We start from the raw sequence: 144,179 nt of genomic DNA, 5'->3' as shown, positions 1-144,179 counted from the left end.
CTTCTGTAATAAAAAATCCCTTACTTGAACTTTATGGACAGAGCTACATCCTCCGTTAATATTCAGGCTACAAATGGAAAAACTCATTACAGCTATAAGGAGGAGTGACCACCACTCAATTTTTTGATAGCAGTTCATTCTTAGCTTTTTGCAACCACTTCTTTAAACGGTGACGTTGGGAGGAATTGAAATTAAAAACGTGGGGCCGTTTTACCATCAGTTTAGCGGAATGTATAAAATCAGGTAGCTCCGGAAAAAAGGTTTCTATTACAACATTCCTTTTTCGGAATGTGTCCTTAAGAAACCTTTTTATCTCGGAGGGAGGGATTGGAGGGATTTCTTCTTCCTTAAGGCTACCACATTCACTAACAGAGTCATCTATATCAGATGGCTCAGATGGTGTGTCACACTGGTTTTCATCATTTATCTCCTCACCGTCATCACATCCCTCCACGTTATCGGATGGGGCATAGTCCATAGAGGGGGGGGGGACGGGGAGGGAGAGAAATGAGCCATCTTCAGGGGAGGGGGGGGGAGGGGGGGGGGTACTAATTTTTGTGGTTCAACCATATCAGTTTCTAGGTCAGTAGACAAGGGCGAGGATTCATCCACATCTATGTCCTCCAATACCGAGAAACGATTTTCTGTGACGAGGGACAAATCTAGGCCAGAGAGGAGGGGCTGTCGGTTTTCAGTTGTAGGTTTTTTAAAGAGATGACCGTTTTCATCTGTTGTTTGCAGATGTCTTTTTCCTTTTGGGCAGACTAATTGAAACTCGTCCTGGTTAGTGGGAAGAGATTGCAAGGGTTTGGGGGGAGGGGGGGGAGGGAGGACGTGATCATCGGGAGGGGGATCCCATCGGCTACCACGGCGGGAGAGGTAGGATCAGTTGTAGCAGGCAACAAGCTGTGATTGGACGATGTCGCCTGAGGGGTGAGATCTATAGTTAACAGGAGATGGCTGCAATTAGATCCTTCAGTAGAGGGAGGGGCCCCTGTTTCAAGGGGAGGGGAGGGGGTATGGCGGGGGGGGTTTGGATTGGTGGTAAGAGGGCTTGGGTCGGTGGTGGACAGATTGGGATCAGTGGTGGTAAGGCTTGGGTCGATGGTGGGAAGGTTCGGGTCGGTGGTGGGAGGGCTTGGTTCGGCGACGGGAGGGCTTGGTTCGGTGGTGGGAAGGTTTGGTTCGGTGGTGGGAAGGCTTGGGTCGGTGGTGGGAGGGCTTGGGTCAGTGGTGGAAGGGATTGGACTGGTGGTGGGAAGGTGGGGGGGTTGCTTATTCCCGGTTCGGAGGGGAGGTTGTACTTGTGGAGAATTCTCTTTTCGGGGGCAGTCATGCTTAACATGCCCAAATTGTCCGCAGCCAAAACATTTTAGAACGTTGGTGGACACGTACACTGTATATTCGTTCTGTTGATGTTTTAATTTTATTATAAGGTTTAAATCCTTCTGGGAATTTTTTAAAATCATAAACACTTGCCGCCGGAATGAAACCACGTGCCTTAAATCGTTGTTTCGTGACCCGAAGGGAATCATGGAGATACGAGACACGATGGTACCGTATCGGGACAACTCTTTAATTAGTACATCGTCGGATACAAATGGGGGGCAATTTGATATCACGACTTTTATCGCTGGGCTATCTAGTGGGGAAATCATTACAAATAAATCTGGATCGATTGTCAAACCCTGTTCGACAATTTGTGGGACACAATCCACGTCGGACAAAAAAATAACGATCCGCTTGTTCATCCGCGAAGCGGCAACAACCTTGTCGATCCCGACAACACGACCGGTTGCGAGGACAACGTCCTCGACACTAACCTCACGTTCCGGAGGTACACAAAAGAACCCGTGCTTACGGGTCAGGCTCTGAAAGGCCGTAAATCGAGATAGTGCAGCTGCCATGCTGGAACAGCTGCACTTACAACCCCTCCCCAACTCGGGGAGGGTGAATATATAATACAATCTTCCCTACCCGAACTCCGGGAATGGGAAGCAATCAGACCTCTCCGATTTCCCTAACTTCGGAAAAGGGAGGCAACAAAACAAACTGAAGGAAGGATAAACGAAAGGAAAAAAAGGAAATAGAGGTTTAAGATGAAGGAGCAAACACCGATCGGGCGACACCCAAAAACGGCGAACCCTTACCAGCGATCACCCTGTGCTCTCCGGCTCTCTCTCCCGTCTCAACGTATATGGGAATCACCAGGAAGACTCCACGAACAGGTACAAGGACACAGAGGGGGGAAAACGGGGGGGGGGGGGGGGAATGGAGCAACAACACAGAGCCCTCACAGGCCTCCACAAGCAGACGCCATGACAGTACAACCAGCATGCAAACGACCAGCAGGGGGCGAGAGAGAGAGAGAGAGAGAGAGAGAGAGAGAAATGGAGAGAGGGAGAGAAATGGAGAGAGGGGGGAGAGAGTATAAGAAAGTGAGAGAGAGAGAGAGCGAGAGAGAGTGAGGGAGAGTGAGAGAGAGTGAGGGAGAGTGAGAGAGAGAGTGAGAGAGAGTGAGAGAGTGAGGGAGAGAGGGAGAGAGAGAGAGAGTGAGAGAGAGTGAGAGAGAGTGAGAGAGAGTGAGGGAGAGAGAGGGAGAGAGAGTGAGAGAGAGTGAGAGAGAGTGAGGGAGAGAGGGAGAGAGAGAGAGAGAGTGAGGGAGAGTGAGAGAGAGTGAGAGAGAGTGAGGGAGAGTGAGAGAGAGTGAGGGAGAGTGAGAGAGAGAGGGAGAGTGAGAGAGAGTGAGAGAGAGAGAGTGAGGGAGGGTGAGAGAGAGTGAGGGAGAGTGAGAGAGAGTGAGGGAGAGTGAGGGAGAGTGAGAGAGAGTGAGAAAGAGTGAGAGAGAGTGAGAAAGAGTGAGAGAGAGTGAGGGAGAGTGAGAGAGAGTGAGGGAGAGAAAGAGAGTGAGAGAGAGTGAGAAAGAGAGGGAGAGTGAGAGAGAGTGAGGGAGAGAGGGAGAGTGAGAGTGAGAGTGAGAGAGACAGAGTGAGAGAGAGAGAGAGAGCTGTGAACATTCCAATAGTTCAACATAAACAAGAATCTTCCTCTTCAAGTTCCTCATCATGAACCACATAGGCCGACACCGGCTGTTTCATTCATAAACATTCCTCTTCCATTATATATAAATATTTCCGCAAACTCAACTTACAGGGAATATTTTGTAACTTCATTTCGTGTCATTGTTATATTCCCCATCCTCTCGGTACGTAATTAATGGACAGGGTTAACTTGTTCAATATCCATACCTAATCCATACCTCAACCTTAAGATCGGCAGACTGCAGCCTCCTCACTCTCTGCAGACCTGGACAAAATCACAGACTGGTCAAACAAGTGGAACATGTCTTTCAATCCTGACAAATCTCACACACTTACGATGTCTCTCCGAAGAGACCGACTGGACAACCCTCCCATCCACTTTCTGAACAATCCTCTCCAAATAATTTCTGTCACTCAAGCTTTTGGGTCTCACTATCTGCCATGATCTTTCCTGGGAAAACCACATTTCCAAGCTGGCCTCCAAAGCCAGTCGCCGACTGGGCATCCTCCGTCGTGCGAAGTCCTTCCTCGGCACACCTGAGCTCCTCACCACATACAAGGCTTTCATCCACAGCTCAATGGAACTGCTCTCCCCTCTGGGCTGGTGCTCCTGCCTCACAGCTGGCTCGTCTTCACGCTGTTGAAACCAAAGCGTTCAGAATCATTGGAATCTCCCGCGATGACGCTATCTCCGAGGGCCTTTCACTTAATCACCGCAGGCAGGTTGGTGGTCTTTCCGTCTTCTACCGACTCCTCTCCGGCCTTGCTCCCCCAGCTCTCTCTGTGCTCTGTCCCCCCAATATTCCTACAGGTCGCACAAGATCTGCCTGCAACCCTCTTATGGTGAAACTGCCAAAATCAAGACTTTCTGCTCACCTTCACTCCTTCATTCCTCTTTTCTCCTGCCTCTGGAACAAACTCCCTCACTCTCTTCAATCCCACTCCTCCCTCCAGGTCTTCAAAACAGCTGTTCACCACCATCTTCCCCCATCCAAACCCTTGATCTTTTCTACCCCCGTTAATTCACCCCAAATCCACTTTCCTGAAATACCGACTTCTTTCCTGGAAGTCCTAACAGTGTCCATTTGGTTTTTACCCCTCCCACCCCTCCCCTTCCCATGCCGCCTCCCCCCAAGCCCTCTCCCTCCCACAGATCTCCCGATGTCCCTGTTCTCTGCTGTTGTACTTGTGTGCTTCTCTCTCTCTTCCCATCTTGTCTCCTGCTCCCTTTATCATATGTTTTATGTGTTAGTTTGCTTTTTTGTCATTAATGTTAGCTCTTACATGAGCCTCGATCTTGCACAATAATAAATAAAACACCCTTAACAACACTGAAGAGCTTCATAAAATCATCATCATATCTTTTATCGTGTGAACTACAAGGTCGAAATATCAAAACCTGAACCCGTTTGCAATAAGGGAATTCTTCTCAACATTCCCAACTCCTACCAAACTTTTCTCCACTTCATTTCACCCTTGAGAGTTTATCCGTAAAACGAGGAACTCCATGCAAGCGCCGAACAACTGATATAATCAATTTAAACGCTGCAACATCCGCGTGTCGTCCATGTCGGAGCAGCGCGGAGCGCACGTCGTGTGTGAGGAGTTAGGAGTAGAGGGGGATGGTGAGGGGGTTGTGGGAGTTAGGGGTACAGGGGGGATGGTGAGGAGTTGTGGGAGTTAGGAGTAGAGGGGGGATGGTGAGGCGTTGTGGGAGTTCGGGGTAGAGGAGGGGATGGTGAGGAGGTTGTGGGAGTTACGGGTACAGGGGAAGGGGAGGGGGTTGTGGGAGTTAGGGATAGAGGGGGGATGGTGAGGCGTTGTGGGAATTTCGGGGTAGAGGATGGGATGGTGAGGAGTTGTGGGAGTTAGGAGTAGAGGGGGGATGGTGAGGAGTTGTGGGAGTTAGGGGTAGAGGGGGGATGGTGAGGAGTTGTGGGAGTTCGGAGTAGAGGAGGGGATGGTGCGGAGGTTGTGGGAGTTAGGGATAGAGGGGGCATGGTGAGGAGTTGTGGGAGTTAGGAGTAGAGGGGGGATGGTGAGGAGTTGTGGGAGTTGAAGTAGAGGAGGGGATGGTGAGGAGGTTGTGGGAGTTACCGGTACAGGGGACGGGGAGGGGTTTGTAGGAGTTAGGGATAGAGGGGGGATGGTGAGGAGTTGTGGGAGTTTGGAGTAGCGGGGGGATGGTGAGGAGTTGTGGGAGTTTGGAGTAGAGGAGGAATGGTGAGCGGTTGTGGGAGTTCGGAGTAGAGGAGGAGATGGTGAGGAGGTTGTGGGAGTTAGGGGTACAGGGGAAGGGGAGGGGGTTGTGGGAGTTAGGGATAGAGGGGGGATGGTGAGGCGTTGTGGGAGTTCGGGGTAGAGGATGGGATGGTGAGGAGTTGTGGGAGTTAGGAGTAGAGGGGGGGTGGTGAGGAGTTGTGGGAGTTAGGAGTAGAGGGGGGATGGTGAGGAGTTGTGGGAGTTCGGAGTAGAGGAGGGGATGGTGCGGAGGTTGTGGGAGTTAGGGATAGAGGGGGCATGGTGAGGAGTTGTGGGAGTTAGGAGTAGAGGAGGGATGGTGAGGAGTTGTGGGAGTTAGGAGGAGAGGGGGGATGGTGAGGAGTTGTGGGAGTTGGAGTAGAGGAGGGGATGGTGAGGAGGTTGTGGGAGTTACCAGTACAGGGGACGGGGAGGGGTTTGTAGGAGTTAGGGATAGAGGGGGGATGGTGAGGAGTTGTGGGAGTTTGGAGTAGCGGGGGGATGGTGAGGAGTTGTGGGAGTTTGGAGTAGAGGAGGAATGGTGAGGGGTTGTGGGAGTTCGGAGTAGAGGAGGAGATGGTGAGGAGGTTGTGGGAGTTAGGGGTACAGGGGACGGGGAGGGGTTTGTGGGAATTAGACGGGGGACGGTGAGGGGTTGTGGGAGTTTGGGTGGAGGAGGGACGGTGAGGGGTTGTGGGAGTTAGGAGTAGAGGGGAGGATGGTGAGGGGTTGTGGGAGTTAGGAGTAGAGGGGGGACGGTGAGGGGTTGTGGGGGTTATGGGTGGAGGAGGGACGGTGAGGGGTTGTGGGAGTTAGGAGTAGAGGGGGGACAGTGAGGGGTTGTGGGAGTTAGGGGTGGAGGAGTGATGGTGAGGGGTTGTAGAAGTTAGGAGCAGAGGGGGGATGGTGAGGGATTGTGGGAGTTAGGGTACAGGGGACGGGGAGGGCTTTGTGGGAGTTAGGGGTAGAGGGGAGGATGGTGAGGGGTTGTGGGAGTTAGGGGTGGAGGAGGGATGATGAGGAGGTTGTGTGAGTTAGCAGTAGAGGGGGAATGGTGAGGGGTTGTGGGAGTTATGGGTAGAGGGGTGATGGTGAGGAGTTAGGGGAATTAGAGGTAGAAGGGGGGGGGGGGGGAGGATGGTGAGAGGTTGGGGGAATTAGAGGTAGAAGGGGGGGCGGATGGTGAGAGGTTAGGGTAGAGGGGATGGTGAGTACTTGGGGTAGTCCTGGTTGTGGAGAAGTTTCCCTCCCAATATTTTCCTCAATTTGATCATTGTAGCGCGATTGGACAAGGGGCACATTTACCTGCATATTACCATTACCTGTATGCTGTGCACAGTTACTGTGCGTCACGGCGATTTGAAAGGAAAATGTATTTATTGGTGACAAGTTCAGCGAACACGAGCCATGTACACATCGGTATTTACGGATTTTTACCAATATTAAATACATGCCTGTGTATGTATGTATGTATGTATGTATGTATGTATGTATGTATGTATGTATGTGTGCGTATGTATGTATGTATGTATGTATGTGTGTATGTGTGTATGTATGCATGTATGTATGTATGTATGTATGTGTGTGTGTGTATGTATGTATGTATGTATGTATGTATGTATGTATGTGTGTGTGTATGTATGCATGTATGTATGGATGGATGGATGTATGGATGTATATATGTATGTATGTGTGTGTGTGTGTGTGTGTGTGTGTGTGTGTGTGTGTATGTGTATGTGTATGTGTATGTGTATGTATGTATGTATGTATGTATGTGTTGGTGTGTGTGTGTATATATGTATGTATATGTATGTATGTATGTATGTAAGTATGTATGTGTGTGTGTGTGTGTATATATGTATGTATATGTATGTATGTATGTATGTATGTATGTGTGTATGTGTGTGAGTATATATGTAAGTGTATGTATGTTTGTATGTATGTATGTATGCATGTATGTATGTATGTATGTATGTTCATTATCTAAGTGAAATCAACCTGGCCAATCTACAACAAATTGTGCATGCATACTCATCGTATCCAGGGACAGGTCATGGGGGAAAAAATTGCCCACTCAACCCTACTCTGCCCCACCCTCCCCCCCCCCCCCTCATCCTAGTCCTTAACTCTCATTGGTTGTCAATTGTCATCTCCATTTGCGGGTTTATGGAACCTCGTAGTTGGTTGGAGAACAGGCGACACCTTTTCATCTTTTAGCTTTGGTGTTGAGCTCTGTCCCATCATGAGGCAGGAATCCTCACTCACTGGAGAAGGTGTAGTCATTAACCTTTTCAGCATACATTCTGGTTGCTCGGAGTGGCCGCACAGACTTAGGCCTCCGCCGACGAGGGGTATGCGCCCCTTCACTCGTTTCCTGTGAATAATTGTCATTATTAGGCATTTTTTGTAACAGACAGCCATTTTGCTTTGCCCATGAGGCCGTATATGGCCTTGGGTGCTTGACAGGGGTCTCTCGGTCACCGACGACACTCAGGGAAGTCGTACCTCCAAGGTATATGCGAAGGTTGTGCGTCTACCTGTTCCCTTTCTCTCCATTGATTTGCTTCATAACTTACCTTACTTTAATAATCTCACACGATCCCGTTCGAGTCGGAAGGGGATATGGAAATTCATAAAACACGGAACCAAACACAAACAGGGATCACTGGATCAGGAACATGGCATCACATTATATCTCTACTTCGGAGTGAAAATCAAATCAAAGATTAAGTTTGTTTTATTAAGTCTGGAGGTTTTACAACAAGGCCTGAGCGAGTAGTACAAGGCAATACGCAACAGGCTCGTGGAGTTGTTCATAAAACACAACAGTGGGGGGCAATGAAGAAACATTATTGTGATCATCAATGGTGGGCGGAGAAGGGGTTGGAAGCATCGTTGTGCACGTGTCAACGTGAAAATAGAACATGTGTCAACGTGAAAATAGAACATGTGTCAACGTGAAAATAGAACATGTGTCAACGTGAAAATAGAACATGTGTCAACGTGAAAATAGAACATGTGTCAACGTGAAAATAGAACATGTGTCAACGTGAAAATAGAACATGTGTCAACGTGAAAATAGAACGTGTCAACGTGAAAATAGAACATGTGTCAACGTGAAAATAGAACATGTGTCAATGTGAAAATAGAACATGTGTCAATGTGAAAATAGAACATGTGTCAACGGAAAATAGAACATGTGTCAACGTGAAAATAGAACATGTGTCAACGTGAAAATAGAACATGTGTCAACGTGAAAATAGAACATGTGTCAACGTGAAAATAGAACATGTGTCAATGTGAAAATAGAACATGTGTCAACGTGAAAATAGAACATGTGTCAACGTGAAAATAGAACATGTGTCAACGTGAAAATAGAACATGTGTCAACGTGAAAATAGAACATGTGTCAACGTGAAAATAGACATCTTCAAAGATTCAACCGGTCGGGTGCTTTTCTCTCACGCATTGAGCGTCGCGGTGTACCAGTTGATACAGAGTCTGAGGTGATCCCTTTGGGTGGCGGTGTACCAGTGGATAGAGAGTCCGAGGTGATTTATTTGGGTGGTGGTGTACCAGTGGATACAGAGTCCGAGGTGATTCATTTGGGTGGCGGTGTACCAGTGGATACAGAGTCCGAGGTGATTCCTTTGGGTGGTGGTGTACCAGTGGATACAGAGTCCGAGGTGATCCCTTTGGGTGGCGGTGTACCAGTGGATACAGAGTCCGAGGTGATTCCTTTGGGTGGCCGTGTACCAGTGGATACAGAGTCCGAGGTGATCCCTTTGGGTCGCGGTGTACCAGTGGATACAGAGTCCGAGGTGATTCCTTTGGTCTCCACGAAGGGTGTAGCGTTCGCAGAGGTTTTCGGGGCATCCGTGCCGGCTGGAACGGCCACGACGATCTCCGGCAGTGGTGGGTCGAACTGTTGTTCTGACTGTGACGATGCTGCAGGCTCTATCGACTCACAGTGACGGTAGGTTATGTGGTCCTGATGTTGACGAATTTCGCGGCCGTCCTGCAGGCGAATCACACAGGACAGTGGACCTGGCTTCTCGATGATGTCCCCCGGTAGCCACGTCGCACATGCACCAAAATTTCGGGCAAACACTGGATCTCCAATATTGATACATCGACTGTTGGATGTCTTATCGTGCACCAACTTTTGATTAAGCTGGCTCTGATAAACGTTTGATGATATGTCTGGTTTGAGATTGTCAAGTGTCGATCTCAAGTGTCGTTTCATCAATAACTCAGACGGAGCTGCACCGGTTGTTGATTGTGGCATGATGCGGTATTTGAGCAGGAGACGAGACAGCCTTGTTTCCAGGGTTCCCTCCTGAAGTTTCTGCAATCCGGATTTGATGATTCCCATGGATCGTTCGGCCAAGCCATTTGAAGCCTGGTGATGTGGGCTGAAAAAATTATGTTTGATGCCGTTCGGACGTGTGAACTCGGCAAACTCGGAACTGGAAAAACACGAACCGTTATCACTCACGATCATCCTGGGCAGACCATCAGTGGCGAAACAGCGTCTGAGTTTTTCGAAGACAATGGCTGACGTAGTACCACGCGTCACATAGGCATCCTTCCATTTTGTGTGCGCGTCTGTAATTATTAGAATCATGCTGCCTTTAATAGGCCCGGCATAATTGAGATGTAGGCGATGCCACGGTTCGCTGGGCCATTCCCAGGGATGCAGTGGCGCTTTCGCAGGTGTATTCCGGGTGCTCTGGCAGGGGTAACAATGTCGAATATGATGTTCGATATCAGCATCAAGATTCGGCCACCACACATAGTTTCTAGCGAGTGACGTCATCTTCACAATCCCGACCGGTTGAATCTCCTTGTCACCAGCTTTCCCTTTTCCCGATTTGCGAGTGATGCAAGCTGGAGCAATATGACCAGTTTTCGAACAGAAATGGCAGGTTGCATCTTTGAACCAACGCGACTCCGGAGGGTGCTTTCCGTTGCACCGAAAACATTTGTTGTGTGTTCGAGACTGCACTGACTTCTGACGAGGAGACTTGTTCCAACGATTTGGCTGATCATGATCCAACCGATTCACAGCAGGGCTGCTACCAGACGAGCGAGTGGCACCGATGCTAGTAGCATTGCGTTCAGCACTTTCCATGGAAATGGCGGTGTCTCTGGCATTTTGGAACGTCAGTCTTCTCTCCGCAAGCAGGCGTCTACGAGTGCGGTCATCGGACATGCCAACCACCAGCAAATCACGGAGCATGTCATCAATCGTGTCCCCAAACTCACACAGATGTGACAGTTTTTTGAGGTGTGCAATGAAGTCTGCGATCGACTGACCTTGCTGCTGTCTGCACGTGTAAAAATTAAACCGACACAGGATGACTGAAGGAGATGGATTACAATGTTCCTTCAAAGCGGCCATGAGCTCTACAGACGTGAGCTCCTGGATTGTCCGAGGATGAATCAGGTTTTTAACGAGTGTGAACGTCTCACCTCCTCAAACGGACAAGAAGGCGGCCTTCATCCAGGCTTCGGTCGCGATATTGTTCGCCTCGAAGTAAAAGGACAACCGCTCAGAATAAGTATCAAAACCCCCTCATGAGGGTCGAATTCATCGATATGGCTGAAACAAGTCATGGTCGAGATGTTTATCCTCGGTGCCATGTAAGGTATCTCGACAAACTACGATTGATTGTAGCACACGTTTATTGACTCTGCCGATACAGGCCCGATTAACTGCAGCGCCATCCGAGGTGGGGCGCAGGGATACAATGGTGAATATTTGCAGCTTCATACATGACAAGTTCCATGCGGACCTGCTGACCCTGACCTAAAGGTGGCCGTTCTCTCACTGCCTGATCATGATGGAACTTCTGCTTGATCCGCTCCATGTCAAAATGTCTGTTGTAAAACAATTTCATGACAATGTCATTTAACATCATGAAAGCTAGAAGATTTTGGTACAAGTAAGCTGCACTTTGCAGGCAGCTTACACTACTCACAATAAGTTAGTGATATTGGCAGGTTCTTCGGTGTGGTTGATTGTGTATTAATTATGTTGAAAAATGTTGTTGGTCCTAATTCTATGCTTATTAATGAGTGTGGAAAAACACAGCATTCTTGATTTCAATCAAGTTGTTGGCCTCACCATCCCCCGCTACATGTTGATGGTGGTCATGGTTTACATTCTTTGCCCAAAATATTTAGCACTTACTCTTAAAAACAAAAGAAAGTGCAAATATTTCAGGTAAGGACAGCAACCGGGAGCCATGTTTAAAAGGTTGTTTGACACACACATGTCTGAAATGCATCCATTGTCATTGCAACAACCAGCGAATATGAAGCAGTTCTCGTTAAGCTGACAATTATGTTGTTATATCTGTCATCAATTGAGTGAAAAACCACAAGCCTTACATGTTGATCGATGTCATGGTTTACATTCTTTGCCCAAAATATTCAGCACTTACTAATAAAAAGAAAAGAAAGTGCAAATATTTCAGGTAAAGACAGCAAACGGGAGCCATGTTTGAATGATTTACCATTACATGCAAGAAATAATATCGCACAAAACATTGACAAAGAAAGAGCAGCAAAACGCAATGGCCTATTATTGACATGATAATCGGTGCAAAAAGATGCATCCATAAACCAATAAAATGAAAGAGAAAACGCACACAAGCTTTACATGTTGATCGATGTCAAGGTTTACATTCTTTGCCCAAAATATTTAGCACTTACTCATAAAAAGAAAAGAAAGTGCAAATATTTCAGGTAAAGAGAGCAAACGGGAGCCATGTTTAAATGGTTGTTTGACACACACATGTCTGAAATGCATTCATTGTCATTGCAACAACCAGCGAATATGAAGCAGTTCTCGTTAAGCTGACAATTATGTTGTTATATCTGTCATCAATTGAGTGAAAAACCACAAGCCTTACATGTTGATCGATGTCATGGTTTACATTCTTTGCCCAAAATATTTAGCACTTACTAATAAAAAGAAAAGAAATTGCAAATATTTCAGGTAAAGACAGCAAACGGGAGCCATGTTTGAATGATTTACCATTATATTCAAGAAATAATATCGCACAGAACATTGACAAAGAAAGAGCAGCAAAAGCCAATGGCCTGTTATTGACACGTTAATCGGTGCAAAAAAGATGCATCCATAAGCCAAGAAAATGAAAGATAAAGCACCCACAAGCCTTACATGTTGATCGATATCAAGCTTTACAATCTTTGCCCAAAATATTTAGAACTTACTAATAAAAAGAAAAGAAAGTGCAAATATTTCAGGCAAAGACAGCAACAGCGTGCCATGTTTACAAAGTTTTACAATTACATTCAAGAAATAATATCGCAGATATTATTGACAAATAAAGCTCAGGCAATGAGCAACGGACCATTATTCACATGATAATCTGTGCAAAAATATGCCTCAATAAAACCAAGAGAACAAAAGATAAAAGATATCCAGAAGCCTTACATGTTGATCGATGTCATGGTTTACATTCTTTGCCCAAAATATTCAGCACTTACTAATAAAAAGAAAAGAAAGTGCAAATATTTCAGGCAAAGACAGGAACCGCATGAAATGTTTACAAAGTTTTACAATGATATTCAAGGAATAATATCGCACATATTATTGACAAATAAAGCGCAGGCAATAAGCAACGGACCATTATTCACATGATAATCTGTGCAAAAACATGCCTCAATAAAACCAAGAGAACAAAAGATAAAAGATATCCAGAAGCCATATATGTTAATCGATGTCAGGGTTTACATTCTTTTCCCGAAAAATTTAGCACTTACTTGTAAAAAGAAAAGAAAGTGCAAATATTTCAGGTAAAGACATTAAACGGGAGCCATGTTTGAATGATCTACCATTATATTCAAGAAATATTATCGCACAGAACATTGACAAAGAAAGAGCAGCAAAAGGCAATGGCCTATTATTGACATGATAATCGGTGCAAAAAAAAAGCATCCATAAACCAAGAAAATGAAAGATAAAACATAACCACAAGCCTTACATGTTGATCGATGTCAACGTTTACATTCTTTTCCCAAAATATTTAGCACTTACTCATGCAAAAGAAAAAAAGTGCAAATATTTTAGGTAAAGACAGCAACCGGGTGCGATGTTTAAAAGGTTGTTCAAGACACACCTGTCTGAAACGCATTCATTGTCATTGAAACGACCAGCGAAGATGGAGCTGTTCTCGTTAAGCTGACAATAATGTTGTTATATATTTCATCAATTGAGCAAAAAACCACAAGCCTTGCATGTTGATCGATGTCATGGTTTACATTCTTTGCCCAAAATATTTAGCACTTACTAATATAAAGAAAAGAAAGTGCAAATATTTCAGGTAAAGACAGCAAACGGGAGCCATGTTTGAAAGATTTACCATTATATTCAAGAAATATTATCGCACAGAACATTGACAAAGAAAGAGCAGCAAAACGCAATGGCCTATTATTGACATGATAATCGATGAAAAAAGATGCATCCATATCCCAAGAAAATGAAAGAGAACACACACAAGCCTTGTTATTGCAACAAACAGTGAAGATGAAGGAGTTTGTTAAGCTGACAATTCTTTTGTTGAATATTTCATCAAGTTAGTGAACAACCACAAGCCTTACATGTTGATGGTAGTCATGGTTTACATTCTTTGCCCAAAATATTTTGCACTTACTCTTAAAAACAAAAGAAAGTGCAAATATTTCAGGTGAGGACAGCAACCGGGAGCCATGTTTAAAAGGTTGTTTGACACACACATGTCTGAAATGCATTCATTGTCATTGCAACAACCAGCGAATATGAAGCAGTTCTCGTTAAGCTGACAATTATGTTGTTATATCTGTCATCAAATGAGTGAAAAACCACAAGCCTTACATGTTGATCGATGTCATTGTTTACATTCTTTTCCTGAAAAATTTAGCAGTTACTTCTAAAAAGAAAAGAAAGTGCAAATATTTCAGGAAAAGAGAACAAACGGGAGCCATTTTTACAAAGTTTACAATTATGAATGAAGAATTATTATCTCGGAAATCAATGACAAATAAACTGCAAACAACATAGCAATGACCTATGATTAAAATAACAATTTGTCGAAAAGGAGGACTCAAAAACAAAATAAAAAAAACATTCTGAAATCCAATAAGCGATGATGACAATAATAATTATGATACTAATAATAGTAACGCTACGACAGAGACAATCAAAAATTCAGGAAGAATAATAACTCACCACCTTATATATGGTGCTGCACGTAACTAGACTTTCTAGGTGTTTGTCATTGAATTTTGCTATGACATCTCAGAGAATTCCGCTGGCAAATATTTCTGTCAGTTCAATCTGATCATTCACCGGCAAATTCATGTTGCCTCACTGCAATCGGGAAAAAAGTAACATTAGTCCTGTGATTCTAGAATTTTGAGTCACATTGCATATAAAATAAGCAATTATTGTGGTCGTGTGAGGAGTGTGAGAGTGTGTGAGTGTGTGTGTGTGTGTGTGTGTGTGTGTGTGTGTGTGTGTGTGTGTGTGTGTGTGTGCGTGTAAGTGCATGTATGTGGATGTATGTGGATGTATGTGTGTGCATGTGTGTATTGATGTTGAGGTTGTGGATCCGACGCTTGGAGAGGTCCTGGGCTGAAAGGATCGAAACCTCGAGGAAGAATGGTGCCCAGCTGATGATCCATGCAGTCGGGAAACTAGTCAATTGCTTATGGGTTAACGTTCTTGCTTTAGGTGGAGAAACTATGTTTGAGATTTGCAATTTAAATAAAGTTGAATATGGGATGTTGTGAAATTAACATCAATTACAACAATCCTTTAAATTATATATATTTAAGTTTAGGAACAACCGATACTGTACAATTAATTAAGTGTGTGTGTGTGTGTGTGTGTGTGTGTGTGTGTGTGTGTGTGTGTGTGTGTGTGTGTGTGTGTGAATAAAAGAGAGAGATAGAATTGTGAGGAACAGAAATGAAAAAACGAGATGTGTGTGTATGTGTGTGAAAATCTTGGGGGGAAAAACTGGCAAGAACAATCCCCACAAAATCGTGCACCCATGGCTTTGTTCAGCGAGTAAAAGTTATGTCCGCTCCGCTTCCGGTCCGGTCTGGAGAGGACGCTGGCGTTACTTGTTCGCCGCTTCTCCGACTGGGCCATTGTACATAGTTTGCTTTTCTGGTGGTCGTGGCGGATTTTTGACCGTTGGGTCTGCCCTCTGCTCGGTCCCGGCTCTGCTCCTGGCTTCGCCTGCCCGGCTCCTCCACTGTTTCCTCAGGCCCGCTCCCGTTGTTTGCGGCGGTGGCTGTTTGCCGCTGTGGTCTTGATTAGCGGCTGCAGTCGTTTGCCGCTGCGTTTGCCGCTTTGCCTCCTCGACCTTGGCCTCGTACTCGTCCCTTCGCTCCTGCCTGGCATGGCTCTGAGGTACTCCGCCGCAAGGCTTCTTCTGCTCAATACCCGCTCCACCCCATCATGCATCTCTGCCATCAAATCAAATGGACTCCTCCGACGACCCAGGTATATTCACCGTGGCTCCGGTCGTAAGTTTGTTTATTTGCAATCAGGTCACTCCATCCCCGTCCTCTGGTCGGCTCAGCGCACTCTCACTCTTCGTCCCAGCGCACCTGGTCACAGCAACGCACACGATCGCACCTCCTGCCTACGAACCCTGGCTAAATCACCTGAATTCATCCCTGCTGTTCAAAACAACATCAAGCTCACCCTGTTCAACACCCGGTCCCTCAACAACAAATGCCTCATCCTGAACGAATACATCCTGGATAACAAACTGGACTTTCTCTGTCTCACCGAAACCTGGCAACAACCTCTGGACTACTACACACTTAACCTCACCACACCCAATGGATATTCCTACGTCAATAAACCACGCTCGGAGGGCCGAGGTGGTGGAATTGCCGTTATCCACCGTCAAGACATCAAGACCAACCTCATCTCCATCTCATCTGCTCCATCATTTGAACACCTGGCTTTAAAACTCTCTGGTCGCACGCAGTCAGTCATGGCTGTCGTCTACCGCCCTCCCAAACCACACCCATCATTCCTGTCTGACTTCTCCTACTTTCTGACCCAGCTATGTTCCCTCTCCCCCTCAATCCTCCTCCTTGGTGATTTCAATATCCACATGGACTCCACTGACTCCACAATAACCACTGACTTCACTGATTTACTCACCTGCTTTAACCTCACTCAACATGTCGACTTTCCTACCCATATCCGTGGTCACATTTTGGACCTTGTCTGCTCCACTGGATTAAATTTGCACCATCTCTATGGCTCTGACCTCACCCTCTCTGACCACTTAGCCATCACTCTGACCATCAACATCCCCGCCCCAACACCAAGGCATTATCGCACAATCAACTTCCGTAAGCTAAACGCTCTTTCACCTACCTCATTCTCATCCACCCTCTCTGAAAAAATGTCCACTTCTCCCTTCATTGACCTCCACACCCCTTCTGACCTCACTGACTACTACAACCACACTCTCTCCTCCTGCCTTGACCAGCTTGCGCCTGTAAAAACCAAAACAGTTTCTTTCACCCATTCTGCTCCCTGGTTTACCCCTGAACTCCACCTGATGAAAACTCGTGCTCGCCAACTTGAAAGACTCCGCAATAAAACGGGTCTCACAGTTCACTCCCAAGCCTACAAGGACCACCTACAACACTACAAAGATGCCCTCTCCCGCGCCCGCTCTGCCTACTACTCTCAAATTATCCACTCTGGCTCCGGAAACCCAAAAGCACTCTTCTCGACAATAAACAAACTCCTCCGCCCCCTGAACACCACCACCCAGTCATTCACAGTAGACAACTGCATCTCCTTCCTCTCTTTCTTCCAACGCAAAATTGACAACATCTACAACAGCTTGACCACCGCCGCACCCGCTCCCCCTCCAACCACCTGCCCCCCCTTGTCCTGCCATCCCCTGTCTCGGTTCTCCCCAATCTCCCCTACTGACCTCTCTGAACTCCTCATAGGAATGAAAACTGCCACCTGCACTCTTGACCCCATCCCCTCCAGCTTTGTCAAAGCCTCCCTCCCTGCTCTCTCTCCACTTATCATTGCAACAATAAACTCCTCCCTGTCTACAGGCATCGTCCCACCTTCCCTCAAAATTGCTGCTGTTACCCCCATTCTAAAAAAACCTGGTCTAAACCCTGACACCCTAAACAACTTCAGACCCATCTCCAACCTACCCTTTCTGTCAAAAGTTTTGGAACGCGCTGTAGCCACTCAACTCAAACATCATCTCTCTGCCAATAACCTGTATGAAACATTCCAATCCGGATTCCGGTCCAACCACAGTACTGAAACTGCTCTCCTCAAAATCACCAACGACCTTCTCCTCTCCTCTAACGCTGGCAACCTCAACATTCTCGTCCTCCTCGACCTCAGCGCTGCCTTTGACACCATCGATCACACTATCCTCCTCGCCCGACTTGAATCCACCTTTAACGTTACCGGCACTGCCCTCTCTTGGATTAAATCATACCTCTATGACAGATGCCAGTTCATCTCCATCAATAACTGCAAATCCCCCACTGCTCCCCTCCCCCAAGGTGTCCCCCAAGGTTCAGTTCTTGGCCCCCTCCTCTTCATCCTTTACCTGTCCCCGCTCGGTCACTTAATCCGCCGTCATGGTCTCCAATTCCACTGCTTCGCCGATGACATCCAGCTTTTCATCTCCACCAAGTTCGTCTCCACCGACACCCACTCTATCCTGACAAACTGCATCACTGAAATAAAATCCTGGCTTCAAATCAACTTCCTCAAGCTTAACTGTGATAAATCTGAAATAATCATCATTGGCCCAAAAACGCTCACAAAATCCACCCATAACTTTGCCCTCAACATCGACGGTATCCCAGTATCCACCTCCCCTCACATCCGGAATCTTGGCGTCATCTTTGACCAAACCCTTTCCTTTGACAAATACACTAAACAGATCACAAAGTCAGCCTTCTTTCACCTGAAAAACATTGCCCGTCTCTGCTCATCCCTCTCCTCCATGGCTGCAGAAACCCTCATCCATGCCTTCATCACCTCCCGTCTGGACTACTGCAATAGCCTCCTCTATGGTTCACCCTCAAAAATCACCAATAAACTCCAATACATTCAGAACTCCGCTGCCCGTCTACTCACCCATTCCCGGACCCGTGACCACATCACCCCCATCCTTTACAAGCTTCACTGGCTCCCCATCCCCCAGAGAATCCAGTACAAAATCCTCCTCTTGACATACAAAGCCCTCCATAACCTGGCCCCATCCTACCTGGCTGACCTCCTCTCCAGACACACTCCCACCCGCAACCTCCGCTCTGCTGGTACAAACCTCCTGACCCCTTCCATCCGGACCAAATTCAGATCCTGGGGGGACAGGGCCTTCTCCATCGCTGCGCCCACCCTCTGGAACTCACTACCTCACACCATCAGAGACTCCTCCTCACTCACCACATTCAAAACATCACTAAAGACCCACCTGTTCAACACTGCATTCAACATTCAACCCACAGCATTTAACCCCTGACTATCTCTTCTCCTTCTCCCTCCTTTTGCTTTAAATATTTCCCTATTGATTCTTGTCTTTTTTGAAATTGTTGTTTTCATGTATTGTTATGCATTATGTTTGCCACTCTGTCAAAGCGCCTTTGGGCTTCTGGAAAAGCGCTATACAAAATAAATGAATTATTATTATTATTATGTCTCGGATGAAAAAAACCTATTCCGAAATAAATTTTACAACTGTTACTTATTGATTGAATCACGTCGGAACCTAAACCAGGTGAATGGTTCTTTCGCAGCCACCAGTCTGAAACGTATTCATTGTTATTGCAACAAACAGTGAAGATGAAGGAGTTTGTTAAGCTGACAATTCTTTTGTTGAATATTTCATGAAGTTAGTGAACAACCACAAGCCTTACTTGTTGATGGTGGTCATGGTTTACATTCTTTGCCCAAAATATTTAGCACTTACTCTTAAAAACAAAAGAAAGTGCAAATATTTCAGGTAAGGACAGCAACCGGGAGCCATGTTTAAAAGGTTGTTTGACACACACATGTCTGAAATGCATCCATTGTCATTGCAACAACCAGCGAATATGAAGCAGTTCTCGTTAAGCTGACAATTATGTTGTTATATCTATCATCAATTGAGTGAAAAACCACAACCCTTACATGTTGATCGATGTCATGGTTTACATTCTTTGCCCAAAATATTTAGCACTTACGAATAAAAAGAAACGAAAGTGCAAATATTTCAGGTAAATGGAGCAAACAGGAGCCATGTTTGTAAGATTTACCATTATATCCAAGAAATGGTATCGCACACATCATTGACAAATAAAGAGCAGGCAAAACGCAATGGCCTATTATTGACATGATAATCTGTGCAAAAAGATGCATCCATAAACCAAGAAAATGAAAGATAAAGCACACACAAGCCTTACATGTTGATAGATGTCAAGCTTTACAATATTTGCCCAAAATATTTAGCACTTCCTAATAAAAAGAAAAGAAAGTGCAAATATTTCAGGCAAAGACAGCAACCACGTGCCATGTTTACAAAGTTTTACAATTATATTCAAGAAATAATATCGCACATATTATTGACAAATAAAGCCCAGGCAATAAGCAACGGACCATTATTCACATGAAAATCTGTGCAAAAACATGCCTCAATAAAACCAGGAGAACAAAAGATAAAAGACATCCAGACGCCTTACATGTTGATCGATGTCATGCTTTACATTCTTTGCCCAAAATATTTAGCACTTACTAATAAAAAGAAAAGAAAGTGCAAATATTTCAGGTAAAGACAGCAAACGGGAGCAATGTTTGAAAGATTTACCATTGTATTCAAGAAATAATATCGCACAGAACATTGACAAAGAAAGCGCAGGCAATAAGCAACGGACCATTATTCACATGATAATCTGTGAAAAAACATGCCTCAATAAAACCAAGCAAACAAAAGATAAAAGATATCCAGAAGCCTTATATGTTAATCGATGTCAGGGTTTACATTCTTTTCCCGAAAAATTTAGCACTTACTTGTAAAAAGAAAAGAAAGTCCAAATATTTCAGGAAAAGACAGCAACCGGGAGCCATTTTTATAAAGTTTTACAATTATAAATGAAGAATTATTATCTCGGAAATCAATGACAAATAAAGTGCAAACAACATAGCAATGACCTATGATTAAAATAACAATTTGTCGAAAAAGAGGACTAAAAAACAAAATAAAAAAAACATTCTGAAATCCAATTAGCGACGATGACAATAATAATTATGATACTAATAATAGTAACGCTATGACAGAGACAATCAAAAATTCAGGAAGAATAATAACTCACCAACTTGTATATGGTGCTGCACGTAACTGGACTTTCTAGGTGTTTCTCATTGAATCTTGCTGTGACATCTCAAAGAATTCCACTGGCAAATACTTCTGTCAGTTCAATCCGATCATCCACCAGAAAATTCATGTTCCCTCACTGCAATAGGAAAAAAAAGTAACATTAGTCCTGTGTTTCTAGAATTTTGAGTCACCTTGCATATAAAATAAGCAATTATTTGTGGTTGTGTGTGCGTGTGTGTGTGTGTGTGTGTGTGTGTGTGTGTGTGTGTGTGTGTGTGTGTGTAAGTGCATGAATGTGGATGTATGTGGATGTATGTGTGTGCATGTGTGTGCATGTGTGTGCATGTGTGTGTTGATGTTGAGGTTGTGGATCCGCTGTTTGGAGAGGTCCTGGGCTGAAAGAATTGAAACCTCGAGGAAGAACGGTGCCCAGCTGATGATCTATGCAGTCGGGAAACTAGTCAATTGCTTACGGGTTAACGTTCTTGCTTTAGGTGCTGAAACTATGTTTGAGATTTGCAATTCAAATAAAGTTGAATTTGGGATGTTGTGAAATTAACCTCATTTACAACAATCCTTTAAATTATTTATATTTAAGTTGAGGAACAACCGATACTGTAAAATTAATTAAGTGTGTGTGTGTGTGTGTGTGTGTGTGTGTGTGTATGTGTGTGTCTGTGTGCTTGAATAAAAGAGAGAGATAGAATTGTGAGGAACAGAAATGAAAAAAACAGATGTGTGTGTATGTGTCTGAAAATCTTGGGGGAAAAAACTGGGAAGAACAATCCCCACAAAATATTGCACCCATCGCGTTGTTCAGCGAGTAAAAGTTATGTCTAGGATGAAAAAAATCTATTCCGAAATAAATTTGACAACTGTTACTTATTGATTGAATGATGTCGGAACCTAAACCAGGTGAATGGTTCTTTGGCAGCCACCAGTCTGAAACGTATTCATTGTTATTGCAACAAACAGTGAAGATGAAGGAGTTTGTGAAGCTGCCAATTCTTTTGTTGAATATTTAATCAAGTTAGTGAATAACCACAAGCCTTACATGTTGATGGTGGTCACGGTTTACATTCTTTGCCCAAAATATTTAGCACTTACTCTTAAAAACAAAAGAAAGTGCAAATATTTCAGGTAAAGACAGCAACCGGGAGCCATGTTTAAAAGGTTGTTTGACACACACATGTCTGAAATGCATCCATTGTCATTGCAACAACCAGCGAATATGAAGCAGTTCTCGTTAAGCTGACAATTATGTTGTTATATATTTCATCAATTGAGCGAAAAACCACAAGCCTTACATGTTGATCCATGTCATGGTTTACATTCTTTGCCCAAAATATTTAGCACTTACTAATAAAAAGAAATGAAAGTGCAAATATTTCAGGTAAAGACAGCAAACGGGAGCAATGTTTGAAAGATTTACCATTGTATTCAAGAAATAATATCGCACAGAACATTGACAAAGAAAGTGCAGGCAATAAGCACCGGACCATGATTCACATGATAATCTGTGAAAAAACATGCCTCAATAAAACCAAGCGAACAAAAGATAAAAGATATCCAGAAGCCTTATATGTTAATCGATGTCAGGGTTTACATTCTTTTCCCGAAAAATTTAGCACTTACTTGTAAAAAGAAAAGAAAGTACAAATATTTCAGGAAAAGACAGCAACCGGGAGCCATTTTTACAAAGTTTTACAATTATAAATGAAGAATTATTATCTCGGAAATCAATGATAAATAAAGTGCAAACAACATAGCAATGACCTATGATTAAAATAACAATTTGTCGAAAAAGAGGACTCAAAAACAAAATAAAAAAAACATTCTGAAATCCAATAAGTGACGATGACAATAATAATTATGATACTGATAATAGTAATGCTATGACAGAGACAATCAAAAATTCAGGAAAAATAATAACTCACCAACTTGTATATGGTGCTGCACGTAACTGGACTTTCTAGGAGTTTCTCATTGAATCTTGCTGTGACATCTCAAAGAATTCCACTGGCAAATACTTCTGTCAGTTCAATCCGATCATCCACCAGAAAATTCATGTTCCCTCACTGCAATAGGAAAAAAAAAGTAACATTAGTCCTGTGTTTCTAGAATTTTGAGTCACCTTGCATATAAAATAAGCAATTATTTGTGTTCGTGTGTGTGTGTGTGTGTGTGTGTGTGTGTGTGTGTGTGTGTGTATGTGGATGTATGTGGATGTATGTGGATGTATGTGTGTGCATGTGTGTGCATGTGTGTGCATGTGTGTGCATGTGTGTGCATGTGTGTGCATGTGTGTGTTGATGTTGAGGTTGAGGTTGTGGATCTGCCGTTTGGAGAGGTCCTGGGCTGAAAGAATTGAAACCTCGAGGAAGAACGGTGACCAGCTGATGATCCATGCAGTCGAGAAACTAGTCAATTGCTTATGGGTTAACGTTCTTGCTTTAGGTGGAGAAACTATGTTTGAGATTTGCTCTTCAAATAAAGTTGAATATGGGATGTTGTGAAATTAACATCATTTACAACAATCCTTTAAATTATTTATATTTAAGTTGAGGAACAACCGATACTGTACAATTAATTAAGTGTGTGTGTGTGTGTGTGTGTGTGTGTGTGTGTGTGTGTGTGTGTGTGTGTGTGTGTGTGTGTGTGTGTGTCTGTGTGCTTGAATAAAAGAGAGAGATAGAATTGTGAGGAACAGAAATGAAAAAACGAGATGTGTGTGTATGTGTGTGAAAATCTTGGGGGAAAAAACTGGCAAGGACAATCCCCACAAAATCTTGCACCCATGGCGTTGTTCAGCGAGTAAAAGTTATGTCTAGGATGAAAAAAACTTATTCCGAAATAAATTTGACAACTGTTACTTATTGATTGAATCATGTCGGAAACTAAACCAGGTGAATGGTTCTTTGGCAGCCACCAGTCTGAAATGTATTCATTGTTATTGCAACAAACAGTGAAGATGAAGGAGTTTGTTAAGCTGACAATTCTTTTGTTGAATATTTCATCAAGTTAGTGAACAACCACAAGCCTTACATGTTGATGGTGGTCATGGTTTACATTCTTTGCCCAAAATATTTAGCACTTACTCTTAAAAACAAAAGAAAGTGCAAATATTTCAGGTAAGGACAGCAACCGGGAGCCATGTTTAAAAGGTTGTTTGACACACACATGTCTGAAATGCATCCATTGTCATTGCAACAACCAGCGAATATGAAGCAGTTCTCGTTAAGCTGACAATTATGTTGTTATATCTGTCATCAATTGAGTGAAAAACCACAAGCCTTACATGTTGATCGATGTCATGGTTTACATTCTTTGCCCAAAATATTCAGCACTTACTAATAAAAAGAAAAGAAAGTGCAAATATTTCAGGTAAAGACAGCAAACGGGAGCCATGTTTGAATGATTTACCATTATATGCAAGAAATAATATCATACAAAACATTGACAAAGAAAGAGCAGCAAAACGCAACGGCCTATTATTGACATGATAATCGGTGCAAAAAGATGCATCCATAAACCAAGAAAATGAAAGATAAAACACCCACATGCCTTACATGTTGATCGATGTCATGGTTTACATTCTTTGCCCAAAATATTCAGCACTTACTAATAAAAAGAAAAGAAAGTGCAAATATTTCAGGTAAAGACAGCAAATGGGAGCCATGTTTGAATGATTTACCATTATATGCAAGAAATAATATCGCACAAAACATTGACAAAGAAAGCGCAGCAAAACGCAACGGCCTATTATTGACATGATAATCGGTGCAAAAAGATGCATCCATAAACCAAGAACATGAAAGATAAAACACCCACATGCCTTACATGTTGATCGATGTCATGGTTTACATTCTTTGCCCAAAATATTCAGCACTTACTAATAAAAAGAAAAGAAAGTGCAAATATTTCAGGTAAAGACAGCAAACGGGAGCAATGTTTGAAAGATTTACCATTGTATTCAAGAAATAATATCGCACAGAACATTGACAAAGAAAGCGCAGGCAATAAGCAATGGACCATTATTCACATGATAATCTGTGGAAAAACCATGCCTCAATAAAATCAAGCGAACAAAAGATAAAAGATATCCAGAAGCTTTATATGTTAATCGATGTCAGGGTTTACATTCTTTTCCCGAAAAATTTAGCACTTACTTGCAAAAAGAAAAGAAAGTCCAAATATTTCAGGAAAAGACAGCAACCGGGAGCCATTTTTACAAAGTTTTACAATTATAAATGAAGAATTATTATCTCGGAAATCAATGACAAATAAAGTGCAAACAACATAGCAATGACCTATGATTAAAATAACAATTTGTCGAAAAAGAGGACTAAAAAACAAAATAAAAAAAACATTCTGAAATCCAATAAGCGACGATGACAATAATAATTATGATACTAATAATAGTAACGCTATGACAGAGACAATCAAAAATTCAGGAAGAATAATAACTCACCAACTTGTATATGGTGCTGCACGTAACTGGACTTTCTAGGTGTTTCTCATTGAATCTTGCTGTGACATCTCAAAGAATTCCACTGGCAAATACTTCTGTCAGTTCAATCTGATCATCCACCAGAAAATTCATGTTCCCTCACTGCAATAGGAAAAAAAAGTAACATTAGTCCTGTGTTTCTAGAATTTTGAGTCACCTTGCATATAAAATAAGCAATTATTTGTGGTCGTGTGTGTGTGTGTGTGTGTGTGTGTGTATGTGGATGTATGTGTGTGCATGTGTGTGCATGTGTGTGCATGTGTGTGCATGTGCGTGTTGATGTTGAGGTTGTGGATCCGCCGTTTGGAGAGGTCCTGGGCTGAAATAATTGAAACCTTGAGGAAGAACGGTGCCCAGCTGATGATCCATGCAGTCGGGAAACTAGTCAATTGCTTACGGGTTAACGTTCTTGCTTTAGGTGGAGAAACTATGTTTGAGATTTGCAATTCAAATAAAGTTGAATATGGGATGTTGTGAAATTAACATCATTTACAACAATCCTTTAAATTATTTATATTTAAGTTGAGGAACAACCGATACTGTACAATTAATTAAGTGTGTGTGTGTGTGTGTGTGTGTGTATGTGTGTGTCTGTGTGCTTGAATAAAAGAGAGAGATAGAATTGTGAGGAACAGAAATGAAAAAACGAGATGTGTGTGTATGTGTCTGAAAATCTTGGGGGAAAAAACTGGCAAGACCAATCCCCTCAAAATCTTGCACCCATCGCGTTGTTCAGCGAGTAAAAGTTATGTCTAGGATGAAAAAAACCTATTCCGAAATAAATTTGACAACTGTTACTTATTGATTGAATGATGTCGGAACCTAAACCAGGTGAACGGTTCTTTGGCAGCCACCAGTCTGAAACGTATTCATTGTTATTGCAACAAACAGTGAAGATGAAGGAGTTTGTGAAGCTGACAATTCTTTTGTTGAATATTTCATCAAGTTAGTGAACAACCACAAGCCTTACATGTTGATGGTGGTCATGGTTTACATTCTTTGCCCAAAATATTTAGCACTTACTCTTAAAAACAAAAGAAAGTGCAAATATTTCAGGTAAAGACAGCAACCGGGAGCCATGTTTAAAAGGTTGTTTGACACACACATGTCTGAAATGCATCCATTGTCATTGCAACAACCAGCGAATATGAAGTAGTTCTCGTTAAGCTGACAATTATGTTGTTATATCTGTCATCAATTGAGTGAAAAACCACAAGCCTTACATGTTGATGGTGGTCATGGTTTACATTCTTTGCCCAAAATATTTAGCACTTACTAATGAAAAAGAAAAAAAGTGCAAATATTTCAGGTAAAGACAGCAACCGGGTGCGATGTTTAAAAGGTTGTTTAAGACACACATGCCTGAAACGCATTCATTGTCATTGTAACATCCAGCGAAGATGGAGCTGTTCTCGTTAAGCTGACAATTATGTTGTTATATATTTCATCAATTGAGCGAAAAACCACAAGCCTTACATGTTGATCGATGTCATGGTTTACATTCTTTGCCCAAAATATTTAGCTGGATGGTGTGATTGATGATGTCAAAGGTGGCGCTGAGGTGAGGAGGATGAGAATGTTGAGGTTGCCGGCGTCAGAGGAGAGAGAAGGTCGCTGGTGATTTTGAGGAGAGCAGTTTCAGTACTGTGGCTGGAGCAGAATCCGGATTGGGATGTTTCATACAGGTTATTGGCAGAGTGGTGATGTTTGAGTTGAGTGGCCACAGCACGTTCCAAAACTTTTGACAGAAAGGGTAGGTTGGAGATGGGTCTGAAGTTATTTAGGGTGTCAGGGTTTAGTCCAGGGTTTTTCCAGAATGGGGGTGAAGTTTCACGAGTTTTTTGGGGAAATCGGTATGTGAAGCTGGATTAAGTTGGAACTGCTTGATGAGCCATGGAGATGGATTGGGTTTTGTTGTTGGTTGTCTGGGAGTTCGGTTGTTGCATTGCCAAAGGTTTCTGTGTGGTGGACACACTCGTTGGCTGTTGTCTTGTGTGACGTGGGTGGAGATGTATGTGGCTGCGTGTGGCTGCCTGGAGTCGGGAAGGCGGCTACAGTGGTTGATATTGGTTGTGGATTGTCCGGGGTGCTTCGATTTGCATAGGGGGTGAAGATTGGGATATTACATTATTTTGAGTAAGTATTGGCATGAGTAATTACATAAGTAATTATGAGTTATTATGAGTATTAGTTATGAGTAAGTGATTATTTTAGTAAAGTTACATGTTTCGCTGTGTTGTGGATCTGGGGACAAGCTAGTTTGATGGGTACCCTGGGGTCTTCGGCGTGTCTATGTGTTTGTCTGTCTGTTACACCGGATTCTTGAATGGGTTTTCATGAGACGCATTTCAGACATAACAACAGTGAGAATCTATTTTGAGCGAATCACAGTGGGTGAGAAAAACATTGTGTGTGACCAGACACCAGAACGGACCATAATTGGAATTGGAATTAGACCAGGTTATTTCTATTATTTGTTTATTCGTGAAAATAAATAAATAATAGGGGGAGGTTCATGGAGGTTAATGGTGGTTTGTTTGTGTTAATGGAGGTTAATGGTGGTTTGTTTGTGTTAATGGAGGTTAACGGTGGTTTGTTTGTGTTAATTCTAGTTGAAACTCTAGCTGAAGTAATTTTCGTTTATTTTTATTTTTATTTATTATTGATGTTGGAAACAGGTAATGGGATGCTGAGAGAAGGATTGAATTTAATTTGAATTGGACTGGATTAAATGGGATTGAATTTAAAATTGAATATTGGATAAAATTGGATCCACTTGGAAAAAGTGGATTAGGAAATTGGAGACCAGGTGTTCTATGAAACTATGAATTGAATGAATTGAATCTACTAGGGCATGCCCGTACTATATCTATATCTAAAATTATATCCCCTCCTCTATTTACATGAAATGGTTTGGTCCATGAAATGTTTTGGTCCATTCGCAACGCCAAAGCGAACGGCGAACGCTTTACATGAAATGGTTTGGTCCATGAAATGTTTTGGTCCATTCGCAACGCCAAAGCGAACGGCGAACGGCTTGCGAGTACAGTGACAATCCCCCCGGGGTTTTAATTAGTTTTAAAACGGAGCTTGGCAACCGCTGGCGTTCTTTAGCCGGCAGCTTCGCCCGCCCGAACGCCGTTACAGTACCTTCGACCGCGAGTTGCTCGGACTTCACTTGGCGGTCAGGCACTTCCGCCATCTGCTCGTGCGAGTACAGTGACAATCCCCCCCCCCTCTATTTACATGAAATGGTTTTTATTAGTTTTAAAACATAGTTTAACGCCAACATAGCGCCAACATAGTTTGCAAACGTGAAATAAATGAATACGCTCTCAAATGTGCCATCCGAGGCAGAGTGTGTCCGCCACGTTCGGTACACGCGATAGCTCGCTGCTCTCTGATTGGTTGAATCGTTTTTTGGACATAGCTCGGTAAGTAATTGTCCGATTAATATGAAACCTTGAAAAGGCACATCCTCGGGTCCCCAGCAATATACCTGGCAAGTTTAAAGTATATCGGACCCGTGGTTGTCGAGAAACAGCGGTCACAGACAAACAAACGTACAAACGTACAAACGTACAAACGTACAAACGTACAAACAAACACACAGAGATTACTGGAATTATAGATAGATGAATTGGAGACCTGTAGACCAGGTGTTCCCAGGGCGCTTGTGGACCAGGTGTTCCACCAGAGGAAAAAGACCAGGTGTTCGTGGAGCACTTCACCTGCAAGAACGCCTTGGAACCAAGGTGGAAGGGACCAGTCCAGGTGTTGCTGACTACACCAACGGCAGTCTTTTGCGAGGGCAAGACCTCGTGGATCCACGCCACGCACTGTAAGTTGGCCATACAAGCACCAGACACTACACCACAGCAACCACAGTAAGGATGGGCCTAATCATAGGTACGATACTATTGATAGCGACAGCAGCTAGGGGAAGCTCCGATTCCAATAGATGCGAAAACGAAACCCGACACCTCACCATAACATGGGGACAAAGAGTATCACTACCATGTTTCGAACAGGAAGCCCTGCACACAAATTGGGTAAGCGTAAAATGGCTAGCACTGTTGGCAGGGCCTGGACGCGTTGGCATTGTACTACAAAAGCAACGAGAGTTCCGGGAAAACGGGCAAGCTAGCATTGAGACCTTGGCCCAACCAGGATACAAATGGGGAACCCCTGATTTTAAGCTACAAACACGCACGCGCCTAGAGAAAGGCATGACTATGCAGGTCCGGTGCAGCGTCTGGACCCCAGGAGCGGCCAGTGGCGAAACTAAACACACACCATGCATCGAATACATACTCACGCCACACCCCCAGGATAAGGCCCCAAAGAGGGGGGAAAACACATATTGGAAAGTGGCCAGGGAGGTGGCAACAATTCAAAATAGGACACACTGCTGGTCGTGCATGCACTTTCCCCAAGCAGGCACCACAGGAATACACATGATAGTGCTACCTCTGTCCCTCAATGACCTCTGCTCACAACCTATCGATTCCCCATGTTTAGTCACCACGCTGGAAAGAGAAGGGGTTGACAACGGCAAGAGTTGCAATCGACAATTTAATTATCGCCCGTCAATGATTGCCCATGTGGCCGAGAGGCCTGCCCCCGTCTGGGTCAAACCACAGAAAGGGAGGGTCTGCCTCCAGGGTTCCGGCCACTTGCGTATGGGAGAATCAGAATGCGCCTACACTCTCCCCGGGAAGCTGGGACAAGGGAGCTCGGGGATTACATTACGAATAGTACTGCAAGATAAACACAACCACAACATAACGGCTATAACATTCTCTAGGGGGGTTAGTAGGATTAATGGGGTGGTAAAGGGACTCCGGTGCTTATCCACCCACCTGGTCCCACCCCATGGGACAATGTTTATATGCGGCGACAAGGCTTACCCCTATTTACCAAATAATTGGGGGGGCACATGTTATCTGGGTTCAGTCCTTCCTGACGTTGAGATACTGGATGAGCTAGACCCAAAGTCCTTGGACAGGCGTTATAAGAGGTCAGTCATGAACGAAGATGGAACCACTAAACTACACGGGAGCCTATGGGAAAAGGTGTTTGGTTTCTTCTTCCCAGGAGCGGGCACAGTCATGGATAGTTTCCGGATAGATAAATTGGCTTTGGCCCTAGAAAAGGTGGCAAACGACACCGCTACGGCTCATGACATACTATTGGATACGGTGATTCACATGCGTACAATGGTGATGCAGAATCGGGTGGCTTTGGACATGCTCTTGGCAGAGAAAGGAGGGGTATGCGGAATAATAGAGGGAAAATGTTGCACTTACATACCTGATCCGTCTGAAGGAGTGTCAGCCGCAATAGTGAGACTAAGGGAAACTAGCCACGCCCTGACGATCGATCGGATCGCGCGCGAGAATTCTTATAAATTTAGCTGGCTCACTGACTGGTTCCGGGGATGGACGGGCACCATAGTGAAGTGGTTATTGACCGCACTGGCTGTGATACTTGGGGTAGTAATTTGGGGGGCACTAATGCAATCTCTAGTCCTCCTCTGTATGAGAAAGTATTTTACAGGATAGAAATTGAAGAAGCCGCCGACAACGACTATGGCTCTGACCACAAAGGCCGTCGACCTGAATGGGCCCTTCAACAAGGCAGTTGCGACCAGCGCTCCAGAAAATTGTATTGAATTTTGTGATGACTGTGATACTTGTGTGGATCCCATGTGGGAACTGGCTGCTGCCTGTAACGGTGTCTATGATGACTGTGATACTTGTGCTATAAACCCCTTGCGTGTACTGGCTAACGCTGCTTATGTATTACAAGCTGACAGCTGTACGCCCCCTTCCGACCCAACTATGGATCTGATTGCGACGCTGGGTCTGGCGGTCGAAGGACCCGACGTGGATATCCTAGACCCGCAAGCCGACCAGGCGCCCAAGGGAGACTTTGACATAAAGGAAGTTCCTCTCTTTGCTTCATATGTATTAAGTTCCAATGCTTCAAGTGAATCGGATTTTTACGCTCTGTACCCTGACCAGGAAAATGAGACACAAGATACTGACAACATTATGTATTCCCCAGAACAGCAGCACGTGAGGGATCTCATGGGCATGATCGTTGATTAACTTCGAAGATCTGCAAGGACCGCGTCTGCAAAGGGTGGGGGGAGCAAGTTCCGCAGGGGAGGTCACGGGCCCTCTGGCGGGGCAGAACCTCATCTGGACCAGACGCCTTCGTTGTGGATCCGAAACGTTAATGGACTTTCATGTTCTGAGCCCTCAGGCTCCAAGCACGCACCACACGACACGTTCGCCAAATGCACGGGCGAGGCGCTATGGGCGCACGGTATGCCCTTGGGAGATACCCGCATTACACAATTATTTTTTCAATAAAGCCCGATGTGGCACGTTGTCTCTTGAGATACTTTGTCTCGACGAGACAAGAGGAAGGAATGTCAAGTCGTAGATTTGTTATTGCTTAAAGTTCTGTATAAGACGTCGGTCGAATAATATGATGATTTAAATGTTGTTAAAAAATAATGTTATTCATAAGTAAATAAAGGGTTTTTCGCTTTGCTGTAGGTAAATGGGAAAGTACTCGATGCATTTCGTGCTGAACAAATGGCTCGTCCTTCGTGTGCCCTTTCACCTAGATAAGTCCGGTCGTAAAATCCCTCTTTGATTCGCAGACGGCGCCTCGAGCCGCGGATGGAAGGCGCTTGGAATGTGTAGCTTCATGTAGAATGCTTGGATTGTATACATAAACCTTTGGATAATGGTCTTATCTGGGCCAAGCATGCACTCTCCCTTCTGTGAGTTACATTTTCTGTCACCTCGGAGCTTTGAAACCACATCTGGTCCGAATGCTGACGGTGCGTGCTGCACTCCCCCATTGGAAGAACGGATGACGGTGGGGGCTAGGGATAACGGTGGGAGGAACTCTCGCCAGTTCCTTTGTTCTCTCGGAGATTTTCTGATAAACGTGTTCCTATTTAAGTGGACTGTGAATCGATGCATTCTCAGGAAGGGCTGAACGTGGCATGAGGGCAAGTCGTGCTATAGAAGTTCGCTTCCTCCGGATCTGTATAAGTTGGTATATTTAATAAAGATCGTCATTCTCAGGCTGTTGGTGGAACTTCTTTTAAGAGCCAAGAGTTGTTTCTTGACATTTTGGTACCAGGAGTGGGGTGCAGCAAGACAGTGACAGTCGAGGCGAATCCTGAACGACCCGAGGGGGGCTGCCTGAGGCCGGGACGCCGGTACGCTGATTTGTTTAAGGTGAGAATTGTTTTTTTTTATCAGAGGGCAATCCAAATTCGTACCCCCCTCCTCGAACAGGCACAGTTCGTCTCCCCTGTCTTCTGTATTGCCTGCACTCCGAACAGAAATTGTAAGTAAAAAGGCTAATTTTCAGGCCTCAGAATGACGTGTCTTTGTTAAAGCCAAGATAACATTAAGAGTAAAGCTAAGGATAGATTTTGCGCAGGATATCAGTAAGGATTTAACAGTAAGCTTAACGTTACAGTTAGCACCAGGAGGGGAAAAGTGAGGTCGGACAGCCATATAGGTTGAAGCCAGGTGGCCAAGATCTTTCCAGGAAGGAACAGCCCAGAGACAAGATGGGGTATGCCATTGCATGCCAGGGAACGAAGGGCTGTGGCTAACTTAGAGGGCCATAGGAACATGGCCAGTAAAAGGATAACGCGCAGGTACCAGGTAGGCCTGACAGAGGAAGCAAGCAACAGAGGTCCAGATAGAAACAGGCCAGGACCTGGTGAACAAGAGAAAATAAATAGGCTCACAGGAAAAGGGGCCAGGTAACCACAGGTAAGAAGGACAGGAGTGTTTTTTGAAATATTGAAATTTTAAGCATTGCAGCTATGGTTATTGAAGCTACAAGGACAGAGGACAATTAAGTAAGCAGTTAAGCAAGTAAATCAGCGGTTGATGCCGCTGGACCAGATGCCAGACCAAGACCCCCCACCCCCCCAAGACCTGAGCTCAGTCCCGGGGCTCTAGGCAACACCCCAACACCCCCCACCCCCCCAAGACCTGAGCTCAGTCCCGGGGCTCTAGGCAACACCCCCAACACCCCCCGCCCTGCCTTCCCTTTTTTTTACCTCAACCCACCCCGTCCAACCCGTCCCAAGAAAAAAAATCCTTTTCCTTGAATGAGAGACGTAACATGAATGAGCAAAGATTGTACATGGGAGTGGCTGGAGAAAGGCATGATTTGAGTCGATCTGATTTTCGCGCGAAGTCTGGGAGACTCACTGGTATATGAATGAGGAATGAATGTATATTGGGATATTAATTGACGTGTGTATCTGGCCAATGTATTTGTCTGTATGACATATGCAAAGCAGAGGGTTTCGGTGTGAAGCTTTGTAAGTGGTCTGCTTGACGTGCGGGAAATTCAGGCCGGGAATGTCCATTTTAGCGCCTATCCGAGGGACCAGGTGAGGTCCTGAACTGAGTCCGGATTTTCAGTTGTTTGGGAGTGTTTGGGAAGCGAATTGATATAAATCGGGTCAGGAGAGCACTCGGAGTGCCCTTGTCGACCTACTGTTGATATGAAGCGGTTTCTTGGAGATGGTTACAAGATGGGCTGCTTTTGTCTTTCGAGCGGCAGTCGGGCAGAAATTTGGAATTTGTGGAACTAAAAATTCAGAATTTGAATCGAAATGTGTGTTTGACTTGAATCGAAGAGTTCATTCAATGGCAGATATTGTGGATTGTATGTGTGGGATATATCCCTGAGGCAGCTCACCTTTAGGATGATGATGTCATGTAGTGCATTTTGGGTCAGAGAGGTCAAGCGTCAGAGATCCTGTTTTTTTGCGATGTTTACGAGCTAGGGATGAGTTCTGACAGCTCAATGTTCTGACAGCTCACTGTTCTGACAGCTCACTGTTATGACGGCTCAATGTTATGACGGCCGACTGGCTGACAGGTGCCAAACTCATTCGAAAGGTAAACCCCGCCGTAAAACGCGAGTAGAGCGGCGCGCAGTTTGGTTGCCACGGCTACGGGCCTCGCAGGAAACCGCGAGGCGGGAGTGTTGGGATTCGTGTGGAGGCACGAGGGTGCGCGCCGGGACGGAGGGCGGCATGGCGTCGCCGCGTTGAGATGGTTGTGCCAGGTCGATCGGCGATCTCTGAATTTAAATCGGATTTTTGTCGTGTGTGTTGTGAAATCCGTGGGTGGAAATCCGTGGAAGTTTGGGTAGAGTTATTGTGCGTTCGGGCAGGAGCCGAGCGAGCCGCGAGTCACGTGTGCGCTGTATGGGGGGCTCTCGGTTTTGGGCAGTTGTCGTTGTAGTTGTTGTCAGGATGGGAAATAAGAGCAGGGGTGTTGAGTTTGTTGAATTGGGGTCGGAGCATGAGATTTGCTCAGAGTGCCGGCGATAACTCGCCCACTCTCACAAGGGAGGTGCCCTGCATGGTGGGAGGTCCGTGAATGGTTGGCAAAGGGTTTCTTGAATTTAATGGCAGGAATTATGCGATTAACGATTATATTGTGTATTGGTGACTTTTGTGGATATGAGTATGTATGAGTATGAGTATATCCCTGTGGCCGATGTGACCTTGTGAGTCAATGGGTCGTGTAATGAGAAAGATTACAGATTGCTGGTGTAAAAATAGGTCATGGTGTGAACTGCGGTCAGACAAAGAAATACACACCCTTTGATCTGAAGGGAGAGCGGAGGTTGTGATTGCATTCCTGGTTCGCTGTGTGCTGTATGAGGTTGCTCGGAGGATGTGTGCCCAAATGCATTGTGGGTCATTTCGACTTTGCTGGATGTCGGACGTTCATGTCAGACGTTCATGTCAGAATCAGACATGAGTCATGAGCCATGTCAGAATAGTGGGCGCCTGCGACATACATGCCATGCAATGTCACAGGAGGAATATGTTATTTAAGATGGATTTATATAAGGGGAATACTAAACAAGCGGTGATAGTACGCGAAGTATATAAACTGAGGTGATTATCGTAGTCGAATGAAGGATTTCAAGACAGAGTAATTAATTTCCGGTGCCAACAGGCTGGCGAGCGATGCTGGTAAGGTTGTTATTAAAATGCATATGGTTCTGGGGGCAGATAATGTGAGACAAGCTGCCTCACGGGCGCTGCAGGGAGAGTATTGGAAATTCAATAATTCGAGCAGAAATGTCACGTTTTCAACAGAACGCTTATCCGAGGAAGGAGGACGGTCGAGGTTTCAACTGTCGGTATGTGGTGTGGCTTGTGCCAAGGTGTGGGCGCGAGGAGGATGTGGTTGTGTTTGTCTGTCTGTGGAGTTATATTTCAGGATATATATATATTTTTCCAGGATATTCAGGATATTTCAGGATATTTCAGGATTATATTTCAGAATGAGGCATGGATTTTAAGGAGGAGGTGTGTGCCCTGAGAAAATTGTGGATCGCGGATTGGGCACTCTGGGTGCGCACTGGGACTGCAGTTGTGTGTGCGCACAGGAGAGCGCAGTTGTGTGGGCGCGAGGAGGTTGATGAAGTGTGCGAACAAGGAGGGATGTGCGAAAGATGTACACCAGGTGTAGGAGGGTTGCATTGTAAAGCACGTCTCCCACGGACGTCCCTGGGCGGATCGTGACGGTTGTTGGATTCGTAGAAGCTGGCATTTTGCGATGTGGAGCCACGATAGTGGTCGTTTGTCTGTCCGGATGTGGAGTTCTTGCAAGGAAGGGGAATGTCGCCGGACTTGTATTAGTTGTGGAATGAAAACGCTGGTTACCCCAATTCGACGTTTGTACCACCTTTCTCCGTTTGAAGTTTGACCTTTTAAAGTTCATTTGACCTTTGTTCGAGATTTGTAAGGGAAAGAGGTCGGAGATAATTCACTAACCTTGGAAGAACGACAGGCTGTCAGTCTACTGGGTGTTGCTTTAACGGCAGGATATATAGGACTTAAATCTGGAGAATATCGGGACATTATATTGTGGGTTAAAACTGAAATCATGTACGTAATTAGTGAACAGAGAATATCGGGACATTATATTGTGGGTAAAACTGAAATCATGTACGTAATTAGTGAACAGAGAATATCGAGTTCTGTTTGTTGTTGTGGTTGTCGTTGATGTCTCGATTCAGGGGACTCAAGAAATAAACAGATTTCCGGTGCCGACCGGAAGCGTCAGGTACAGTACGCTTGAATTTAATTTAACCGGGCCGAGCACAGTGACGTGCGTGATCCAGCAATGGGGATAGTCATGTTAAATGGAGGACAATTGGGAAGATGCAAAGAGATGCAAGTAACATGGATTAAGTTGTGGTATCAAGAGGTGGGTGCTGTATATTGGTATATTGGTACATTGGTACATCATTGGTACATCAAGTAGGTATATTGTGGTTATTATAACTCGCTGATTATAGGGGGCGCCGGGCGCACCAAGTACAGATCGGGCTGCATGGTGGTGCATGCGCAGGGTGGAACACCCCGTGTGGTTGGAGGTTGAAATGCAGTGAAATGCAGTGAACATGCCCGATTTTTGGCTTTGCGAGGCTCCGGATAGAAGTTGGCATTTCGATACTGTGGATTATACTGTGCCTGCCTGGAGAGGTGATGTCCTGTGCTGGGGCTGGCGACATGCCTCTGTTATTTGTTACTTGCCGGAAAATTTTTTCCGGCAAGTATGTTGATCTGTTCGTTTGTTACTTGCCGGAAAATTTTTTCCGGCAAGTATGTTGATCTGTTCGTTACTTGCCGGAAAAATTTCCGGCAAGTATGTTGATCTGTTCGTTTGTTTGTTACTTGCCGGAAAAATTTCCGGCAAGTATGTTGATCTGTTCGTTTGTTTGTCTGTTTGTCTGTTTGTTACTTGCCGGAAAAGATTCCGGCAAGTATGTTGATCTGTTCGTTTGTTTGTCTGTCTGTCTGTCTGTTTGCAGCACTGCGTCTACACCGTTGCACGTAGAATTGCCAAACTTTGCACACATATTGGTCTTGCCCTGGAATAGACTGTGCCCAATTTATGACGTCATCGGTCACGTGGTTCGGCCGCCATCTTGGAAAAACCGAAAAACATCTCCGGAAGTGCTGAATAGAAAAAATTGAGACATGGCTCATTGGAAAGAACTCTCCATGGGGAATAAAATATGTTAATGATGATGTCATCAGTCACGTGGTTCGGTCGCCATCTTGGAAAAAACGAAAACCTTTGCACCTCCATATCTCTGAAAGTGCTGAACAGAAAAAATTGAGACATGGCTCATTGTAAAGAACTCTCCATGGGTAATAAAATTTGTTAATGATGATGTCATATGTCACGTGGTTCGGCCGCCATCTTTGAAAAACCGAAAAATTTTGCACCTCCATATCTCTGAATGTGCTGAATAGAAAAAATTGGGATATGGCTCATTGTAAAGAACTCTCCATGGGGAATAAAATATGTTAATGATGATGCCATCGGTCACGTGGTCGGCCGCCATCTTGGAAAAACGGCAAAAACTTTGCACCACTATATCTCCAAAAGTGCAGAATGGAAAAAATTGAGACATGGCTCATTGTCAAGAACTCTCCATGCGGAATAAAATATGTTAATGATGACGTCATATGTCAGGTGGTTCGGCCGCCATCTTGGAAAAACCGAAAAATTTTGCACCACTATATCTCCAAAAGTGCTGAACAGAAAAAATAGAGACATGGATCATTGTAAAGAACTCTCCATGGGGAATAAAATATGTTAATGATGACGTCATCAGTCACGTGGTTCGGCCGCCATATTTGTTCTAAATGGCAAATAAAAAGTACATTCCGGCAAGTCCTCGGTCTCTGACCGATTTTTCATTACTTGCCGGAAAAAATTTTCCGGCAAGTATGTTGATCTGTTCGTTTGTTTGTCTGTCTGTTTGTCTGTCTGTTTGTCTGTTTGCAGCACTGCGTCTACACCGTTGCACGTAGAATCGCCAAACTTTGCACACATATTGGTCTTGCCCTGGAATAGATTGTGCCCAATTGATGACGTCATCGGTGACGTGGTTCGGCCGCCATCTTGGAAAAACCGAAAAAATTTACACCTCTATATCTCCGAAAGTACTGAACAGAAAAAATTGAGACATGGCTCATTGTAAAGAACTCTCCATGGGGAATAAAATATGTAAATGATGACGTCATCAGACACGTGGTTCGGCCGCCATATTTGTCCTAAATGGCCAATAAAAAAGTACATTCCGGCAAGTCCTCGGTCTCTGACCGATTTTTCATTACTTGCCGGAAAAGATTCCGGCAAGTATGTTGATCTGTTCGTTTGTTACTTGCCGGAAAAATTTTCCGGCAAGTATGTTGATCTGTTCGTTTGTTTGTCTGTTTGTCTGTTTGTCTGTCTGTTTGTCTGTCTGTTTGCAGCACTGCGTCTACACCGTTGCACGGAGAATCGCCAAACTTTGCACACATATTGGTCTTGCCCTGGAATAGACTGTGCCCAATTGATGACGTCATCGGTGACGTGGTTCGGCCGCCATCTTGGAAAAACCGAAAAAATTTGCACCTCTATATCTCCGAAAGTACTGTACTGAAAAAATTGAGACATGGCTCATTGTAAAGAACTCTCCATGGGGAATAAAATATGTTAATGATGACGTCATATGTCACGTGGTCGGCCGCCATCTTGGAAAAAAGGCAAAAATTTGCACCACTATATCTCCAAAAGTGGTGAACAGAAAAAATTGAGACATGGCTCATTGTAAAGAACTCTCCATGGGGAATAAAATATGTTAATGATGACGTCATCAGTCACGTGGTCGGCCGCCATCTTGGAAAAACCGAAAAACTTAGCACCTCCATATCTCCGAAAGTGCTGAATAGAAAAAATTGAGACATGGCTCATTGTAAAGAACTCTCCATGGGGAATAAAATATGTTAATGATGATGTCATCGGTCACGTGGTTCGGCCGCCATCTTGGAAAAACCGAAAAATTCTGCACCTCCACATCTCCAAAAGTCCTGAATAGAAAAAATTGAGACATGGCTCATTGTAAAGAACTCTCCATGGGGAATAAAATATGTTAATGATGACGTCATCGGTCACGTGGTTCGGCCGCCATCTTGGAAAAACTTTGCACCTCGATATCTCCGAAAGTGCTGAACAGAAAAAATTGAGACATGGCTCATTGTGAAGAACTCTCCACGGGGAATAAAATATGTTAATGATGACGTCATCGGTCACGTGGTTCAGCCACCATATTTGTCCTAAATGGCCGATAAAAAAGTAAATTCCGGCAAGTCCTCGGTCTCTGACCGATTTTTCATCTGTTTGTCTGTCTGTCTGTCTGTTTGCAGCACTGCGTCTACACCGTTGCACGTAGAATCGCCAAACTTTGCACACATATTGGTCTTGCCCTGGAATAGACTGTGCCCAATTGATGACGTCATCGGTGACGTGGTTCGGCCGCCATCTTGGAAAAACCGAAAAACTTTGCACCTCTATATCTCCGAAAGTACTGTAGAGAAAAAATTGAGACATGGCTCATTGTAAAGAACTCTCCATGGGGAATAAAATATGTTAATGATGACGTCATCAGTCACGTGGTCGGCCGCCATCTTGGAAAAACAGCAAAACTTTGCACCACTATATCTCCAAAAGTGCTGAACAGAAAAAATTGAGACGTGGCTCATTGTAAAGAACTCTCCATGGGGAATAAAATATGTTAATGATGATGTCATATGTCACGTGGTCGGCCGCCATCTTGGAAAAACGGCAAAACTTTGCACCACTATATTTCCAAAAGTGCTGAACAGAAAAAATTGAGACATGGCTCATTGTAAAGAACTCTCCATGGGGAATAAAATATGTTAATGATGACGTCATCAGTCACGTGGTCGGCCGCCATCTTGGAAAAACGGCAAAACTTTGCACCACTATATTTCCAAAAGTGCTGAACAGAAAAAATTGAGACATGGCTCATTGTAAAGAACTCTCCATGGGGAATAAAATATGTTAATGATGACGTCATCAGTCACGTGGTCGGCCACCATCTTGGAAAAACAGCAAAGCTTTGCACCACTATATCTCCAAAAGTGCTGAACAGAAAAAATTGAGACATGGCTCATTGCAAATAACTCTCCATGGGGAATAAAATATGTTAATGATGACGTCATCAGTCACGTGGTCGGCCGCCATCTTGGAAAAACGGCAAAACTTTGCACCACTATATTTCCAAAAGTGCTGAACAGAAAAAATTGAGACATGGTTCATTGTAAAGAACTCTCCATGGGGAATAAAATATGTTAATGATGACGTCATCGGTCACGTGGTTCAGCCGCCATATTTGTCCTAAATGGCCGATAAAAAAGTACATTCCGGCAAGTCCTCGGTCTCTGACCGATTTTTCATCTGTTTGTCTGTTTGTCTGTTTGTCTGTCTGTCTGTCTGTTTGCAGCACTGCGTCTACACCGTTGCACGTAGAATCGCCAAACTTTGCACACATATTGGTCTTTCCCTGGAATAGACTGTGCCCAATTGATGACGTCATCGGTGACGTGGTTCGGCCGCCATCTTGGAAAAACCGAAAAACTTTGCACCTCTATATCTCCGAAAGTACTGAACAGAAAAAATTGAGACATGGCTCATTGTAAAGAACTCTCCATGGCGAATAAAATATGTTAATGATGACGTCATCAGTCACGTGGTCGGCCACCATCTTGGAAAAACAGCAAAACTTTGCACCACTATATCTCCAAAAGTGCTGAACAGAAAAAATTGAGACATGGCTCATTGCAAAGAACTCTCCATGGGGAATAAAATATGTTAATGCTGACGTCATCAGTCACGTGGTCGGCCGCCATCTTGGAAAAACGGCAAAACTTTGCACCACTATATTTCCAAAAGTGCTGAACAGAAAAGATTGAGACATGGCTCATTGTAAAGAACTCTCCATGGGGAATAAAATATGTTAATGATGACGTCATCAGTCACGTGGTCGGCCACCATCTTGGAAAAACAGCAAAGCTTTGCACCACTATATCTCCAAAAGTGCTGAACAGAAAAAATTGAGACATGGCTCATTGCAAATAACTCTCCATGGGGAATAAAATATGTTAATGATGACGTCATCAGTCACGTGGTCGGCCGCCATCTTGGAAAAACGGCAAAACTTTGCACCACTATATCTCCAAAAGTGCTGAACAGAAAAAATTGAGACATGGCTCATTGCAAATAACTCTCCATGGGGAATAAAATATGTTAATGATGACGTCATCAGTCACGTGGTCGGCCGCCATCTTGGAAAAACGGCAAAACTTTGCACCACTATATTTCCAAAAGTGCTGAACAGAAAAAATTGAGACATGGCTCATTGTAAAGAACTCTCCATGGGGAATAAAATATGTTAATGATGACGTCATCGGTCACGTGGTTCAGCCGCCATATTTGTCCTAAATGGCCGATAAAAAAGTACATTCCGGCAAGTCCTCGGTCTCTGACCGATTTTTCATTTGTCTGTTTGTCTGTCTGGCTGTCTGTTTGTTTGTCTGTCTGTCTGTCTGTTTGCAGCACTGCGTCTACACCGTTGCACGGCGAATCGCCAAACTTTGCACACATATTGGTCTTGCCCTGGAATAGACTGTGCCCAATTGATGACGTCATCGGTGACGTGGTTCGGCCGCCATCTTGGAAAAACTGAAAAACCTTGCACCTCTATATCTCCGAAAGTACTGAACAGAAAAAATTGAGACATGGCTCATTGTAAAGAACTCTCCATGGGGAATAAAATATGTAAATGATGACGTCATCAGTCACGTGGTTCGGTCGCCATCTTGGAAAAACGGCAAAACGTTGCGCCACTATATCTCCAAAAGTGCTGAACAGAAAAAATTGAGACATGGCTCATTGTAAAGAACTCTCCATGGGGAATAAAATATGTTAATGATGACGTCATATGTCACGTGGTCGGCCGCCATCTTGGAAAAACGGCAAAACTTTGCACCACTATATCTCCAAAAGTGTTGAACAGAAAAAATTGAGACATGGCTCATTGTAAAGAACTCTCCATGGGGAATAAAATATGTTAATGATGACGTCATCAGTCGCGTGGTCGGCCGCCATCTTGGAAAAACCGAAAAACCTAGCACCTCCATATCTCCGAAAGTGCTGAATAGAAAAAATTGAGACATGGCTCATTGTCAAGAACTCTCCATGTGGAATAAAATATGTTAATGATGACGTCATCGGTCACGTGGTGCGGCCGCCATCTTGGAAAAACGGGAAAAAAATTCACCTCCATATCTCCGAAAGTGCTGAATAGAAAAAATTGAGACATGGCTCATTGGAAAGAACTCTCCAGGGGGAATAAAATAAGTTAATGATGACGTCATCGGTCACGTGGTTCGGCCGCCATCTTGGAAAATCCGAAAAACGTTGCACCTCTATCTCCAAAAGTGCTGAACAGAAAAAATTGAGACATGGCTCATTGGAAAGAACTCTCCAGGGGGAATAAAATATGTTAATGATGTCGTCATCGGTCACGTGGTTCGGCCGCCATCTTGGAAAATCCGAAAAACGTTGCACCTCTATCTCCAAAAGTGCTGAACAGAAAAAATTGAGACATGGCTCATTGTAAAGAACTCTCCGTGGGGAATAAAATATGTTAATGATGACGTCATCAGTCACGTGGTCGGCCGCCATCTTGGAAAAACGGCAAAACTTTGCACCACGAAATCTCCAAAAGTGCTGAACAGAAAAAATTGAGACATGGCTCATTGTAAAGAACTCTCCATGGGGAATAAAATATGTTAATGATGATGTCATATGTCACGTGGTCGGCCGCCATCTTGGAAAAACGGCAAAACTTTGCACCACTATACCTCCAAAAGTGCTGAACAGAAAAAATTGAGACATGGCTCATTGTAAAGAACTCTCCATGTGGAATAAAATATGTTAATGATGACGTCATCAGTCACGTGGTTCGGCCGCCATCTTGGAAAAACCGAAAAACTCTGCACCTCCACATCTCCAAAAGTCCTGAATAGAAAAAATTGAGGCATGGCTCATTGTAAAGAACTCTCCATGGGGAATAAAATATGTTAATGATGACGTCATCGGTCACGTGGTTCGGCCGCCATATTTGTCCTAAATGGCGGATAAAAAAGTACATTCCGGCAAGTCCTCGGTCTCTGACCGATTTTTCATCTGTCTGTTTGTCTGTCTGTCTGTCTGTCTGTCTGTCTGTCTGTCTGTTTGCAGCACTGCGTCTACACCGTTGCACGGCGAATCGCCAAACTTTGCACACATATTGGTCTTGCCCTGGAATAGACTGTGCCCAATTGATGACGTCATCGGTGACGTGGTTCGGCCGCCATCTTGGAAAAACTGAAAAACCTTGCACCTCTATATCTCCGAAAGTACTGAACAGAAAAAATTGAGACATGGCTCATTGTAAAGAACTCTCCATGGGGAATAAAATATGTAAATGATGACGTCATCAGTCACGTGGTTCGGTCGCCATCTTGGAAAAACGGCAAAACGTTGCGCCACTATATCTCCAAAAGTGCTGAACAGAAAAAATTGAGACATGGCTCATTGTAAAGAACTCTCCATGGGGAATAAAATATGTTAATGATGACGTCATATGTCACGTGGTCGGCCGCCATCTTGGAAAAACGGCAAAACTTTGCACCACTATATCTCCAAAAGTGTTGAACAGAAAAAATTGAGACATGGCTCATTGTAAAGAACTCTCCATGGGGAATAAAATATGTTAATGATGACGTCATCAGTCGCGTGGTCGGCCGCCATCTTGGAAAAACCGAAAAACCTAGCACCTCCATATCTCCGAAAGTGCTGAATAGAAAAAATTGAGACATGGCTCATTGTCAAGAACTCTCCATGTGGAATAAAATATGTTAATGATGACGTCATCGGTCACGTGGTGCGGCCGCCATCTTGGAAAAACGGGAAAAAAATTCACCTCCATATCTCCGAAAGTGCTGAATAGAAAAAATTGAGACATGGCTCATTGGAAAGAACTCTCCAGGGGGAATAAAATAAGTTAATGATGACGTCATCGGTCACGTGGTTCGGCCGCCATCTTGGAAAATCCGAAAAACGTTGCACCTCTATCTCCAAAAGTGCTGAACAGAAAAAATTGAGACATGGCTCATTGGAAAGAACTCTCCAGGGGGAATAAAATATGCTAATGATGTCGTCATCGGTCACGTGGTTCGGCCGCCATCTTGGAAAATCCGAAAAACGTTGCACCTCTATCTCCAAAAGTGCTGAACAGAAAAAATTGAGACATGGCTCATTGTAAAGAACTCTCCGTGGGGAATAAAATATGTTAATGATGACGTCATCAGTCACGTGGTCGGCCGCCATCTTGGAAAAACGGCAAAACTTTGCACCACGAAATCTCCAAAAGTGCTGAACAGAAAAAATTGAGACATGGCTCATTGTAAAGAACTCTCCATGGGGAATAAAATATGTTAATGATGATGTCATATGTCACGTGGTCGGCCGCCATCTTGGAAAAACGGCAAAACTTTGCACCACTATACCTCCAAAAGTGCTGAACAGAAAAAATTGAGACATGGCTCATTGTAAAGAACTCTCCATGTGGAATAAAATATGTTAATGATGACGTCATCAGTCACGTGGTTCGGCCGCCATCTTGGAAAAACCGAAAAACTCTGCACCTCCACATCTCCAAAAGTCCTGAATAGAAAAAATTGAGGCATGGCTCATTGTAAAGAACTCTCCATGGGGAATAAAATATGTTAATGATGACGTCATCGGTCACGTGGTTCGGCCGCCATATTTGTCCTAAATGGCGGATAAAAAAGTACATTCCGGCAAGTCCTCGGTCTCTGACCGATTTTTCATCTGTCTGTCGGTCTGATTGTAAGTCTTTGGTACTGGGAGGGCTAATTGAGTGCTCAGGCGTCATTGTTCCATGGAGGCAGGTACTGTGTACCTTGGGCCGAGTTGGGCCCAGGTACCCATGGGAATGGATCAAACCCACAGAGAGAAATTCAGTCGCTGAGGTTGCCAGAACTGAAAATCGAACTCTGGGCTTCTCAAATAGTCACAAAATTTGGACCTGGGATGGGATATAAGGTCAATGAATCAGGGAAAGGTAGATGTAACACAGAGAGATGGACAGGACAACAATGGAGTTTATATGGACGGGTTTGGGGCAGTTTCAATCTGATGATTACAGAGTGTTTTGTTCTGTTCACGAAACATGTAAAATTCATGGAGTTGAAGTGATGATGTGCAGTGCGATTGGGTAGGAGGTAAAGGCCATAAAACACCAACCCCATGAGGAACGAAATAAATGGAGACGTCGACAATCACATGATGGTTGGGATTGAAGAACAACCTACTGGGATTTCATGATGTCACCCGGCATGGTGAATGCGTTGATAAAAGTCTACTTTTGACTGGACCAAACGAGATCAAATTTGAAAGTAAATTTAGATACATAAGGTGAGGAAAGGGATGGACAGAGACGGGCGATGTTTTAAGGTGAAAGAAGGCTGTCTTTATGATCTGTTTAGTGTAGTTGTCAAAGGAGAGGGTTTGGTCAATGAGGATGCCAAGATTCCGGAGGTGAGGGAAGGTGGATACTGGAAAACCATCTATGTTGAGGGCAGAGTTATGGGTGGTTGAGGTCGTTGTCGGTTGTGGTTGATTTGAAGCCAGGATTTTATGTCAGTGATGCAGTTTGTCAGGATAGAGCGAATTGTGGTGATTAAGCTGTTGTAGATGCTGTCAACTTTGCTTTGGATGAATGAAAGGAAGGAGATGCTGTTGTCTACTCTGAATGACAGGTGGTGGTATCCAGGGTGCTGAGGAGTTTGTTCACGTTGTAAAGTTTGTTTATTTATTTGTTTATTTAGTTTGTTTATTGTAGAGAAGAATGCTTTTGGGATTCCGGAGCCAGAGTGGATAATTTGAGAGTAGTAGGCGGAGTAGAGGGCATCTTTGCAGTGCTGTAGGTGGTCCTTGTAGGCTTGGGAGTGAACGGATTTGGGTTTAATAGGCACAAGCTGGTCTAAGCAGGGTGAGGAGGATGGTGTGATTGATGATGTCAAAGGTGGCGCTGAGGTGAGGAGGATGAGAATGTTGAGGTTGCCGGCGTCAGAGGAGAGAGAAGGTCGCTGGTGATTTTGAGGAGAGCAGTTTCAGTACTGTGGCTGGAGCAGAATCCGGATTGGGATGTTTCATACAGGTTATTGGCAGAGTGGTGATGTTTGAGTTGAGTGGCCACAGCACGTTCCAAAACTTTTGACAGAAAGGGTAGGTTGGAGATGGGTCTGAAGTTATTTAGGGTGTCAGGGTTTAGTCCAGGGTTTTTCCAGAATGGGGGTGAAGTTTCACGAGTTTTTTGGGGAAATCGGTATGTGAAGCTGGATTAAGTTGGAACTGCTTGATGAGCCATGGAGATGGATTGGGTTTTGTTGTTGGTTGTCTGGGAGTTCGGTTGTTGCATTGCCAAAGGTTTCTGTGTGGTGGACACACTCGTTGGCTGTTGTCTTGTGTGACGTGGGTGGAGATGTATGTGGCTGCGTGTGGCTGCCTGGAGTCGGGAAGGCGGCTACAGTGGTTGATATTGGTTGTGGATTGTCCGGGGTGCTTCGATTTGCATAGGGGGTGAAGATTGGGATATTACATTATTTTGAGTAAGTATTGGCATGAGTAATTAAATAAGTAATTATGAGTTATTATGAGTATTAGTTATGAGTAAGTGATTATTTTAGTAAAGTTACATGTTTCGCTGTGTTGTGGATCTGGGGACAAGCTAGTTTGATGGGTACCCTGGGGTCTTCGGCGTGTCTATGTGTTTGTCTGTCTGTTACACCGGATTCTTGAATGGGTTTTCATGAGACGCATTTCAGACATAACAACAGTGAGAATCTATTTTGAGCGAATCACAGTGGGTGAGAAAAACATTGTGTGTGACCAGACACCAGAACGGACCATAATTGGAATTGGAATTAGACCAGGTTATTTCTATTATTTGTTTATTCGTGAAAATAAATAAATAATAGGGGGAGGTTCATGGAGGTTAATGGTGGTTTGTTTGTGTTAATGGAGGTTAATGGTGGTTTGTTTGTGTTAATGGAGGTTAACGGTGGTTTGTTTGTGTTAATTCTAGTTGAAACTCTAGCTGAAGTAATTTTCGTTTATTTTTATTTTTATTTATTATTGATGTTGGAAACAGGTAATGGGATGCTGAGAGAAGGATTGAATTTAATTTGAATTGGACTGGATTAAATGGGATTGAATTTAAAATTGAATATTGGATAAAATTGGATCCACTTGGAAAAAGTGGATTAGGAAATTGGAGACCAGGTGTTCTATGAAACTATGAATTGAATGAATTGAATCTACTAGGGCATGCCCGTACTATATCTATATCTAAAATTATATCCCCTCCTCTATTTACATGAAATGGTTTGGTCCATGAAATGTTTTGGTCCATTCGCAACGCCAAAGCGAACGGCGAACGCTTTACATGAAATGGTTTGGTCCATGAAATGTTTTGGTCCATTCGCAACGCCAAAGCGAACGGCGAACGGCTTGCGAGTACAGTGACAATCCCCCCGGGGTTTTAATTAGTTTTAAAACGGAGCTTGGCAACTGCTGGCGTTCTTTAGCCGGCAGCTTCGCCCGCCCGAACGCCGTTACAGTACCTTCGACCGCGAGTTGCTCGGACTTCACTTGGCGGTCAGGCACTTCCGCCATCTGCTCGTGCGAGTACAGTGACAATCCCCCCCCCCCTCTATTTACATGAAATGGTTTTTATTAGTTTTAAAACATAGTTTAACGCCAACATAGCGCCAACATAGTTTGCAAACGTGAAATAAATGAATACGCTCTCAAATGTGCCATCCGAGGCAGAGTGTGTCTGCCACGTTCGGTACACGCGATAGCTCGCTGCTCTCTGATTGGTTGAATCGTTTTTTGGACATAGCTCGGTAAGTAATTGTCCGATTAATATGAAACCTTGAAAAGGCACATCCTCGGGTCCCCAGCAATATACCTGGCAAGTTTAAAGTATATCGGACCCGTGGTTGTCGAGAAACAGCGGTCACAGACAAACAAACGTACAAACGTACAAACGTACAAACGTACAAACAAACACACAGAGATTACTGGAATTATAGATAGATGAATTGGAGACCTGTAGACCAGGTGTTCCCAGGGCGCTTGTGGACCAGGTGTTCCACCAGAGGAAAAAGACCAGGTGTTCGTGGAGCACTTCACCTGCAAGAACGCCTTGGAACCAAGGTGGAAGGGACCAGTCCAGGTGTTGCTGACTACACCAACGGCAGTCTTTTGCGAGGGCAAGACCTCGTGGATCCACGCCACGCACTGTAAGTTGGCCATACAAGCACCAGACACTACACCACAGCAACCACAGTAAGGATGGGCCTAATCATAGGTACGATACTATTGATAGCGACAGCAGCTAGGGGAAGCTCCGATTCCAATAGATGCGAAAACGAAACCCGACACCTCACCATAACATGGGGACAAAGAGTATCACTACCATGTTTCGAACAGAAAGCCCTGCACACAAATTGGGTAAGCGTAAAATGGCTAGCACTGTTGGCAGGGCCTGGACGCGTTGGCATTGTACTACAAAAGCAACGAGAGTTCCGGGAAAACGGGCAAGCTAGCATTGAGACCTTGGCCCAACCAGGATACAAATGGGGAACCCCTGATTTTAAGCTACAAACACGCACGCGCCTAGAGAAAGGCATGACTATGCAGGTCCGGTGCAGCGTCTGGACCCCAGGAGCGGCCAGTAGCGAAACTAAACACACACCATGCATCGAATACATACTCACGCCACACCCCCAGGATAAGGCCCCAAAGAGGGGGGAAAACACATATTGGAAAGTGGCCAGGGAGGTGGCAACAATTCAAAATAGGACACACTGCTGGTCGTGCATGCACTTTCCCCAAGCAGGCACCACAGGAATACACATGATAGTGCTACCTCTGTCCCTCAATGACCTCTGCTCACAACCTATCGATTCCCCATGTTTAGTCACCACGCTGGAAAGAGAAGGGGTTGACAACGGCAAGAGTTGCAATCGACAATTTAATTATCGCCCGTCAATGATTGCCCATGTGGCCGAGAGGCCTGCCCCCGTCTGGGTCAAACCACAGAAAGGGAGGGTCTGCCTCCAGGGTTCCGGCCACTTGCGTATGGGAGAATCAGAATGCGCCTACACTCTCCCCGGGAAGCTGGGACAAGGGAGCTCGGGGATTACATTACGAATAGTACTGCAAGATAAACACAACCACAACATAACGGCTATAACATTCTCTAGGGGGGTTAGTAGGATTAATGGGGTGGTAAAGGGACTCCGGTGCTTATCCACCCACCTGGTCCCACCCCATGGGACAATGTTTATATGCGGCGACAAGGCTTACCCCTATTTACCAAATAATTGGGGGGGCACATGTTATCTGGGTTCAGTCCTTCCTGACGTTGAGATACTGGATGAGCTAGACCCAAAGTCCTTGGACAGGCGTTATAAGAGGTCAGTCATGAACGAAGATGGAACCACTAAACTACACGGGAGCCTATGGGAAAAGGTGTTTGGTTTCTTCTTCCCAGGAGCGGGCACAGTCATGGATAGTTTCCGGATAGATAAATTGGCTTTGGCCCTAGAAAAGGTGGCAAACGACACCGCTACGGCTCATGACATACTATTGGATACGGTGATTCACATGCGTACAATGGTGATGCAGAATCGGGTGGCTTTGGACATGCTCTTGGCAGAGAAAGGAGGGGTATGCGGAATAATAGAGGGAAAATGTTGCACTTACATACCTGATCCGTCTGAAGGAGTGTCAGCCGCAATAGTGAGACTAAGGGAAACTAGCCACGCCCTGACGATCGATCGGATCGCGCGCGAGAATTCTTATAAATTTAGCTGGCTCACTGACTGGTTCCGGGGATGGACGGGCACCATAGTGAAGTGGTTATTGACCGCACTGGCTGTGATACTTGGGGTAGTAATTTGGGGGGCACTAATGCAACCTCTAGTCCTCCTCTGTATGAGAAAGTATTTTACAGGATGGAAATTGAAGAAGCCGCCGACAACGACTATGGCTCTGACCACAAAGGCCGTCGACCTGAATGGGCCCTTCAACAAGGCAGTTGCGACCAGCGCTCCAGAAAATTGTATTGAATTTTGTGATGACTGTGATACTTGTGTGGATCCCATGTGGGAACTGGCTGCTGCCTGTAACGGTGTCTATGATGACTGTGATACTTGTGCTATAAACCCCTTGCGTGTACTGGCTAACGCTGCTTATGTATTACAAGCTGACAGCTGTACGCCCCCTTCCGACCCAACTATGGATCTGATTGCGACGCTGGGTCTGGCGGTCGAAGGACCCGACGTGGATATCCTAGACCCGCAAGCCGACCAGGCGCCCAAGGGAGACTTTGACATAAAGGAAGTTCCTCTCTTTGCTTCATATGTATTAAGTTCCAATGCTTCAAGTGAATCGGATTTTTACGCTCTGTACCCTGACCAGGAAAATGAGACACAAGATACTGACAACATTATGTATTCCCCAGAACAGCAGCACGTGAGGGATCTCATGGGCATGATCGTTGATTAACTTCGAAGATCTGCAAGGACCGCGTCTGCAAAGGGTGGGGGGAGCAAGTTCCGCAGGGGAGGTCACGGGCCCTCTGGCGGGGCAGAACCTCATCTGGACCAGACGCCTTCGTTGTGGATCCGAAACGTTAATGGACTTTCATGTTCTGAGCCCTCAGGCTCCAAGCACGCACCACACGACACGTTCGCCAAATGCACGGGCGAGGCGCTATGGGCGCACGGTATGCCCTTGGGAGATACCCGCATTACACAATTATTTTTTCAATAAAGCCCGATGTGGCACGTTGTCTCTTGAGATACTTTGTCTCGACGAGACAAGAGGAAGGAATGTCAAGTCGTAGATTTGTTATTGCTTAAAGTTCTGTATAAGACGTCGGTCGAATAATATGATGATTTAAATGTTGTTAAAAAATAATGTTATTCATAAGTAAATAAAGGGTTTTTCGCTTTGCTGTAGGTAAATGGGAAAGTACTCGATGCATTTCGTGCTGAACAAATGGCTCGTCCTTCGTGTGCCCTTTCACCTAGATAAGTCCGGTCGTAAAATCCCTCTTTGATTCGCAGACGGCGCCTCGAGCCGCGGATGGAAGGCGCTTGGAATGTGTAGCTTCATGTAGAATGCTTGGATTGTATACATAAACCTTTGGATAATGGTCTTATCTGGGCCAAGCATGCACTCTCCCTTCTGTGAGTTACATTTTCTGTCACCTCGGAGCTTTGAAACCACATCTGGTCCGAATGCTGACGGTGCGTGCTGCACTCCCCCATTGGAAGAACGGATGACGGTGGGGGCTAGGGATAACGGTGGGAGGAACTCTCGCCAGTTCCTTTGTTCTCTCGGAGATTTTCTGATAAACGTGTTCCTATTTAAGTGGACTGTGAATCGATGCATTCTCAGGAAGGGCTGAACGTGGCATGAGGGCAAGTCGTGCTATAGAAGTTCGCTTCCTCCGGATCTGTATAAGTTGGTATATTTAATAAAGATCGTCATTCTCAGGCTGTTGGTGGAACTTCTTTTAAGAGCCAAGAGTTGTTTCTTGACACAAATATTTCAGGTAAAGGCAGCAAACAGGAGCAATGTTTGAAAGATTTACCATTGTATTCAAGAAATAATATCGCACAGAACATTGACAAAGAAAGCGCAGGCAATAAGCACCGGACCATTATTCACATGATAATCTGTGAAAAAACATGCCTCAATAAAATCAAGCGAACAAAAGATAAAAGATATCCAGAAGCCTTATATGTTAATCGATGTCAGGGTTTACATTCTTTTCCCGAAAAATTTAGCACTTACTTGTAAAAAGAAAAGAAAGTACAAATATTTCAGGAAAAGACAGCAACCGGGAGCCATTTTTACAAAGTTTTACAATTATAAATGAAGAATTATTATCTCAGAAATCAATGACAAATAAAGTGCAAACAACATAGCAATGACCTATGATTAAAATAACAATTTGTCGAAAAAGAGGACTCAAAAACAAAATAATAAAAAACATTCTGAAATCCAATAAGCGACGATGACAATAATAATTATGATACTAATAATAGTAATGCGATGACAGAGACAATCAAAAATTCAGGAAGAATAATAACTCACCAACTTGTATATGGTGCTGCACGTAACTGGACTTTCTAGGTGTTTCTCATTGAATCTTGCTGTGACATCTCAAAGAATTCCACTGGCAAATACTTCTGTCAGTTCAATCCGATCATCCACCAGAAAATTCATGTTCCCTCACTGCAATAGGAAAAAAAAGTAACATTAGTCCTGTGTTTCTAGAATTTAGAGTCACCTTGCATATAAAATAAGCAATTATTTGTGGTCGTGTGTGTGTGTGTGTGTGTGTAAGTGCATGTATGTGGATGTATGTGGATGTATGTGTGTGCATGTGTGTGCATGTGTGTGCATGTGTGTGCATGTGTGTGTTGATGTTGAGGTTGTGGATCTGCCGTTTGGAGAGGTCCTGGGCTGAAAGAATTGAAACCTCGAGGAAGAACGGTGCCCAGCTGATGATCCATGCAGTCGAGAAACTAGTCAATTGCTTATGGGTTAACGTTCTTGCTTTAGGTGGAGAAACTATGTTTGAGATTTGCTCTTCAAATAAAGTTGAATATGGGATGTTGTGAAATTAACATCATTTACAACAATCCTTTAAATTATTTATATTTAAGTTGAGGAACAACCGATACTGTACAATTAATTAAGTGTGTGTGTGTGTGTGTGTGTGTGTGTGTGTGTGTGTGTGTGTGTGTGTGTGTGTGTGTGTGTGTGTGTCTGTGTGCTTGAATAAAAGAGAGAGATAGAATTGTGAGGAACAGAAATGAAAAAACGAGATGTGTGTGTATGTGTGTGAAAATCTTGGGGGAAAATACTGGCAAGGACAATCCCCACAAAATCTTGCACCCATGGCGTTGTTCAGCGAGTAAAAGTTATGTCTAGGATGAAAAAAACTTATTCCGAAATAAATTTGACAACTGTTACTTATTGATTGAATCATGTCGGAAACTAAACCAGGTGAATGGTTCTTTGGCAGCCACCAGTCTGAAATGTATTCATTGTTATTGCAACAAACAGTGAAGATGAAGGAGTTTGTTAAGCTGACAATTCTTTTGTTGAATATTTCATCAAGTTAGTGAACAACCACAAGCCTTACATGTTGATGGTGGTCATGGTTTACATTCTTTGCCCAAAATATTTAGCACTTACTCTTAAAAACAAAAGAAAGTGCAAATATTTCAGGTAAGGACAGCAACCGGGAGCCATGTTTAAAAGGTTGTTTGACACACACATGTCTGAAATGCATCCATTGTCATTGCAACAACCAGCGAATATGAAGCAGTTCTCGTTAAGCTGACAATTATATTGTTATATCTGTCATCAATTGAGTGAAAAACCACAAGCCTTACATGTTGATCGATGTCATGGTTTACATTCTTTGCCCAAAATATTCAGCACTTACTAATAAAAAGAAAAGAAAGTGAAAATATTTCAGGTAAAGACAGCAAACGGGAGCCATGTTTGAATGATTTACCATTATATGCAAGAAATAATATCATACAAAACATTGACAAAGAAAGAGCAGCAAAACGCAAAGGCCTATTATTGACATGATAATCGGTGCAAAAAGATGCATCCATAAACCAAGAAAATGAAAGATAAAACACCTACATGCCTTACATGTTGATCGATGTCATGGTTTACATTCTTTGCCCAAAATATTCAGCACTTACTAATAAAAAGAAAAGAAAGTGCAAATATTTCAGGTAAAGACAGCAAACGGGAGCAATGTTTGAAAGATTTACCATTGTATTCAAGAAATAATATCGCACAGAACATTGACAAAGAAAGCGCAGGCAATAAGCAACGGACCATTATTCACATGATAATCTGTGGAAAAACCATGCCTCAATAAAATCAAGCGAACAAAAGATAAAAGATATCCAGAAGCTTTATATGTTAATCGATGTCAGGGTTTACATTCTTTTCCCGAAAAATTTAGCACTTACTTGCAAAAAGAAAAGAAAGTACAAATATTTCAGGAAAAGACAGCAACCGGGAGCCATTTTTACAAAGTTTTACAATTATAAATGAAGAATTATTATCTCAGAAATCAATGACAAATAAAGTGCAAACAACATAGCAATGACCTATTATTAAAATAACAATTTGTCGAAAAAGAGGACTCAAAAACAAAATAATAAAAAACATTCTGAAATCCAATAAGCGACGATGACAATAATAATTATGATACTAATAATAGTAATGCTATGACAGAGACAATCAAAAATTCAGGAAGAATAATAACTCACCAACTTGTATATGGTGCTGCACGTAACTGGACTTTCTAGGTGTTTCTCATTGAATCTTGCTGTGACATCTCAAAGAATTCCACTGGCAAATACTTCTGTCAGTTCAATCTGATCATCCACCAGAAAATTCATGTTCCCTCACTGCAATAGGAAAAAAAAGTAACATTAGTCCTGTGTTTATAGAATTTTGAGTCACCTTGCATATAAAATAAGCAATTATTTGTGGTCGTGTGTGTGTGTGTGTGTGTGTGTGTGTGTGTGTGTGTGTGTGTGTGTGTGTATGTGGATGTATGTGTGTGCATGTGTGTGCATGTGTGTGCATGTGCGTGTTGATGTTGAGGTTGTGGATCCGCCGTTTGGAGAGGTCCTGGGCTGAAAGAATTGAAACCTTGAGGAAGAACGGTGCCCAGCTGATGATCCATGCAGTCGGGAAACTAGTCAATTGCTTACGGGTTAACGTTCTTGCTTTAGGTGGAGAAACTATGTTTGAGATTTGCAATTCAAATAAAGTTGAATATGGGATGTTGTGAAATTAACATCATTTACAACAATCCTTTAAATTATTTATATTTAAGTTGAGGAACAACCGATACTGTACAATTAATTAAGTGTGTGTGTGTGTGTGTGTGTATGTGTGTGTCTGTGTGCTTGAATAAAAGAGAGAGATAGAATTGTGAGGAACAGAAATGAAAAAACGAGATGTGTGTGTATGTGTCTGAAAATCTTGGGGGAAAAAACTGGCAAGAACAATCCCCTCAAAATCTTGCACCCATCGCGTTGTTCAGCGAGTAAAAGTTATGTCTAGGCTGAAAAAAACCTATTCCGAAATAAATTTGACAACTGTTACTTATTGATTGAATGATGTCGGAACCTAAACCAGGTGAACGGTTCTTTGGCAGCCACCAGTCTGAAACGTATTCATTGTTATTGCAACAAACAGTGAAGATGCAGGAGTTTGTGAAGCTGACAATTCTTTTGTTGAATATTTCATCAAGTTAGTGAACAACCACAAGCCTTACATGTTGATGGTGGTCATGGTTTACATTCTTTGCCCAAAATATTTAGCACTTACTCTTAAAAACAAAAGAAAGTGCAAATATTTCAGGTAAAGACAGCAACCGGGAGCCATGTTTAAAAGGTTGTTTGACACACACATGTCTGAAATGCATCCATTGTCATTGCAACAACCAGCGAATATGAAGTAGTTCTCGTTAAGCTGACAATTATGTTGTTATATATTTCATCAATTGAGCGAAAAACCACAAGCCTTACATGTTGATCCATGTCATGGTTTACATTCTTTGCCCAAAATATTTAGGACTTACTAATAAAAAGAAAAGAAAGTGCAAATATTTCAGGTAAAGACAGCAAACGGGAGCAATGTTTGAAAGATTTACCATTGTATTCAAGAAATAATATCGCACAGAACATTGACAAAGAAAGTGCAGGCAATAAGCACCGGACCATGATTCACATGATAATCTGTGAAAAAACATGCCTCAATAAAACCAAGCGAACAAAAGATAAAAGATATCCAGAAGCCTTATATGTTAATCGATGTCAGGGTTTACATTCTTTCCCCGAAAAATTTAGCACTTACTTGTAAAAAGAAAAGAAAGTACAAATATTTCAGGAAAAGACAGCAACCGGGAGCCATTTTTACAAAGTTTTACAATTATAAATGAAGAATTATTATCTCGGAAATCAATGATAAATAAAGTGCAAACAACATAGCAATGACCTATGATTAAAATAACAATTTGTCGAAAAAGAGGACTCAAAAACAAAATAAAAAAAACATTCTGAAATCCAATAAGTGACGATGACAATAATAATTATGATACTGATAATAGTAATGCTATGACAGAGACAATCAAAAATTCAGGAAGAATAATAACTCACCAACTTGTATATGGTGCTGCATGTAACTGGGCTTTCTAGGAGTTTCTCATTGAATCTTGCTGTGACATCTCAAAGAATTCCACTGGCAAATACTTCTGTCAGTTCAATCCGATCATCCACCAGAAAATTCATGTTCCCTCACTGCAATAGGAAAAAAAAGTAACATTAGTCCTGTGTTTCTAGAATTTTGAGTCACCTTGCATATAAAATAAGCAATTATTTGTGTTCGTGTGTGTGTGCATGTGTGTGCATGTGTGTGCATGTGTGTGCATGTGTGTGCATGTGTGTGCATGTGTGTGCATGTGTGTGTTGATGTTGAGGTTGTGGATCTGCCGTTTGGAGAGGTCCTGGGCTGAAAGAATTGAAACCTCGAGGAAGAACGGTGCCCAGCTGATGATCCATGCAGTCGAGAAACTCGTCAATTGCTTATGGGTTAACGTTCTTGCTTTAGGTGGAGAAACTATGTTTGAGATTTGCTCTTCAAATAAAGTTGAATATGGGATGTTGTGAAATTAACATCATTTACAACAATCCTTTAAATTATTTATATTTAAGTTGAGGAACAACCGATACTGTACAATTAAGTGTGTGTGTGTGTGTGTGTGTGTGTGTGTGTGTGTGTGTGTGTGTGTGTGTGTGTGTGTGTGTGTGTGTCTGTGTGCTTGAATAAAAGAGAGAGATAGAATTGTGAGGAACAGAAATGAAAAAACGAGATGTGTGTGTATGTGTGTGAAAATCTTGGGGGAAAAAACTGGCAAGGACAATCCCCACAAAATCTTGCACCCATGGCGTTGTTCAGCGAGTAAAAGTTATGTCTAGGATGAAAAAAACTTATTCCGAAATAAATTTGACAACTGTTACTTATTGATTGAATCATGTCGGAAACTAAACCAGGTGAATGGTTCTTTGGCAGCCACCAGTCTGAAATGTATTCATTGTTATTGCAACAAACAGTGAAGATGAAGGAGTTTGTTAAGCTGACAATTCTTTTGTTGAATATTTCATCAAGTTAGTGAACAACCACAAGCCTTACATGTTGATGGTGGTCATGGTTTACATTCTTTGCCCAAAATATTTAGCACTTACTCTTAAAAACAAAAGAAAGTGCAAATATTTCAGGTAAGGACAGCAACCGGGAGCCATGTTTAAAAGGTTGTTTGACACACACATGTCTGAAATGCATCCATTGTCATTGCAACAACCAGCGAATATGAAGCAGTTCTCGTTAAGCTGACAATTATGTTGTTATATCTGTCATCAATTGAGTGAAAAACCACAAGCCTTACATGTTGGTCGATGTCATGGTTTACATTCTTTGCCCAAAATATTCAGCACTTACTAATAAAAAGAAAAGAAAGTGCAAATATTTCAGGTAAAGACAGCAAACGGGAGCCATGTTTGAATGATTTACCATTATATGCAAGAAATAATATCATACAAAACATTGACAAAGAAAGAGCAGCAAAACGCAACGGCCTATTATTGACATGATAATCGGTGCAAAAAGATGCATCCATAAACCAAGAAAATGAAAGATAAAACACCCACATGCCTTACATGTTGATCGATGTCATGGTTTACATTCTTTGCCCAAAATATTCAGCACTTACCAATAAAAAGAAAAGAAAGTGCAAATATTTCAGGTAAAGACAGCAAATGGGAGCCATGTTTGAATGATTTACCATTATATGCAAGAAATAATATCGCACAAAACATTGACAAAGAAAGAGCAGCAAAACGCAACGGCCTATTATTGACATGATAATCGGTGCAAAAAGATGCATCCATAAACCAAGAACATGAAAGATAAAACACCCACATGCCTTACATGTTGATCGATGTCATGGTTTACATTCTTTGCCCAAAATATTCAGCACTTACTAATAAAAAGAAAAGAAAGTGCAAATATTTCAGGTAAAGACAGCAAACGGGAGCAATGTTTGAAAGATTTACCATTGTATTCAAGAAATAATATCGCACAGAACATTGACAAAGAAAGCGCAGGCAATAAGCAACGGACCATTATTCACATGATAATCTGTGGAAAAACCATGCCTCAATAAAATCAAGCGAACAAAAGATAAAAGATATCCAGAAGCTTTATATGTTAATCGATGTCAGGGTTTACATTCTTTTCCCGAAAAATTTAGCACTTACTTGCAAAAAGAAAAGAAAGTCCAAATATTTCAGGAAAAGACAGCAACCGGGAGCCATTTTTACAAAGTTTTACAATTATAAATGAAGAATTATTATCTCGGAAATCAATGACAAATAAAGTGCAAACAACATAGCAATGACCTATGATTAAAATAACAATTTGTCGAAAAAGAGGACTAAAAAACAAAATAAAAAAAACATTCTGAAATCCAATAAGTGACGATGACAATAATAATTATGATACTAATAATAGTAACGCTATGACAGAGACAATCAAAAATTCAGGAAGAATAATAACTCACCAACTTGTATATGGTGCTGCACGTAACTGGACTTTCTAGGTGTTTCTCATTGAATCTTGCTGTGACATCTCAAAGAATTCCACTGACAAATACTTCTGTCAGTTCAATCTGATCATCCACCAGAAAATTCATGTTCCCTCACTGCAATAGGAAAAAAAAGTAACATTAGTCCTGTGTTTCTAGAATTTTGAGTCACCTTGCATATAAAATAAGCAATTATTTGTGGTCGTGTGTGTGTGTGTGTGTGTGTGTGTATGTGGATGTATGTGTGTGCATGTGTGTGCATGTGTGTGCATGTGCGTGCATGTGTGTGCATGTGTGTGTTGATGTTGAGGTTGTGGATCCGCCGTTTGGAGAGGTCCTGGGCTGAAAGAATTGAAACCTCGAGGAAGAACGGTGCCCAGCTGATGATCTATGCAGTCGGGAAACTAGTCAATTGCTTACGGGTTAACGTTCTTGCTTTAGGTGCTGAAACTATGTTTGAGATTTGCAATTCAAATAAAGTTGAATATGGGATGTTGTGAAATTAACCTCATTTACAACAATCCTTTAAATTATTTATATTTAAGTTGAGGAACAACCGACACTGTAAAATTAATTAAGTGTGTGTGTGTGTGTGTGTGTGTGTGTGTGTGTGTGTGTGTGTGTGTGTGTATGTGTGTGTCTGTGTGCTTGAATAAAAGAGAGAGATAGAATTGTGAGGAACAGAAATGAAAAAACCAGATGTGTGTGTATGTGTCTGAAAATCTTGGGGGAAAAAACTGGGAAGAACAATCCCCACAAAATATTGCACCCATCGCGTTGTTCAGAGAGTAAAAGTTATGTCTAGGATGAAAAAAATCTATTCCGAAATAAATTTGACAACTGTTACTTATTGATTGAATGATGTCGGAACCTAAACCAGGTGAATGGTTCTTTGGCAGCCACCAGTCTGAAACGTATTCATTGTTATTGCAACAAACAGTGAAGATGAAGGAGTTTGTGAAGCTGCCAATTCTTTTGTTGAATATTTAATCAAGTTAGTGAATAACCACAAGCCTTACATGTTGATGGTGGTCACGGTTTACATTCTTTGCCCAAAATATTTAGCACTTACTCTTAAAAACAAAAGAAAGTGCAAATATTTCAGGTAAAGACAGCAACCGGGAGCCATGTTTAAAAGGTTGTTTGACACACACATGTCTGAAATGCATCCATTGTCATTGCAACAACCAGCGAATATGAAGCAGTTCTCGTTAAGCTGACAATTATGCTGTTATATATTTCATCAATTGAGCGAAAAACCACAAGCCTTACATGTTGATCGATGTCATGGTTTACATTCTTTGCCCAAAATATTCAGCACTTACTAATAAAAAGAAAAGAAAGTGAAAATATTTCAGGTAAAGACAGCAAACGGGAGCCATGTTTGAATGATTTACCATTATATGCAATAAATAATATCATACAAAACATTGACAAAGAAAGAGCAGCAAAACGCAAAGGCCTATTATTGACATGATAATCGGTGCAAAAAGATGCATCCATAAACCAAGAAAATTAAAGATAAAACACCTACATTCCTTACATGTTGGTCGATGTCATGGTTTACATTCTTTGCCCAAAATATTTAGCACTTACTAATGAAAAAGCAAAAAAGTGCAAATATTTCAGGTAAAGACAGCAACCGGGTGCGATGTTTAAAAGGTTGTTTAAGACACACATGCCTGAAACGCATTCATTGTCATTGTAACATCCAGCGAAGATGGAGTTGTTCTCGTTAAGCTGACAATTATGTTGTTATATATTTCATCAATTGAGCGAAAAACCACAAGCCTTACATGTTGATCGATGTCATGGTTTACATTCTTTGCCCAAAATATTTAGGACTTACTAATAAAAAGAAAAGAAAGTGCAAATATTTCAGGTAAAGTCAGCAAACAGGAGCAATGTTTGAAAGATTTACCATTGTATTCAAGAAATAATATCGCACAGAACATTGACAAAGAAAGCGCAGGCAATAAGCACCGGACCATTATTCACATGATAATCTGTGAAAAAACATGCCTCAATAAAACCAAGCGAACAAAAGATAAAAGATATCCAGAAGCCTTATATGTTAATCGATGTCAGGGTTTACATTCTTTTCCCGAAAAATTTAGCACTTACTTGTAAAAAGAAAAGAAAGTACAAATATTTCAGGAAAAGACAGCAACCGGGAGCCATTTTTACAAAGTTTTACAATTATAAATGAAGAATTATTATCTCGGAAATCAATGACAAATAAAGTGCAAACAACATAGCAATGACCTATGATTAAAATAACAATTTGTCGAAAAAGAGGACTCAAAAACAAAATAATAAAAAACATTCTGAAATCCAATAAGCGACGATGACAATAATAATTATGATACTAATAATAGTAATGCGATGACAGAGACAATAAAAAATTCAGGAAGAATAATAACTCACCAACTTGTATATGGTGCTGCACGTAACTGGACTTTCTAGGTGTTTCTCATTGAATCTTGCTGTGACATCTCAAAGAATTCCACTGGCAAATACTTCTGTCAGTTCAATCCGATCATCCACCAGAAAATTCATGTTCCCTCACTGCAATAGGAAAAAAAAGTAACATTAGTCCTGTGTTTCTAGAATTTAGAGTCACCTTGCATATAAAATAAGCAATTATTTGTGGTCGTGTGTGTGTGTGTGTGTGTGTGTGTGTGTGTGTGTGTGTGTGTGTAAGTGCATGTATGTGGATGTATGTGGATGTATGTGTGTGCATGTGTGTGCATGTGTGTGTTGATGTTGAGGTTGTGGATCCGCCGTTTGGAGAGGTCCTGGGCTGAAAGAATTGAAACCTCGAGGAAGAACGGTGCCCAGCTGATGATCCATGCAGTGGGCAAACTAGTCAATTGCTTATGGGTTAACGTTCTTGCTTTAGGTGGAGAAACTATGTTTGAGATTTGCAATTCAAATAAAGTTGAATTTGGGATGTTGTGAAATTAACATCATTTACAACAATCCTTTAAATTATTTATATTTAAGTTGAGGAACAACCGATACTGTACAATTAATTGTGTGTGTGTGTGTGTGTGTGCGTGTGTGTGTGTGTGTGTGTGTGTGTGTGTGTGTGTGTGTGTGTCTGTCTGTGTGCTTGAATAAAAGAGAGAGATAGAATTGTGAGGAACAGAAATGAAAAAACGAGATCTGTGTGTGAAAATCTAGGGGGAAAAAACTGGCAAGAACAATCCCCACAATATCTTGCACCCATGGCGTTGTTCAGCGAGTAAAAGTTATGTCTAGAATGAAAAAAACCTATTCCGAAATAAATTTGACAACTGTTACTTATTGATTGAATCATGTCGGAAACTAAACCAGGTGAATGGTTCTTTGGCAGCCACCAGTCTGAAACGTATTCATTGTTATTGTAACAAACAGTGAAGATGAGGGAGTTTGTTAAGCTGACAATTCATTCGTTGAATATTTCATCAAGTTAGTGAACAACCACAAGCCTTACATGTTGATGGTGGTCATGGTTTACATTCTTTGCCCAAAATATTTAGCACTTACTCTTAAAAACAAAAGAAAGTGCAAATATTTCAGGTAAGGACAGCAACCGGGAGCCATGTTTAAAAGGTTGTTTGACACACACATGTCTGAAATGCATCCATTGTCATTGCAACAACCAGCGAATATGAAGCAGTTCTCATTAAGCTGACAATTATGTTGTTATATCTGTCATCAATTGAGTGAAAAACCACAAGCCTTACATGTTGATCGATGTCATGGTTTACATTCTTTGCCCAAAATGTTCAGCACTTACTAATAAAAAGAAAAGAAAGTGCAAATATTTCAGGTAAAGACAGCAAACGGGAGCCATGTTTGAATGATTTACCATTATATGCAATAAATAATATCATACAAAACATTGACAAAGAAAGAGCAGCAAAACGCAAAGGCCTATTATTGACATGATAATCGGTGCAAAAAGATGCATCCATAAACCAAGAAAATTAAAGATAAAACACCTACATTCCTTACATGTTGGTCGATGTCATGGTTTACATTCTTTGCCCAAAATATTCAGCACTTACTAATAAAAAGAAAAGAAAGTGCAAATATTTCAGGTAAAGACAGCAAACGGGAGCAATGTTTGAAAGATTTACCATTGTATTCAAGAAATAATATCGCACAGAACATTGACAAAGAAAGCGCAGGCAATAAGCAACGGACCATTATTCACATGATAATCTGTGGAAAAACCATGCCTCAATAAAATCAAGCGAACAAAAGATAAAAGATATCCAGAAGCTTTATATGTTAATCGATGTCAGGGTTTACATTCTTTTCCCGAAAAATTTAGCACTTACTTGCAAAAAGAAAAGAAAGTCCAAATATTTCAGGAAAAGACAGCAACCGGGAGCCATTTTTACAAAGTTTTACAATTATAAATGAAGAATTATTATCTCGGAAATCAATGACAAATAAAGTGCAAACAACATAGCAATGACCTATGATTAAAATAACAATTTGTCGAAAAAGAGGACTAAAAAACAAAATAAAAAAAACATTCTGAAATCCAATAAGCGACGATGACAATAATAATTATGATACTAATAATAGTAACGCTATGACAGAGACAATCAAAAATTCAGGAAGAATAATAACTCACCAACTTGTATATGGTGCTGCACGTAACTGGACTTTCTAGGTGTTTCTCATTGAATCTTGCTGTGACATCTCAAAGAATTCCACTGGCAAATACTTCTGTCAGTTCAATCTGATCATCCACCAGAAAATTCATGTTCCCTCACTGCAATAGGAAAAAAAAGTAACATTAGTCCTGTGTTTCTAGAATTTTGAGTCACCTTGCATATAAAATAAGCAATTATTTGTGGTCGTGTGTGTGTGTGTGTGTGTGTGTGTGTGTGTGTGTGTGTAAGTGCATGTATGTGGATGTATGTGGATGTATGTGTGTGCATGTGTGTGCATGTGTGTGTTGATGTTGAGGTTGTGGATCCGCCGTTTGGAGAGGTCCTGGGCTGAAAGAATTGAAACCTCGAGGAAGAACGGTGCCCAGCTGATGATCCATGCAGTGGGCAAACTAGTCAATTGCTTATGGGTTAACGTTCTTGCTTTAGGTGGAGAAACTATGTTTGAGATTTGCAATTCAAATAAAGTTGAATTTGGGATGTTGTGAAATTAACATCATTTACAACAATCCTTTAAATTATTTATATTTAAGTTGAGGAACAACCGATACTGTACAATTAATTGTGTGTGTGTGTGTGTGTGTGTGTGTGTGTGTGTGTGTGTGTGTGTCTGTCTGTGTGCTTGAATAAAAGAGAGAGATAGAATTGTGAGGAACAGAAATGAAAAAACGAGATGTGTGTGTATGTGTCTGAAAATCTTGGGGGAAAAAACTGGCAAGAACAATCCCCTCAAAATCTTGCACCCATCGCGTTGTTCAGCGAGTAAAAGTTATGTCTAGGCTGAAAAAAACCTATTCCGAAATAAATTTGACAACTGTTACTTATTGATTGAATGATGTCGGAACCTAAACCAGGTGAACGGTTCTTTGGCAGCCACCAGTCTGAAACGTATTCATTGTTATTGCAACAAACAGTGAAGATGCAGGAGTTTGTGAAGCTGACAATTCTTTTGTTGAATATTTCATCAAGTTAGTGAACAACCACAAGCCTTACATGTTGATGGTGGTCATGGTTTACATTCTTTGCCCAAAATATTTAGCACTTACTCTTAAAAACAAAAGAAAGTGCAAATATTTCAGGTAAAGACAGCAACCGGGAGCCATGTTTAAAAGGTTGTTTGACACACACATGTCTGAAATGCATCCATTGTCATTGCAACAACCAGCGAATATGAAGTAGTTCTCGTTAAGCTGACAATTATGTTGTTATATATTTCATCAATTGAGCGAAAAACCACAAGCCTTACATGTTGATCCATGTCATGGTTTACATTCTTTGCCCAAAATATTTAGGACTTACTAATAAAAAGAAAAGAAAGTGCAAATATTTCAGGTAAAGACAGCAAACGGGAGCAATGTTTGAAAGATTTACCATTGTATTCAAGAAATAATATCGCACAGAACATTGACAAAGAAAGTGCAGGCAATAAGCACCGGACCATGATTCACATGATAATCTGTGAAAAAACATGCCTCAATAAAACCAAGCGAACAAAAGATAAAAGATATCCAGAAGCCTTATATGTTAATCGATGTCAGGGTTTACATTCTTTCCCCGAAAAATTTAGCACTTACTTGTAAAAAGAAAAGAAAGTACAAATATTTCAGGAAAAGACAGCAACCGGGAGCCATTTTTACAAAGTTTTACAATTATAAATGAAGAATTATTATCTCGGAAATCAATGATAAATAAAGTGCAAACAACATAGCAATGACCTATGATTAAAATAACAATTTGTCGAAAAAGAGGACTCAAAAACAAAATAAAAAAAACATTCTGAAATCCAATAAGTGACGATGACAATAATAATTATGATACTGATAATAGTAATGCTATGACAGAGACAATCAAAAATTCAGGAAGAATAATAACTCACCAACTTGTATATGGTGCTGCATGTAACTGGGCTTTCTAGGAGTTTCTCATTGAATCTTGCTGTGACATCTCAAAGAATTCCACTGGCAAATACTTCTGTCAGTTCAATCCGATCATCCACCAGAAAATTCATGTTCCCTCACTGCAATAGGAAAAAAAAGTAACATTAGTCCTGTGTTTCTAGAATTTTGAGTCACCTTGCATATAAAATAAGCAATTATTTGTGTTCGTGTGTGTGTGCATGTGTGTGCATGTGTGTGCATGTGTGTGCATGTGTGTGCATGTGTGTGCATGTGTGTGCATGTGTGTGTTGATGTTGAGGTTGTGGATCTGCCGTTGGGAGAGGTCCTGGGCTGAAAGAATTGAAACCTCGAGGAAGAACGGTGCCCAGCTGATGATCCATGCAGTCGAGAAACTCGTCAATTGCTTATGGGTTAACGTTCTTGCTTTAGGTGGAGAAACTATGTTTGAGATTTGCTCTTCAAATAAAGTTGAATATGGGATGTTGTGAAATTAACATCATTTACAACAATCCTTTAAATTATTTATATTTAAGTTGAGGAACAACCGATACTGTACAATTAATTAAGTGTGTGTGTGTGTGTGTGTGTGTGTGTGTGTGTGTGTGTGTGTGTGTGTCTGTGTGCTTGAATAAAAGAGAGAGATAGAATTGTGAGGAACAGAAATGAAAAAACGAGATGTGTGTGTATGTGTGTGAAAATCTTGGGGGAAAAAACTGGCAAGGACAATCCCCACAAAATCTTGCACCCATGGCGTTGTTCAGCGAGTAAAAGTTATGTCTAGGATGAAAAAAACTTATTCCGAAATAAATTTGACAACTGTTACTTATTGATTGAATCATGTCGGAAACTAAACCAGGTGAATGGTTCTTTGGCAGCCACCAGTCTGAAATGTATTCATTGTTATTGCAACAAACAGTGAAGATGAAGGAGTTTGTTAAGCTGACAATTCTTTTGTTGAATATTTCATCAAGTTAGTGAACAACCACAAGCCTTACATGTTGATGGTGGTCATGGTTTACATTCTTTGCCCAAAATATTTAGCGCTTACTCTTAAAAACAAAAGAAAGTGCAAATATTTCAGGTAAGGACAGCAACCGGGAGCCATGTTTAAAAGGTTGTTTGACACACACATGTCTGAAATGCATCCATTGTCATTGCAACAACCAGCGAATATGAAGCAGTTCTCGTTAAGCTGACAATTATGTTGTTATATCTGTCATCAATTGAGTGAAAAACCACAAGCCTTACATGTTGGTCGATGTCATGGTTTACATTCTTTGCCCAAAATATTCAGCACTTACTAATAAAAAGAAAAGAAAGTGCAAATATTTCAGGTAAAGACAGCAAACGGGAGCCATGTTTGAATGATTTACCATTATATGCAAGAAATAATATCATACAAAACATTGACAAAGAAAGAGCAGCAAAACGCAACGGCCTATTATTGACATGATAATCGGTGCAAAAAGATGCATCCATAAACCAAGAAAATGAAAGATAAAACACCCACATGCCTTACATGTTGATCGATGTCATGGTTTACATTCTTTGCCCAAAATATTCAGCACTTACCAATAAAAAGAAAAGAAAGTGCAAATATTTCAGGTAAAGACAGCAAATGGGAGCCATGTTTGAATGATTTACCATTATATGCAAGAAATAATATCGCACAAAACATTGACAAAGAAAGAGCAGCAAAACGCAACGGCCTATTATTGACATGATAATCGGTGCAAAAAGATGCATCCATAAACCAAGAACATGAAAGATAAAACACCCACATGCCTTACATGTTGATCGATGTCATGGTTTACATTCTTTGCCCAAAATATTCAGCACTTACTAATAAAAAGAAAAGAAAGTGCAAATATTTCAGGTAAAGACAGCAAACGGGAGCAATGTTTGAAAGATTTACCATTGTATTCAAGAAATAATATCGCACAGAACATTGACAAAGAAAGCGCAGGCAATAAGCAACGGACCATTATTCACATGATAATCTGTGGAAAAACCATGCCTCAATAAAATCAAGCGAACAAAAGATAAAAGATATCCAGAAGCTTTATATGTTAATCGATGTCAGGGTTTACATTCTTTTCCCGAAAAATTTAGCACTTACTTGCAAAAAGAAAAGAAAGTCCAAATATTTCAGGAAAAGACAGCAACCGGGAGCCATTTTTACAAAGTTTTACAATTATAAATGAAGAATTATTATCTCGGAAATCAATGACAAATAAAGTGCAAACAACATAGCAATGACCTATGATTAAAATAACAATTTGTCGAAAAAGAGGACTAAAAAACAAAATAAAAAAAACATTCTGAAATCCAATAAGTGACGATGACAATAATAATTATGATACTAATAATAGTAACGCTATGACAGAGACAATCAAAAATTCAGGAAGAATAATAACTCACCAACTTGTATATGGTGCTGCACGTAACTGGACTTTCTAGGTGTTTCTCATTGAATCTTGCTGTGACATCTCAAAGAATTCCACTGACAAATACTTCTGTCAGTTCAATCTGATCATCCACCAGAAAATTCATGTTCCCTCACTGCAATAGGAAAAAAAAGTAACATTAGTCCTGTGTTTCTAGAATTTTGAGTCACCTTGCATATAAAATAAGCAATTATTTGTGGTCGTGTGTGTGTGTGTGTGTGTGTGTGTGTGTGTATGTGGATGTATGTGTGTGCATGTGTGTGCATGTGCGTGCATGTGTGTGCATGTGTGTGTTGATGTTGAGGTTGTGGATCCGCCGTTTGGAGAGGTCCTGGGCTGAAAGAATTGAAACCTCGAGGAAGAACGGTGCCCAGCTGATGATCTATGCAGTCGGGAAACTAGTCAATTGCTTACGGGTTAACGTTCTTGCTTTAGGTGCTGAAACTATGTTTGAGATTTGCAATTCAAATAAAGTTGAATATGGGATGTTGTGAAATTAACCTCATTTACAACAATCCTTTAAATTATTTATATTTAAGTTGAGGAACAACCGACACTGTAAAATTAATTAAGTGTGTGTGTGTGTGTGTGTGTGTGTGTGTGTGTGTGTGTGTGTGTGTGTGTGTGTGTATGTGTGTGTCTGTGTGCTTGAATAAAAGAGAGAGATAGAATTGTGAGGAACAGAAATGAAAAAACCAGATGTGTGTGTATGTGTCTGAAAATCTTGGGGGAAAAAACTGGGAAGAACAATCCCCACAAAATATTGCACCCATCGCGTTGTTCAGAGAGTAAAAGTTATGTCTAGGATGAAAAAAATCTATTCCGAAATAAATTTGACAACTGTTACTTATTGATTGAATGATGTCGGAACCTAAACCAGGTGAATGGTTCTTTGGCAGCCACCAGTCTGAAACGTATTCATTGTTATTGCAACAAACAGTGAAGATGAAGGAGTTTGTGAAGCTGCCAATTCTTTTGTTGAATATTTAATCAAGTTAGTGAATAACCACAAGCCTTACATGTTGATGGTGGTCACGGTTTACATTCTTTGCCCAAAATATTTAGCACTTACTCTTAAAAACAAAAGAAAGTGCAAATATTTCAGGTAAAGACAGCAACCGGGAGCCATGTTTAAAAGGTTGTTTGACACACACATGTCTGAAATGCATCCATTGTCATTGCAACAACCAGCGAATATGAAGCAGCTCTCGTTAAGCTGACAATTATGCTGTTATATATTTCATCAATTGAGCGAAAAACCACAAGCCTTACATGTTGATCGATGTCATGGTTTACATTCTTTGCCCAAAATATTCAGCACTTACTAATAAAAAGAAAAGAAAGTGAAAATATTTCAGGTAAAGACAGCAAACGGGAGCCATGTTTGAATGATTTACCATTATATGCAATAAATAATATCATACAAAACATTGACAAAGAAAGAGCAGCAAAACGCAAAGGCCTATTATTGACATGATAATCGGTGCAAAAAGATGCATCCATAAACCAAGAAAATTAAAGATAAAACACCTACATTCCTTACATGTTGGTCGATGTCATGGTTTACATTCTTTGCCCAAAATATTCAGCACTTACTAATAAAAAGAAAAGAAAGTGCAAATATTTCAGGTAAAGACAGCAAACGGGAGCAATGTTTGAAAGATTTACCATTGTATTCAAGAAATAATATCGCACAGAACATTGACAAAGAAAGCGCAGGCAATAAGCAACGGACCATAATTCACATGATAATCTGTGGAAAAACCATGCCTCAATAAAATCAAGCGAACAAAAGATAAAAGATATCCAGAAGCTTTATATGTTAATCGATGTCAGGGTTTACATTCTTTTCCCGAAAAATTTAGCACTTACTTGCAAAAAGAAAAGAAAGTCCAAATATTTCAGGAAAAGACAGCAACCGGGAGCCATTTTTACAAAGTTTTACAATTATAAATGAAGAATTATTATCTCGGAAATCAATGACAAATAAAGTGCAAACAACATAGCAATGACCTATGATTAAAATAACAATTTGTCGAAAAAGAGGACTAAAAAACAAAATAAAAAAAACATTCTGAAATCCAATAAGCGACGATGACAATAATAATTATGATACTAATAATAGTAACGCTATGACAGAGACAATCAAAAATTCAGGAAGAATAATAACTCACCAACTTGTATATGGTGCTGCACGTAACTGGACTTTCTAGGTGTTTCTCATTGAATCTTGCTGTGACATCTCAAAGAATTCCACTGGCAAATACTTCTGTCAGTTCAATCTGATCATCCACCAGAAAATTCATGTTCCCTCACTGCAATAGGAAAAAAAAGTAACATTAGTCCTGTGTTTCTAGAATTTTGAGTCACCTTGCATATAAAATAAGCAATTATTTGTGGTCGTGTGTGTGTGTGTGTGTGTGTGTGTGTGTGTGTGTGTATGTGGATGTATGTGTGTGCATGTGTGTGCATGTGTGTGCATGTGCGTGCATGTGCGTGTTGATGTTGAGGTTGTGGATCCGCCGTTTGGAGAGGTCCTGGGCTGAAAGAATTGAAACCTTGAGGAAGAACGGTGCCCAGCTGATGATCCATGCAGTCGGGAAACTAGTCAATTGCTTACGGGTTAACGTTCTTGCTTTAGGTGGAGAAACTATGTTTGAGATTTGCAATTCAAATAAAGTTGAATGTGGGATGTTGTGAAATTAACATCATTTACAACAATCCTTTAAATTATTTATATTTAAGTTGAGGAACAACCGATACTGTACAATTAATTAAGTGTGTGTGTGTGTGTGTGTGTGTGTGTGTGTATGTGTGTGTCTGTGTGCTTGAATAAAAGAGAGAGATAGAATTGTGAGGAACAGAAATGAAAAAACGAGATGTGTGTGTATGTGTCTGAAAATCTTGGGGGAAAAAACTGGCAAGAACAATCCCCTCAAAATCTTGCACCCATCGCGTTGTTCAGCGAGTAAAAGTTATGTCTAGAATGAAAAAAACCTATTCCGAAATAAATTTGACAACTGTTACTTATTGATTGAATCATGTCGGAAACTAAACCAGGTGAATGGTTCTTTGGCAGCCACCAGTCTGAAACGTATTCATTGTTATTGTAACAAACAGTGAAGATGAGGGAGTTTGTTAAGCTGACAATTCATTCGTTGAATATTTCATCAAGTTAGTGAACAACCACAAGCCTTACATGTTGATGGTGGTCATGGTTTACATTCTTTGCCCAAAATATTTAGCACTTACTCTTAAAAACAAAAGAAAGTGCAAATATTTCAGGTAAGGACAGCAACCGGGAGCCATGTTTAAAAGGTTGTTTGACACACACATGTCTGAAATGCATCCATTGTCATTGCAACAACCAGCGAATATGAAGCAGTTCTCATTAAGCTGACAATTATGTTGTTATATCTGTCATCAATTGAGTGAAAAACCACAAGCCTTACATGTTGATCGATGTCATGGTTTACATTCTTTGCCCAAAATGTTCAGCACTTACTAATAAAAAGAAAAGAAAGTGCAAATATTTCAGGTAAAGACAGCAAACGGGAGCCATGTTTGAATGATTTACCATTATATGCAATAAATAATATCATACAAAACATTGACAAAGAAAGAGCAGCAAAACGCAAAGGCCTATTATTGACATGATAATCGGTGCAAAAAGATGCATCCATAAACCAAGAAAATTAAAGATAAAACACCTACATTCCTTACATGTTGGTCGATGTCATGGTTTACATTCTTTGCCCAAAATATTCAGCACTTACTAATAAAAAGAAAAGAAAGTGCAAATATTTCAGGTAAAGACAGCAAACGGGAGCAATGTTTGAAAGATTTACCATTGTATTCAAGAAATAATATCGCACAGAACATTGACAAAGAAAGCGCAGGCAATAAGCAACGGACCATTATTCACATGATAATCTGTGGAAAAACCATGCCTCAATAAAATCAAGCGAACAAAAGATAAAAGATATCCAGAAGCTTTATATGTTAATCGATGTCAGGGTTTACATTCTTTTCCCGAAAAATTTAGCACTTACTTGCAAAAAGAAAAGAAAGTCCAAATATTTCAGGAAAAGACAGCAACCGGGAGCCATTTTTACAAAGTTTTACAATTATAAATGAAGAATTATTATCTCGGAAATCAATGACAAATAAAGTGCAAACAACATAGCAATGACCTATGATTAAAATAACAATTTGTCGAAAAAGAGGACTAAAAAACAAAATAAAAAAAACATTCTGAAATCCAATAAGCGACGATGACAATAATAATTATGATACTAATAATAGTAACGCTATGACAGAGACAATCAAAAATTCAGGAAGAATAATAACTCACCAACTTGTATATGGTGCTGCACGTAACTGGACTTTCTAGGTGTTTCTCATTGAATCTTGCTGTGACATCTCAAAGAATTCCACTGGCAAATACTTCTGTCAGTTCAATCTGATCATCCACCAGAAAATTCATGTTCCCTCACTGCAATAGGAAAAAAAAGTAACATTAGTCCTGTGTTTCTAGAATTTTGAGTCACCTTGCATATAAAATAAGCAATTATTTGTGGTCGTGTGTGTGTGTGTGTGTGTGTGTGTGTGTGTGTGTGTGTGTGTGTGTGTGTGTGTAAGTGCATGTATGTGGATGTATGTGGATGTATGTGTGTGCATGTGTGTGCATGTGTGTGTTGATGTTGAGGTTGTGGATCCGCCGTTTGGAGAGGTCCTGGGCTGAAAGAATTGAAACCTCGAGGAAGAACGGTGCCCAGCTGATGATCCATGCAGTGGGCAAACTAGTCAATTGCTTATGGGTTAACGTTCTTGCTTTAGGTGGAGAAACTATGTTTGAGATTTGCAATTCAAATAAAGTTGAATTTGGGATGTTGTGAAATTAACATCATTTACAACAATCCTTTAAATTATTTATATTTAAGTTGAGGAACAACCGATACTGTACAATTAATTGTGTGTGTGTGTGTGTGTGTGTGTGTGTGTGTGTGTGTGTGTGTGTGTGTGTGTGTGTGTGTGTGTCTGTCTGTGTGCTTGAATAAAAGAGAGAGATAGAATTGTGAGGAACAGAAATGAAAAAACGAGATGTGTGTGTATGTGTCTGAAAATCTTGGGGGAAAAAACTGGCAAGAACAATCCCCTCAAAATCTTGCACCCATCGCGTTGTTCAGCGAGTAAAAGTTATGTCTAGGCTGAAAAAAACCTATTCCGAAATAAATTTGACAACTGTTACTTATTGATTGAATGATGTCGGAACCTAAACCAGGTGAACGGTTCTTTGGCAGCCACCAGTCTGAAACGTATTCATTGTTATTGCAACAAACAGTGAAGATGCAGGAGTTTGTGAAGCTGACAATTCTTTTGTTGAATATTTCATCAAGTTAGTGAACAACCACAAGCCTTACATGTTGATGGTGGTCATGGTTTACATTCTTTGCCCAAAATATTTAGCACTTACTCTTAAAAACAAAAGAAAGTGCAAATATTTCAGGTAAAGACAGCAACCGGGAGCCATGTTTAAAAGGTTGTTTGACACACACATGTCTGAAATGCATCCATTGTCATTGCAACAACCAGCGAATATGAAGTAGTTCTCGTTAAGCTGACAATTATGTTGTTATATATTTCATCAATTGAGCGAAAAACCACAAGCCTTACATGTTGATCCATGTCATGGTTTACATTCTTTGCCCAAAATATTTAGGACTTACTAATAAAAAGAAAAGAAAGTGCAAATATTTCAGGTAAAGACAGCAAACGGGAGCAATGTTTGAAAGATTTACCATTGTATTCAAGAAATAATATCGCACAGAACATTGACAAAGAAAGTGCAGGCAATAAGCACCGGACCATGATTCACATGATAATCTGTGAAAAAACATGCCTCAATAAAACCAAGCGAACAAAAGATAAAAGATATCCAGAAGCCTTATATGTTAATCGATGTCAGGGTTTACATTCTTTCCCCGAAAAATTTAGCACTTACTTGTAAAAAGAAAAGAAAGTACAAATATTTCAGGAAAAGACAGCAACCGGGAGCCATTTTTACAAAGTTTTACAATTATAAATGAAGAATTATTATCTCGGAAATCAATGATAAATAAAGTGCAAACAACATAGCAATGACCTATGATTAAAATAACAATTTGTCGAAAAAGAGGACTCAAAAACAAAATAAAAAAAACATTCTGAAATCCAATAAGTGACGATGACAATAATAATTATGATACTGATAATAGTAATGCTATGACAGAGACAATCAAAAATTCAGGAAGAATAATAACTCACCAACTTGTATATGGTGCTGCATGTAACTGGGCTTTCTAGGAGTTTCTCATTGAATCTTGCTGTGACATCTCAAAGAATTCCACTGGCAAATACTTCTGTCAGTTCAATCCGATCATCCACCAGAAAATTCATGTTCCCTCACTGCAATAGGAAAAAAAAGTAACATTAGTCCTGTGTTTCTAGAATTTTGAGTCACCTTGCATATAAAATAAGCAATTATTTGTGTTCGTGTGTGTGTGCATGTGTGTGCATGTGTGTGCATGTGTGTGCATGTGTGTGCATGTGTGTGCATGTGTGTGCATGTGTGTGTTGATGTTGAGGTTGTGGATCTGCCGTTGGGAGAGGTCCTGGGCTGAAAGAATTGAAACCTCGAGGAAGAACGGTGCCCAGCTGATGATCCATGCAGTCGAGAAACTCGTCAATTGCTTATGGGTTAACGTTCTTGCTTTAGGTGGAGAAACTATGTTTGAGATTTGCTCTTCAAATAAAGTTGAATATGGGATGTTGTGAAATTAACATCATTTACAACAATCCTTTAAATTATTTATATTTAAGTTGAGGAACAACCGATACTGTACAATTAATTAAGTGTGTGTGTGTGTGTGTGTGTGTGTGTGTGTGTGTGTGTGTGTGTGTGTGTGTGTGTGTGTGTGTGTGTGTCTGTGTGCTTGAATAAAAGAGAGAGATAGAATTGTGAGGAACAGAAATGAAAAAACGAGATGTGTGTGTATGTGTGTGAAAATCTTGGGGGAAAAAACTGGCAAGGACAATCCCCACAAAATCTTGCACCCATGGCGTTGTTCAGCGAGTAAAAGTTATGTCTAGGATGAAAAAAACTTATTCCGAAATAAATTTGACAACTGTTACTTATTGATTGAATCATGTCGGAAACTAAACCAGGTGAATGGTTCTTTGGCAGCCACCAGTCTGAAATGTATTCATTGTTATTGCAACAAACAGTGAAGATGAAGGAGTTTGTTAAGCTGACAATTCTTTTGTTGAATATTTCATCAAGTTAGTGAACAACCACAAGCCTTACATGTTGATGGTGGTCATGGTTTACATTCTTTGCCCAAAATATTTAGCACTTACTCTTAAAAACAAAAGAAAGTGCAAATATTTCAGGTAAGGACAGCAACCGGGAGCCATGTTTAAAAGGTTGTTTGACACACACATGTCTGAAATGCATCCATTGTCATTGCAACAACCAGCGAATATGAAGCAGTTCTCGTTAAGCTGACAATTATGTTGTTATATCTGTCATCAATTGAGTGAAAAACCACAAGCCTTACATGTTGGTCGATGTCATGGTTTACATTCTTTGCCCAAAATATTCAGCACTTACTAATAAAAAGAAAAGAAAGTGCAAATATTTCAGGTAAAGACAGCAAACGGGAGCCATGTTTGAATGATTTACCATTATATGCAAGAAATAATATCATACAAAACATTGACAAAGAAAGAGCAGCAAAACGCAACGGCCTATTATTGACATGATAATCGGTGCAAAAAGATGCATCCATAAACCAAGAAAATGAAAGATAAAACACCCACATGCCTTACATGTTGATCGATGTCATGGTTTACATTCTTTGCCCAAAATATTCAGCACTTACCAATAAAAAGAAAAGAAAGTGCAAATATTTCAGGTAAAGACAGCAAATGGGAGCCATGTTTGAATGATTTACCATTATATGCAAGAAATAATATCGCACAAAACATTGACAAAGAAAGAGCAGCAAAACGCAACGGCCTATTATTGACATGATAATCGGTGCAAAAAGATGCATCCATAAACCAAGAACATGAAAGATAAAACACCCACATGCCTTACATGTTGATCGATGTCATGGTTTACATTCTTTGCCCAAAATATTCAGCACTTACTAATAAAAAGAAAAGAAAGTGCAAATATTTCAGGTAAAGACAGCAAACGGGAGCAATGTTTGAAAGATTTACCATTGTATTCAAGAAATAATATCGCACAGAACATTGACAAAGAAAGCGCAGGCAATAAGCAACGGACCATTATTCACATGATAATCTGTGGAAAAACCATGCCTCAATAAAATCAAGCGAACAAAAGATAAAAGATATCCAGAAGCTTTATATGTTAATCGATGTCAGGGTTTACATTCTTTTCCCGAAAAATTTAGCACTTACTTGCAAAAAGAAAAGAAAGTCCAAATATTTCAGGAAAAGACAGCAACCGGGAGCCATTTTTACAAAGTTTTACAATTATAAATGAAGAATTATTATCTCGGAAATCAATGACAAATAAAGTGCAAACAACATAGCAATGACCTATGATTAAAATAACAATTTGTCGAAAAAGAGGACTAAAAAACAAAATAAAAAAAACATTCTGAAATCCAATAAGTGACGATGACAATAATAATTATGATACTAATAATAGTAACGCTATGACAGAGACAATCAAAAATTCAGGAAGAATAATAACTCACCAACTTGTATATGGTGCTGCACGTAACTGGACTTTCTAGGTGTTTCTCATTGAATCTTGCTGTGACATCTCAAAGAATTCCACTGACAAATACTTCTGTCAGTTCAATCTGATCATCCACCAGAAAATTCATGTTCCCTCACTGCAATAGGAAAAAAAAGTAACATTAGTCCTGTGTTTCTAGAATTTTGAGTCACCTTGCATATAAAATAAGCAATTATTTGTGGTCGTGTGTGTGTGTGTGTGTGTGTGTGTGTGTATGTGGATGTATGTGTGTGCATGTGTGTGCATGTGCGTGCATGTGTGTGCATGTGTGTGTTGATGTTGAGGTTGTGGATCCGCCGTTTGGAGAGGTCCTGGGCTGAAAGAATTGAAACCTCGAGGAAGAACGGTGCCCAGCTGATGATCTATGCAGTCGGGAAACTAGTCAATTGCTTACGGGTTAACGTTCTTGCTTTAGGTGCTGAAACTATGTTTGAGATTTGCAATTCAAATAAAGTTGAATATGGGATGTTGTGAAATTAACCTCATTTACAACAATCCTTTAAATTATTTATATTTAAGTTGAGGAACAACCGACACTGTAAAATTAATTAAGTGTGTGTGTGTGTGTGTGTGTGTGTGTGTGTGTGTGTGTGTGTGTGTGTGTATGTGTGTGTCTGTGTGCTTGAATAAAAGAGAGAGATAGAATTGTGAGGAACAGAAATGAAAAAACCAGGTGTGTGTATGTGTCTGAAAATCTTGGGGGAAAAAACTGGGAAGAACAATCCCCACAAAATATTGCACCCATCGCGTTGTTCAGAGAGTAAAAGTTATGTCTAGGATGAAAAAAATCTATTCCGAAATAAATTTGACAACTGTTACTTATTGATTGAATGATGTCGGAACCTAAACCAGGTGAATGGTTCTTTGGCAGCCACCAGTCTGAAACGTATTCATTGTTATTGCAACAAACAGTGAAGATGAAGGAGTTTGTGAAGCTGCCAATTCTTTTGTTGAATATTTAATCAAGTTAGTGAATAACCACAAGCCTTACATGTTGATGGTGGTCACGGTTTACATTCTTTGCCCAAAATATTTAGCACTTACTCTTAAAAACAAAAGAAAGTGCAAATATTTCAGGTAAAGACAGCAACCGGGAGCCATGTTTAAAAGGTTGTTTGACACACACATGTCTGAAATGCATCCATTGTCATTGCAACAACCAGCGAATATGAAGCAGCTCTCGTTAAGCTGACAATTATGCTGTTATATATTTCATCAATTGAGCGAAAAACCACAAGCCTTACATGTTGATCGATGTCATGGTTTACATTCTTTGCCCAAAATATTCAGCACTTACTAATAAAAAGAAAAGAAAGTGAAAATATTTCAGGTAAAGACAGCAAACGGGAGCCATGTTTGAATGATTTACCATTATATGCAATAAATAATATCATACAAAACATTGACAAAGAAAGAGCAGCAAAACGCAAAGGCCTATTATTGACATGATAATCGGTGCAAAAAGATGCATCCATAAACCAAGAAAATTAAAGATAAAACACCTACATTCCTTACATGTTGGTCGATGTCATGGTTTACATTCTTTGCCCAAAATATTCAGCACTTACTAATAAAAAGAAAAGAAAGTGCAAATATTTCAGGTAAAGACAGCAAACGGGAGCAATGTTTGAAAGATTTACCATTGTATTCAAGAAATAATATCGCACAGAACATTGACAAAGAAAGCGCAGGCAATAAGCAACGGACCATTATTCACATGATAATCTGTGGAAAAACCATGCCTCAATAAAATCAAGCGAACAAAAGATAAAAGATATCCAGAAGCTTTATATGTTAATCGATGTCAGGGTTTACATTCTTTTCCCGAAAAATTTAGCACTTACTTGCAAAAAGAAAAGAAAGTCCAAATATTTCAGGAAAAGACAGCAACCGGGAGCCATTTTTACAAAGTTTTACAATTATAAATGAAGAATTATTATCTCGGAAATCAATGACAAATAAAGTGCAAACAACATAGCAATGACCTATGATTAAAATAACAATTTGTCGAAAAAGAGGACTAAAAAACAAAATAAAAAAAACATTCTGAAATCCAATAAGCGACGATGACAATAATAATTATGATACTAATAATAGTAACGCTATGACAGAGACAATCAAAAATTCAGGAAGAATAATAACTCACCAACTTGTATATGGTGCTGCACGTAACTGGACTTTCTAGGTGTTTCTCATTGAATCTTGCTGTGACATCTCAAAGAATTCCACTGGCAAATACTTCTGTCAGTTCAATCTGATCATCCACCAGAAAATTCATGTTCCCTCACTGCAATAGGAAAAAAAAGTAACATTAGTCCTGTGTTTCTAGAATTTTGAGTCACCTTGCATATAAAATAAGCAATTATTTGTGGTCGTGTGTGTGTGTGTGTGTGTGTGTGTGTGTGTGTGTATGTGGATGTATGTGTGTGCATGTGTGTGCATGTGTGTGCATGTGCGTGTTGATGTTGAGGTTGTGGATCCGCCGTTTGGAGAGGTCCTGGGCTGAAAGAATTGAAACCTTGAGGAAGAACGGTGCCCAGCTGATGATCCATGCAGTCGGGAAACTAGTCAATTGCTTACGGGTTAACGTTCTTGCTTTAGGTGGAGAAACTATGTTTGAGATTTGCAATTCAAATAAAGTTGAATGTGGGATGTTGTGAAATTAACATCATTTACAACAATCCTTTAAATTATTTATATTTAAGTTGAGGAACAACCGATACTGTACAATTAATTAAGTGTGTGTGTGTGTGTGTGTGTGTGTGTGTGTGTGTGTGTGTGTGTGTGTGTGTGTGTATGTGTGTGTCTGTGTGCTTGAATAAAAGAGAGAGATAGAATTGTGAGGAACAGAAATGAAAAAACGAGATGTGTGTGTATGTGTCTGAAAATCTTGGGGGAAAAAACTGGCAAGAACAATCCCCTCAAAATCTTGCACCCATCGCGTTGTTCAGCGAGTAAAAGTTATGTCTAGGATGAAAAAAACCTATTCCGAAATAAATTTGACAACTGCTACTTATTGATTGAATGATGTCGGAACCTAAACCAGGTGAACGGTTCTTTGGCAGCCACCAGTCTGAAACGTATTCATTGTTATTGCAACAAACAGTGAAGATGAAGGAGTTTGTTAAGCTGACAATTCATTCGTTGAATATTTCATCAAGTTAGTGAACAACCACAAGCCTTACATGTTGATGGTGGTCATGGTTTACATTCTTTGCCCAAAATATTTAGCACTTACTCTTAAAAACAAAAGAAAGTGCAAATATTTCAGGTAAGGACAGCAACCGGGAGCCATGTTTAAAAGGTTGTTTGACACACACATGTCTGAAATGCATCCATTGTCATTGCAACAACCAGCGAATATGAAGCAGTTCTCGTTAAGCTGACAATTATGTTGTTATATCTGTCATCAATTGAGTGAAAAACCACAAGCCTTACATGTTGATCGATGTCATGGTTTACATTCTTTGCCCAAAATGTTCAGCACTTACTAATAAAAAGAAAAGAAAGTGCAAATATTTCAGGTAAAGACAGCAAACGGGAGCCATGTTTGAATGATTTACCATTATATGCAATAAATAATATCATACAAAACATTGACAAAGAAAGAGCAGCAAAACGCAAAGGCCTATTATTGACATGATAATCGGTGCAAAAAGATGCATCCATAAACCAAGAAAATTAAAGATAAAACACCTACATTCCTTACATGTTGGTCGATGTCATGGTTTACATTCTTTGCCCAAAATATTCAGCACTTACTAATAAAAAGAAAAGAAAGTGCAAATATTTCAGGTAAAGACAGCAAACGGGAGCAATGTTTGAAAGATTTACCATTGTATTCAAGAAATAATATCGCACAGAACATTGACAAAGAAAGCGCAGGCAATAAGCAACGGACCATTATTCACATGATAATCTGTGGAAAAACCATGCCTCAATAAAATCAAGCGAACAAAAGATAAAAGATATCCAGAAGCTTTATATGTTAATCGATGTCAGGGTTTACATTCTTTTCCCGAAAAATTTAGCACTTACTTGCAAAAAGAAAAGAAAGTCCAAATATTTCAGGAAAAGACAGCAACCGGGAGCCATTTTTACAAAGTTTTACAATTATAAATGAAGAATTATTATCTCGGAAATCAATGACAAATAAAGTGCAAACAACATAGCAATGACCTATGATTAAAATAACAATTTGTCGAAAAAGAGGACTAAAAAACAAAATAAAAAAAACATTCTGAAATCCAATAAGCGACGATGACAATAATAATTATGATACTAATAATAGTAACGCTATGACAGAGACAATCAAAAATTCAGGAAGAATAATAACTCACCAACTTGTATATGGTGCTGCACGTAACTGGACTTTCTAGGTGTTTCTCATTGAATCTTGCTGTGACATCTCAAAGAATTCCACTGGCAAATACTTCTGTCAGTTCAATCTGATCATCCACCAGAAAATTCATGTTCCCTCACTGCAATAGGAAAAAAAAGTAACATTAGTCCTGTGTTTCTAGAATTTTGAGTCACCTTGCATATAAAATAAGCAATTATTTGTGGTCGTGTGTGTGTGTGTGTGTGTGTGTGTGTGTGTGTGTGTGTGTGTGTATGTGGATGTATGTGTGTGCATGTGTGTGCATGTGTGTGCATGTGCGTGTTGATGTTGAGGTTGTGGATCCGCCGTTTGGAGAGGTCCTGGGCTGAAAGAATTGAAACCTCGAGGAAGAACGGTGCCCAGCTGATGATCCATGCAGTGGGCAAACTAGTCAATTGCTTATGGGTTAACGTTCTTGCTTTAGGTGGAGAAACTATGTTTGAGATTTGCAATTCAAATAAAGTTGAATTTGGGATGTTGTGAAATTAACATCATTTACAACAATCCTTTAAATTATTTATATTTAAGTTGAGGAACAACCGATACTGTACAATTAATTGTGTGTGTGTGTGTGTGTGTGTGTGTGTGTGTGTGTGTGTGTGTGTGTGTGTGTCTGTCTGTGTGCTTGAATAAAAGAGAGAGATAGAATTGTGAGGAACAGAAATGAAAAAACGAGATCTGTGTCTATGTGTGTGAAAATCTTGGGGGAAAAAACTGGCAAGAACAATCCCCACAATATCTTGCACCCATGGCGTTGTTCAGCGAGTAAAAGTTATGTCTAGAATGAAAAAAACCTATTCCGAAATAAATTTGACAACTGTTACTTATTGATTGAATCATGTCGGAAACTAAACCAGGTGAATGGTTCTTTGGCAGCCACCAGTCTGAAACGTATTCATTGTTATTGTAACAAACAGTGAAGATGAGGGAGTTTGTTAAGCTGACAATTCATTCGTTGAATATTTCATCAAGTTAGTGAACAACCACAAGCCTTACATGTTGATGGTGGTCATGGTTTACATTCTTTGCCCAAAATATTTAGCACTTACTCTTAAAAACAAAAGAAAGTGCAAATATTTCAGGTAAAGCCAGCAACCGGGAGCCATGTTTAAAAGGTTGTTTGACACACACATGTCTGAAATGCATCCATTGTCATTGCAACAACCAGCGAATATGAAGTAGTTCTCGTTAAGCTGACAATTATGTTGTTATATCTGTCATCAATTGAGTGAAAAACCACAAGCCTTACATGTTGATGGTGGTCATGGTTTACATTCTTTGCCCAAAATATTTAGCACTTACTAATGAAAAAGAAAAAAAGTGCAAATATTTCAGGTAAAGACAGCAACTGGGTGCGATGTTTAAAAGGTTGTTTAAGACACACATGCCTGAAACGCATTCATTGTCATTGTAACATCCAGCGAAGATGGAGTAGTTCTCGTTAAGCTGACAATTATGTTGTTATATATTTCATCAATTGAGCGAAAAACCACAAGCCTTACATGTTGATCGATGTCATGGTTTACATTCTTTGCCCAAAATATTTAGGACTTACTAATAAAAAGAAAAGAAAGTGCAAATATTTCAGGTAAAGGCAGCAAACAGGAGCAATGTTTGAAAGATTTACCATTGTATTCAAGAAATAATATCGCACAGAACATTGACAAAGAAAGCGCAGGCAATAAGCACCGGACCATTATTCACATGATAATCTGTGAAAAAACATGCCTCAATAAAACCAAGCGAACAAGAGATAAAAGATATCCAGAAGCCTTATATGTTAATCGGTCAGGGTTTACATTCTTTTCCCGAAAAATTTAGCACTTACTTGTAAAAAGAAAAGAAAGTACAAATATTTCAGGAAAAGACAGCAACCGGGAGCCATTTTTACAAAGTTTTACAATTATAAATGAAGAATTATTATCTCGGAAATCAATGACAAATAAAGTGCAAACAACATAGCAATGACCTATGATTAAAATAACAATTTGGAGAAAAAGAGGACTCAAAAACAAAATAATAAAAAACATTCTGAAATCCAATAAGCGACGATGACAATAATAATTATGATACTAATAATAGTAATGCGATGACAGAGACAATCAAAAATTCAGGAAGAATAATAACTCACCAACTTGAATATGGTGCTGCACGTATCTGGACTTTCTAGGTGTTTCTCATTGAATCTTGCTGTGACATCTCAAAGAATTCCACTGGCAAATACTTCTGTCAGTCAATCCGATCATCCACCAGAAAATTCATGTTCCCTCACTGCAATAGGAAAAAAAAGTAACATTAGTCCTGTGTTTCTAGAATTTTGAGTCACCTTGCATATAAAATAAGCAATTATTTGTGTTCGTGTGTGTGTGTGTGTGTGTGTGTGTGTGTGTGTGTGTGTGTCTGTGTGCTTGAATAAAAGAGAGAGATAGAATTGTGAGGAAAAGAAATGAAAAAACGAGATGTGTGTCTATGTGTGTGAAAATCTTGGGGGAAAAAACTGGCAAGAACAATCCCCACAATATCTTGCACCCATGGCGTTGTTCAGCGAGTAAAAGTTATGTCTAGAATGAAAAAAACCTATTCCGAAATAAATTTGACAACTGTTACTTATTGATTGAATCATGTCGGAAACTAAACCAGGTGAATGGTTCTTTGGCAGCCACCAGTCTGAAACGTATTCATTGTTATTGTAACAAACAGTGAAGATGAGGGAGTTTGTTAAGCTGACAATTCATTCGTTGAATATTTCATCAAGTTAGTGAACAACCACAAGCCTTACATGTTGATGGTGGTCATGGTTTACATTCTTTGCCCAAAATATTTAGCACTTACTCTTAAAAACAAAAGAAAGTGCAAATATTTCAGGTAAGGACAGCAACCGGGAGCCATGTTTAAAAGGTTGTTTGACACACACATGTCTGAAATGCATCCATTGTCATTGCAACAACCAGCGAATATGAAGCAGTTCTCATTAAGCTGACAATTATGTTGTTATATCTGTCATCAATTGAGTGAAAAACCACAAGCCTTACATGTTGATCGATGTCATGGTTTACATTCTTTGCCCAAAATGTTCAGCACTTACTAATAAAAAGAAAAGAAAGTGCGAATATTTCAGGTAAAGACAGCAAACGGGAGCCATGTTTGAATGATTTACCATTATATGCAAGAAATAATATCGCACAAAACATTGACAAATAAAGAGCAGCAAAACGCAACGGCCTATTATTGACATGATAATCGCTGCAAAAAGATGCATCCATAAACCAAGAAAATGAAAGAGAAAATGCACACAAGCCTTACATGTTGATCGATGTCAAGGTTTACATTCTTTGCCCAAAATATTTAGCACTTACTAATAAAAAGAAAAGAAAGTGCAAATATTTCAGGTAAAGAGAGCAAACGGGAGCCATCTTTAAACGGTTGTCTGACACACACATGTCTGAAACTCATTCATTGTCATTGCAACAACCAGCGAATATGAAGCAGTTCTCGTTAAGCTGACAATTATGTTGTTATATCTGTCATCAATTGAGTGAAAAACCACAAGCCTTACATGTTGATCGATGTCATGGTTTACATTCTTTGCCCAAAATATTTAGCACTTACTAATAAAAAGAAAAGAAAGTGCAAATATTTCAGGTAAAGACAGCAAACGGGAGCCATGTTTGAATGATTTACCATTATATTCAAGAAATAATATCGCACAGAACATTGACAAAGAAAGAGCAGCAAAAGCCAATGGCCTGTTATTGACATGATAATCGGTGCAAAAAAGATGCATCCATAAACCAAGAAAATCTATCTATAATTCCAGTAATCTCTGTGTGTTTGTTTGTACGTTTGTACGTTTGTACGTTTGTTTGTCTGTGACCGCTGTTTCTCGACAACCACGGGTCCGATATACTTTAAACTTGCCAGGTATATTGCTGGGGACCCGAGAATGTGCCTTTTCAAGGTTTCATATTAATCGGACAATTACTTACCGAGCTATGTCCAAAAAACGATTCAACCAATCAGAGAGCAGCGAGCTATCGCGTGTGCCGAACGTGGCGGACACACTCTGCCTCGGATGGCACATTTGAGAGCGTATTCATTTATTTCACGTTTGCAAACTATGTTGGCGCTATGTTGGCGTTAAACTATGTTTTAAAACTAATAAAAACCATTTCATGTAAATAGAGGGGGGGGGGGATTGTCACTGTACTCGCACGAGCAGATGGCGGAAGTGCCTGACCGCCAAGTGAAGTCCGAGCAACTCGCGGTCGAAGGTACTGTAACGGCGTTCGGGCGGGCGAAGCTGCCGGCTAAAGAACGCCAGCGGTTGCCAAGCTCCGTTTTAAAACTAATTAAAACCCCGGGGGGATTGTCACTGTACTCGCAAGCCGTTCGCCGTTCGCTTTGGCGTTGCGAATGGACCAAAACATTTCATGGACCAAACCATTTCATGTAAAGCGTTCGCCGTTCGCTTTGGCGTTGCGAATGGACCAAAACATTTCATGGACCAAACCATTTCATGTAAACAGAGGGGGGGATATAATTTTAGATATAGATATAGTACGGGCATGCCCTAGTGAAAGATAAAGCACCCACAAGCCTTACATGTTGATCGATGTCAAGCTTTACAATCTTTGCCCAAAATATTTAGCACTTACTTATAAAAAGAAAAGAAAGTGCAAATATTTCAGGCAAAGACAGCAACCGCGTGCCATGTTTACAAAGTTTTACAATTACATTCAAGAAATAATATCGCAGATATTATTGACAAATAAAGCTCAGTCAATGAGCAATGGACCATTATTCGCATGATAATCTGTGCAAAAATATGCCTCAATAAAACCAAGAGAACAAAAGATAAAAGATATCCAGAAGCCTTATATGTTAATCGATGTCAGGGTTTACATTCTTTTCCCGAAAAATTTAGCACTTACTTGTAAAAAGAAAAGAAAGTGCAAATATTTTAGGTAAAGACAGCAACCGGGTGCGATGTTTAAAAGGTTGTTCAAGACACACCTGTCTGAAACGCATTCATCGTCATTGAAACAACCAGCGAAGATGGAGCTGTTCTCGTTAAGCTGACAATTATGTCGTTATATATTTCATCAATTGAGCGAAAAACCACAAGCCTTGCATGTTGATCGATGTCATGGTTTACATTCTTTGCCCAAAATATTTAGCACTTACTAATAAAAAGAAAAGAAAGTGCAAATATTTCAGGTAAAGACAGCAAACGGGAGCCATGTTTGAATGATTTACCATTATATTCAAGAAATATTATCGCACAGAACATTGACAAAGAAAGAGCAGCAAAACGCAATGGCCTATTATTGACATGATCATCGGTGAAAAAAGATGCATCCATATACCAAGAAAATGAAAGAGAACACACACAAGCCTTGTTATTGCAACATAGAGTGAAGATGAAGGAGTTTGTTAAGTTGACAATTCTTTTGTTGAATATTTCATCAAGTTAGTGAACAACCACAAGCCTTACATGTTGATGGTGGTCATGGTTTTTTTTTTTTTTTTTTTTTTTTTATACAAGATCGAGGCTCGTGAAAGAGCGAACATTAATCACACAGAAAGACAAACCGACACATAAAACATATAACATCGGGAGCGGTAGACAAGATGGGGAGAGAGGGGGAAGGACACAAACACAACATTTGAGAGCAGGGACCGAGAGACATGGAGACATCGAGAGATCTGAGAGAGGGCGAGGGCTTTGGGGGGGGGGGGGCATGGGAAGGGGGTGGTGGGAGAGGTATAAAACATATGGACACTGCCAGGACTTCCAGGAAAGAAGTTGGAATTTCAAACAAGGTGGATCTGGGGTGAATTAGCGGGGGTAGAAAAGATCAAGGTTTTGGATGGGGGAAGATAAGAGATGGTGGTGGACAGCTGTTTTAAAGACCTGGAGGGAGGAGTGGGATTGAAGGGAGTGAGGGAGTTTGTTCCAGAGGTGGGAGAAAAGAGGAATGAAAGAGTGAAGGTGAGCAGAGAGCCGAGATTTCGGCAGTTTAACCATCAGAGGGTTGCTGGCAGATCTTGTGCGACCTGTAGGAATATTTGGGGGACAGAGCACAGAGAGAGCTGGGGGTGCAAGGCCGGAGAGGAGTCGGTAGAAGACAGAAAGACCACCTACCTGCCTGCGGTGAGTGAGTGAAAGGCCCTCAGAGATAGCTTCATCGCGGGAGATTCCAATAATTCTGAAAGCTTTGGTTTCAACAGCGTGAAGCCGAGCTAGGTGTGAGGCAGGAGCACCGGCCCATAGGGGAGAACAGTATTCCATTGAGCTGCGGATGAAAGCCTTGTATGTGGTGAGGAGCTCAGGTGTGCCGAGGAAGGACTTCGCATGATGGAGGATGCCCAGTCGGCGACTGGCTTTGGAGGCCAGCTTGGAAATGTGGTTTTCCCAAGAAAGATCATGGCAGATAGTGAGACCCAAAATCTTGAGCGACAGAACTTTTTGGAGAGGATTGTTGAGAAAGTAGATGGGAGGGTTGTCCAGTCGATCTTTTCGGAGAGACATAGTAAGAGTGTGAGATTTGTCAGGATTGAAAGACATGTTCCACTTGTTTGACCAGTCTGTGATTTTGTCCAGGTCTTCAGAGAGTGAGGAGGCAGCAGACTGCCGATCTGAGGGAAGAGGAATGGAGTGGCAGAGAGTGGAGTCATCAGCAAAGAGATAGAGAGGATTTTCGAGAGAGTCAGAGAGATCATTGATGAAGACCAGAAAAAGCACGGGGCCCAGAACACTGCCTTGGGGAACTCCAGCCTGAACAGGAAGAGGAGATGAGAGAAACCCATTCAGGGCCACACGTTGACGATGACTAGAGAGGAAGTCCGCCAGCCATGCGTGGAGATTTCCATGGATACCAAAGGAGGAGAGTTTGGTGAGCAGAGCGGGGTGCCAGACCGTGTCGAAGGCACGTGATATGTCGAGGGAGACAGCTCTAATTTCCTGTTTGGCATTGAGGACCTCCATCCATTGTTGAGACAGCAGAAGCAGCATGTCCAGAGTAGAGTGACCTGGTCTGAAACCAAATTGATGATCAGAGATCAAGCCATTGGAGAAGAGGAAAGATTTCATATCCGAAGCAATGATGGATTCCATGACTTTGCTGATAATTGGGAGAAGGCTGATTGGTCTGTAGTTGCTAGGATCTGTTTTTGCACCCTTTTTGTGCAAAGCGGTGATGTTGGATGATTTCCAAGCAGATGGCAGTTGACCTTGAGCAAAAGAGAGGGTGAAGAGAACAGAGAGAGGGTGAGATAGAGCAGCAGAGCAGGATTTTAGGACCCGTGGGCTGATGCCGTCGGGTCCAGTTGCAGAATCAGAGTCGAGGGTTGACAGAAACTTTTCCACCTTGTCAGGAGGAAAGGACACGGAGTCCAGGAGCAGCAGGGTACGACTGGGTATGGTGGGTACAGAGAGGGATGGGTTTGGGACACAAGATTTAGAGGCAAACACAGAGTTGAGGCATTCAGCTTTTTAACGTGCGGAGTCAGCTGTGTAGCCGTTTGAGGTAAGGGAGGGGATGGAGGGGGAACAAACACCAGAAACGGAACGTTTACATTCTTTGCCCAAAATATTTCGCACTTACTCTTAAAAACAAAAGACAGTGCAAATATTTCAGGTAAGGACAGCAACCGGGAGCCATGTTTAAAAGGTTGTTTGACACACACATGTCTGAAATGCATTCATTGTCATTGCAACAACCAGCTAATATGAAGCAGATCTCGTTAAGCTGACAATTATATTGTTATATCTGTCATCAATTGAGTGAAAAACCACAAGCCTAACATGTTGATCGATGTCATGGTTTACATTTTTTGCCCAAAATATTTAGCACTTATGAATAAAAAGAAAAGAAAGTGCAAATATTTCAGGTAACGAGAGCAAATGGGAGCCATGTTTACAAAGTTTTACAATTATATTCAAGAAATAATATCGCACATATTATTGACAAATAAAGCGCGGGCAATAAGCAACGGACCATTATTCATATGATAATCTGTGCAAAAACATGCCTCAATAAAACCAAGAGAACAAAAGATAAAAGATATCCAGAAGCCTTATATGTTAATCGATGTCAGGGTTTACATTCTTTTCCCGAAAAATTTAGCACTTACTTGCAAAAAGAAAAGAAAGTGCAAATATTTCAGGTAAAGACATCAAAAGGGAGCCATGTTTGAATGATTTACCATTATATTCAAGAAATGATATCGCACACATCATTGACAAAGAAAGAGCAGGCAGAACGCAATGGGCTATTATTGACATGATAATCTGTGCAAAAAGATGCATCCATAAACCAAGAAAATGAAAGATAAAACACCCACATGCCTTACATGTTGATCGATGTCATGGTTTACATCCTTTGCCCAAAATATTTAGCATTTACTAATGAAAAAGAAAAAAGTGCAAATATTTCAGGTAAAGACAGCAACCGGGTGCCATGTTTACAAAGTTTTACAATTACATTCAAGAAATAATATCGCAGATATTATTGACAAATAAAGCTCAGGCAATGAGCAATGGACCATTATTCACATGATAATCTGTGCAAAAATATGCCTCAATAAAACCAAGAGAACAAAAGATAAAAGATATCCAGAAGCCTTACATGTTGATTGATGTCATGGTTTACATTCTTTGCCCAAAATATTTAGCACTTACTCTTAAAAACAAAAGAAAGTGCAAATATTTCAGGTAAAGACAGCAACCGGGAGCCATGTTTAAAAGGTTGTTTGACACACACATGTCTGAAATGCATCCATTGTCATTGCAACAACCAGCGAATATGAAGTAGTTCTCGTTAAGCTGACAATTATGTTGTTATATCTGTCATCAATTGAGTGAAAAACCACAAGCCTTACATGTTGATGGTGGTCATGGTTCACATTCTTTGCCCAAAATATTTAGCACTTGCTAATGAAAAAGAAAAAAAGTGCAAACATTTCAGGTAAAGACAGCAACCGGGTGCGATGTTTAAAAGGTTGTTTAAGACACACATGCCTGAAACGCATTCATTGTCATTGTAACATCCAGCGAAGATGGAGTTGTTCTCGTTAAGCTGACAATTATGTTGTTATATATTTCATCAATTGAGCGAAAAACCACAAGCCTTACATGTTGATCGATGTCATGGTTTACATTCTTTGCCCAAAATATTTAGGACTTACTAATTAAAAGAAAAGAAAGTGCAAATATTTCAGGTAAAGGCAGCAAACGGGAGCAATGTTTGAAAGATTTACCATTGTATTCAAGAAATAATATCGCACAGAACATTGACAAAGAAAGCGCAGGCAATAAGCACCGGACCATTATTCACATGATAATCTGTGAAAAAACATGCCTCAATAAAACCAAGCGAACAAAAGATAAAAGATATCCAGAAGCCTTATATGTTAATCGATGTCAGGGTTTACATTCTTTTCCCGAAAAATTTCGCACTTATTTGTAAAAAGAAAAGAAAGTACAAATATTTCAGGAAAAGACAGCAACCGGGAGCCATTTTTACAAAGTTTTACAATTATAAATGAAGAATTATTATCTCGGAAATCAATGACAAATAAAGTGCAAACAACATAGCAATGACCTATGATTAAAATAACAATTTGTCGAAAAAGAGGACTCAAAAACAAAATAATAAAAAACATTCTGAAATCCAATAAGCGACGATGACAATAATAATTATGATACTAATAATAGTAATGCGATGACAGAGACAATCAAAAATTCAGGAAGAATAATAACTCACCAACTTGTATATGGTGCTGCACGTAACTGGACTTTCTAGGTGTTTCTCATTGAATCCTGCTGTGACATCTCAAAGAATTCCACTGGCAAATACTTCTGTCAGTTCAATCCGATCATCCACCAGAAAATTCATGTTCCCTCACTGCAATAGGAAAAAAAAGTAACATTAGTCCTGTGTTTCTAGAATTTAGAGTCACCTTGCATATAAAATAAGCAATTATTTGTGGTCGTGTGTGTGTGTGTGTGTGTGTGTGTGTGTGTGTGTGTGTGTGTGTGTGTGTGTAAGTGCATGTATGTGGATGTATGTGGATGTATGTGTGTGCATGTGTGTGCATGTGTGTGCATGTGTGTGCATGTGTGTGTTGATGTTGAGGTTGTGGATCCGCCGTTTGGAGAGGTCCTGGGCTGAAATAATTTAAACCTCGAGGAAGAACGGTGCCCAGCTGATGATCCATGCAGTGGGCAAACTAGTCAATTGCTTATGGGTTAACGTTCTTGCTTTAGGTGGAGAAACTATGTTTGAGATTTGCAATTCAAATAAAGTTGAATTTGGGATGTTGTGAAATTAACATCATTTACAACAATCCTTTAAATTATTTATATTTAAGTTGAGGAACAACCGATACTGTACAATTAATTGTGTGTGTGTGTGTGTGTGTGTGTGTGTGTGTGTGTGTGTGTGTGTGTGTGTGTGTGTGTGTCTGTGTGCTTGAATAAAAGAGAGAGATAGAATTGTGAGGAACAGAAATGAAAAAAACGAGATCTGTGTCTATGTGTGTGAAAATCTTGGGGGAAAAAACTGGCAAGAACAATCCCCACAATATCTTGCACCCATGGCGTTGTTCAGCGAGTAAAAGTTATGTCTAGAATGAAAAAAACCTATTCCGAAATAAATTTGACAACTGTTACTTATTGATTGAATCATGTCGGAAACTAAACCAGGTGAATGGTTCTTTGGCAGCCACCAGTCTGAAACGTATTCATTGTTATTGTAACAAACAGTGAAGATGAGGGAGTTTGTTAAGCTGACAATTCATTCGTTGAATATTTCATCAAGTTAGTGAACAACCACAAGCCTTACATGTTGATGGTGGTCATGGTTTACATTCTTTGCCCAAAATATTTAGCACTTACTCTTAAAAACAAAAGAAAGTGCAAATATTTCAGGTAAGGACAGCAACCGGGAGCCATGTTTAAAAGGTTGTTTGACACACACATGTCTGAAATGCATCCATTGTCATTGCAACAACCAGCGAATATGAAGCAGTTCTCATTAAGCTGACAATTATGTTGTTATATCTGTCATCAATTGAGTGAAAAACCACAAGCCTTACATGTTGATCGATGTCATGGTTTACATTCTTTGCCCAAAATGTTCAGCACTTACTAATAAAAAGAAAAGAAAGTGCAAATATTTCAGGTAAAGACAGCAAACGGGAGCCATGTTTGAATGATTTACCATTATATGCAAGAAATAATATCGCACAAAACATTGACAAAGAAAGAGCAGCAAAACGCAACGGCCTATTATTGACATGATAATCGCTGCAAAAAGATGCATCCATAAACCAAGAAAATGAAAGAGAAAATGCACACAAGCCTTACATGTTGATCGATGTCAAGGTTTACATTCTTTACCCAAAATATTTAGCACTTACTAATGAAAAGAAAAGAAAGTGCAAATATTTCAGGTAAAGAGAGCAAACGGGAGCCATCTTTAAACGGTTGTCTGACACACACATGTCTGAAACTCATTCATTGTCATTGCAACAACCAGCGAATATGAAGCAGTTCTCGTTAAGCTGACAATTATGTTGTTATATCTGTCATCAATTGAGTGAAAAACCACAAGCCTTACATGTTGATCGATGTCATGGTTTACATTCTTTGCCCAAAATATTTAGCACTTATTAATAAAAAGAAAAGAAAGTGCAAATATTTCAGGTAAAGACAGCAAACGGGAGCCATGTTTGAATGATTTACCATTATATTCAAGAAATAATATCGCACAGAACATTGACAAAGAAAGAGCAGCAAAAGCCAATGGCCTGTTATTGACATGATAATCGGTGCAAAAAAGATGCATCCATAAACCAAGAAAATGAAAGATAAAGCACCCACAAGCCTTACATGTTGATCGATGTCAAGCTTTACAATCTTTGCCCAAAATATTTAGCACTTACTTATAAAAAGAAAAGAAAGTGCAAATATTTCAGGCAAAGACAGCAACCGCGTGCCATGTTTACAAAGTTTTACAATTACATTCAAGAAATAATATCGCAGATATTATTGACAAATAAAGCTCAGTCAATGAGCAATGGACCATTATTCGCATGATAATCTGTGCAAAAATATGCCTCAATAAAACCAAGAGAACAAAAGATAAAAGATATCCAGAAGTCTTATATGTTAATCGATGTCAGGGTTTACATTCTTTTCCCGAAAAATTTTGCACTTACTTGTAAAAAGAAAAGAAAGTGCAAATATTTTAGGTAAAGACAGCAACCGGGTGCGATGTTTAAAAGGTTGTTCAAGCCACACCTGTCTGAAACGCATTCATCGTCATTGAAACAACCAGCGAAGATGGAGCTGTTCTCGTTAAGCTGACAATTATGTTGTTATATATTTCATCAATTGAGCGAAAAACCACAAGCCTTGCATGTTGATCGATGTCATGGTTTACATTCTTTGCCCAAAATATTTAGCACTTACTAATAAAAAGAAAAGAAAGTGCAAATATTTCAGGAAAAGACAGCAACCGGGAGCCATTTTAACAAAGTTTTACAATTATAAATGACGAATGATTATCTCGGAAATCAATGACAAATAAAGTTCAAACAACATAGCAATGACCTATGATTAAAATAACAATTTGTCAAAAAAGAGGACTAAAAAACAAAATTAAAAAAACATTCTGAAATCCAATAAGCGACGATGACAATAATAATTATGATACTAATAATAGTAACGCTATGACAGAGACAATCAAAAATTCAGGAAGAATAATAACTCACCAACTTGAATATGGTGCTGCACGTATCTGGACTTTCTAGGTGTTTCTCATTGAATCTTGCTGTGACATCTCAAAGAATTCCACTGGCAAATACTTCTGTCAGTTCAATCCGATCATCCACCAGAAAATTCATGTTCCCTCACTGCAATAGGAAAAAAAAGTAACATTAGTCCTGTGTTTCTAGAATTTTGAGTCACCTTGCATATAAAATAAGCAATTATTTGTAGTTGTGTGTGTGTGTGTGTGTGTGTGTGTGTGTGTGTATGTATGTGGATGTATGTGGATGTATGTGGATGTATGTGTGTGCATGTGTGTGCATGTGTGTGCATGTGTGTGCATGTGCGTGTTGATGTTGAGGTTGTGGATCCCCCGTTTGGAGAGGTCCTGGGCTGAAAGAATTGAAACCTTGAGGAAGAACGGTGCCCAGCTGATGATCCATGCAGTCGGGAAACTAGTCAATTGCTTACGGGTTAACGTTCTTGCTTTAGGTGGAGAAACTATGTTTGAGATTTGCAATTCAAATAAAGTTGAATATGGGATGTTGTGAAATTAACCTCATTTACAACAATCCTTTAAATTATTTATATTTAAGTTGAGGAACAACCGATAGTGTAAAATTAATTAAGTGTGTGTGTGTGTGTGTGAGTGTGTGTGTGTGTGTATGTGTGTGTCTGTGTGCTTGAATAAAAGAGAGAGATAGAATTGTGAGGAACAGAAATGAAAAAACGAGATGTGTGTGTATGTCTGAAAATCTTGGGGGAAAAAACTGGGAAGAACAATCCCCACAAAATGTTGCACCCATCGCGTTGTTCAGCGAGTAAAAGTTATGTCTAGAATGAAAAAAACCTATTCCGAAATAAATTTGACAACTGTTACTTATTGATTGAATGATGTCGGAACCTAAACCAGGTGAATGGTTCTTTGGCAGCCACCAGTCTGAAACGTATTCATTGTTATTGCAACAAACAGTGAAGATGAAGGAGTTTGTGAAGCTGACAATTCTTTTGTTGAATATTTCATCAAGTTAGTGAACAACCACAAGCCTTACATGTTGATGGTGGTCATGGTTTACATTCTTTGCCCAAAATATTTAGCACTTACTCTTAAAAACAAAAGAAAGTGCAAATATTTCAGGTAAAGACAGCAACCGGGAGCCATGTTTAAAAGGTTGTTTGACACACACATGTCTGAAATGCATCCATTGTCATTGCAACAACCAGCGAATATGAAGCAGTTCTCGTTAAGCTGACAATTACGTTGTTATATCTGTCATCAATTGAGTGAAAAACCACAAGCCTTACATGTTGATCGATGTCATGGTTTACATTCTTTGCCCAAAATATTTAGCACTTACTAATAAAAAGAAAAGAAAGTGCAAATATTTCAGGTAAAGACAGCAAACGGGAGCCATGTTTGAATGATTTACCATTATATTCAAGAAATAATATCGCACAGAACATTGACAAAGAAAGAGCAGCAAAAGCCAATGGCCTGTTATTGACATGATAATCGGTGCAAAAAAGATGCATCCATAAACCAAGAAAATGAAAGTTAAAGCACCCACAAGCCTTACATGTTGATCGATGTCAAGCTTTACAATCTTTGCCCAAAATATTTAGCACTTACTTGTAAAAAGAAAAGAAAGTGCAAATATTTCAGGCAAAGACAGCAACCGCGTGCCATGTTTACAAAGTTTTACAATTTCCATTCAAGAAATAATATCGCAGATATTATTGACAAATAAAGCTCAGGCAATGAGCAACGGACCATTATTCACATGATAATCTGTGCAAAAATATGCCTCAATAAAACCAAGAGAACAAAAGATAAAAGATATCCAGAAGCCTTACATGTTGATCGATGTCATGGTTTACATTCTTTGCCCAAAATATTTAGCACTTACTAATAAAAATAAATGAAAGTGCAAATATTTCAGGCAAAGACAGCAACCGCGTGCAATGTTTACAAAGTTTTACAATGATATTCAAGAAATAATATCGCACATATTATTGACAAATAAAGCACAGGCAATAAGCAACGGACTATTATTCACATGATAATCTGTGCAAAAACATGCCTCAATAAAACCAAGAGAACAAAAGATAAAAGATATCCAGAAGCCTTATATGTTAATCGATGTCAGGGTTTACATTCTTTTCCTGAAAAATTTAGCACTTACTTGTAAAAAGAAAAGAAAGTCCAAATATTTCAGGAAAAGACAGCAACCGGGAGCCATTTTTACAAAGTTTTACAATTATAAATGACGAATTATTATCTCGGAAATCAATGACAAATAAAGTGCAAACAACATAGCAATGACCTATGATTAAAATAACAATTTGTCGAAAAAGAGGACTAAAAAACCAAATAAAAAAAACATTCTGAAATCCAATAAGCGACGATGACAATAATAATTATGATACTAATAATAGTAACGCTATGACAAAGACAATCAAAAATTCAGGAAGAATAATAACTCACCAACTTGAATATGGTGCTGCACGTATCTGGACTTTCTAGGTGTTTCTCATTGAATCTTGCTGTGACATCTCAAAGAATTCCACTGGCAAATACTTCTGTCAGTTCAATCCGATCATCCACCAGAAAATTCATGTTCCCTCACTGCAATAGGAAAAAAAAGTAACATTAGTCCTGTGTTTCTAGAATTTTGAGTCACCTTGCATATAAAATAAGCAATTATTTGTAGTTGTGTGTGTGTGTGTGTGTGTGTGTGTGTGTGTGTGTGTGTGTGTGTGTGTGTGTGTGTGTGTGTATGTATGTGGATGTATGTGGATGTATGTGGATGTATGTGGATGTATGTGTGTGCATGTGTGTGCATGTGTGTGCATGTGTGTGCATGTGTGTGCATGTGCGTGTTGATGTTGAGGTTGTGGATCCCCCGTTTGGAGAGGTCCTGGGCTGAAAGAATTGAAACCTTGAGGAAGAACGGTGCCCAGCTGATGATCCATGCAGTCGGGAAACTAGTCAATTGCTTACGGGTTAACGTTCTTGCTTTAGGTGGAGAAACTATGTTTGAGATTTGCAATTCAAATAAAGTTGAATATGGGATGTTGTGAAATTAACCTCATTTACAACAATCCTTTAAATTATTTATATTTAAGTTGAGGAACAACCGATAGTTTAAAATTAATTAAGTGTGTGTGTGTGTGTGTGTGTGTGTGTGTGTGTGTGTGTGTGTGTGTGTGTATGTGTGTGTCTGTGTGCTTGAATAAAAGAGAGAGATAGAATTGTGAGGAACAGAAATGAAAAAACGAGATGTGTGTGTATGTGTCTGAAAATCTTGGGGGAAACAACTGGGAAGAACAATCCCCACAAAATCTTGCACCCATCGCGTTGTTCAGCGAGTAAAAGTTATGTCTAGGATGAAAAAAACCTATTCCGAAATAAATTTGACAACTGTTACTTATTGATTGAATGATGTCGGAACCTAAACCAGGTGAATGGTTCTTTGGCAGCCACCAGTCTGAAACGTATTCATTGTTATTGCAACAAACAGTGAAGATGAAGGAGTTTGTGAAGCTGACAATTCTTTTGTTGAATATTTCATCAAGTTAGTGAACAACCATAAGCCTTACATGTTGATGGTGGTCATGGTTTACATTCTTTGCCCAAAATATTTAGCACTTACTCTTAAAAACAAAAGAAAGTGCAAATATTTCAGGTAAAGACAGCAACCGGGAGCCATGTTTAAAAGGTTGTTTGACACACACATGTCTGAAATGCATCCAATGTCATTGCAACAACCAGCGAATATGAAGCAGTTCTCGTTAAGCTGACAATTATGTTGTTATATCTGTCATCAATTGAGTGAAAAACCACAAGCCTTACATGTTGATGGTGGTCATGGTTTACATTCTTTGCCCAAAATATTTAGCAATTACTAATGAAAAAGAAAAAAAGTGCAAATATTTCAGGTAAAGACAGCAACCGGGTGCAATGTTTAAAAGGTTGTTTAAGACACACATGTCTGAAACGCATTCATTGTCATTGTAACATCCAGCGAAGATGGAGCTGTTCTCGTTAAGCTGACAATTATGTTGTTATATATTTCATCAATTGAGCGAAAAACCACAAGCCTTACATGTTGATCCATGTCATGGTTTACATTCTTTGCCCAAAATATTTAGGACTTACTAATAAAAAGAAAAGAAAGTGCAAATATTTCAGGTAAAGACAGCAAACGGGAGCAATGTTTGAAAGATTTACCATTGTATTCAAGAAATAATATCACACAGAACATTGACAAAGAAAGCGCAGGCAATAAGCAACAGACCATTATTCACATGATAATCTGTGAAAAAACATGCCTCAATAAAACCAAGCGAACAAAAGATAAAAGATATCCAGAAGCCTTATATGTTAATCGATGTCAGGGTTTACATTCTTTTCCCGAAAAATTTAGCACTTACTTGTAAAAAGAAAAGAAAGTACAAATATTTCAGGAAAAGACAGCAACCGGGAGCCATTTTTACAAAGTTTTACAATTATAAATGAAGAATTATTATCTCGGAAATCAATGACAAATAAAGGGCAAACAACATAGCAATAACCTATGATTAAAATAACAATTTGTCGAAAAAGAGGACTCAAAAACAAAATAAAAAAAACATTCTGAAATCCAATAAGTGACGATGACAATAATAATTATGATACTGATAATAGTAATGCTATGACAGAGACAATCAAAAATTCAGGAAGAATAATAACTCACCAACTTGTATATGGTGCTGCACGTAACTGGACTTTCTAGGTGTTTCTCATTGAATCTTGCTGTGACATCTCAAAGAATTCCACTGGCAAATACTTCTGTCAGTTCAATCCGATCATCCACCAGAAAATTCATGTTCCCTCACTGCAATAGGAAAAAAAAGTAACATTAGTCCTGTGTTTCTAGAATTTTGAGTCACCTTGCATATAAAATAAGCAATTATTTGTGTTCGTGTGTGTGTGTGTGTGTGTGTGTGTGTGTGTATGTGGATGTATGTGGATGTATGTGGATGTATGTGGATGTATGTGTGTGCATGTGTGTGCATGTGTGTGCATGTGTGTGCATGTGTATGCATGTGTGTGCATGTGTGTGCATGTGTGTGTTGATGTTGAGGTTGTGGATCTGCCGTTTGGAGAGGTCCTGGGCTGAAAGAATTGAAACCTCGAGGAAGAACGGTGCCCAGCTGATGATCTATGCAGTCGAGAAACTAGTCAATTGCTTATGGGTTAACGTTCTTGCTTTAGGTGGAGAAACTATGTTTGAGATTTGCTATTCAAATAAAGTTGAATATGGGATGTTGTGAAATTAACATCATTTACAACAATCCTTTAAATTATTTATATTTAAGTTGAGGAACAACCGATACTGTACAATTACTTAAGTGTGTGTGTGTGTGTGTGTGTGTGTGTGTCTGTGTGCTTGAATAAAAGAGAGAGATAGAATTGTGAGGAACAGAAATGAAAAAACGAGATGTGTGTGTATGTGTGTGAAAATCTTGGGGGAAAAAACTGGCAAGAACAATCCCCACAAAATCTTGCACGCATGGTGTTGTTCAGCGAGTAAAAGTTATGTCTAGGATGAAAAAAACCTATTCCGAAATAAATTTGACAACTGTTACTTATTGATTGAATCATGTCGGAAACTAAACCAGGTGAATGGTTCTTTGGCAGCCACCAGTCTGAAATGTATTCATTGTTATTGCAACAAACAGTGAAGATGAAGGAGTTTGTTAAGCTGACAATTCTTTTGTTGAATATTTCATCAAGTTAGTGAACAACCACAAGCCTTACATGTTGATGGTGGTCATGGTTTACATTCTTTGCCCAAAATATTTAGCACTTACTCTTAAAAACAAAAGAAAGTGCAAATATTTCAGGTAAGGACAGCAACCGGGAGCCATGTTTAAAAGGTTGTTTGACACACACATGTCTGAAATGCATCCATTGTCATTGCAACAACCAGCGAATATGAAGCAGTTCTCGTTAAGCTGACAATTATGTTGTTATATCTGTCATCAATTGAGTGAAAAACCACAAGCCTTACATGTTGATCGATGTCATGGTTTACATTCTTTGCCCAAAATATTCAGCACTTACTAATAAAAAGAAAAGAAAGTGCAAATATTTCAGGTAAAGACAGCAAACGGGAGCCATGTTTGAATGATTTACCATTATATGCAAGAAATAATATCGCACAAAACATTGACAAAGAAAGAGCAGCAAAACGCAACGGCCTATTAATTGACATGATAATCGGTGCAAAAAGACGCATCCATAAACCAAGAAAATGAAAGATAAAACACCCACATGCCTTACATGTTGATCGATGTCATGGTTTACATTCTTTGCCCAAAATATTTAGCACTTACTTATGAAAAAGAAAAAAGTGCAAATATTTCAGGTAAAGACAGCAACTGGGTGCGATGTTTAAAAGGTTGTTTAAGACACACATGTCTGAAACGCATTCATTGTCATTGTAACAACCAGCGAAGATGGAGCTGTTCTCGTTAAGCTGACAATTGTGTAGTAATATATTTCATCAATTGAGCGAAAAACCACAAGCCTGACATGTTGATCGATGTCATGGTTTACATTCTTTGCCCAAAATATTCAGCACTTCCTAATAAAAAGAAAAGAAAATGCAAATATTTCAGGTAAAGACAGCAAACAGGAGCCATGTTTGAATGATTTACCATTATATGCAAGAAATAATATCGCACAAAACATTGACAAAGAAAGAGCAGCAAAACACAACGGCCTATTATTGACATGATAATCGGTGCAAAAAGATGCATCCATAAACCAAGAAAATGAAAGATAAAACACCCACATGCCTTACATGTTGATCGATGTCATGGTTTACATTCTTTGCCCAAAATATTTAGCACTTACTAATGAAAAAGAAAAAAGTGCAAATATTTCAGGTAAAGACAGCAACCGGGTGCGATGTATAAAAGGTTGTTTAAGACACACATGTCTGAAACGCATTCATTGTCATTGTAACAACCAGCGAAGATGGAGCTGTTCTCGTTAAGCTGACAATTATGTTGTAATATATTTCATCAATTGAGCGAAAAACCACAAGCCTTACATGTTGATCGATGTCATGGTTTACATTCTTTGCCCAAAATATTTAGCACTTACTAATAAAAAGAAAAGAAAGTGCAAATATTTCAGGTAAAGACAGCAAACGGGAGCAATGTTTGAAAGATTTACCATTATATTCAATAAATAATATCGCACAGATCATTGACAAAGAAAGCGCAGGCAATAAGCAACAGACCATCATTCACATGATAATCTGTGAAAAAACATGCCTCAATAAAACCAAGCGAACAAAAGATAAAAGATATCCAGAAGCCTTATATGTTAATCGATGTCAGGGTTTACATTCTTTTCCCGAAAAATTTAGCACTTACTTGTAAAAAGAAAAGAAAGTCCAAATATTTTAGGAAAAGACAGCAACCGGGAGCCATTTTTACAAAGTTTTACAATTATAAATGAAAAATTATTATCTCGGAAATCAATGACAAATAAAGTGCAAACAACATAGCAATGACCTATGATTAAAATAACAATTTGTCGAAAAAGAGGACTCAAAAACAAAATAATAAAAAACATTCTGAAATCCAATAAGCGACGATGACAATAATAATTATGATACTAATAATAGTAATGCTATGACAGAGACAATCAAAAATTCAGGAAGAATAATAACTCACCAACTTGTATATGGTGCTGCACGTAACTGGACTTTCTAGGTGTTTCTCATTGAATCTTGCTGTGACATCTCAAAGAATTCCACTGGCAAATACTTCTGTCAGTTCAATCCGATCATCCACCAGAAAATTCATGTTCCCTCACTGCAATAGGAAAAAAAAGTAACATTAGTCCTGTGTTTCTAGAATTTTGAGTCACCTTGCATATAAAATAAGCAATTATTTGTGGTTGTGTGTGTGTGTGTGTGTGTGTGTGTGTAAGTGCATGTATGTGGATGTATGTGGATGTATGTGTGTGCATGTGTGTGCATGTGTGTGCATGTGTGTGCATGTGTGTGTTGATGTTGAGGTTGTGGATCCGCCGTTTGGAGAGGTCCTGGGCTGAAAGAATTGAAACCTCGAGGAAGAACGGTGCCCAGCTGATGATCCATGCAGTGGGCAAACTAGTCAATTGCTTATGGGTTAACGTTCTTGCTTTAGGTGGAGAAACTATGTTTGAGATTTGCAATTCAAATAAAGTTGAATATGGGATGTTGTGAAATTAACATCATTTACAACAATCCTTTAAATTATTTATATTTAAGTTGAGGAACAACCGATACTGTACAATTAATTGTGTGTGTGTGTGTGTGTGTGTGTGTGTCTGTGTGCTTGAATAAAAGAGAGAGATAGAATTGTGAGGAACAGAAATGAAAAAACGAGATGTGTGTCTATGTGTGTGAAAATCTTGGGGGAAAAAACTGGCAAGAACAATCCCCACAATATCTTGCACCCATGGCGTTGTTCAGCGAGTAAAAGTTATGTCTAGGATGAAAAAAACTTATTTCGAAATAAATTTGACAACTGTTACTTATTGATTGAATTATGTTGCAAACTAAACCAGGTGAATGGTTCTTTGGCAGCCACCAGTCTGAAACGTATTCATTGTTATTGCAACAAACAGTGAGGATGAGGGAGTTTGTTAAGCTGACAATTCTTTCGTTGAATATTTCATCAAGTTAGTGAACAACCACAAGCCTTACATGTTGATGGTGGTCATGGTTTACATTCTTTGCCCAAAATATTTAGCACTTACTCTTAAAAACAAAAGAAAGTGCAAATATTTCAGGTAAGGACAGCAACCGGGAGCCATGTTTAAAAGGTTGTTTGACACACACATGTCTGAAATGCATCCATTGTCATTGCAACAACCAGCGAATATGAAGCAGTTCTCGTTAAGCTGACAATTATGTTGTTATATCTGTCATCAATTGAGTGAAAAACCACAAGCCTTACATGTTGATCGATGTCATGGTTTACATTCCTTGCCCAAAATATTCAGCACTTACTAATAAAAAGAAAAGAAAGTGAAAATATTTCAGGTAAAGACAGCAAACGGGAGCCATGTTTGAATGATTTACCATTATATTCAAGAAATAATATCGCACAGAACATTGACAAAGAAAGAGCAGCAAAAGCCAATGGCCTGTTATTGACATGATAATCGGTGCAAAAAAGATGCATCCATAAACCAAGAAAATGAAAGATAAAGCACCCACAAGCCTTACATGTTGATCGATGTCAAGCTTTACAATCTTTGCCCAAAATATTTAGCACTTACTAATAAAAATAAATGAAAGTGCAAATATTTCAGGCAAAGACAGCAACCGCGTGCAATGTTTACAAAGTTTTACAATGATATTCAAGAAATAATATCGCACATATTATTGACAAATAAAGCGCAGGCAATAAGCAACGGACCATTATTCACATGATAATCTGTGCAAAAACATGCCTCAATAAAACCAAGAGAACAAAAGATAAAAGATATCCAGAAGCCTTATATGTTAATCGATGTCAGGGTTTACATTCTTTTCCTGAAAAATTTAGCACTTACTTGTAAAAAGAAAAGAAAGTCCAAATATTTCAGGAAAAGACAGCAACCGGGAGACATTTTTACAAAGTTTTACAATTATAAATGAAGAATTATTATCTATGAAATCAATGACAAATAAAGTGCAAACAACATAGCAATGACCTATGATTAAAATAACAATTTGTCGAAAAAGAGGACTCAAAAACAAAATAAAAAAAACATTCTGAAATCCAATAAGCGACGATGACAATAATAATTATGATACTAATAATAGTAACGCTATGACAGAGACAATCAAAAATTCAGGAAGAATAATAACTCACCAACTTGTATATGGTGCTGCATGTATCTGGACTTTCTAGGTGTTTCTCATTGAATCTTGCTGTGACATCTCAAAGAATTCCACTGGCAAATACTTCTGTCAGTTCAATCCGATCATCCACCAGAAAATTCATGTTCCCTCACTGCAATAGGAAAAAAAAGTAACATTAGTCCTGTGTTTCTAGAATTTGGGTCACCTTGCATATAAAATAAGCATTTATTTGTAGTCGTGTGTGTGTGTGTGTGTGTGTGTGTGTGTGTGTGTATGTGGATGTATGTGGATGTATGTGGATGTATGTGGATGTATGTGGATGTATGTGTGTGCATGTGTGTGCATGTGTGTGCATGTGTGTGCATGTGTGTGCATGTGCGTGTTGATGTTGAGGTTGCGGATCCGCCGTTTGGAGAGGTCCTGGGCTGAAAGAATTGAAACCTTGAGGAAGAACGGTGCCCAGCTGATGATCCATGCAGTCGGGAAACTAGTCATTTGCTTACGGGTTAACGTTCTTGCTTTAGGTGGAGAAACTATGTTTGAGATTTGCAATTCAAATAAAGTTGAATATGGGATGTTGTGAAATTAACCTCATTTACAACAATCCTTTAAATTATTTATATTTAAGTTGAGGAACAACCGATACTGTAAAATTAATTAAGTGTGTGTGTGTGTGTGTGTGTGTGTGTGTGTGTGTGTGTATGTGTGTGTCTGTGTGCTTGAATAAAAGAGAGAGATAGAATTGTGAGGAACAGAAATGAAAAAACGAGATGTGTGTGTATGTGTCTGAAAATCTTGGGGGAAAAAACTGGGAAGAACAATCCCCACAAAATCTTGCACCCATCGCGTTGTTCAGCGAGTAAAAGTTATGTCTAGGATGAAAAAAACCTATTCCGAAATAAATTTGACAACTGTTACTTATTGATTGAATGATGTCGGAACCTAAACCAGGTGAATGGTTCTTTGGCAGCCACCAGTCTGAAACGTATTCATTGTTATTGCAACAAACAGTGAAGATGAAGGAGTTTGTGAAGCTGACAATTCTTTTGTTGAATATTTCATCAAGTTAGTGAACAACCACAAGCCTTACATGTTGATGGTGGTCATGGTTTACATTCTTTGCCCAAAATATTTAGCAATTACTCTTAAAAACAAAAGAAAGTGCAAATATTTCAGGTAAAGACAGCAACTGGGTGCGATGTTTAAAAGGTTGTTTAAGACACACATGTCTGAAACGCATTCATTGTCATTGTAACAACCAGCGAAGATGGAGCTGTTCTCGTTAAGCTGACAATTATGTTGTAATATATTTCATCAATTGAGCGAAAAACCACAAGCCTTACATGTTGATTGATGTCATGGTTTACATTCTTTGCCCAAAATATTTAGCACTTACTCTTAAAAACAAAAGAAAGTGCAAATATTTCAGGTAAAGACAGCAACCGGGAGCCATGTTTAAAAGGTTGTTTGACACACACACATGTCTGAAATGCATCCATTGTCATTGCAACAACCAGCGAATATGAAGCAGTTCTCGTTAAGCTGACAATTATGTTGTTATATCTGTCATCAATTGAGTGAAAAACCACAAGCCTTACATGTTGATGGTGGTCATGGTTTACATTCTTTGCCCAAAATATTTAGCACTTACTAATGAAAAAGAAAAAAAGTGCAAATATTTCAGGTAAAGACAGCAACCGGGTGCAATGTTTAAAAGGTTGTTTAAGACACACATGTCTGAAACGCATTCATTGTCATTGTAACATCCAGCGAAGATGGAGCTGTTCTCGTTAAGCTGACAATTATGTTGTTCTATATTTCATCAATTGAGCGAAAAACCACAAGCCTTACATGTTGATCGATGTCATGGTTTACATTCTTTGCCCAAAATATTTAGCACTTACTAATAAAAAGAAAAGAAAGTGCAAATATTTCAGGTAAAGACAGCAAACGGGAGCCATGTTTGAATGATTTACCATTATATTCAAGAAATAATATCGCACAAAACATTGACAAAGAAAGAGCAGCAAAAGCCAATGGCCTGTTATTGACATGATAATCGGTGCAAAAAAGATGCATCCATAAACCAAGAAAATGAAAGATAAAGCACCCACAAGCCTTACATGTTGATCGATGTCAAGCTTTACAATCTTTGCCCAAAATATTTAGCACTTACTTATAAAAAGAAAAGAAAGTGCAAATATTTCAGGCAAAGACAGCAACCGCGTGCCATGTTTACAAAGTTTTACAATTTCCATTCAAGAAATAATATCGCAGATATTATTGACAAATAAAGCTCAGGCAATGAGCAACGGACCATCATTCACATGATAATCTGTGAAAAAACATGCCTCAATAAAACCAAGCGAACAAAAGATAAAAGATATCCAGAAGCCTTATATGTTAATCGATGTCAGGGTTTACATTCTTTTCCCGAAAAATTTAGCACTTACTAATAAAAAGTAAAGAAAGTGCAAATATTTCAGGCAAAGACAGCAACCGTTTACAAAGTTTTACAATTACATTCAAGAAATAATATCGCAGATATTATTGACAAATAAAGCTCAGGCAATGAGCAACGGACCATTATTCACATGATAATCTGTGCAAAAATATGCCTCAATAAAACCAAGAGAACAAAAGATAAAAGATATCCAGAAGCCTTACATGTTGATCGATGTCATGGTTTACATTCTTTGCCCAAAATATTTAGCACTTACTAATAAAAAGAAAAGAAAGTGCAAATATTTCAGGCAAAGACAGCAACCGCGTGCAATGTTTACAAAGTTTTACAATGATATTCAAGAAATAATATCGCACATATTATTGACAAATAAAGCGCAGGCAATAAGCAACGGACCATTATTTACATGAAAATCTGTGCAAAAACATGCCTCAATAAAACCAAGAGAACAAAAGATAAAAGATATCCAGAAGCCTTATATGTTAATTGATGTCAGGGTTTACATTCTTTTCCCGAAAAATTTAGCACTTACTTGTAAAAAGAAAAGAAAGTGCAAATATTTCAGGTAAAGACATTAAACGGGAGCCATGTTTGAATGATCTACCATTATATTCAAGAAATATTATCGCACAGAACTTTGACAAAGAAAGATCAGCAAAAAGCAATGGCCTATTATTGACATGATAATCGGTGCAAAAAAAAGCATCCATATACCAAGAAAATGAAAGAGAACACACACAAGTCTTGTTATTGCAACAAACAGTGAAGATGAAGGAGTTTGTTAAGCTGACAATTCTTTTGTTGAATATTTCATCAAGTTAGTGAACAACCACAAGCCTTACATGTTGATGGTGGTCATAGTTTACATTCTTTGCCCAAAATATTTTGCACTTACTCTTAAAAACAAAAGAAAGTGCAAATATTTCAGGTAAGGACAGCAACCGGGAGCCATGTTTAAAAGGTTGTTTGACACACACATGTCTGAAATGCATTCATTGTCATTGCAACAACCAGCGAATATGAAGCAGTTCTCGTTAAGCTGACAATTATGTTGTTATATCTGTCATCAAATGAGTGAAAAACCACAAGCCTTACATGTTGATTGATGTCATTGTTTACATTCTTTTCCCGAAAAATTTAGCACTTACTTGTAAAAAGAAAAGAAAGTGCAAATATTTCAGGAAAAGAGAACAAACGGGAGCCATTTTTACAATGTTTTACAATTATGAATGAAGAATTATTATCTCGGAAATCAATGACAAATAAAGTGCAAACAACATAGCAATGACCTATGATTAAAATAACAATTTGTCGAAAAGGAGGACTCAAAAACAAAATAAAAAAAACATTCTGAAATCCAATAAGCGATGATGACAATAATAATTATGACACTAATAATAGGAACGCTACGACAGAGACAATCAAAAATTCAGGAAGAATAATAACTCACCAACTTATATATGGTGCTGCACGTAACTGGACTTTCTAGGTGTTTGTCATTGAATCTTGCTGTGACATCTCAGAGAATTCCGCTGGCAAATATTTCTGTCAGTTCAATCTGATCATTCACCGGCAAATTCATGTTCCCTCACTGCAATCGGAAAAAAAAGTAACATTAGTCCTGTGATTCTAGAATTTTGAGTCACATTGCATATAAAATAAGCAAATATTGTGGTCGTGTGAGGAGTGTGAGAGAGTGAGAGTGTGAGAGTGTGTGAGTGTGTGTGTGTGTGTGTGTGTGTGTGTAAGTGCATGTATGTGGATGTATGTGCATGTATGTGTGTGCATGTGTGTGTTGATGTTGAGGTTGTGGATCCGACGTTTGGAGAGGTCCTGGGCCGAAAGGATCGAAACCGAGGAAGAATGGTGCCCAGCTGATGATCCATGGAATCGGGAAACTAGTCAATTGCTTATGGGTTAACGTTCTTGCTTTAGGTGGAGAAACTATGTTTGAGATTTGCAATTTAAATAAAGTTGAATATGGGATGTTGTGAAATTAACATCAATTACAACAATCCTTTAAATTATATATATTTAAGTTTAGGAACAACCGATACTGTACAATTAATTAAGTGTGTGTGTGTGTGTGTGTGTGTGTGTGTCTGTGTGTGTGTGTGTGTGTCTGTGTGTGTGTGTGTGTGTGTGTGTGTGTGTGTGTGTGTGTGTGTGTGTGTGCGCGTGTCCGTGAATAAAAGAGATAGAATTGTGAGGAACAGAAATGAAAAAACGAGATGTGTGTGTATGTGTGTGAAAATCTTGGGGGGAAAAACTGGCAAGAACAATCCCCACAAAATATTGCACCCATGGCTTTGTTCAGCGAGTAAAAGTTATGTCTCGGATGAAAAAAACCTATTCCGAAATAAATTTTACAACTGTTACTTATTGATTGAATCACGTCGGAACCTAAACCAGGTGAATGGTTCTTTCGCAGCCACCAGTCTGAAACGTATTCATTGTTATTGCAACAAAAAGTGAAGATGAAGCAGTTTGTTAAGCTGACAATTCTTTTGTTGAATATTTCATGAAGTTAGTGAACAACCGCAAGCCTTACATGTTGATGGTGGTCATAGTTTACATTCTTTGCCCAAAATATTTCGCACTTACTAATGAAAAAAAAATAAAGTGCAAATATTATATGTAAAGACAGCAACCGGGTGCCACGTTTAAAAGGTTGTTTGACACACCCGTCTGAAACATATTGTTGCGGATCTCCTCGTCGGCCTTTCCCCTTTTACCAAGAGGGGGTTAGTCCCCTTGTTTTTGACTAGCCGACAGGATCAGGAGCTGTTACGTTCTTTCCGGTCAGCGCTGAATAGGGTGGTAGGCCGAATTATTCCTATTACCTAATTACCAGCGCCTCCCAGGAATCAAGGAAATAACCCCGCCCGAACCACGGTTTTAGGAGGAAACGCCGAGCGACAGCGAGCCGTGATCCGAGCTGTTAACAGGAACTAACCCGATTTGAGCGGTGCCGAATCGTGCCACGCTTACCCAATGGAAGAAATCACTAATACGGTCAGATTAAGAAGAAAGGAAGAACAGATTGGTTTATTACACTATGTACATTAAAGAAGAAGAACACACAGTGCAGCCTTAGTACAGTCTTACTTATCCCTGGACACGGGCCCATTTCACACTCAGTCACACTCTCAGACACTCACATGGGGATGTAGATTGTCAGGGCGATGGTCCAAGGAATGGCGTCCACAGCTCGCTCCGGTCCCCAACTCGCCCCGCGGAGAAGATGGTTGGACGAAGAGGGTTGAGCAAACGGTGGAGTTCCTCACGTGCCGTTGCCGCGGACCGGACAATTACGGGGGAAACGGTAAGCTGGGCTAGGCGGTCACTTCGCAGCTCAGCCGCGTACGCAATAGAAGTACCGGCGCTATTTGCGCTCCCAATGCAGTTCAATGCTGAAGCGCCTCTCCCACAAGTCCTCGGCAATGCGCCGCTTCCAATAGCCTTTCAAAGCCAATTCTCAACGAGACCTTTCACATTCAGAGTTCCCCCAGCGAGTTATTTGCACAGGCAATCCTCAATGAGTCCTTTTGACAAAAGCGCCTGTCCCAATAGTCATTTGTAATGCGCGAATCATGCCAGTCCTGTTGAAAAGCGCGTATATCCTCCAGTCCTCTGTCCTCTTCCCAAGCCCGTATCCTTCAGTCCTGTGGAAGGGCTTTACATGCACGTTTATATAGCGCCACCCAGCGAACGCTCTGGAACTTGCCAGCCACGCCTCGGCCACGCCCCTCACGCCATTCCACCCGAAGCCTGGTTGGTTTGTTGGCTCTTACCGGCTCCGCCCTTGACGTCTGCTTGACGTGGCCACACCCCGACCTCATGCTCCTCCCCCTTTTCAGGCCTACTTCGTGGCATTTGGCTGGTTTGAGCATCCCAATGCGAGGGCAATAGCAACAATGGGGCGCAGACTGGATGCTGCCCAACGAGGTAGATTTGGAGGGTGGGCCGCAAAATGAATGGGACCTACTCTTATTTATTTTACACAACGCAGGTATCACTAATGGAAATGGCCTACTCTTACACATACTATGACATAACTAATGTTCTAAGGTGGCATACATGTTGCATATGGACTAACTATGGGGGCAAACCTTTAACCTTTATTAATCAATATTTACACTTTCAGAACCGCAACAGTATTCATTGTCATTGCACCAACCAGCGAAGATGGAGCAGTTCTCGTTAAGCTGACAATTATGTTGTTATATATTTCATCAATTGAGCGAAAAACCACAAGCCTTACATGTTGACCGATGTCATGGTTTACATTCTTTGCTCAAAATATTTAGCACTTACCAATAACAAGAAAAGAAAGTGCAAATATTTCAGGTAAAGACAGCAAACGGGAGCCATGTTTCAAATATTTACCATTATATTCAAGAAATGATGTCGCAAATCATTGACAAAGAAAGCAGGCAAAACGCAATGGACGTCCATCGGAGGGACGTCGCATACATTGGTGAATCACCCTGAGTGTGAAACAAGTCCTGTTCATCACTAGCAGGTATACATTCCACCACGTGGTTGAGAGTTTGGTTTGGAACACTAAGACCTAAGAGCTGTGAACGCACGTCGAATGACAATGGATGAACGGACTGAACCTGCACAACTTTTGTTACTTTACACGATGTTTACTTATTAAAACAGCCGTAAACTTTTCCTTGAATGACTCAATGTCAGTCGTAAACGATTGCGGTAAAGATGCAATTTACAGCACAAAACGAATTCGAACTCGTCAATTATTTGAAGATAAAACTCTAACTTATTGTGCGAATCGTCGGCGATGAAAATAAAGTCAAAACGTTTTCAAAAGTTAGCCGGTGCGCTCCGTCGCTAAAGAAACCAGAACGGCACTCACTCAATGGTGAAAAATCACTTTAAAAATTCTCCTAGCTGGATCCGGATCCGGATCTTCACCAAAATCGAATCGATTCTTCCTTGTCACACACACAACCTGTCCAACAAGTTTCGTCCAAATCCGTCCATAACTTTTTGAGATATTCCGCAATGTATCGTTTTTGGTCCTCTCTCCCAATAGTGAAGAATCAATTTAAAACATCTAGTAGCCGGATCCGAATCCGGATCTTCACCAAAATTGAATCGATTCTTCCTTGTCACACACACAATATATCCAACAAGTTTCGTCCAAATCCGTCCATAACTTTTTGAGATATTGCGCAATGTGTCGGTTTTGGTCCTCTCTCCCAATAGTGAAGAATCAATTTAAAACATCTAGTAGCCGGATCCGAATCCGGATCTTCACCAAAATCTAATCATTTCGTCGTTGTCACGTACGCTACATCTCTGCTAAATTTCGTCCGAATCCGGCTACAACGTGTCGAGATATTTTGTTCACAAACAACAAACAGACAAAGGTAAAAACACAACCTCCACGCACCTTTGGTGGCGCAGGTAATAAACGGAAAAAGAAAGATTTCTCAACAAACTCTACGGCTCCCGCGATATTTTGTCATTATTGGTTCTCATCGACTGTTAACCGAAGCTTTACATGTAGTAGCGAGTGTTTACCATGACAGCAAGCGGAGGCAACGGAACCCCCACGACGATCGATCCCGAGGATGACCGGTCGGTCCCGATGAGCACAGGAGAATGAGACCCGCATGGTCCTCGGTTTTGTAGCAGAGTCCTTAATCGCGATTACAATCAAGTACAACTACACTAACTATTGAGTAATCAACACGTGATTAAGTGTTCTTATTGAAATGTAAAGAAAACAATAATCGATTTTAACACCTTTTTACATGAAACATTATCTTCAAAGAAACTTTAGTATGAGTTCAGATTACATTATATAAATATTTAATTGCCTCATTAAAGCCAGGAGCAAAGGCACGTGATGGATGACGCATCACGTGATGGGGGAGGTGGTGATGAATATTTGAAAGTTTCGTCAAAGATGAAAATGTAAAAAAAAACAAGTTTTTGGTTTGAATTGTTCAGATCAATGTTTTTGACGCTGTTTTCAAACCACGTAGAAAAATATATATATAAATCGATGGAGGGAAACATCGAAGAGAAAGTTTCGTTCGTTCATTTCAGGAGAACCAGAACTTTTATATTACCTGTACCTGGAGATGACGTGACATTCATTATGAAACATTGAATAATTCCGAGTCTCACGGACAGACTAAGTGAGGGAGAGTGAGAGAGAGTGAGGGAGAGTGAGAGAGAGTGAGGGAGAGTGAGAGAGAGTGAGGGAGAGAGAGTGAGGGAGAGTGAGAGAGAGTGAGGGAGAGTGAGAGAGAGTGAGGGAGAGTGAGAGAGAGTGAGGGAGAGTGAGAGAGAGAGAGCGACAGAGAGTGAGAGTGAGAGAGAGAGTGAGGGAGAGTGAGAGAGAGTGAGGGAGAGTGAGAGAGAGTGAGGGAGAGTGAGAGAGAGTGAGGGAGAGAGAGTGAGGGAGAGAGTGAGAGTGAGGGAGAGTGAGAGAGTCAGAGTGACGGAGAGTGAGGGAGAGAGAGCGACAGAGAGTGAGAGAGAGAGTGAGAGAGAGTGAGAGAGAGTGAGGGAGAGTGAGGGAGAGAGTGAGAGTGAGAGTGAGGGAGAGTGAGAGAGAGTCAGAGTGACGGAGAGTGAGGGAGAGAGAGAGAGCGACAGAGAGTGACAGTGAGAGAGAGAGAGAGTGAGGGAGAGTGAGAGAGAGTGAGAGTGACGGAGAGTGAGGGAGAGTGAGAGTGAGGGAGAGTGACGGAGAGTGAGGGAGAGAGAGAGTGAGAGAGTGTGAGAGTGACGGAGAGTGACTGAGAGTGAGACTGAGAGTGAGAGAGAGAGTGAGGGAGAGTGAGGGAGAGTGAGGGAGAGAGAGTGAGAGTGAGAGAGAGTGAGGGAGAGTGAGAGAGAGTGAGAGAGAGTGAGAGAGAGTGAGGGAGAGTGAGGGAGAGTGAGAGGGAGTGAGGGAGAATGAGGGAGAGTGAGAGAGAGTGAGGGAGAGAGGGAGAGTGAGAGAGAGTGAGAGAGAGTGAGGGAGAGTGAGAGAGAGTGAGGGAGAGTGAGAGAGAGTGAGGGAGAGTGAGAGAGAGTGAGAGAGAGTGAGTGAGGGAGAGTGAGAGAGAGTGAGGGAGAATGAGGGAGAGTGAGAGAGAGTGGGAGAGAGTGAGGGAGAGAAAGAGAGTGAGAGAGAGTGAGAGAGAGTGAGAGAGAGTGAGAGAGAGTGAGGGAGAGTGAGAGAGAGTGAGGGAGAGAGGGAGAGTGAGAGTGAGAGAGACAGAGTGAGAGAGAGAGAGCTGTGAACATTCCAATAGTTCAACATAAACAAGAATCTTCCTCTTCAAGTGCCTCATCATGAACCACATAGGCCTACACCGGCTGTTTCATTCATAAACATTCCTCTTCCATTATATATAAATATTTCCGCAAACTCAACTTACAGGGAATATTTTGTAACTTCATTTCGTGTCATTGTTATATTCCCCATCCTCTCGGTACGTAATTAATGGACAGGGTTAACTTTTTCAATATCCATACCTAATCCATACCTCAACTTTAAGATCGGCAGTCTGCAGCCTCCTCACTCTCTGCAGACCTGGACAAAATCACAGACTGGGCAAACAAGTGGAACATGTCTTTCAATCCTGACAAATCTCACACCCTTACGATGTCTCTCCGAAGAGACCGACTGGACAACCCTCCCATCCACTTTCCGAACAATCCTCTCCAAATAATTTCTGTCACTCAAGCTTTTGGGTCTCAGTTTCTGCCATGATCTTTCCTGGGAAAACCACATTTCCAATCTGGCCTCCAAAGGCAGTCGCCGACTGGGCATCCTCCGTTGTGCGAAGTCCTTCCTTGGCACACCTGAGCTCCTCACCACATGCAAGGCTTTCATCCACAGCTCAATGGAATACTGCTCTCCCCTCTGGGCTGGTGCTCCTGCCTCACACCTAGCTCGGCTTCACGCTGTTGAAACCAAAGCGTTCAGAATCATTGGAATCTCCCGCGATGACGCTATCTCCGAGGGCCTTTCACTTAATCACCGCAGGCAGGTTGGTGGTCTTTCCGTCTTCTACCGACTCCTCTCCGGCCTTGCTCCCCCAGCTCTCTCTGGGCTCTGTCCCCCAAATATTCCTACAGGTCGCACAAGATCTGCCAGCAACCCTCTTATGGTCAAACTGCCAAAATCAAGACTCTCTGCTCACCTTCACTCCTTCATTCCTCTTTTCTCCTGCCTCTGGAACAAACTCCCTCACTCTCTTCAATCCCACTCCTCCCTCCAGGTCTTCAAAACAGCTGTTCACCACCAACTTCCCCCATCCAAACCCTTGATCTTTTCTACCCCCGTTAATTCACCCCAAATCCACTTTCCTGAAATACCGACTTCTTTCCTGGAAGTCCTAACAGTGTCCATTTGGTTTTTACCCCTCCCACCCCTCCCCTTCCCATGCCGCCTCCCCCCAAGCCCTCTCCCTCCCACAGATCTCCCGATGTCCCTGTTCTCTGCTGTTGTACTTGTGTGCTTCTCTGTCTCTTCCCATCTTGTCTCCTGCTCCCTTTGTCATATGTTTTATGTGCTAGTTTGCTTTTTACCTTCGCAAAAGCGGAAGGTTATGTTTTGATCGCTGTGTATTTATTTGTATGTCTGTGTGTATGTTATTCGCATAACTCAAAAAGTATTCAACCGAATTGCATGAAATTTGGTGGGATGATTGGTTATTATACGGGACACATTTGATTAGATTTTGGGAGCAATCGGGTCAAAGGTCAAGGTCAAGGTCACGAAAAGGTCACAATCGTATTTTTGTTGTTCTGTTCCCTACACTCCCATGCCAAGTACAGAACAGTAGCTGCGGCGAAGGTATGCGCTCTACCGAGTGCCCGTTCTAGTTTGTCATTAATGTTAGCTCTTACATGAGCCTCGATCTTGCACAATAATTAATAAAACACCCTTAACAACACTGAAGAGCTTCATAAAATCATCATCATATCTTTTATCGTGTGAACTACAAGGTCGAAATATCAAAACCTGAACCCGTTTGCAATAAGGGAATTCTTCTCAACATTCCCAACTCCTACCAAACTTTTCTCCACTTCATTTCACCCTTGAGAGTTTATCCGTAAAACGAGGAACTCCATGCAAGCGCCGAACAACTGATAATCAATTTAAACGCTGCAACATCCGCGTGTCGTCCATGTCGGAGCAGCGGGGAGCGCACGTCGTGTGTGAGGAGTTAGGAGTAGAGGGGGATGGTGAGGGGGTTGTGGGAGTTAGGGGTACAGGGGGGATGGTGAGGAGTTGTGGGAGTTAGGAGTAGAGGGGGGATGGTGAGGCGTTGTGGGAGTTAGGGGTACAGGGGGGATGGTGAGGCGTTGTGGGAGTTCGGGGTAGAGGAGGGGATGGTGAGGAGGTTGTGGGAGTTACGGGTACAGGGGAAGGGGAGGGGGTTGTGGGAGTTAGGGATGGAGAGGGGATGGTGAGGCGTTGTGGGAGTTCGGGGTAGAGGATGGGATGGTGAGGACTTGTGGGAGTTAGGAGTAGAGGGGGGACGGTGAGGGGTTGTGGGAGTTCGGAGTAGAGGAGGAGATGGTGAGGCGGTTGTGGGAGTTAGGGGTACAGGGGACGGGGAGGGGTTTGTGGGAGTTAGGAGTAGAGGGGGGACGGTGAGGGGTTGTGGGAGTTATGGGTGGAGGAGGGCCGGTGAGGGGTTGTGGGAGTTAGGAGTAGAGGGGAGGATGGTGAGGGGTTGTGGGAGTTAGGAGTAGAGGGGGGACGGTGAGTGGTTGTGGGGGTTATGGGTGGAGGAGGGACGGTGAGGTGTTGTGGGAGTTAGGAGTAGAGGGGGGACGGTGAGGGGTTGTGGGAGTTAGGGGTGGAGGAGTGATGGTGAGGGGTTGTAGAAGTTAGGAGCAGAGGGGGGATGGTGAGGGATTGTGGGAGTTAGGGGTACAGGGGATGGGGAGGGCTTTGTGGGAGTTAGGGGTAGAGGGGAGGATGGTGAGGGGTTGTGGGAGTTAAGGGTGGAGGAGGGATGGTGAGGAGTTGTGGGAGTTAGGAGTAGAGGGGGGATGGTGAGGAGTTGTGGGAGTTGGAGTAAAGGAGGGGATGGTGAGGATGTTGTGGGAGTTACCGGTACAGGGGATGGGGATGGGTTTGTGGGAGTTAGGGATAGAGGGGGGATGGTGAGGAGTTGTGGGAGTTTGGAGTAAAGGAGGGATGGTGAGGGGTTGTGGGAGTTCGGAGTAGAGGAGGAGATGGTGAGGAGGTTGTGGGAGTTAGGGGTACAGGGGACGGGGAGGGGTTTGTGGGAGTTAGGAGTAGAGGGGGGACGGTGAGGGGTTATGGGAGTTATGGGTGGAGGAGGGCCGGTGAGGGGTTGTGGGAGTTAGGAGTAGAGGGGAGGATGGTGAGGGGTTGTGGGAGTTAGGAGTAGAGGGGGGACGGTGAGTGGTTGTGGGGGTTATGGGTGGAGGAGCGACGGTGAGGGGTTGTGGGAGTTAGGAGTAGAGGGGGGACGGTGAGGGGTTGTGGGAGTTAGGGGTGGAGGAGTGACGGTGAGGGGTTATAGAAGTTAGGAGCAGAGGGGGGATGGTGAGGGATTGTGGGAGTTAGGAGTACAGGGGACGGGGAGGGCTTTGTGGGAGTTAGGGGTAGAGGGGAGGATGGTGAGGGGTTGTGGGAGTTAGGGGTGGAGGAGGGATGATGAGGAGGTTGTGTGAGTTAGGAGTAGAGGGGGAATGGTGAGGGGTTGTGGGAGTTATGGGTAGAGGAGCGATGGTGAGGAGTTAGGGGAATTAGAAGTAGAAGGGGGGGGGGGGGGAGGATGGTGAGAGGTTGGGGTAATTAGAGGTAGAAGGGGGGGGCGGATGGTGAGAGGTTAGGGCAGAGGGGATGGTGAGTACTTGGGGTAGTCCTGGTTGTGGAGAAGTTTCCCTCCCAATATTTTCCTCAATTTGATCATTGTAGCGCGATTGGACAAGGGGCACATTTACCTGCATATTACCATTACCTGTATGCTGTGCACAGTTACTGTGCGTCACGGCGATTTGAAAGGAAAATGTATTCATTGGTGACAAGTTCAGCGAACACGAGCCATGTACACATCGGTATATACGGATTTTTACCAATATTAAATACATGTCTGTGTATGTATGTATGTATGTATGTATGTGTGTGTATGTATGTATGTATGTATGTATGTATGTGTGTGTGTATGTATGTATGTATGTATGTGTGTGTGTATGTATGTATGTATGTATGTGTGTGTATGTATGTATGTATGGATGGATGTATGGATGTATGTATGTATATATGTATGTATGTATGTATGTGTGTGTGTGTGTGTGTGTGTGTGTGTGTGTGTGTGTGTGTGTGTGTGTGTATGTATGTATGTATGTATGTATGTATGTATGTATGTGTGGGTGTGTGTGTGTGTATATATGTATGTATATGTATGTATGTATGTATGTAAGTATGTATGTGTGTGTGTGTGTGTGTATATATGTATGTATATGTATGTATGTATGTATGTATGTATGTGTGTATGTGTGTGAGTATATATGTAAGTGTATGTATGTTTGTATGTATGTATGTATGCATGTATGTATGTATGTATGTATGTTCATTATCTAAGTGAAATCAACCTGGCCAATCTACAACAAATTGTGCATGCATACTCATCGTATCCAGGGACAGGTCATGGGGGAAAAAATTGCCCACTCAACCCTACTCTGCCCCACCCTCCCCCCCCCCCCCCCTCATCCTAGTCCTTAACTCTCATTGGTTGTCATCTCCATTTGCGGGTTTATGGAACCTCGTAGTTGGTTGGAGAACAGGCGACACCTTTTCATCTTTTAGCTTTGGTGTTGAGCTCTGTCCCATCATGAGGCAGGAATCCTCACTCACTGGAGAAGGTGTAGTCATTAACCTTTTCAGCATACATTCTGGTTGCTCGGAGTGGCCGCACAGACTTAGGCCTCGGCCGACGAGGGGTATGCGCCCCTTCACTCGTTTCCTGTGAATAATTGTCATTATTAGGCATTTTTTGTAACAGACAGCCATTTTGCTTTGCCCATGAGGCCGTATATGGCCTTGGGTGCTTGACATGGGTCACTCGGTCACCGACGCCACTCAGGGAAGTCGTACCTCCAAGGTATATGCGAAGGTTGTGCGTCTACCTGTTCCCTTTCTCTCCATTGATTTGCTTCATAACTTACCTTACTTTAATAATCTCACACGATCCCGTTCGAGTCGGAAGGGGATATGGAAATTCATAAAACACGGAACCAAACACAAACAGGGATCACTGGATCAGGAACATGGCATCACATTATATCTCTACTTCGGAGTGAAAATCAAATCAAAGATTAAGTTTGTTTTATTAAGTCTGGAGGTTTTACAACAAGGCCTGAGCGAGTAGTACAAGGCAATACGCAACAGGCTCGTGGAGTTGTTCATCAAACACAAGAGTGGGGGGCAATGAAGAAACATTATTGTGATCATCAATGGTGGCCGGAGAAGAGGTTGGAAGCATCGTTGTGCACGTGTCAACGTGAAAATAGAACATGTGTCAACGTGAAAATAGAACATGTGTCAACCTGAAAATAGAACATGTGTCAACGTGAAAATAGAACATGTGTCAACATGAAAATAGAACATGTGTCAACGTGAAAATAGAACATGTGTCAACGTGAAACTAGAACGTGTCAACGTGAAAATAGAACATGTGTCAACGTGAAAATAGAACATGTGTCAATGTGAAAATAGAACATGTGTCAATGTGAAAATAGAACATGTGTCAACGGAAAATAGAACATGTGTCAACGTGAAAATAGAACATGTGTCAATGTGAAAATAGAACATGTGTCAATGTGAAAATAGAACATGTGTCAACGTGAAAATAGAACATGTGTCAATGTGAAAATAGAACATGTGTCAACGTGAAAATAGAACATGTGTCAACGTGAAAATAGAACATGTGTCAACGTGAAAATAGAACATGTGTCAACGTGAAAATAGAACATGTGTCAACGTGAAAATAGACATCTCCAAAGATTCAACCGGTCGGGTGCTTTTCTCTCACGCATTGAGCGTCGCGGTGTACCAGTGGATACAGAGTCCGAGGTGATCCCTTTGGGTGGCGGTGTACCAGTGGATAGAGAGTCCGAGGTGATTTATTTGGGTGGTGGTGTACCAGTGGATACAGAGTCCGAGGTGATTCATTTGGGTGGCGGTGTACCAGTGGATACAGAGTCCGAGGTGATTCCTTTGGGTGGCGGTGTACCAGTGGATACAGAGTCCGAGGTGATCCCTTTGGGTGGCGGTGTACCAGTGGATACAGAGTCCGAGGTGATTCCTTTGGGTGGCCGTGTACCAGTGGATACAGAGTCCGAGGTGATCCCTTTGGGTCGCGGTGTACCAGTGGATACAGAGTCCGAGGTGATTCCTTTGGTCTCCACGAAGGGTGTAGTGTTCGCAGAGGTTTTCGGGGCATCCGTGCCAGCTGGAGCGGCCACGACGATCTCCGGCAGTGGTGGGTCGAACTGTTGTTCTGACTGTGACGATGCTGCAGGCTCTATCGTCTCACAGTGACGGTAGGTTATGTGGTCCTGATGTTGACGAATTTCGCGGCCGTCCTGCAGGCGAATCACACAGGACAGTGGACCTGGCTTCTCGATGATGTCCCCCGGTAGCCACGTCGCACATGCACCAAAATTTCGGGCAAACACTGGATCTCCAATATTGATACATCGACTGTTGGACGTCTTATCGTGCACCAACTTTTGATTAAGCTGGCTCTGATAAACGTTTGATGATATGTCTGGTTTGAGATTGTCAAGTGTCGATCTCAAGTGTCGTTTCATCAATAACTCAGACGGAGCTGCACCGGTTGTTGATTGTGGCGTGATGCGGTATTTGAACAGGAGACGAGACAGCTTTGTTTCCAGGGTTCCCTCCTGAAGTTTCTGCAATCCGGATTTGATGATTCCCATGGATCGTTCGGCCAAGCCATTTGAAGCCTGGTGATGTGGGCTGAAAAAATTATTATGTTTGATGCCGTTCGGACGTGTGAACTCGGCAAACTCGGAACTGGAAAAACACGAACCGTTATCACTCACGATCATCCTGGGCAGACCATGAGTGGCGAAACAGCGTCTGAGTTTTTCGAAGACAATGGCTGATGTAGTACCACGCATCACATAGGCATCCATCCATTTTGTGTGCGCGTCTGTAATTATTAGAATCATGCTGCCGTTAATAGGCCCGGCATAATTGAGATGTAGGCGATGCCACGGTTCGCTGGGCCATTCCCAGGGATGCAGTGGCGCTTTCACAGGTGTATTCCGGGTGCTCTGGCAGGGGTAACAATGTCGAACATGATGTTCGATATCAGCATCAAGATTCGGCCACCACACATAGTTTCTAGCGAGTGACGTCATCTTCACAATCCCGACCGGTTGAATCTCCTTGTCACCAGCTTTCCCTTTTCCCGATTTGCGAATGATGCAAGCTGGAGCAATATGGCCAGTTTTCGAACAGAAATGGCAGGTTGCATCTTTGAACCGACACGACTCCGGAGGGTGCTTTCCGTTGCACCGAAAACATTTGTTGTGTGTTCAAGACTGCACTGACTTCTGACGAGGAGACTTGTTCCAACGATTTGGCTGATCATGATCCAACCGATTCACAGCAGGGCTGCTACCAGACGAGCGAGTGGCACCGATGCTAGTAGCATTGCGTTCAGCACTTTCCATGGAAATGGCGGTGTCTCTGGCATTTTGGAACGTCAGTCTTCTCTCCGCAAGCAGGCGTCTACGAGTGCGGTCATCGGACATGCCAACCACCAGCAAATCAAGGAGCATGTCATCAATCGTGTCCCCAAACTCACACAGATGTGACAGTTTTTTGAGGTGTGCAATGAAGTCTGCGATCGACTGACCTTGCTGCTGTCTGAAACGCATTCATTGTCATTGTAACACCCAGCGAAGATGGAGCTGTTCTCGTTAAGCTGACAATTATGTTGTTATATATTTCATCAATTGAGCAAAAAACCACAAGCCTTGCATGTTGATCGATGTCATGGTTTACATTCTTTGCCCAAAATATTTTGCACTTACTCTTAAAAACAAAAGAAAGTGCAAATATTTCAGGTAAGGACAGCAACCGGGAGCCATGTTTAAAGGGTTGTTTGACACACACATGTCTGAAATGCATTCATTGTCATTGCAACAACCAGCGAATATGAAGCAGTTCTCGTTAAGCTGACAATTATGTTGTTATATCTGTCATCAATTGAGTGAAAAACCACAAGCCTTACATGTTGATCGATGTCATGGTTTACATTCTTTGCCCAAAATATTCCGCACTTACTAATAAAAATAAAAGAAAGTGCAAATATTTCAGGTAAAGACAGCAAACGGGAGCCATGTTTGAATGATTTACCATTATATGCAAGAAATAATATCGCACAAAACATTGACCAAGAAAGAGCAGCAAAACGCAATGGCCTATTATTGACATGATAATCGGTGCAAAAAGATGCATCCATAAAGCAAGAAAATGAAAGAGAAAACGCACACTAGCCTTACATGTTGATCGATGTCAAGGTTTACATTCTTTGCCCAAAATATTTAGCACTTACTCATAAAAAGAAAAGAAAGTGCAAATATTTCAGGTAAAGAGAGCAAACGGGAGCCATGTTTAAATGGTTGTTTGACACACACATGTCTGAAATGCATTCATTGTCGTTGCAACAACCAGCGAATATGAAACAGTTCTCGTTAAGCTGACAATTATGTTGTTATATCTGTCATCAATTGAGTGAAAAACCACAAGCCTTACATGTTGATCGATGTCATGGTTTACATTCTTTGCCCAAAATATTTAGCACTTACTAATAAAAAGAAAAGAAAGTGCAAATATTTCAGGTAAAGACAGCAAACGGGAGCCATGTTTGAATGATTTACCATTATATTCAAGAAATAATATCGCACAGAACATTGACAAAGAAAGAGCAGCAAAAGCCAATGGCCTGTTATTGACACGATAATCGGTGCAAAAAAGATGCATCCATAAACCAAGAAAATGAAAGATAAAGAACCCACAGGCCTTACATGTTGATCGATGTCAAGCTTTACAATCTTTGCCCAAAATATTTAGCACTTACTAATAAAAAGAAAAGAAAGTGCAAATATTTCAGGCAAAGACAGCAACCGCGTGCCATGTTTACAAAGTTTTACAATTACATTCAAGAAATAATATCGCAGATATTATTGACAAATAAAGCTCAGACAATGAGCAACGGACCATTATTCACATGATAATCTGTGCAAAAATATGCCTCAATAAAACCAAGAGAACAAAAGATAAAAGATATCCAGAAGCCTTACATGTTGATCGATGTCATGGTTTACATTCTTTGCCCAAAATATTTAGCACTTACTAATAAAAAGAAAAGAAAGTGCAAATATTTCAGGCAAAGACAGCAACCACGTGCAATGTTTACAAAGTTTTACAATGATATTCAAGAAATAATATCGCACATATTATTGACAAATAAAGCGCAGGCAATAAGCAACGGACCATTATTCACATGATAATCTGTGCAAAAACATGCCTCAATAAAACCAAGAGAACAAAAGATAAAAGATATCCAGAAGCCATATATGTTAATCGATGTCAGGGTTTACATTCTTTTCCCGAAAAATTTAGCACTTACTTGTAAAAAGAAAAGAAAGTAAAGAAAGTAAATATTTCAGGTAAAGACATTAAACGGGAGCCATGTTTGAATGATCTACCATTATATTCAAGAAATATTATCGCACAGAACATTGACAAAGAAAGAGCAGCAAAAGGCAATGGCCTATTATTGACATGATAATCGGTGCAAAAAAAAAGCATCCATAAACCAAGAAAATGAAAGATAAAACATAACCACAAGCCTTACATGTTGATCGATGTCAACGTTTACATTCTTTTCCCAAAATATTTAGCACTTACTCATGAAAAAGAAAAAAAGTGCAAATATTTTAGGTAAAGACAGCAACCGGGTGCGATGTTTAAAAGGTTGTTCAAGACACACCTGTCTGAAACGCATTCATTGTCATTGAAACAACCAGCGAAGATGGAGCTGTTCTCGTTAAGCTGACAATGGATGGAGCTGTTCTCGTTAAGCTGGCAACCGCGTGCAATGTTTACAAAGTTTTACAATGATATTCAAGAAATAATATCGCACATATTATTGACAAATAAAGTGCAGGCAATAAGCAACGGACCATTATTCACATGATAATCTGTGCAAAAACATGCCTCAATAAAACCAAGAGAACAAAAGATAAAAGATATCCAGAAGCCATATATATTTTAATCGATGTCAGGGTTTACATTCTTTTCCCGAAAAATTTAGCACTTACTTGTAAAAAGAAAAGAAAGAAAAGAAAAGTAAATATTTCAGGTAAAGACATTAAACGGGAGCCATGTTTGAATGATCTACCATTATATTCAAGAAATATTATCGCACAGAACATTGACAAAGAAAGAGCAGCAAAAGGCAATGGCCTATTATTGACATGATAATCAGTGCAAAAAAAAGCATCCATAAACCAAGAAAATGAAAGATAAAACATAACCACAAGCCTTACATGTTGATCGATGTCAACGTTTACATTCTTTTCCCAAAATATTTAGCACTTACTCATGAAAAAGAAAAAAAGTGCAAATATTTTAGGTAAAGACAGCAACCGGGTGCGATGTTTAAAAGGTTGTTCAAGACACACCTGTCTGAAAGGCATTCATTGTCATTGAAACAACCAGCGAAGATGGAGCTGTTCTCGTTAAGCTGACAATTATGTTGTTATATATTTCATCAATTGAGCAAAAAACCACAAGCCTTGCATGTTAATCGATGTCATGGTTTACATTCTTTGCCCAAAATATTTAGCACTTACTAATAAAAAGAAAAGAAAGTGCAAATATTTCAGGTAAAGACAGCAAACGGGAGCCATGTTTGAAAGATTTACCATTATATTCAAGAAATATTATCGCACAGAACATTGACAAAGAAAGAGCAGCAAAACGCAATGGCCTATTATTGACATGATAATCGATGAAAAAAGATGCATCCATATCCCAAGAAAATGAAAGAGAACACACACAAGCCTTGTTATTGCAACAAACAGTGAAGATGAAGGAGTTTGTTAAGCTGACAATTCTTTTGTTGAATATTTCATCAAGTTAGTGAACAACCACAAGCGTTACATGTTGATGGTGGTCATGGTTTACATTCTTTGCCCAAAATATTTTGCACTTACTCTTAAAAACAAAAGAAAGTGCAAATATTTCAGGTAAGGACAGCAACTGGGTGTGATGTTTAAAAGGTTGTTTGACACACACATGTCTGAAATGCATTCATTGTCATTGTAACAACCAGCGAATATGAAGCAGTTCTCGTTAAGCTGACAATTATGTTGTAATATATTTCATCAATTGAGCGAAAAACCACAAGCCTTACATGTTGATCGATGTCATTGTTTACATTCTTTTCCCGAAAAATTTAGCACTTACTTGTAAAAAGGAAAGAAAGTGCAAATATTTCAGGAAAAGAGAGCAAACGGGAGCCATGTTTGAATGATTTACCATTATATGCAAGAAATAATATCGCACAAAACATTGACAAAGAAAGAGCAGCAAAACGCAACGGCCTATTATTGACATGATAATCGGTGCAAAAAGATGCATCCATAAACCAAGAAAATGAAAGTTAAAACACCCACATGCCTTACATGTTGATCGATGTCATGGTTTACATTCTTTGCCCAAAATATTTAGCACTTACTAATGAAAAAGAAAAAAGTGCAAATATTTCAGGTAAAGACAGCAACCGGGTGCGATGTTTAAAAGGTTGTTTAAGACACACATGTCTGAAACGCATTCATTGTCATTGTAACAACCAGCGAAGATGGAGCTGTTCTCGTTAAGCTGACAATTATGTTGTTATATCTGTCATCAATTGAGTGCAAAACCACAAGCCTTACATGTTGATGGTGGTCATGGTTTACATTCTTTGCCCAAAATATTTAGCACTTACTAATGAAAAAGAAAAAAAGTGCAAATATTTCAGGTAAAGACAGCAACCGGGTGCGATGTTTAAAAGGTTGTTTAAGACACACATGTCTGAAACGCATTCATTGTCATTGTAACATCCAGCGAAGATGGAGCTGTTCTCGTTAAGCTGACAATTATGTTGTTATATATTTCATCAATTGAGCGAAAAACCACAAGCCTTACATGTTGATCGATGTCATGGTTTACATTCTTTGCCCAAAATATTTAGAACTTACTAATAAAAAGAAATGAAAGTGCAAATATTTCAGGTAAAGACAGCAAACGGGAGCAATGTTTGAAAGATTTACCATTGTATTCAAGAAATAATATCGCACAGAACATTGACAAAGAAAGCGCAGGCAATAAGCAACGGACCATTATTCACATGATAATCTGTGAAAAAGCATGCCTCAATAAAACCAAGCGAACAAAAGATAAAAGATATCCAGAAGCCTTATATGTTAATCGATGTCAGGGTTTACATTCTTTTCCCGAAAAATTTAGCACTTACTTGTAAAAAGAAAAGAAAGTACAAATATTTCAGGAAAAGACAGCAACCGGGAGCCATTTTTACAAAGTTTTACAATTATAAATGAAGAATTATTATCTCGGAAATCAATGACAAATAAAGTGCAAACAACATGGCAATGACCTATGATTAAAATAACAATTTGTCGAAAAAGAGGACTCAAAAACAAAATTAAAAAAACATTCTGAAATCCAATAAGTGACAATGACAATAATAATTATGATACTGATAATAGTAATGCTATGACAGAGACAATCAAAAATTCAGGAAGAATAATAACTCACCAACTTGTATATGGTGCTGCGCGTAACTGGACTTTCTAGGTGTTTCTCGTTGAATCTTGCTGTGACATCTCAAAGAATTCCACTGGCAAATATTTCTGTCAGTTCAATCCGATCATCCACCAGAAAATTCATGTTCCCTCACTGCAATAGGAAAAAAAAGTAACATTAGTCCTGTGTTTCTAGAATTTTGAGTCACCTTGCATATAAAATAAGCAATTATTTGTGTTCGTGTGTGTGTGTGTGTGTGTGTGTGTGTATGTGGATGTATGTGGATGTATGTGGATGTATGTGGATGTATGTGTGTGTATGTGTGTGCATGTGTGTGCATGTGTGTGTTGATGTTGAGGTTGTGGATCTGCCGTTTGGAGAAGTCCTGGGCTGAAAAAATTGAAACCTCGAGGAAGAACGGTGCCCAGCTGATGATCCATGCAGTGGGCAAACTAGTCAATTGCTTATGGGTTAACGTTCTTGCTTTAGGTGGAGAAACTATGTTTGAGATTTGCAATTCAAATAAAGTTGAATATGGGATGTTGTGAAATTAACATCATTTACAACAATCCTTTAAATTATTTATATTTAAGTTGAGGAACAACCGATACTGTACAATTAATTAAGTGTGTGTGTGTGTGTGTGTGTGTGTGTGTGTGTGTGTGTGTGTGTGTGTGTCTGTGTGCTTGAATAAAAGAGAGAGATAGAATTGTGAGGAACAGAAATGAAAAAACGAGATGTGTGTCTATGTGTGTGAAAATCTTGGGGGAAAAAACTGGCAAGAACAATCCCCACAAAATCTTGCACCCATGGCGTTGTTCAGCGAGTAAAAGTTATGTCTAGGATGAAAAAAACTTATTCCGAAATAAATTTGACAACTGTTACTTATTGATTGAATCATGTCAGAAACTAAACCAGGTGAATGGTTCTTTGGCAACCACCAGTCTGAAACGTATTCATTGTTATTGCAACAAACAGTGAAGATGAAGGAGTTTGTTAAGCTGACAATTATTTTGTTGAATATTTCATCAAGTTAGTGAACAACCACAAGCCTTACATGTTGATGGTGGTCATGGTTTACATTCTTTGCCCAAAATATTTAGCACTTACTCTTAAAAACAAAAGAAAGTGCAAATATTTCAGGTAAGGACAGCAACCGGGAGCCATGTTTAAAAGGTTGTTTGACACACACATGTCTGAAATGCATCCATTGTCATTGCAACAACCAGCGAATATGAAGCAGTTCTCGTTAAGCTGACAATTATGTTGTTATATCTGTCATCAATTGAGTGAAAAACCACAAGCCTTACATGTTGATCGATGTCATGGTTTACATTCTTTGCCCAAAATATTTAGCACTTACGAATAAAAAGAAACCAAAGTGCAAATATTTTAGGTAAATAGAGCAAACGGGAGCCATGTTTGAAAGATTTACCATTATATCCAAGAAATGGTATCGCACACATCATTGACAAATAAAGAGCAGGCAAAACGCAATGGCCTATTATTGACATGATAATCTGTGCAAAAAGATGCATCCATAAACCAAGAAAATGAAAGATAAAGCACACACAAGCCTTACATGTTGATAGATGTCAAGCTTTACAATGTTTGCCCAAAATTTTTAGCACTTTTTTTTTTTTTTTTTTTTTTTGTATACAAGATCGAGGCTCGTGAAAGAGCGAACATTAATCACACAGAAAGACAAACCGACACATAAAACATATAATATAGGGAGCGGTAGACACGATGGGGAGAGAGGGGGAAGGACACAAACACAACATTTGAGAGCAGGGACCGAGAGACATGGAGACATCGAGAGATCTGAGAGAGGGCGAGGGCTTTGGGGGGGGGGTGCGTGGGAAGGGGGCGGTGGGAGAGGTATAAAACATATGGACACTGCCAGGACTTCCAGGAAAGAAGTTGGAATTTCAAACAAGGTGGATCTGTGGTGAATTAGCGGGGGTAGAAAAGATCAAGGTTTTCGATGGGGGAAGATAAGAGATGGTGGTGAACAGCTGTTTTAAAGACCTGGAGGGAGGAGTGGGATCGAAGGGAGTGAGGGAGTTTGTTCCAGAGGCGGGAGAAAAGAGGAATGAAAGAGTGAAGGTGAGCAGAGAGCCGAGATTTCGGCAGTTTAACCATCAGAGGGTTGCTGGCAGATCTTGTGCGACCTGTAGGAATATTTGGGGGACAGAGCACAGAGAGAGCTGGGGGTGCAAGGCCGGAGAGGAGTCGGTAGAAGACAGAAAGACCACCTACCTGCCTGCGGTGAGTGAGTGAAAGGCCCTCAGAGATAGCTTCATCGCGGGAGATTCCAATAATTCTGAAAGCTTTGGTTTCAACAGCGTGAAGCCGAGCTAGGTGTGAGGCAGGAGCACCGGCCCATAGGGGAGAACAGTATTCCATTGAGCTGCGGATGAAAGCCTTGTATGTGGTGAGGAGCTCAGGTGTGCCGAGGAAGGACTTCGCACGACGGAGGATGCCCAGTCGGCGACTGGCTTTGGAGGCCAGCTTGGAAATGTGGTTTTCCCAAGAAAGATCATGGCAGATAGTGAGACCCAAAATCTTGAGCGACAGAACTTCTTGGAGAGGATTGTTGAGAAAGTAGATGGGAGGGTTGTCCAGTCGATCTTTTCGGAGAGACATAGTAAGAGTGTGAGATTTGTCAGGATTGAAAGACATGTTCCACTTGTTTGACCAGTCTGTGATTTTGTCCAGGTCTTCAGAGAGTGAGGAGGCAGCAGACTGCCGATCTGAGGGAAGAGGAATGGAGCGGCAGAGAGTGGAGTCATCAGCAAAGAGATAGAGAGGATTTTCGAGAGAGTCAGAGAGATCATTGATGAAGACCAGAAAAAGCACGGGGCCCAGAACACTGCCTTGGGGAACTCCAGCCTGAACAGGAAGAGGAGCTGAGAGAAACCCATTCAGGGCCACACGTTGACGACGACTAGAGAGGAAGTCCGCCAGCCATGCGTGGAGATTTCCATGGATACCAAAGGAGGAGAGTTTGGTGAGCAGAGCGGGGTGCCAGACCGTGTCGAAGGCACGTGATATGTCGAGGGAGACAGCTCTAATTTCCTGTTTGGCATTGAGGACCTCCATCCATTGTTGAGACAGCAGAAGCAGCATGTCCAGAGTAGAGTGACCTGGTCTGAAACCAAATTGATGATCAGAGATCAAGCCATTGGAGAAGAGGAAAGATTTCATATCCGAAGCAATGATGGATTCCATGACTTTGCTGATAATTGGGAGAAGGCTGATTGGTCTGTAGTTGCTAGGATCTGTTTTTGCACCTTTTTTGTGCAAAGCGGTGATGTTGGCTGATTTCCAAGCAGATGGCAGTTGACCTTGAGCAAAAGAGAGGGTGAAGAGAACAGAGAGAGGGTGAGATAGAGCAGCAGAGCAGGATTTTAGGACCCGTGGGCTGATGCCGTCGGGTCCAGTTGCAGAATCAGAGTCGAGGGTTGACAGAAACTTTTCCACCTTGTCAGGAGGAAAGGACACGGAGTCCAGGAGCAGCAGGGTACGACTGGGTATGGTGGGTACAGAGAGGGATGGGTTTGGGACACAAGATTTAGAGGCAAACACAGAGTTGAGGCATTCAGCTTTTTCACGTGCGGAGTCAGCTGTGTAGCCGTTTGAGGTAAGGGAGGGGATGGAGGGGGAACAAACACCAGAAACGGATTTGACCAGACGCCACCAGGATTTGGAAGAGGGAGACAGATAAGAGAGTTTGGTCTTGAGAACGAAGAGATATTGTTTCCTGGCTCTCCTGAGGGTGGACACACACTTGTTTCAGGCTTTGTGAAAGGAAATGAGATTTCCTTCCGTTGGATTTGCTTTCCAGGAGACGAAGGCAAGTTGTTTCTGGGCAACAGCCTCACCACAAGATTCCGTGTACCATGGACGGGAGGAAGGGTATGACAACTGAAGACGAGATGGGATAAATCTGTGCATGAGAGAGAGCAATTTGCTTTGGAAGAATTCCCAGGATGAGTTGATGTCAGAGGTGGTAGAGATGGGAGACCAGTCCAGATGATTGATGGCTGCTTGAAGACCGTGCCAGTTGGCCTGAGTGAAATGCCAGACACGTCGACGCTGAGCAGGCTCCCTGAGGATGGTCAGAGAGATGTCCACTTTAACAAGGACATGATCAGATGATCCGATCGGAGCAGAAGAAGAGCAGGACATTTTCAGGGAAGTTAGTCATAACCAAGTCCAGAAGAGAAGATGTTCCGTTGACTGAGATCCGGGTCGGGAAATTGACAGATTGTGTCAGTCCCAGTGAGTCGCAGAAGTCCTTTGCTGAGGAGCAATGGCTGGTGACAGAGGTACCCACACCCAGCCAACTGGCATGATGACAGTTGAAATCACCACATATGAGGAAGAGAGAGTTGGGATGAGTAGATAGAAGTTGGTCCATATCATCAGACAGCGAGATGTAGATGGAGTCATCACTGTTTGGTGGACGGTACAACACACATATGAACAAGAGGTGGGAGCGAAGGGGAAGCCGTAGCCAGAGGTATTCCTGGGGGTGAGGTGGAGAGAGTGCAGTGCAGGGCGAGTGAGGAAGAGAGTTTTTGATAAAGATAGCAACCCCGCCTCCAGGACGAGGCTCAGGTCTATCATACCGGAGGAGGGAGTAGCCCGGGAGAGATACTATGGAATCAGAGACATCATAAAGGAGGAAAGTTTCTGTTAAGCAGATCACGTCTGGTTTGACAGAAGCAACCTGTATGGAGAGATCAGTTAAGTTTGAACGAAGGCCCCGGATGTTTGAGGTCCATACCGTTAATGAAGAGGAAGGGGGAGCATCAGATACAGAACAGGGGGGAGGAGGGGTAGGGTAAGATGTGGAAGAGGTGGAAGAGGTAGGGAGAGCTGTTGAAGGTGTGTCAGAGATTTCAGAATAGCTCGGAGAAAGGGAAGGATGGGGCGGACAAAAGGTTTGATGGTGATTGGGTGAGCCACAATGAGGTGTTATTTGAGGAGGGGGAAGAGCGAGGCAGAAGGTTGGGGGAGATGGAGGTGAGAGTTTGAAGGGGGAAGAAGCGGGGAGGACGCTTTGAGGAGGGGGAGTGAGAGGGGGGAAATTGAGAAGCAATGAGGGTGGGGAGATTTGAAGGGGAGGGGTGAGGGGGGAGTTTGGGAGGGAAGGGACAAGGGGAGGGATTTGAAAGGGATGGGATATGGGGGAGATTTGGAGGGGAGGGGTGAGGCAGGAGTCTAGGAGGGGAGGGGCGAGGGGGCGTCTTGGCGGAGAGGGGTGAGGGGGTAGTTTAGGAGGGAGGGGGCAAGGGGGGAGATTTGAAAGGGATGGGTGATGGGGAAGATTTGCAGGAGAAGGGTGATGGGGAAGATTTGGAGGGGAGGGGTTATGGGGAAGATTTGGAGGGGAGGGGTGAGATTGGATTTTTGAAAGTGTACGATTTATGGGAAACGAACATTTATTGCAAAATGAGTTTCTTGTGACCTTCGAGTTAAAAATACGTTTAAGGACGCTGGATGAAGGATGGAGTGCAGGAGAGTTTAGGGAATGTAGAAAAAAGGCACTATAGGAGATGGATAATTTTTTTGGGATGAATTGATTTGGTGAGCAAGTCGAAAGCAGCCTTTTAAAGAAGAAGAAGAAAAAGGTGTTATAAAATATGACGGAATACATAACTTGAGGGGAAAGTGTAAACATTGAAGGTTAATGAGTGAAAACTATCTGGGGAAATGGGGGAGAAACACGTGGTCGAAGAACGAACGAACGAATAAGAATGAATAAACGAATGAGAACAGAGAAGGAAATGTTGTGTGTGTTTTTTTTTGTTTGTTTTTTTTTTGAGTTGAGATTTACACAAGGAAGTAGGCTATGGGTGAAAAGACTGGGAATACAGAGAACGAAAGTTATTGGATCACAAACGACAGACCGCTGAGAAAAACAAAGCCTCAAGGTTGTACAGTGCACACTGTACAAGGCCTCAAGACACGACACGAATTAACACGATTTTCAATACAGGTATGAAAGATTTGCACCGAAAAATCTTCGTCGGGACACAATATACGTACAACACCATAAATAAATACAGTTTTAACGAAAATACAAATGGGAACAATCACTTAACTTCGATTTCAAAATCGTTCGCGACGCGGCAAAGGCCTTGCTCGCGACACGGCAAACAGACGATCAATTTATGAAAGATAAACACCGAGAAACAACCAAAGTTGCACACAATAACTTCACACACCGAAAGATAAATACAGTTTCGACAAAATACAATTGTGAACAGACAACTTCGAAAAACGTGGAGACCGTGTGGAGCTTCGAAAATCCCTGCCGCCGTCTCCAAGATCTCACTTCCTAATAAAAAGAAAAGAATGCAAATATTTCAGGCAAAGACAGCAACCACGTGCCATGTTTACAAAGTTTTACAATTATATTCAAGAAATAATATCGCACATATTATTGACAAATAAAGCCCAGGCAATAAGCAACGGACCATTATTCACATGATAATCTGTGCAAAAACATGCCTCAATAAAACCAGGAGAACAAAAGATAAAAGACATCCAGACGCCTTACATGTTGATCGATGTCATGGCTTACATTCTTTGCCCAAAATATTTAGCACTTACTAATAAAAAGAAAAGAAAGTGCAAATATTTCAGGTAAAGACAGCAAATGGGAGCAATGTTTGAAAGATTTACCATTGTATTCAAGAAATAATATCGCACAGAACATTGACAAAGAAAGCGCAGGCAATAAGCAACGGACCATTATTCACATGATAATCTGTGAAAAAACATGCGTCAATAAAACCAAGCGAACAAAAGATAAAAGATATCCAGAAGCCTTATATGTTAATCGATGTCAGGGTTTACATTCTTTTCCCGAAAAATTTAGCACTTACTTGTAAAAAGAAAAGCAAGTCCAAATATTTCAGGAAAAGTCAGCAACCGGGAGCCATTTTTATAAAGTTTTACAATTATAAATGAAGAATTATTATCTCGGAAATCAATGACAAATAAAGTGCAAACAACATAGCAATGACCTATGATTAAAATAACAATTTGTCGAAAAAGAGGACTAAAAAACAAAATTAAAAAAACATTCTGAAATCCAATAAGCAACGATGACAATAATAATTATGATACTAATAATAGTAACGCTATGACAGAGACAATCAAAAATTCAGGAAGAATAATAACTCACCAACTTGTATATGGTGCTGCACGTAACTGGACTTTCTAGGTGTTTCTCATTGAATCTTGCTGTGACATCTCAAAGAATTCCACTGGCAAATACTTCTGTCAGTTCAATCCGATCATCCACCAGAAAATTCATGTTCCCTCACTGCAATAGGAAAAAAAAGTAACATTAGTCCTGTGTTTCTAGAATTTTGAGTCACCTTGCAAATAAAATAAGCAATTATTTGTGGTCGTGTGTGTGTGTGTGTGTGAGTGTGTGTGTGTGTGTAAGTGCATGTATGTGGATGTATGTGTGTGCATGTGTGTGCATGTGTGTGCATGTGTGTGCATGTGTGTGCATGTGTGTGTTGATGTTGAGGTTGTGGATCCGCCGTTTGGAGAGGTCCTGGGCTGAAAGAATTGAAACCTCGAGGAAGAACGGTGCCCAGCTGATGATCCATGCAGTGGGGAAACCAGTCAATTGCTTACGGGTTAACGTTCTTGCTTTAGGTGGAGAAACTATGTTTGAGATTTGCAATTCAAATAAAGTTGAATATGGGATGTTGTGAAATTAACATCATTTACAACAATCCTTTAAATTATTTATATTTAAGTTGAGGAACAACCGATTCTGTACAATTAATTGTGTGTGTGTGTGTGTGTGTGTGTGTGTGTGTGTCTCTGTGTGTGTGTGTGTGTGTGTGTGTGTCTGTGTGCTTGAATAAAAGAGAGAGATAGAATTGTGAGGAACAGAAATGAAAAAACGAGATGTGTGTCTATGTGTGTGAAAATCTTGGGGGAAAAAACTGGCAAGAACAATCCCCACAATATCTTGCACCCATGGCGTTGTTCAGCGAGTAAAAGTTATGTCTAGGATGAAAAAAACTTATTCCGAAATAAATTTGACAACTGTTACTTATTGATTGAATCATGTCGCAAACTAAACCAGGTGAATGGTTCTTTGGCAGCCACCAGTCTGAAACGTATTCATTGTTATTGCAACAAACAGTGAAGATGAGGGAGTTTGTTAAGCTGACAATTCTTTCGTTGACTATTTCATCAAGTTAGTGAACAACCACAAGCCTTACATGTTGATGGTGGTCATGGTTTACATTCTTTGCCCAAAATATTTAGCACTTACTCTTAAAAACAAAAGAAAGTGCAAATATTTCAGGTAAGGACAGCAACCGGGAGCCATGTTTAAAAGGTTGTTTGACACACACATGTCTGAAATGCATCCATTGTCATTGCAACAACCAGCGAATATGAAGCAGTTCTCGTTAAGCTGACAATTATGTTGTTATATCTGTCATCAATTGAGTGAAAAACCACAAGCCTTACATGTTGATTGATGTCATGGTTTACATTCTTTGCCCAAAATATTCAGCACTTACTAATAAAAAGAAAAGAAAGTGCAAATATTTCAGGTAAAGACAGCAAACGGGAGCCATGTTTGAATGATTTCCCATTATATGCAAGAAATAATATCGCACAAAACATTGACAAAGAAAGAGCAGCAAAACGCAACGGCCTATTATTGACATGGTAATCGCTGCAAAAAGATGCATCCATAAAGCAAGAAAATGAAAGAGAAAACGCACACAAGCCTTACATGTTGATCCATGTCAAGGTTTACATTCTTTGCCCAAAATATTTAGCACTTACTAATAAAAAGATGAACATATGTCACCCACAGGGTGAACCGTATCTTGCCATTTGACCTTGACCTTAATAATTTCGTATGGTGAATAGTATGTCTTCATGACCAACGCACATGAAATATTGAAAGATTTTGATGAGAACTGAGGAAATAATTTTTTCATGAAAATTCCGTTTTTTCATCATGACGTCATCAAATGACGTCATAGCGTCAAACTGTTTACAGATCTGGGAAGCACTCATCAAGGGCATTCATATGAGGTATTACTCGATATGGTACCTACGATTTCAAAATTTGACCTTGGGGTCAATAATTTTCGACCTCCAGCGCTAACCATGAAGGTCAAGGCCGATCGCCACCAAAAACTAATCAGCTGAGCGCCGGACCATATACTAGATTCCCATGAAGTTTGGAGACGATCCGATCAAAGTTACTCAAAAAATTAGTGTTTCGTCGACCTCCATGATTGGCCGCAAAGTGACCTTGACCTTTGACCTTGACCTTCATAATTTTGTGTGCTAAAGGGTATCTCTAAAAGACTCTGATATGCGAACTTACAAGAGTTTCCAAAGGGAACTGTGCTCTACAGAGTGACCTAAACAATGCGAACTAAAGCAATACAATATACATGAAAAGTGCAGTTTTTTCGTCATAACGCCGTCAAATGACGTCACATTGTCAAACTAGTTATATGTTTGGAAAGCACTCAACAAGGGCTTCAATTTGAGGTACTACTCGATATGGTAACTGAAACTTGAAAATTTTACCTTTTGGTCAAAATTGAATGACCTTCAAAATGACCTTGAAGGTCAAGGCCGATCGACACCAAAAACTAATCAACTGAGCGCCATACCACACCCTATATACCCACCAAGTTTGGAGATCATAAGATCAAAGTTACTCAAAAAATAAGGGTTTCGTAATTTGACCTTGGGGTCAATAATTTTCGACCTCCAGCGCTAACCATGAAGGTCAAGGCCGATCGCCACCAAAAACTAATCAGCTGAGCGCCGGACCATATACTAGATTCCCATGAAGTTTGGAGACGATCCGATCAAAGTTACTCAAAAAATAAGGGTTTCGTTGACCTCCATGATTGACCGCAAAGTGACCTTGACCTTTGACCTTGACCTTCAAAATTTTGTGTGCTGAAGGGTATCTCTATAGGACTCTGATCTGCGAAGTTACAGGAGTTTCCAATAATAACTGTGGTCTACAGAGTGATCTAAACGTGAAAAAAAAATGATTAACCACAAACAAAAAAACAAACAAAAAAACAAACAAACAAACAAACAAACAAACATACAAGCTGACTGATACATCTTGCAAAAACTTCGTTTTGGCAAGATAAAAAGAAAGTGCAAATATTTCAGGTAAAGAGAGCAAACGGGAGCCATCTTTAAACGGTTGTCTGACACACACATGTCTGAAATTCATTCATTGTCATTGCAACAACCAGCGAATATGAAGCAGTTCTCGTTAAGCTGACAATTATGTTGTTATATCTGTCATCAATTGAGTGAAAAACCACAAGCCTTACATGTTGATCGATGTCATGGTTTACATTCTTTGCCCAAAATATTTAGCACTTACTAATAAAAAGAAAAGAAAGTGCAAATATTTCAGGTAAAGAGAGCAAACGGGAGCCATGTTTAAATGGTTGTTTGACACACACATGTCTGAAATGCATTCATTGTCATTGCAACAACCAGCGAATATGAAGCAGTTCTCTTTAAGCTGACAATTATGTTGTTATATCTGTCATCAATTGAGTGAAAAACCACAAGCCTTACATGTTGATCGATGTCATGGTTTACATTCTTTGCCCAAAATATTCAGCACTTACTAATAAAAAGAAAAGAAAGTGCAAATATTTCAGGTAAAGACAGCAAACGGGAGCCATGTTTGAATGATTTACCATTATATGCAAGAAATAATATCGCACAAAACATTGACAAAGAAAGAGCAGCAAAACGCAACGGCCTATTATTGACATGATAATCGGTGCAAAAAGATGCATCCATAAACCAAGAAAATGAAAGATAAAACACCCACATGCCTTACATGTTGATCGATGTCATGGTTTACATTCTTTGCCCAAAATATTTAGCACTTACTTATGAAAAAGAAAAAAGTGCAAATATTTCAGGTAAAGACAGCAACTGGGTGCGATGTTTAAAAGGTTGTTTAAGACACACATGTCTGAAACGCATTCATTGTCATTGTAACAACCAGCGAAGATGGAGCTGTTCTCGTTAAGCTGACAATTATGTTGTAATATATTTCATCAATTGAGCGAAAAACCACAAGCCTGACATGTTGATCGATGTCATGGTTTACATTCTTTGCCCAAAATATTCAGCACTTACTAATAAAAAGAAAAGAAAGTGCAAATATTTCAGGTAAAGACAGCAAACAGGAGCCATGTTTGAATGATTTACCATTATATGCAAGAAATAATATCGCACAAAACATTGACAAAGAAAGAGCAGCAAAACGCAACGGCCTATTTATTGACATGATAATCGGTGCAAAAAGATGCATCCATAAACCAAGAAAATGAAAGATAAAACACCCACATGCCTTACATGTTGATTGATGTCATGGTTTACATTCTTTGCCCAAAATATTTAGCACTTACTAATGAAAAAGAAAAAAGTGCAAATATTTCAGGTAAAGACAGCAACCGGGTGCGATGTTTAAAAGGTTGTTTAAGACACACATGTCTGAAACGCATTCATTGTCATTGTAACAACCAGCGAAGATGGAGCTGTTCTCGTTAAGCTGACAATTATGTTGTAATATATTTCATCAATTGAGCGAAAAACCACAAGCCTTACATGTTGATCGATGTCATGGTTTACATTCTTTGTCCAAAATATTTAGCACTTACTAATAAAAAGAAAAGAAAGTGCAAATATTTCAGGTAAAGACAGCAAACGGGAGCAATGTTTGAAAGATTTACCATTATATTCAATAAATAATATCGCACAGATCATTGACAAAGAAAGCGCAAGCAATAAGCAACAGACCATCATTCACATGATAATCTGTGAAAAATCATGCCTCAATAAAACCAAGCGAACAAAAGATAAAAGATATCCAGAAGCCTTATATGTTAATCGATGTCAGGGTTTACATTCTTTTCCCGAAAAATTTAGCACTTACTTGTAAAAAGAAAAGAAAGTCCAAATATTTCAGGAAAAGACAGCAACCGGGAGCCATTTTTACAAAGTTTTACAATTATAAATGAAAAATTATTATCTCGGAAATCAATGACAAATAAAGTGCAAACAACATAGCAATGACCTATGATTAAAATAACAATTTGTCGAAAAAGAGGACTCAAAAACAAAATAATAAAAAACATTCTGAAATCCAATAAGCGACGATGACAATAATAATTATGATACTAATAATAGTAATGCTATGACAGAGACAATCAAAATTTCAAGAAGAATAATAACTCACCAACTTGTATATGGTGCTGCGCGTAACTGGACTTTCTCGGTGTTTCTCATTGAATCTTGCTGACATCTCAAAGAATTCCACTGGCAAATACTTCTGTCAGTTCAATCCGATCATCCACCAGAAAATTCATGTTCCCTCACTGCAATAGGAAAAAAAACTAACATTAGTCCTGTGTTTCTAGAATTTTGAGTCACCTTGCATATAAAATAAGCAATTATTTGTGGTCGTGTGTGTGTGTGTGTGTGTGTGTGTGTGTGTGTGTGTGTGTGTGTGTGTGTGTGTGTGTAAGTGCATGTATGTGGATGTATGTGGATGTGTGTGTTGATGTTGAGGTTGTGGATCCGCCGTTTGGAGAGGTCCTGGGCTGAAAGAATTGAAACCTCGAGGAAGAACGGTGCCCAGCTGCCATGCAGTGGGCAAACTAGTCAATTGCTTATGGGTTAACGTTCTTGCTTTAGGTGGAGAAACTATGTTTGAGATTTGCAATTCAAATAAAGTTGAATATGGGATGTTGTGAAATTAACATCATTTACAACAATCCTTTAAATTATTTATATTTAAGTTGAGGAACAACCGATACTGTACAATTAATTGTGTGTGTGTGTGTGTGTGTTTGTGTGTGTGTGTGTGTGTGTGTGTGTGTGTGTGTGTGTGTGTGTGTGTGTGTGTGTGTCTGTGTGCTTGAATAAAAGAGAGAGATAGAATTGTGAGGAACAGAAATGAAAAAACGAGATGTGTGTCTATGTGTGTGAAAATCTTGGGGGAAAAAACTGGCAAGAACAATCCCCACAATATCTTGCACCCATGGCGTTGTTCAGCGAGTAAAAGTTATGTCTAGGATGAAAAAAACTTATTCCGAAATAAATTTGACAACTGTTACTTATTGATTGAATCATGTCGCAAACTAAACCAGGTGAATGGTTCTTTGGCAGCCACCAGTCTGAAACGTATTCATTGTTATTGCAACAAACAGTGAAGATGAGGGAGTTTGTTAAGCTGACAATTCTTTCGTTGACTATTTCATCAAGTTAGTGAACAACCACAAGCCTTACATGTTGATGGTGGTCATGGTTTACATTCTTTGCCCAAAATATTTAGCACTTACTCTTAAAAACAAAAGAAAGTGCAAATATTTCAGGTAAGGACAGCAACCGGGAGCCATGTTTAAAAGGTTGTTTGACACACACATGTCTGAAATGCATCCATTGTCATTGCAACAACCAGCGAATATGAAGCAGTTCTCGTTAAGCTGACAATTATGTTGTTATATCTGTCATCAATTGAGTGAAAAACCACAAGCCTTACATGTTGATTGATGTCATGGTTTACATTCTTTGCCCAAAATATTCAGCACTTACTAATAAAAAGAAAAGAAAGTGCAAATATTTCAGGTAAAGACAGCAAACGGGAGCCATGTTTGAATGATTTCCCATTATATGCAAGAAATAATATCGCACAAAACATTGACAAAGAAAGAGCAGCAAAACGCAACGGCCTATTATTGACATGATAATCGCTGCAAAAAGATGCATCCATAAAGCAAGAAAATGAAAGAGAAAACGCACACAAGCCTTACATGTTGATCCATGTCAAGGTTTACATTCTTTGCCCAAAATATTTAGCACTTACTAATAAAAAGAAAAGAAAGTGCAAATATTTCAGGTAAAGAGAGCAAACGGGAGCCATCTTTAAACGGTTGTCTGACACACACATGTCTGAAATTCATTCATTGTCATTGCAACAACCAGCGAATATGAAGCAGTTCTCGTTAAGCTGACAATTATGTTGTTATATCTGTCATCAATTGAGTGAAAAACCACAAGCCTTACATGTTGATCGATGTCATGGTTTACATTCTTTGCCCAAAATATTTAGCACTTACTAAAAAAAGAAAAGAAAGTGCAAATATTTCAGGTAAAGAGAGCAAACGGGAGCCATGTTTAAATGGTTGTTTGACACACACATGTCTGAAATGCATTCATTGTCATTGCAACAACCAGCGAATATGAAGCAGTTCTCGTTAAGCTGACAATTATGTTGTTATATCTGTCATCAATTGAGTGAAAAACCACAAGCCTTACATGTTGATCGATGTCATGGTTTACATTCTTTGCCCAAAATATTCAGCACTTACTAATAAAAAGAAAAGAAAGTGCAAATATTTCAGGTAAAGACAGCAAACGGGAGCCATGTTTGAATGATTTACCATTATATGCAAGAAATAATATCGCACAAAACATTGACAAAGAAAGAGCACCAAAACGCAACGGCCTATTATTGACATGATAATCGGTGCAAAAAGATGCATCCATAAACCAAGAAAATGAAAGATAAAACACCCACATGCCTTACATGTTGATCGATGTCATGGTTTACATTATTTGCCCAAAATATTTAGCACTTACTTATGAAAAAGAAAAAAGTGCAAATATTTCAGGTAAAGACAGCAACTGGGTGCGATGTTTAAAAGGTTGTTTAAGACACACATGTCTGAAACGCATTCATTGTCATTGTAACAACCAGCGAAGATGGAGCTGTTCTCATTAAGCTGACAATTATGTTGTAATATATTTCATCAATTGAGCGAAAAACCACAAGCCTGACATGTTGATCGATGTCATGGTTTACATTCTTTGCCCAAAATATTCAGCACTTACTAATAAAAAGAAAAGAAAGTGCAAATATTTCAGGTAAAGACAGCAAACAGGAGCCATGTATGAATGATTTACCATTATATGCAAGAAATAATATCGCACAAAACATTGACAAAGAAAGAGCAGCAAAACGCAACGGCCTATTATTGACATGATAATCGGTGCAAAAAGATGCATCCATAAACCAAGAAAATGAAAGATAAAACACCCACATGCCTTACATGTTGATTGATGTCATGGTTTACATTCTTTGCCCAAAATATTTAGCACTTACTAATGAAAAAGAAAAAAGTGCAAATATTTCAGGTAAAGACAGCAACCGGGTGCGATGTTTAAAAGGTTGTTTAAGACACACATGTCTGAAACGCATTCATTGTCATTGTAACAACCAGCGAAGATGGAGCTGTTCTCATTAAGCTGACAATTATGTTGTAATATATTTCATCAATTGAGCGAAAAACCACAAGCCTTACATGTTGATCGATGTCATGGTTTACATTCTTTGCCCAAAATATTTAGCACTTACTAATAAAAAGAAAAGAAAGTGCAAATATTTCAGGTAAAGACAGCAAACGGGAGCAATGTTTGAAAGATTTACCATTATATTCAATAAATAATATCGCACAGATCATTGACAAAGAAAGCGCAGGCAATAAGCAACAGACCATCATTCACATGATAATCTGTGAAAAATCATGCCTCAATAAAACCAAGCGAACAAAAGATAAAAGATATCCAGAAGCCTTATATGTTAATCGATGTCAGGGTTTACATTCTTTTCCCGAAAAATTTAGCACTTACTTGTAAAAAGAAAAGAAAGTCCAAATATTTCAGGAAAAGACAGCAACCGGGAGCCATTTTTACAAAGTTTTACAATTATAAATGAAAAATTATTATCTCGGAAATCAATGACAAATAAAGTGCAAACAACATAGCAATGACCTATGATTAAAATAACAATTTGTCGAAAAAGAGGACTCAAAAACAAAATAATAAAAAACATTCTGAAATCCAATAAGCGACGATGACAATAATAATTATGATACTAATAATAGTAATGCTATGACAGAGACAATCAAAAATTCAAGAAGAATAATAACTCACCAACTTGTATATGGTGCTGCGCGTAACTGGACTTTCTAGGTGTTTCTCATTGAATCTTGCTCTGACATCTCAAAGAATTCCACTGGCAAATACTTCTGTCAGTTCAATCTGATCATCCACCAGAAAATTCATGTTCCCTCACTGCAATAGGAAAAAAAAGTAACATTAGTCCTGTGTTTCTAGAATTTTGAGTCACCTTGCATATAAAATAAGCAATTATTTGTGGTCGTGTGTGTGTGTGTGTGTGTGTGTGTGTGTGTGTGTGTGTGTGTGTGTGTAAGTGTATGTATGTGGATGTATGTGTGTGCATGTGTGTGTTGATGTTGAGGTTGTGGATCCGCCGTTTGGAGAGGTCCTGGGCTGAAAGAATTGAAACCTCGAGGAAGAACGGTGCCCAGCTGATGATCCATGCAGTGGGGAAACTAGTCAATTGCTTACGGGTTAACGTTCTTGCTTTAGGTGGAGAAACTATGTTTGAGATTTGCAATTCAAATAAAGTTGAATATGGGATGTTGTGAAATTAACATCATTTACAACAATCCTTTAAATTATTTATATTTAAGCTGAGGAACAACCGATTCTGTACAATTAATTGTGTGTGTGTGTGTGTGTGTGTGTGTGTGTGTGTGTGTGTGTGTGTCTCTGTGTGTGTGTGTGTGTGTGTGTGTCTGTGTGCTTGAATAAAAGAGAGAGATAGAATTGTGAGGAACAGAAATGAAAAAACGAGATGTGTGTGTATGTGTGTGAAAATCTTGGGGGAAAAAACTGGCAAGAACAATCCCCACAAAATCTTGCACCCATGGCATTGTTCAGCGAGTAAAAGTTATGTCTAGGATGAAAAAAACGTATTCCGAAATAAATTTGACAACTGTTACTTATTGATTGAATCATGTCGGAAACGAAACCAGGTGAATGGTTCTTTGGCAGCCACCAGTCTGAAATGTATTCATTGTTATTGCAACAAACAGTGAAGATGAAGGAGTTTGTTAAGCTGACAATTATTTTGTTGAATATTTCATCAAGTTAGTGAACAACCACAAGCCATACATGTTGATGGTGGTCATGGTTTACATTCTTTGCCCAAAATATTTAGCAATTACTCTTAAAAACAAAAGAAAGTGCAAATATTTCAGGTAAGGACAGCAACCGGGAGCCATGTTTAAAAGGTTGTTTGACACACACATGTCTGAAATGCATCCATTGTCATTGCAAGAACCAGTGAATATGAAGCAGTTCTCGTTAAGCTGACAATTATGTTGTTATATCTGTCATCAATTGAGTGAAAAACCACAAGCCTTACATGTTGATCGATGTCATGGTTTACATTCTTTGCCCAAAATATTCAGCACTTACTAATAAAAAGAAAAGAAAGTGCAAATATTTCAGGTAAAGACAGCAAACGGGAGCCATGTTTGAATGATTTACCATTATATGCAAGAAATAATATCGCACAAAACATTGACAAAGAAAGAGCAGCAAAACGCAACGGCCTATTATTGACATGATAATCGGTGCAAAAAGATGCATCCATAAACCAAGAAAATGAAAGATAAAACACCCACATGCCTTACATGTTGATCGATGTCATCGTTTACATTCTTTGCCCAAAATATTTAGCACTTACTTATGAAAAAGAAAAAAGTGCAAATATTTCAGGTAAAGACAGCAACTGGTGCGATGTTTAAAAGGTTGTTTAAGACACACATGTCTGAAACGCATTCATTGTCATTGTAACAACCAGCGAAGATGGAGCTGTTCTCGTTAAGCTGACAATTATGTTGTAATATATTTCATCAATTGAGCGAAAAACCACAAGCCTGACATGTTGATCGATGTCATGGTTTACATTCTTTGCCCAAAATATTCAGCACTTACTAATAAAAAGAAAAGAAAGTGCAAATATTTCAGGT

Source organism: Myxine glutinosa, chromosome 8 (genome assembly GCF_964187855.1).
Source record: "Myxine glutinosa chromosome 8, kmMyxGlut1.1, whole genome shotgun sequence".
Lineage (NCBI taxonomy): Eukaryota > Metazoa > Chordata > Myxini > Myxiniformes > Myxinidae > Myxine > Myxine glutinosa.
This window is presented reverse-complemented; position numbering follows the sequence as displayed.